Source organism: Pseudochaenichthys georgianus, chromosome 3, assembly GCF_902827115.2.
Source record: "Pseudochaenichthys georgianus chromosome 3, fPseGeo1.2, whole genome shotgun sequence".
In the NCBI taxonomy this organism is placed as follows: Eukaryota; Metazoa; Chordata; class Actinopteri; order Perciformes; family Channichthyidae; genus Pseudochaenichthys; species Pseudochaenichthys georgianus.
In genome coordinates, this window is record NC_047505.1 from 21,358,401 (window position 1) to 21,502,579 (window position 144,179).

Genomic DNA, 144,179 nt, shown 5'->3' on the forward strand with positions numbered 1-144,179 from the left:
TCTGTTGGTGGTTCCCAGAGTCCACAAAAAAAGGTCAGGTGCTAGAGCTTTCGACTACCAAGCCCCGTTCCTCTGGAATCAACTTCCAGTGACGATTAGGGAGGCAGACAGTGTCCACACATTTAAGAGTAGGTTAAAGACTTTCCTTTTTAGTACATCGTACCGTTAAGACTGGTTTTAAACCCCCTTTTATACATCCTCATGGACCCTTCGTTTTATGGAATTGTATTTATTGTACTCTAACTGTATTTGTGTTATGTTTCTTTTTAAATTGGTATTTTCACATTGATCTTATAAGATACGTTTGTTGTTTTTACATTGTTTTAAATTCCCAATTGTGTTTGTTGACTTGTGAAGCCCTCTGAGACAAATAGGATTTGTGATTTTGGGCTATATGAATAAACTTGAATTTAATTTAATTTAATTGTATTGTATTACAATCCCATTATGTGATGACTTTCAAAGAGAAAAGCAAGCACACTCGAAAAAAAGCGCATTTTAAATGGCCAAACTAACTTTAAAATAGGCATTTTCCACCGAGAATAAAACGAAGGTCGGCCATGTTTTGTTTTTCTGCAGGGAGAAATTTGAAGATCACGTGACATAGACGCCAGCCATTGGAATAAATGGTGAAAAAAAACGTAGGGATCTTACAATTTCAGAGGCGTTTTTGTAGAAATACTACGTCCCAAGTTGTGGACTAACGTAGTTATTACACGTTTTTTTGTGAGACAGGGTTGGTTAAACCCCACAGCCCCGCGGGCGGGGGCAAAACGCAACATCTTGCAAGAAACAGCGTCTGAGGGCTTCTTAACATTTAATAAACTATGAATGTGTCATATCCACTTAACGGGAAGAAACTCAGCTATCAGAATATATTAACTATTTTTAGCAAAACGAAACATAAGGGTAATATCAAAGGCTCTGAATTAGCCCTGAGCGAAAAAATGCTAACACCCTTAGCACATAACTCACAATAAAATACCCTTATTACTTATTGTATCTGCACAAACAAGATATCGATTAGCAAGCTGAGATTCCACAAATTCCAGACATACATATAAGTATCATCACTGAGCAATCAGAACTTGTGGCGAAATTACAAAAAACAACAACAAAAAGATTAGCCAGAACGGCTAAAAACGACTTATCTTTGTTGTTTTCTGATCAAAAATTGTGTTTCTTTACTTTAAATCTCTGGAATCCATCGATCTGATTGATTAGCGGAGCAAATGATCAAAATAATATGGAGGGAAGATATTTTCGTTTGGATTACTGGTCTGGGGGAAGTTCAAGAGTATGTGTGTGTGTGTGTGTGTGTGTGTGTGTGTGTGTGTGTGTGTGTGTGTGTGTGTGTGTGTGTGTGTGTGTGTGTGTGTGTGTGTGTGTGTGTGTGTGTGTGTGTGTGTGTGTGTGTGTGTGTGTGTGTGTGTGTGTGTGTGTGTGTGTGTGTGTGTGTGTGTGTGTGTGTGTGTGTGTGTGTATTAGGGATGTGCATCTCCATCACTGAGGCCGATGCGATGCGCATCTCGATACGTTGCCACGATACGATACATTAACGATACATTTGAAAAACCAGGCGATGCGATACGATACGATTCACCCCTGTTGCGATACAGTTCGATACGATTTGATTCAACATTATGCGATTCGGTGCGATACGATGCAATTCTACACGATGCAAAAATAATGATACTTAAATATGGTACGACAGAGGATTTTTGTTTTATTCCTTATATGCAGCAAATCATACATTAACAAAAAAGTGCTTTACATATTTGGTACTGCACATCCCATCATGCCGTTTATTTTTTTACCTTTAAAAGCTCTGCAGAGTACAGTACAATTGTATAACACCTCACAGTTAAACAATGTAAGGATGCATTGCTCATGATTAACAATGTGCAAATAACAGCTACCATAGTTGCCCATACAGCTGCCAGCCTGATGTGCTTAACACTCATAGGCTAACTCACCAGTGAGCAGAAAGCAGTGGGTTCTATAACAATAAAGAATACAAATAACCTTTCACAAACAGGTATTTCATAACTGCTTACAGTGAGGAAGACATTTAAATTATTATTGGCCGTCACAGGCTGCTGTAAACTAAACACCACTCTCTCTGACAGGAACACCTCACTGAGTGATTTAACTCATAGTCTAACTTTCAGGTTTCTCTTTTCAGCCGCAGACCCCATGTCGCCTCTTTGTGTGCGTCGCTAAGTTCCTCCTACTACTTGTGTACTTTAAAGTGGCTCGGCATCGTTAACAATTTGCGAGCGATTTTTCAAATTGACCGTATGTAGTATATAGTGCCGCGCACATATACCATCAGGACGTTACTGATGGGGTGCGGTTGCGGAGTGATACTGTGTGTATGCAAGCCCGCATCTGGACGGATCTATGTATCATGGCTGTAGACCTGTTGAGTGATAAAGATACCTCGTACAAAGGTCTACGGATACCTTATTACTCTCCATGACCTGCGGTCAACTATATAGCATAAAGGACTATTACACCGTCTTTCTTGAACAATCCGAAGTGTTGCCAAACGTTTGATTTGTAGGTATTTTTCGGTGCGCTGTGTTTCTCTTTCTCCTCAACTTCCGTGTGTGTTGATAACTGAGATTCTCGGCCTCCGTAGTGGCGAAGCAAATATCAAAGATTGTCTCTGCTGAGCGTTGACAGGATGAGGGGATTTTATATGAATGAATCGTTTTTTTACCGATGCAAAGACGCTACGCAATCGATGCATCGCGAGTTCAACCCAAACTGTAGCCGATGTGCACTCTTTCAACCGGTGCACTCGCATCTTGAACGTTTATGCCGGTGCACCGATGCGAATCGGTGAATCTTAACATCTCTAGTGTGTATATGTGTGTGTGTGTGTGTGTGTGTGTAATTTTGCATTTGTGTGTATTGTGTTTGTTTCCCGGGGAAAAAACTCACGAGAAACACCAGCTGTTGTTATGCCTGCTGTGACGTCAAGTTACTCCGTTCTCCGCTTGTAATTATGCCGTTACAAGCTTCAAAGTTGTATTTATCATCTGAATATGCCGAAACAAGTTTAATACTCTGAAAGCCAAGACTTTGTTTATTTGAAATCAGATGAAAACAAACTGTAACGGACCCTGCCGTGTTATCTATGATTACTATACACCTTACATTCATAATTTCAGCCGGAGGGAGGGGGGGCGGCGCTGTGGAAGTGCAGGGTGGCGAGTGAGAGCTGTCATCTTCCCTTTACAAGCTTCAAAAATGTATTTATCGTGTGATTTTGGAAATAAAAGTTTCTTATTCTGAAAGCCAAGACTTTGTTTATTTAAAAAAAAATTAAAACACCCGGAAAAAATAAATATATATTTGAATTAAAAAGAAAAAAAAAGGTTTTGGCTCATGATAGGCCCCCGATCTCCGTAGGTCCCTGGGCTTCAGCCCAGGTAAGCCCGTGCATAAAAGCGGCCCTGGTTGGCAACCCTGAATAAGTGCTTTCGACCAAGAAGATACAAACTTGAAGAAAACAGAATCATATAAGTACATCAGGTTTCATAGAGCTAAAACATTTAAAGTGCTACTCAACTGGCTTTAGATAAGCCAGTCCTTTATTAGTATATAAGTGCTTTGTTAGTAATTGTATTGCTCGAAGTGGAGTTTTTAGTCTGCGCCGGAAGATGTGTATGCTTTCTGCTGTCCTGATGTCAATGGGGAGCTCATTCCACCATTTTGGAGCCAGGATAGCAAACAGACGTGTTTTTGCTGATGGGAACTTGGGTCCCCCTCACAGTGCGGGTGCAGCGAGCCGTTTGGCTGAGCGGAGTGCACGTGCTGGGGTGTATGGTTTAACCATGTCCTGGATATAGGAAGGGCCAGATCCATTCGCAGCATGGTACGCAAGTACCAGTGTCTTGAAGTGGATTCTAGCAGTTACTGGAAGCCAGTGAAGGGAGTGGAGGAGCTGCGTGGTGTGGGAACATTTTGGAAGGTTGAAGACCAGACGAGCCGCTGCATTCTGGATGAGCTGCAGAGGTCGGATGGCACATGCAAGTAAACCAGCCAGGAGGGAGTTGCAGTAGTCTAGGCGTGAGATGACGAGAGCCTGGACCAGAAGTTGAGTCGCTTTCTGTGTCAGGAGGGGACGTATCCTCCTGATGTTGTAAAGCGTGTATCTGCAGCAGCGGGTTGTAGCAGCGATGTTTGCAGTAAAGGACAGTTTGTTATCTAGGGTCACACCCAGATTCCTTGGAGTCTGAGTCGGGGAAACAATAGAGGTGCCGATGTTGATCGTTAGGTCAAGAGTGGGACAATCTTTTCCCGGAAGGAAAAGCAGTTCAGTCTTGTCGAGGTTGAGCTTGAGGTGGTGAGCAGACATCCACTGAGAAATGTCTGCTAGACAAGCAGAGATGCGTGCGACGACCTGGGTTTCAGAACGGGGAAAAGACTAAATTAATTGAGTGTCGTCAGCGTAGCAGTGGTATGAAAAACCATGCGGGCTAATGACAGATCCGAGCAAGTTTGTGTACAGAGAGAAGAGGAGGGGACCAAGAACAGAGCCCTGAGGGACCCCTGTAGTTAATTGACAAGGGTCGGACTCGGACCCTCTCCAAGTTACCCTGTAGGTGCGGTCACTGTTCAATGAAAGAAATACATAATTTATAGTTAAACATGATTTTATTCATAATGTAAACCTACACATTAGCTTAACACAAACATATATTCTTTATGTTTCATTCTTCACACGTAAATGATCCTATTATAATGTAAAAGACGTTTAAAAACATATTTTGATACATTTGTTATGCTTTATTCGCAATGTTGTAATTATCAGTAATTAATGCAGCCGATTTGTCTAAATAATTTCCTGTTTGAAACAACAAAGTCATTCCGAGCTTCACTGTAAGAGGAGTGATCAAAAATTTGATTTTAGCATATTTCTTACCCTAATCTAGGACAGAGAGTTACAGGAACCCTGCAGCATACTGTGTTTTATTTATCTATTTTTTTCAGTGGTGTGTGTGTGTGTGTGTGTGTGTGTGTGTGTGTGTGTGTGTGTGTGTGTGTGTGTGTGTGTGTGTGTGTGTGTGTGTGTGTGTGTGTGTGTGTGTGTGTGTGTGTGTGTGTGTGTGTGCGTGTGCGTGTGCGTGTGCGTGTGCGTGTGCGTGTGCGTGTGCGTGTGCCTTAAGTCTCACAAGTGGAGATTTAGGGTAGCAGAATATTTCAGGACACTGTACAAAATCCTTTGGAGAAATGCTGCAATAAAAAAATCAATATTAGTTCTGTCACCTCCCAGTAAGAGTGTCCTGAATTTTGAAACCAATTTCCACTCTTTGTAGAGTTTGCTTGTCCTTCCCGTATTTGCATGGTTTTTTCCCCCTTACACAGACCAAATGCATGCAGTTCAGCAACTTTAAATTGTCTATAGATGTGTGGCTGTCTCTCTGTGTTAGGTCCTGTAATAAACGGGCGACTTGTCCTGGGATAAACTCCAGCAACCTCTTGCTCCTGGACAGATACGAGTAGAAACAGACTTAGATGTTAAGAATTGTTGAACTCTGCTCTTTCAGGAGTACATTGGCAATCTGAGGGTAACTTGAGGAGATTGCTTCAAATAACTTCACTTCATTTTCAATAAGTACACCTTAAGTCAGCAATTTGGGCGGAACATATCCAGGCTTAGGGTCTCACATTACCATATACCAAACTCCTTAGAAGATAGTTAGGTTTTTTTAACCGTGATTTTTTGTAGAGAACATGTGATTCCTTTATTTATTTAATTTGATTTAGATAATCATTCAACTAAACAATGGTAGACTCAAGTATTTTGGAGCCTCTAATTGCCACCCCACAATGAATGAACAGAAGTGAAAGAGTTGTTCTAATTAATGCACATAAAACTATTTAAAAATAAATCTCCCTCACAAAAAAGCAATTCTGTATATAACAAATATTTGCATGACAACCAAAAATGTAAATGGTTGCAGCTTGCATACAGTATTTGCATTCATACATTTTTCTATCAAACACATGCAGAGCATATTTTCAAAGATGTGTTGCTTTTCTTCTGAAAATCATCAAGCATTGCAGTTGCAGTCTAATGTATCTATGACTCAAACAACTGCTCATTCATCCTGTAATATGTGCTTCATAATTGTTTGTTTGCCTTTTAACTACACTGCTTTACTATGCAGAGCTTGACTGTGCAAAAACCGCCGTGTTGATAGCAAACGATGAGGAAATGAATTGGTCACAGGAGGACTAAATTCGTTTTTTAAAAAGGAGGCGGAAGAAAATATACACGGTTAAAAGGGTGACATTGTGTGTTTATTGCAAAGTCCAAGGAGTGTACCGCATGATAGCTGAGGGATTGTGTGTTGGCCTCATGATTCATCACTGTGTCCTTTGTTTGCTCTAAAAACAATCAAAGGTAATTCAATTCATGGTTCAGTTATATCAGGAAAGCAGGGGCAATGCGCAGATTCCTGTGTATATGCAGTTAGGCTGGACTGAGAGGAGGGATTGTTGTGTAGTGCAGTTTGTGATATTTGGCTGGAAAAAAAAGTGTATCAATAGTGCCACCACATGGAAAGGCCTGAACAGTTCTAATGGCGTTCTGTAAGCAAATCTTTTTTACAAAAAACACTGTATTGCTACATTCCAAGCAGCATTTATAGGAACAGTGTGTCATCATAATGTAACCCTTCTTTTCGCTTTATAATACAGTGGACAAACCCTGAAATAAATTAAAACATCCGCTTTATTTTATATATTCAATTCAAAATCTTAGCAGCAGGCAATATGAAAATGAAGATAAAGAATAACAGCTTGGCATTGTGAAAGTAATCATACAATAAAGCATATTTACTTTAAAAAATATAGATCAAATATGTAAAGCAGTGCTTTTGGGCCAGCACGTTGAACTAGCTCTTGGAAAGGCTCCATTACAATTATTTCGGCTCTTCATTGTTTCATCCACTATCACAGAGTGTCCACCACTTTCACTAACATATCACCCCCGATGGAGGTTTAACGTCAGCAAATCCGTAACACTGTAGACATCTGTTGGTCTCCAGACGGGGTGCAGGGAAGCCAAATGGGTCAAACTTGTCAGTATCAAACGTTTTTTCTTTGGAAGAGCTCATCTGGTGCTCCTCCTCAGGCTCTCCACGGTCTGCAGGAAGGACCGCAGGGCTTGGTCCTCCTCCAAGGTGGAGCAGTCCTCCTCCTCCTCCTCCTGAATGATGCCACACTGCATGCAGCGGAGGCGGGGCTCACGTTGTCCGGCCCTGCAGACACAAGCTGTGGACAGAGAGTGGGGGAACTCCTCCATCACCAGAGACAGCAGATGGGCAGGGAGCGTGTCCATGCTGGTCGCCATGGTGAACGAATGTGAGGATGATGAGCTGGAGACTATGATGCTCGAATTTAAATCCTTTCGTGTGAAGATCTCTAGAGTATTGGATGGGATGTCTCCACAAGAGTTGGTAAAGAAGATGCAACAAAAATCTTGAGAAAAGAAAACTACAATCAGGCCGAGCTGTTTAATATTCAGTCCTGAGGGCTCTGCTTCATGAGATGATTTCAGAGATCCTGTTTTGCTCTTCGCTCTGAAATCTCAGAGAGTGATTGTGACTGAGCACCACCAAGCTCCTCTTTATATACTTCTCTGCAACCCACTCCTTTCTTCCTTTTGGGCATCCCTCCACGCAGAGACTCTCTCCCTCCTACACGCTCAGCGATGACACATTTCCGCAGCTTCCATACCAGTGCACCGGAAACATCTCCTTGAAACTGTTGGCATGGGAACCGGACGGTGATGTTTGCGAGGAGGGAAGAGAGGCAGGACGTGAAAAAACAACTCATTTGTATGGACTGTGAAGATGACGAATATTGACACAAGTTACACAAACTGATTGACGCTGCCATGTTTTATTAAACAGAAGAGTGTGTGGGCTTTTGACAGATAATGTTGGAGATGCCACTCGGTTTACAGACATGGAACTCATGTGATATCTGACTCCAAGCCGCTCCAAACTCATTCATATTGTATCTAATACAAAGTTTGACATAACATATAAACTAGAACTGACCCATCAGATGTTCCCATTGTATATAAAATAAGCTAACAGCTGTCCCATGGATATTCTAAAATAGAGAATGTGATACAAAAAGCAATTGACCCAAAGGTGAAAGCAAGAACAACACACGGACTGTCGTTACTTGAATTAATATTTATTGATGGCTGGAAAAATGTAATTTGATTACAGTTTCTTAGAGAAAACACTTGACTGGAAGTTGGTCCCCTGCTGCTGCACCTAGAGTCAGTGTGAGTAAAAAGTGTCTTTAGGGTAAAAAATGTAGCTTTCAAAAGAGAAAATCAAATAAATGTATCAGCTCTCATTGGTTTGGCTAATTTCTACATTTGGTTTGGTTCAACATTTTAGGAAATCAATCAATACAAGTGAAAAGATTGAGATGAATGTATGTTGTTGTACCTGGATCTAATGGATTGTGAGAGCATTTTTGTTTTAGGTTAGAAAGTCCTGCAAAACAGTAACACCAGTGGTACAAATTAATTTGAAAATCAATTTAGTTAGAAAATAAAACACCCATTTTAACATTCCACCAAGACATCTCCCTCTCTGCTGGTTATCCATTTACAGCAGTTCCTCTTCATTAAATGAAACACGCACTGACTTCACCACTACATCAACACCTTTGAGAACATTTTAAGTTAGAAAAACCAAACAAGAGATAACGAAGGGTTTCAAATTGGTGCTGACGAAGAATCGTCTAAATCTGAGTGCAATACAAATCCCATAGTAGGAGTTAATGAAGCTATTAATGTCAATAGATCTCAATAAAACATGTTTAAGTGCTCTAGAAAATAATTAAGTATCACCTGCAGTGTAAAACTAAAAAGGCTTAACGCTAGTAAACACATACTCAGATACACACAAATATACGGAGGCCTCAAACCTCACATGCATCCAAATTGTTCCCTCATCTAGGCTTTATACACCCTCATGTTTAACAGACAGATGGATGGATGGATTTGGGAATAGTTTTTAGTTTCCACGTTAGTGTTCCATTCATTAAAGCTGATGAAGAGCACCACTTTGTTCAGTATTTTTATGTTTGAATTGAATACATGTACCGCTGCCTCACATGCTCAATGACGGGGAGTATCGGAGGGAGGGAAACTGGGATGTGGCCCAGAAACATTCACAATCTATCTTCCTGGTCCATGATGGTGGTCCTGGGACGAGTGTTTAACACAGCAGGTCCCCTCTTCCTGCCGCCATGCGTCTATCTAACCCTGCTTTTGCTTCTTCAGGTAACGAGCGCGCTGGGACAAACCCATCCCCATCACATGGCTGTTGAGGATCTTGGCAGGGAGCAGAGCTGTGGTCACCCAACCCTACAGAGGGAAATGACATGGTCAGCTGGTGGCCTTTACAAATAACAGATTAGCATTCCAACCCACAGGAGCTACAACTGCGGCGAGAAAAAGGAAAACTGGGTAGATAGCGCTGTTTTACCGTCTAGTATGTGACAAAGACATGGCTTCACATCTTGCATATAGATATTTTGATATTTTATCAAAAGTCAATCCCTCAGTTGTTGTAGTGTCTTATAGTAAGCTGTAAAATACGGTCAACTCATCTTGCTGGATCAATTCACTGTTGTAGTATAACTTTTCTTGAAGAAATGCTCATTATTAGAACATAATGGGGAATTATGAGTGTTCACAGTATAGTGCTATGATGCTTGGTATAATACAGTATAATATAGTGTAATGTTAGGGTGTGTACACCGTCAGAACAGTGTTTCCATCTGAATGAGTGTGTAACTTCATGTGGAGAAGAATAGCGGACTCTGCTGTTAAGGCTAGTGTGCATGTCTGTATAAGGGGCCCACTCTCGCTCTGAGCATGTAGGTCTATGTGTGTCAGGTTGAACGAAGGGGCCACTTTTAGGTTAAGGTTAATTGTTATTCACAGTGCCTGAGGCTAATGAGATGCGAGGTTACAACTGAGAAAGAGACCAGTGGTAAGACTCCCCTCACTTGATAGTGAACTTTGGTGAAGGTCAAGAAGCGGTCAAAGTGACGGAACGCCTCCAGGGCACGTGGATACGGAAGTGTAGGTAAATGCAAACGTCTGCAGACAAAGTTGCTGACAAAGAAACGTCACCAGGGTCAACCAATGAGGGACAAGAAGGCTCGCTATAAAAGGTGCGAGTACAACGTTTGTTCAACAGTGTGATCCCGGGGTCTGCTCGCTCTTTGATTGATGTCTTTTGACGTAATAAAAGTTCTATTGCATCGAACTCCGTCTGCCTCCAACCACTTCTTTTGAACCTGCTAGAATGTGATGGTATAGTGTTGAGAAGATTCAACTGGCCCAGACCGAGATGTTCCTCCAACATCACCAAGCAGTTCAAATTAATGCAAGAAATGTGTTTCTGCTTTTGCTCAAATGTTAATTAAGCTTAATCTTGACAGTATGGCAGTTATAGGTCATAAGAAAGTAGCAGTTCTATAAAGCATCGTTAATGGTTATTTCATTGACTCACCAGATTTAATTAGTGAAAATTTCTCTTTTTATTTAATTAAAAGTGTTTCTCATGCTGCTAATTTATCTTCAGCTTTGTTATTGTCTTAATTGAAATATATATTACAAAAGCCCAGTGGATATAATAATAGAAAATTAATGATGTTTGAACATGGTAATACACTTATTTCTACTAAGGGCACTTCACTTCACTTACACATCCATTACGTTTTATAATTTGTATTGGTATAATTAAATATTTCAAAGACTTTTTGCAACCCTAAAAATATATAGAATCTGGTGAACTTATAGAAGGTTCCGTCTCACAGCGGTGTGAATTACATGTTGCGTATGTGTGGATTATTACTGTGAGACGGGCAGAGCTGTGCTGCACAATTGAAGGCAGAGGGATTATCAGATAATCAGAGCAGACGCTGCTTGTCTGCAGCTTTTGGTTTAGTGTAATATCAGCGCTAGTGACAGGGAAGATCTGTGCTGAGTTCACAGTATCTGCACCGTATCAAGTGAGTGCGCAGTATCCTCAAAGGCTTTTTTAAGCTGATAAAGAACATTAGTGTTGATATTAGGGAGACGTTGTTCAGCAGCGTCCAACACAAAGTGGAGGAACTGGAGAAAATGTCACACTGAACTTTCTGCTGCTCATGTCCCTACAGAATAATTTCAGTGTTAGAATTCAGACTAAACTGCCAGGTATTTAGATTTTAGAGGACGCTTTTGCTACATCATGCTGATTATATAAATGTACAACAATATGCGGAGGAAGATCTGGCTGCAGTAGGATTTAAAGTTCTAACTGGCTCTTTCTGCTGATCTCGAGTCATTCTGAGTGGTGAGTGAGTTGTGAACACGCATCTGACAATACAGTGCAGTTCTTCAGTTAGAGTTAACACCAGTTTCCAAAAGATGGGAAACATCTACGGGAAGTTTGTGCCAAACATTAAATAAAGTAGAACAGATAGAGGACCAATGAAGATTGAATTTCACTGAATCACCGCACCTTTTTTCACCAAGAAATGGTCACAAAATGGTAGCCCTCTGTGCTTTAATCCTAACGTTACATACCAAGACTTACCATAATGGCATGTGGCAGGTAGCCATTGGTCTGGGTCTGCAGACCCACCGTGTTGAGCTCGGCTGACACGTAGCGCGCTGGACTGGGCTTGTCCAGTGTAGCACGCCGGATTTTACTCAGCTTGGTTGCAACAAAAAATGGCAGAACACTCTGGGGGGAACAAAAAAGGACAAACACACGTGAACAAACAGCATGTCTTGTTTGGTAGCATGTTAAGAGTATTGATACATTGTTGAAACCACCTTTCATTTTCTATAAGCCATAAATGGGACACAGTGCTCATTTCTAGATTCATACTTATCTTGCACCGTCTGACTGAGTGTACCTGTATTTACCCACTGCCTGAAAGATCTGTTTAGGCACCTGTCTCTTTAAGCTACGCTCCCAAAAAAAGCCCAGTCTGCTCCGATTGGCTTGGGGAAAAAAAAATAGGATTTATTTTGCAACGGCAGTTTTCTAACTGTGGCTGGAAGAAGGGGGTTCATAAAAGGTCTCCTTAAAATTGCCTTTTGCATGTACGAACGATCGTTATGAACCTTCATCATCAAAGCATGTCTGAAGGAAAACTAAGGTTGGCTCATCTACCTGGATGATGATGCCTTTGCTCTTGTATTCAGCTTGCAGTCCTCGTGAAAAGAAGTCCACAAATGCCTGTTTAAGACAAAAGCAGGTCATTAAGTCTACAATTCCAGTCAAATAAAGATGGCAACAAACATAAAAACACATTCACGTACACATTGCTGTCACAATGTTGAAGTGTAATGAACTGAGACGGTCGTTAAAGTGCAAATTAAACTAAAGATTGACCCTGGATGGATTTTTGATGAACTTTTAAACCTGTGTTGCAGATTAAAGGATTAAGTAGATAAACATGGCCCAGAATTAAGACACAAATTAATCAGCTGAAAGTGTGAGCAGCACAAAGACTATTGAGACACATGAGACCGTTATAAAATATTATGACGCCATATGCTCCTATAAACATTTTTAATTGGTACACTACCTCAGGACCCAGAGTTAGTCAGAGACTTATTTATGTTCAACAATTAAAACGGCAAATATGAAAAAGGCCACTTTATCCCTGCGTCCAAATAAAGGCTGAACAAACGTTAATCTTCATCGGTAGTGCCTCAGTGTGTGTTAGTTAGAGGACTAGAGCAGGGGTGTCAAACTCAAAGCCTGTGGGCCAAATCCGGCCCGCGACCTCATTTTATGTGGCCCGCAAGAGCTTACAAAGAATATAATACAATTGGTGTAATTGTTGAATATTTGCTTTCAATTATTTGCCCTAGACTTCTGCTTTCAGACGTAGTTAATTATAAAGTTATTACCAGAACTGATAATAATCCAATGCAGAGCCAATAATGTAATATAATATTTTATATATATTTACACTGAACAAAAATATAAATGCAACACTTTTGTTTTTGCTCCCATTTTTCATGAGATGAACTCAAAGATCTAAAACATTTTCTATATACACAAAATAACCATTTCTCTCAAATATTGTTCACAAATCTGAAGAAATCTGTGATAGTGAGCACTTCTCCTTTGCCGAGATAATCCATCCCACCTCACAGGTGTGGCATATCAAGATGCTGATTAGACAGCATGATTATTGCACAGGTGTGCCTTAGGCTGGCCACAATAAAAGGCCTCTCTGAAATGTTCAGTTTTATCACACAGCACAATGCCACAGATGTCGCAAGTTTTGAGGGAGCGTGCAATTGGCATGCTGACAGCAGGAATGTGCACCAGAGCTGTTGCCCGTGAATTGAATGTTCATTTCTCTACCATAAGCCGTCTCCAAAGGCGTTTCAGAGAATTTGGCAGTACATCCAACTGGCCTCACAACCGCAGACCACGTGTAACCACACCAGCCCAGGACCTCCACATCCAGCATGTTCACCTCCAAGATCGTCTGAAACCAGCCACTCGGACAGCTGCTGCAACAATCGGTTTGCATAACTAAAGAATCTCTGCAGAAACCGTCAGAAACCGTCTCAGGGAAGCTCATCTGCATGCTCGTCGTCCTCATCGGGGTCTCGACCTGACTCCGGTTCGTCGTCGTAACCGACTTGAGTGGGCAAATGCTCACATTCGATGGCGTCTGGCACGTTGGAGAGGTGTTCTCTTCACGGATGAATCCCGGTTTTCACTGTTCAGGGCAGATGGCAGACAGCGTGTGTGGCGTTGTGTGGGTGAGCGGTTTTCTGATGTCAATGTTGTGAATCGAGTGGCCCATGGTGGTGGTGGGGTTATGGTATGGGCAGGCAGGCGTATGTTATGGACGACGAACACAGGTGCATTTTATTGATGGCATTGTGAATGCACAGAGATACCGTGACGAGATCCTGAGGCCCATTGTTGTGCCATTCATCCACGGCCATCACCTCATGTTGCAGCATGATAATGCACGGCCCCATGTTGCAAGGATCTGTACACAATTCCTGGAGGCTGAAAACATCCCAGTTCTTGCATGGCCAGCATACTCACCGGACATGTCACCCATTGAGCATGTTTGGGATGCTCTGGATCGGCGTATACGACAGCGTGTTCCAGTTCCTGCCAATATCCAGCAACTTGGCACAGCCATTGAAGAGGAGTGGACCAACATTCCACAGGCCACAATCAACAACCTGATCAACTCTATGCGAAGGAGATGTGTTGCACTGCGTGAGGCAAATGGTGGTCACACCAGATACTGCCTGGTTTTCGGACCCCCCCAGACCCCCCCAATAAAGCAAAACTGCACGTTTCAGAGTGGCCTTTTATTGTGGCCAGCCTAAGGCACACCTGTGCAATAATCATGCTGTCTAATCAGCATCTTGATATGCCACACCTGTGAGGTGGGATGGATTATCTCGGCAAAGGAGAAGTGCTCACTATCACAGATTTTTTCAGATTTGTGAACAATATTTGAGAGAAATGGTTATTTTGTGTAAAATGTTTTAGATCTTTGAGTTCATCTCATGAAAAATGGGAGCAAAAACAAAAGTTTTGTTCAGTGTATATATATATATATTAGTGCTGTCAAAATTATCGCGTTAACGGCGGTAATTTTTGAATTAATTGCGTTAAAATATTTAACGCATTTAACGCATGTGCAGAATGGCCCGCCCCATACGTGCCACCAGTGGCAGCGCCAGGGTATGGCTGGGGTAGGCTACACCCATACCAAGAAATGGCTTAGCCCCACCATGAAAAATGATGTTAAAGTAAGCAAAATAAAGTCTGCCAACTCGCGGAGTAAATTGCACAGACAGCAGTTAGTAAGATTGATTTCAGTAGCCACGGTTTTGAAAACTTTTGTCACGTAGTGATCGTCTTCTCAATAGAACATCTTTGATAACGGCGTGGTGTTGTTGCAGGAAGTCCCGACGGAGAATACTCTTGCTGTAGTACAGGGCAGAGCCATATAATAGTAATAATATGGCTCTGGTACAGGGGTGCACATAACTGGTACGCAGGTTATGTGCGTAATCTGAAATGCGTACCGTCACTTGTGTCACAAAGCGCATTTGCGTACCGACGTAGCTTTTCCAGAAGGCGGTTAGATCACCGGACGACAGAGTCGGTCTCCGTGTGCACATACAGGGCTGCTGTTAACGTCGGTCTGTACAACGGAACTGTGCCAAAACTACGCCAACCGGCTGCGGAGGGAGACTCCCCCCTTCACTGGAGAACTGCGCTAAAACAGCTGATCACAACGTTCACACTCTGTGGTCACGAAGTACTCCACTAGCTGCTGCTGCCGCCGCCCCCCCCCCTCCCTCTGTCGACTTTCCTGAAGTACTCCCCCGTTGATAGAAATCAACACGTAATGAATTAAGACCCCACGGTTTGATGATTGATAGGTGTGTGGGTTGTCTTTCATTTTGACACGCAGAAAAATGTTATAATAAACATAGATACTGTATGTTAAATGGATATATCCGCCTTCTTTCATTTATCTTTCCATTCCCACAACAATATACATAAATAAATGGCATATTTTGGACATAGTTCGAATGGTGATTAATCATGATTAATTAATTTTTAAGCTGTGATTAATCTGATTAAAAATTGTAATTGTTTGACAGCCCTAATATATATATATATATAAATGAAGACTAAATATATATATATATATATATATATATATATATATATATATATATATATATGCATTCGACACGGTGAATCATCAGATCCTCCTTCGCACTCTCCAAGAACTTGGAGTCTCAGGCTCTGCACTTTCCCTCCTCACCTCATACCTCAAAGACCGCACCTACAGGGTAACCTGGAGAGGGTCCGAATCCGACCCTTGTCAATTAACTACAGGGGTCCCTCAGGGCTCTGTTCTTGGTCCCCTCCTCTTCTCCCTGTACACAAACTCGCTCGGATCTGTCATTAGCCCGCATGGTTTTTCATACCACTGCTACGCTGACGACACCCAACTAATTTTGTCCTTTCCCCGCTCAGAGACCCAGGTCGTCGCACGCATCTCTGCTTGTTTAGCTGACATCTCTCAGTGGATGTCCGCTCATCATCTCAAGCTCAACCTTGACAAAACTGAACTGCTTTTCCTTCCGGGAAAAGATTGTCACTCTCTTGACCTGACTATCAACATCGGCACCTCTGTTGTTTCCCCGACTCAGACTGCAAGGAATCTGGGTGTGATCCTGGATAATAACCTGTCCTTCACTGCAAACATCGCTGCTACAACCCGCTGCTGCAGATACACGCTTTTCAACATCAGGAAGATACGTCCCCAGCTGACCCAGAAAGCGACGCAGGTTCTGGTCCAGGTTCTCGTCACCTCACGCCTAGACTACTGCAACTCCCTCCTGGCTGGTCTACCTGCATGTGCCATCCGACCTGCAGCTCATCCAGAATGCAGCGGCTCGTCTGGTCTTCAACCTTCCAAAATTCTCCCACACCACGCCGCTCCTCCGCTCCCTTCACTGGCTTCCGGTAACTGCTAGAATCCACTTCAAGACACTGGTACTTGCGTACCATGCTGCGAATGGATCTGGCCCTTCCTACATCCAGGACATGGTTAAACCGTATACCCCAGCACGTGCACTACGCTCTGCATCAGCCAAACGACTCGCTACACCCTCGCTGCGAGGGGGACCCAAGTTCCCATCAGCAAAAACACGTGGATTTGCTATCCTCGCTCCAAAATGGTGGAATGAGCTCCCCATTGAAATCAGGCCCGCAGAAAGGTTACACACCTTCCGGCGCAGACTGAAAACGTATCTCTTTCGACTCCACTTCGAGCGATAGAATGACTAACAAAGAACTGCTAACAGAGCACTTATATACTAATAAAGGACTGGCTTATCTAAAGCCAGTTGAGTAGCACTTGAAACGATTGGCTCTTTGAAACCTGATGTTCTTATATGATTCTGTTTTCCTCAAGGTTGTGTCTTCCTGGTCGAATGTACTTATTGTAAGTCGCTTTGGATAAAAGCGTCAGCTAAATGCAATGTAATGTAATGTAATGTATTTAGTCTTCAGAATCACAATCAGAAACAGGTTTATTACCAGGTAGGTTGACACGTACGAGGAATTTGACTTGGTGTTGTGGTGCATATATAAAAGTAAAACAAAATTAAAAACACAGATAGAGAACTATTTTAAGAAAAATATAATAAAAAATATAACAAATGTAGTCAAATATAGCAGTATTTATATAGAAATAGAATGGAATCAAATATGTGCAGTGAACTTAAAGTTACAACCGGCCCTTTGAGTGCAACCATAATGCTAATGTGGCCCTTGATGAAAGTGAGTGTGACACCTCTGGACTAGAGAGACCAACATGAGGAAGAAGATGGATTCCTCCTCATGGAGCGCAGGATGTAAACCGTTAATGGTCCTGGGATGCGTCTATCGGAAACATGTCAGTTAACACTTGAAGAAAAGGCCATAAACCATGTACTCCAATTACCTTAGAGGCAGAGTAGACGGTAAGGAGAGGGAAGGGGTACATCCCACTGGCAGAGGAGATGTTGAGGATGGCACCCTTCTTCCTGGAAACACAGGAATATAAGCAGAGGATCCTTTACTCTGAATAAAAACTGCCTGAAATCAATCGCAGTATGATAGGAGAACATGGCCATGGCACTGTGTGTGTGTGTGTGTGTGTGTGTGTGTGTGTGTGTGTGTGTGTGTGTGTGTGTGTGTGTGTGTGTGTGTGTGTGTGTGTGTGTGTGTGTGTGTGTGTGTGTGTGTGTGTGTGTGTGTGTGTGTGTGTGTGTGTGTGTGTGTGTGTGTGTGTGTGTGTGTGTGTGTGTGTGTGTGTGTGTGTGTGTGTGTGTGTGTGTGTGTGTGTGTGTGTGTGTGTGTGTGTGTGTGTGTGTGTGTGTGTGTGTGTGTGTGTGTGTGTGTGTGTGTGTGTGTGTGTGTGTACTGAAGCAAAACTGCTCCATTTGTATTGTGAAGAAGAGATGGTAGATATTGATCAAAGATACTGTAACATCAATTCCTCAATGTATAAGTGTTGATATTCTTTGCTACAGCCTGTGGTGTGTTCATACAATATTTAATATAACCAAGAGGTGGAATATATTTTGGATGTGTATGTGACGGCCTTCAGACTTACTTTCCCTCAGCTACAAGAAATATCTGAAACCTGTATAAGTCAGCTGTAAAGCAGAGTTAAAGATTCTATCACATGATAATACCCAATGTAACAGATGGTACAGTATGTTATTTATAAAAGAGACTATATTCCTTTTAAAGTAATAGTGTTGTCAATTTAAATAATGTTTCTATAGAGCTATTACAAATAACAAGCAGTTTTAAGGTCAAGTTTATTAAGACATGCACAGGTTGTTCAGTGTGCAATATGTTAACAGCTTTGTTGTCCTTTGAGTTATTGTATAAACGGGTCACTAAGATGCATTATGGGATGCTGTGGTGGTTGATACAGTTCAAATCAATGTCACAATTTAAATCAAAATATGGAAGATAAATTGTTGATATCATCTTCAGTGAAATAAAAGGAAGGGTTAAACATTGTGGGAAATGTGCTTATTAAAAAAGGAATTCGCTCCATAGAAGTAGTTTGGCAAAAAAACGTCATACAACCACAATGAGATTACACTTCAGTTCATGTACTGATGAAATCATTACGATATAACGCTGAAGGCAGAGTTTTTTAAACTTTGGAAAGAGTGCAAAACCTGCAGCTACACTTTTAGAACAATGCGCAGGGAAGAAAATGAATATGCATATTTCCCAAAATATTCCTCAACTATCCTTTAGCCTTTGCATTTCACACACATGTTCAGGTGTATAATGGAAAAAAAACAATTAATTTGAAAGGTAGTCATTGATTAACACGAAACCAAGCACTCAAGTCAAAGCTCTCTATAGCGCCTGATTGTGCCATTTGTGCCGGCGGTAATTACTACCAATCACAGTATTGTATCAGCAAAGCAATTATTGTTGAAATCACACATCTCACCTCTCCACCATTCGAGGTAAAACAAGTCGTGTCATCTGGGATAAACAGTGGGAAGAGAGATGAAGTATGAGAAACATAGTGAAAGCATTAGACTGACAAAAAATGGTCTGTTGATGTGTGGGTCGTGGATAAGTGTGCGGAGGTGTGCATAAACATTTGTAACCGTGTGTGGGTAGTTTTCGGAGAGGTGGTCGTGGAGGGAAGAGAAGAAGAGAAAGGGACTGATAATGGCCGCAGAGGGAGCAGTTTGAAGAAATATTGATGACATAAATTAGGTGTAAAGAGAGGGGGTGGACTTTAGCTACTGCTCTGGGAAAGAGCGACGGAAGTGACTTACTATACTTTCCACGAGTGTGTGAGTGAGTGGGTTTATGGTCTGTGGGACTATCTGACAGTGGATCTCAAACTATGTCATCCATTTGAATCTACTTGGAGATACTTAATTATTTAAAAGGCAACCCAGATGCCACAGTGAGACATACAACACACATTAATGAGTCAATATCCACAAAGTGCATTTTGAGCAGGGCGATCCACTAATTATGATCATATAAACCAAGTGTCTTCAAAATCATTTTAGCACCGCTTAAACTTTATCATTTTCTATTACTTTGAACTTGAATAAAACGCAGACAGTTGCCTGGAATCACTGCCAAAAGTGCCTGAAGTAAATTTCAACTTGAAAGGGGAAATACTTATTGGTTTGATTTGTTTCATCTTTGACACTAAAATGTCCTTTTTTGGTGAGTCAAAAAGCTCCAATGACACATCAAGGTTTTAGATCACACTCACGTGGCACACGGACGCTATGTTGATGTTGACCATGGTGTCGATGAACTGAAACAAGAAGAACAGGAGCTTTGCTTCAACCAGGGTGTTTGTGTACATGAAACCTCTGAACATATTGTTCAGAAATGTACACAATTATATTTGTACAGCAGATTTCAGATGTCGTCTTGGGATTGATTATAGCACAAGAAGATAGACAAGGGCTGTCACTATGTAAATCTTAAATATGAACCAGCATACACATTATCTTACAAATGAGAAGTGTAATTCTTAAGCGATAAAACTCACTGTTGCTCAATTGGATGGTGCTCCTGCAATCTTTCTTAGCCTGGATAACCACCAGAAGCTAATGGTGGCCAGTATTAGCAAAATGTAGGACGAAATTGCAGTTGTATTTTTAGGGCTCGATTGTACTTATGATACACTGCTCTTTAGTATGTGCGAGATTTGCCTTCTTTAAGCAGAAGGCATAGGATTGCTTTATGCAGACAAGATAGTTTAACTGCATTATGTTACAAACAATGAAAGCATTTTCCAGTTCATATTTAAAATCGTACTGAGATGGCCACACTATCCAGTTTCATTATGTCTGAAGCGTGGTTCTGATTGCATGAGTTGCCTATTCAATGTAAGGCTGAAAGAATCATTTGAGCCCAAAACATCCTTTTTAATCTTCACAAGACTGCATGATATTATAAATATAATCCTTTATAAATTCATGGCTAATAGAATAATAATAACCATCAAACTTACAGTCTCCAGGTCGGGAACGTTGAGGAAGAATTCAGGGTAAGAATAGGATATTCCAACATTGTTGACTATAAACAAGAGATAACAAACAGGACTGTGACATAATACAAATAGTACATATTATAATACTACAGAAGAAGATATTAATGAGTTCAGAGTGCTGTTCCTCTTTCTTATCTTAGGAGGGCAGCAAAGGGCTGAAGAACCAGGATAAATTAACCTCTATGATTACATGAAAAACTGACATTTAATAGAGTGGAGTTTAAAGCATTCCTTAAGTCTGCAGTTCTTGATTTAGATTGACTTTGGGATCTCAAATGGGAAAATAATTCAAAGTGAGGTGGCTTAAGTCTTACCCAATACTCCGATCTCCAGTCCTGCAAGTCCATCTTCAATCCTGGAGTAGATATTTACGGCGCTGAAGTCTGCTGCGATCGTTTTGGTCTCCACGCCACATTTACTCGCTGAGGGACACAACATATTTTCATTTTGCATATATGACAAGCGATTAAACATTTAAAGTGTTTAAAGCTCGACTCTTTTTCTTACAAATAGTCACATGAAAAAGGAAGAGCAGAGGAGAAAAAATTAAACCCTGAGATAATCCTTCTTCATCAATGAGGATATCCCTCCCTTAAGATGAAGCTTTCATTTAAATGGACAGATTCCATTTAAGCTCCAGCAGGAGGCTTTACTGCCTCCTAGCCAAAGCACAGGGGTCCTGCTCAATCTCCACTCAATAAGGGCTCACTGGTGGAAACCTGCAACTCAATGTAATATCATTTAGCCCTGCTGCCCTATCACAGTGCAATATGGATGCACCATTTCACATTCAGGATAAATGAGGCTGTGTGGATCATTAAGACTGAGCTTCACTTTAGCAGCTGTCTTATTTCAACACATGAACTACATCAGTCCTGTGCCTTTGAGCCACAGGTACTCTTGATCCCCCCCCACTGTAACATGTGGGATTAATTAGATTGAAGGATTAAGTAGAGTCATATTATGATAAAGCATGTATTTCACCATGATTGATATGCTACTCATCTAAAGAGAACTTTACTATGCATTCATTTTCCAAGTTGGGCAACATTTGTCTGCAATCACTGTGTTTATCAAAATAAAAATAATTCAGGCAACTCACCGATCGCCTTTGAAACGTCATCCAGCTTCTCCTGAGAGCGGCTGATCAGCACGATGGCAAAGCCTCTGCGGGCGAGCTGTAAACACAAACAACATGTCAATAAAGCAACACAGGTGACATTGTGAAATTCAATCATGAACTATTTTAGCACTCAGTTTGCTGGAAACAGAGTGGAAGCTAAAAAGTTATTTATGGGATATTTACCGCTTCATTCAAAGTTGTGCTTTAAAATATGTTATAGTTATGGAGTTGAAGTCTTGATTTGTTTAATCTTGTACATTAGATTTTGACCTGTCATTTTAGTTCTAAACATCTCAAAAAGCAATTCCTTTTTTTTTTTATCTAAAGATTTTGTTTTGGCCAGCACTCCTAAAATGTTACTTTGGAATTGAATAAGATTCATCTTGAAGGCATGGATCTGAAAGCACAAACCTGTGAGGGACCGTTTGAAGAACCCTTTATATTCCGGTGCAAGAAAATAAATCTTGTAAATCTTAACCTGTTAAGCCCGAGAGACCCCGGTACCGGGGTACTGCCGCAATATCTTGCAGGAAACAGTGTCTGAGGGCATGTTCATTTAATAAACTATGAATGTTTTATATCCATGTAACCATGTAAAACCCACAATGCTAATGCTGAGCCTCTGAATTAGCAACGAGCGAAAAATGCTAACAGATGACTGCACCGAAATTCACTCACAAAACCATATTATTTATCTTTGCTGCACATCCAACCCATCGTTTCACATCGTGAGGTGACCATAGGAGGTGACACAGAATCGAAGGGTACCCTCATTATCACTCAATTATACGAACTCGCGGAGATAATAACAAGAACAGACATCAAAACATATGGCGCTAGGTAGCTAAAAATGCTAACATGGCTCAGTCTGTTGTAGTCTGGTCAAAAGTGGTCTTCAATGGCATTACAACGATAAAAACGCTGCTGAAGTTAATCCATAGGTTAATCCAATGTGTCTGTGTCCCTTTGAAATGATTTCTGATAATCCATAAGCAATAAACCTGCGTTTCCGTTTCTAGAAGTCAGACCTAGAGACATCTATATAGATTCTGACTTTTCTACATCCAACTCACAGGTTTATCATTACTTTGAGAAAAAAGGTCATTAATTTAACCCTTTTAGAAGGGAGGATATGGTCATTTGTTCTGGGAATGTCATTTTCGAGCCTGAGACCTGAAAAACAGGCTCAGGGCTACACAATATGATGACAAATGAAATGTTTACAGAACCAGGAAACCACCCCTTCAAGTACAAAACACCATGTAATAATATAAGTGTTCTAAGTAATAATACGTAGGTGGTCCCCCCCCCCCATCTAGTTTCACTGTGGCCCTGTGTTGTTAGAGTCTGAAGTTTTCCAGAGCCGGGAAATCATACCTCTTCTGCGTAAGCTTTCCCGATCCCATCTGTGGCTCCTGTCACGACTAAAAGGAAAAAGGAGAGATAGAGACCGAAATCAGCAAGTTGTATATCACATTCTTTTAAAATATGAAAACAGAAACTTTAATGAGGCAAGATATGTTCATCCATATTAACTGAAGAAAATGCAAAATACAGAAACGACTAAAGATGACTTCCATCAGCATAAACGTGGGCTCAATTGGAGCTCATCAAAACTGACAAATTGATTCTTAGACTTATCTATATGCCCCGTTTCAGGATCAAACCATCGGTATTATTCTGCTGCTACGTTAGCCTTCACTCATGCAGGGAGAGTAGGCTCATAGAGATTCTATACAAATATGAACACAGCCCAGAAAAAGAAAGCGCCACATATGAACAGATGAAGTGCGCCACCTCCAGGAGAGTAAGCGCCACAGAAATCCAAGGATAAAGATGTCAGAGTTATGGACTGCTTGACAGATAAGGGCTCCGTGTTAAGCGCAGTAGAAAAAAAGAAATAATGATGGAAAAAGGCATTCGAAAAATACAAATTAATTGACTTGTAAGGGTAAAGGGCTACATTGGAGTGTAGTCAGATATACCGAGGTACACAGAGAACAGACGAGGGGAATAAGGAGGACGAAGAGAGAGGAAGAGTGATAGAGATAAAGAGAGTGAGGTCCTCTCTTCAGCAGCGCCAGTGAAGCGAGCGGATGCCCTGGAACTGCCTGGCACAAACAGCAGCAGACGACTATTTTTAGCAATTCCCGTCTTCAAAAAGGAACTATTCATCACACCTCTGGCTAAATATAAAAGTGGGCGCGAGTGGGATAGAGGGTCAGGGCGTTCTGATATGTCCCTGAATGACCTGCAAAGCCCGGCTCAAGGAGCATCCTATTCCTATGTACACTTACATCCCGTGTATTTAGGTCGTACTATGTGTAATTATTATCGTGTTCTTATTTAATGGAAATGTTTTCTTCCTCGTTTGGACCTACTTGTGAGAGTGAGGGATACTTATGGTTTAGGTCAAATCAGTTTTAGTTATCGAAAAGATTAGAACACTTTAGACAAAGTTGTTTTTTTGGTTGTTCCTGTGTGCTGCCATTGGTTTTGTTTTTAACTACAATTCAGGTAATTAAAGAACATTAGCAGAACATGATAAAGCAAGCCAGAGACAGCTCTGTGGGGGAATGAAGCATCCCTGATGGAGGAGGCATCATCATTAGAGGGAGATACAGCAGTAAAATGACACATGTTACTCTAGTCATGTCAAAGGAGCATGTGCTTCATTTGAAAGACTGCAGGTTCAACTTGAATTGTTAAGGAACTGAGGTGTCCTTTTGAAAGGCAACCCCAATTGGTCAATGTAGTTGTCTCATTAAAATGAGTCCAAGATTCAGTCTCACCATTTTGTATTTAGACCAGGAATGCATTGAATCTTCTTTTTTCTCTTTCAGAGTCAGTGTTGATACTAGGCGTGTTACGATGTAAAGCAGTAGTGACAATAACCATGATATTAAAAAAAATGAAGTGTTGACATAATGTTGATAATGCATACATACAAATGTTTAGTATATTATTAAGTGCCTCTTAAGTTTAACCGTCTATTAGTGAAACGGTTTGGTTAGAGCAGGGGTAGCCAACACGGTGCCCGCGGGCACTTAGTCGCCCGCAGGGGCAACGTGAGTCGCCCGCCGGGGAAGTTCTAAAAATAGCTCGCCAAGCAAATCCAAAATGTATAAAATACACAAAACAAAAAAGTGAATGTAATTAAAAGAATCTACCCTATGCATGAACGAAACCTACATCATTGTGAACTCTATCTACTTACTACAACTCTATATTTATCTAACACCCCTCCCCCCACCCCCACAATGAATATCGACCAATCACGTTCTTGCTTGATTTGTGAGACCAGCGTTGCAGTCGGGAAGAAAAGCAATGTGGCACCTCCCCGCTTCATAAGGAGTTTGACCGCTGATTTTCCTTCTGGCAGAATCTACACAACACATCAGCCCCATTGAACAGCCGTCGTGCCAGCCTATACAACACATGAGGGGCAGAGTTTTACTCTGTGTGTTGCAACTTGCTTATATATTTATTGCACTTGACGCACACACACGCATTGCATAATTTCCACTGGGGACAGGGGGGACATGTCCCCTGCACTTTTCTAAATCCCGTTTGTGTCCCCCCACTTTACAAATATGTTTATTATTGTTTTTTAACGCAAGCCGTGATCGCCACGGAGGAGCACACAGCCTCTGAGAGCGAGCGAGACACAGAGAGAGAGAGAGAGAGAGAGAGAGAGAGAGAGAGAGAGAGAGAGAGAGAGAGAGAGAGAGAGAGCTAGGGAGAGCAGACCTTTATCTATTTAATATAGATAAAGTAAGAAATCATTCCAATGTGTACTATAGGACAGTAAAAAAAACAGTGATTAGTAAAATATGCATAAATAAAAAGAAAGAATGCTAACTAGGTAACATAAGATAAGAATAAACAAGTTTAAATGATTTGTTATTGGTTGTGATCATATTCTAAAGATGTTTGGATTATTGAAAAGTATACAGCTCCCTTTCATATGAGTGTCGAGAGCTGTATCCATCAATTCATGTTGTGCTCAAAGTGCACCAGATTGATGCATTTAACTTCAACATTTAAAAAAAATCTTCCATGCATGCCCCCGGACCCCCTAGAGGAGGTGAGGTCCACCCCCAAATAAAGGAGGTTACATTAATTAAATTGAATACATGTTCTTTTAGTAAACACTGAAAACGGGTCCCACAGAACCAAACAGCACACAAAGGTTAAAGGTCAGCATATAATAATGTTCAAATGTGCTAAATATATACACTACAAAAAACAAAAAAAAGAGGAGTAAAAGTAGCCCTCGACTTGTTTTATTTTTTTAAAGTAGCCCTCACCCTAAAAAAGGTTGGTGACCCCTGGGTTAGAGACTCTATCAACCTCCCCCTATTCATATTTTGAGTCTAATTAAGATACCAAAACAAATAGCTTGATTATATCAACTAGGGTTGCCAGAAACTGACCATGATCAAAATCGATTATTCGGCAGCCCTGAAAAAAAAAAAAAGGAATTCCGTTGTTTTCTTTACTGGAACATGTTTAACAGTACAAACAACAAACAAGCATGTCATCACAACGACGTGGCCTTGAAGTGAAGTTGGTAATGGCCGGCTGTGCTGCGTCTTTCTCTGTAACCTCTTTGGCGTGCTTCGCACTCAAATGCGAACGCATTGTTGAGGTTGAGTTGTGATAGACCAACGTGTTTTCGCAGAGCTTGCATTTAACTTCCTTTGGACTTGTAAGTTCGAAGTAGTTCCACGAGGAGGAACTCTTTTTACCTGCCGCTTTGTTCATCTTTTGTCGCACGTGTGAGGGAGAGGGGCGGGGTCGGTGTGTAGCGTGCTGCAGCAGCAGTCTGCTCTGCACGCAGGCTTCCTCCAAGTTTACAGTAAAACAAACTGGTGGTGTGACCAATGACCATTTACAATTATTAATATATTATTAGCATATATACATTTATATATATTTTGGTTGAAACTAAGCCAGGAATTTTTTTTTAAAAACATACAAAAAATAATATATATAAATAAAATCGATTTTTTAAAATAATATTCGATTATGGAGACTGTAGCGAATATTCGAATAATCACTGGCATCCCTAATATCAACCTGCCATATTAGTTAAGTAATTCCTAATTAAATATTTATTTTTAAAAAGGAGATGAGTTTCTGTGGTTCTACTGTTTATAGGCATGTGGTTAAGTAAAATACTCTCTCTCTCTAAGTGTACAAATAGTGCAGCGAAACCATACATTTCATATTTTTTATTACGCAATACTAATGTTTTAACTTGGGAAGAGTTTCTAAATCAATATCTGGTGGAATCACACCAAACTGTCATATTTCTCTCACTGCTCCGTCCATCTACCCTTTGCAGTACACATGTGCCCCTTTTGTGATCTTGCTAAGCACAGATGATGCTGAGGTGCCGAGCATCGTCTAGGGCTGCAGCGGAGACAAACAGGAGGGAGCGGGGGAGGAGGGAGGGGAGAAAATGACAAACACGAACATGGGGGATCCTGGGGCCACCTAAAAATAGCACGGAGCAGAGGAGGGGAGAGTGATGGGCGTCTGCAGGCACGATGATTAGGGAAACATAGGCTGGGTTATTCTGAGCGGTTTTAACAATTAACTATTTCAAGTTGGAACAGAGAAAAAGGAAAGAAGCTTCTACAGCGGAGTGCATGTTCCCTCTCGTCAAATCAACCAAAGTCTATTTTAGGAACGGCTGTCTTCTCCGAATGTAGGTTAGACAGGCTGGGTGCTCTGATGATGGAGCTGCTCTGTGTCCGCATGGGGTTATTGGGTTTGATAGCCAGCTTCATTCGATTGTGGAACATAATTGAAGGACTGGAAGTAAATCACAATTATATGCACCTAAAATATATATAATAAGTCCAGCCCTGCTTCCGGAGATGCTTTATCTCCACTAGTGGCCTATATCATGCAGAGATTTTTGCTAGAAGACACGTTTTGTTTATTATACCAATATCCGCAATCTTTGTGTGGCCGTGTGTGCACGTTGTGGTCTGTAAGCAAAGTGTACAGGCAGGATTAGACCATATGGGCTAGCTAATGACATGTCAACAGTGACATAATGATAAGTACAGACATCACAGTAGAGACAGAGGCTATTATTGCCACCGTTCTTCAGGGGGGGGGATTTTTTCTGCCTTGGTTAGGAAGAGATCTAAAGCAAACAGCAAACAGAGAGTGATCAACCAGCTGTAATGTAGAGGGGAAACCTTGATTCCTTTAAAGATTGGTTGATTGGTGTAAAATAATAAGGAACAATTTGTAATAATTGTTTCGATGAAATGCTGATTTATCTAACAGCAAACTGAACATCTTTGGGATTTGAACATTTGAAGATGTCACTTGAAGTTCACGGATATAAGACGGGACATCATCATATGGAATTGTCTGTCATTTCATTTCAAATAGTCATTTGTTGCAGCTTTAATTGAATGTAACATTGTATGCCCTATTGTAACATTTCAAACAATACAATTGTTAACTTCTGTGTCTGAAACACCAGGGTGATGAGTAATCATATAACAAATTAAACCATTTGTATGAGTACATATGTCAGCGTTACCATCAGTGACTGAGCCCTGATAAACTAAATATAGCTTTTATTTTTTGTCCCATCATCCGGTTGATAATACAAAACTATTTAAATGTATGAACGTGGTACCAAAGCCCGCACAAGTTTGTAATTTAATGTTTGTGTATAGTTTATAGCTCAAATGCATAACTAAGAAGATCACAATTGACACCATATTTCCATATACAAGCAGTGACATGATTGTGAGGAAGTAGCTGAAACTTTCTACATTTTGTTTCTTAACTTAAATAATAGAAGCATTGTCTGAGAAAGCATTAGGATACAGTGGCTCTCTGTTATACTGCCACAGACTCACACACATGTGGGTACCAGTGAACCTGCATCCCGAGGATCCTGCGTCTCATTTATGAATGGCTCGGGTTACATAATCAGGCCGTCCTTTTCAATCGAGTCCACCTCGCTAAGACAAACGTTGTGAATGAAGGCAGTGGCAGCAGCCGACGCCAACGGGCTCGTTTGCCTCATCGGATATTCTGAATCATTTTGCATGTGTGATCCAAAAATAAATAAACCCGTCTGACGCGTTCCCATTTTTAGCTGCAGAAAAAAAGATCAAAGCGCGCATCCTCTCAACATTTGGGTTTCTCTGGCAGCCTGATGCCACTGTGACTGCACAGGCTGAAAAAAGACTGCTCAGATATTTTAAACGATCAATATTCACACGTACAATGATTGAGGGTTGGGATTTAAACTCTGAAAATGGATGAAAGATTGATCCGAAAGCTGACTAGTAACAAGGGTTTTTCTTCCACTGAGCATTGAGGATATAAGTTTTTCATCCAAACTACTATATGATTATATCAATACTTATACAGATCAGATGTATGTAATACCAGTGGTCCGACAGTTTTTTATGCTATCATGTGAACCTTGGACACCAACATTACAACATCAAATCCATCCCAGCAGTCTGTTCAAACTGCAAGGGTCAGTCAGTGAGCCGTCCAGACAGATGGACAGCATTCAGTGTGATTTGATAATCCCCTTCGAGCCATAATCCCATGACAAGATTTACTCGAGTTTACACCAGATGACAAAAGGCTGATCATTCCCTGCCCTTTCTTTATTCCTTGTTAAAATGACCACAGACTAACACTGACCGCAGTCTGCTGCTGGGACAAAGGAGCTATAGTGTGTAACACATGTGTGTGCTGGAGAAACACCAGGGAGAGACTTCACAATCACCAGTGTGAGACAGGTAGGGTGAACTTATCATGCAGCTGGGACACAGTGCACCAGCACAGTGCTGGACATGGTGTTGTGCCCAGAACAACACTCAAACATTACTTCATCTATTTGTGCACATAACTGACAGTTTTAAATTGAGAATGTTCAAAATCAGTTACACCATTTGACTGAAAATATTTTTTCTTATTCAAGTTATTTACTGTTTTCACTTTAGGATTAATGTTGTATGTTTATTATATTTTAGACTAACAAAATGGTCTCTCTCGACTATTAAATATATTGCTCTGCTATTGCTCTCACTTTGTCCCGACAAGATTGTAAAATGTATTTATGGGGTAAATATTAAAAGCAGAAAGTGTTCCCTAAATGCAGCTCCTGTTCCAAAGCTTCATTGCTCAACTGCTAAAGCTGATAAGACAGTAGGATTTAAAGACTAAAGTTAAAAGTTACATTTAAAAATGATAGCTGTTGCACCATGATTAAACACAAAATAGTACTATTGGCAAATGCAACTGGACACGTGAAATTGTTAAAAGCGGAGCTGCAGCAGATCAGAGATTCTGGAAGAGGTGAGAGTTGCAACAGAATATCATTTCCAGCCGGTGAGCAGTGGTTGTAAATGTCTGGTTAATACAACCACAAGGATGGTTCAAGTTGATTCAAAAGTAAGTCATCAAGTACTGTACTTAAAGGCGGGGTAGGTAAGTTTGAGAAACTGGCTTAAGATACACTTTTTGTTATATTCCATGGAATGCTCTTAACATCCCGATAGCAATGAATATCTTAAGTGCTTCGACAAAAAAATCCATAAAAAAATGTAATATGTGGAAGCCGTAGCACTGTAAAAAGCACGACCAATCATCTGTGCCGGCCCGGCTAAAATAACTGGATGGCCTACCTGCCTGTCAGCCTTCCATCTGTGCACAAACTTATCTCGTGCCCTCATTGGTCATGTGCGCGTTCGTGTGTGTTGGAGGAGGGGCTCTGTAAGGAAGTGGCAGATTTTTTCCGGTTGTGTATTTTCAAATTCTAGTGCACTCGAGCTGGTTTCTCCAAAATTACCTACCCCACCTTTAAGTACTTTGTAGGTTATTGTATTTTACTTGAGAATTTTTTTTTTCTGCTACTTTCTATTTCTCCACTACAATTCTAAGGCTAATGATGTACTTCTTACTCCTCTACATTTATTATAAATACTTCACTTTGAAAATTAAGATAAATAAATCAAAAATAAAATCAACAAATAAAAGATAGATTAGCAATATAGATTAGCATTATATAATAAGATAAAGCTGTATTGATCTTACAAGGTGGAAATACACAAGCTAATTAAGGAGTAAATTAGATAAAGAAAATAAGACGGATAAGCTTTGTCTTTACAAGTTGCAGCATTGGAGTAATGTGCACAATATTGTGAATACAATATAATGATATGCATGACCCTGAAATGGGCCATTGTGTATGATGAGTACATTTACTCTTGCTACTTCATATATGTAGATGACAAAACGTACATGTTATCATTTGATTGCAGGACTTGTTCAGTACTTCACGACTGTGGTGTGGTACTGATCATTTTACTTAAATACTATATCTGAGTAGCATTATCGTTCACCTCTGCTCGCCTTGGGAACAACCAGGAAACTACTTTACTATACCAACATTTAACATGCAATGAACTTAATAATACAAACTAATGTGACGAATTAGAAATTAACTGACTCCAATTATAACTTTGGTTATTTATGTCTGTATGATATTTTATCTTGAATTGATTCACTCTTCTCTGTGGTCATACAGTTCAGATAAAGAACCTACCTGCCCATTTCCCCAGTCTGGTGGGGGACACGAGCTTCCCGTTGCCCAGCACCCACACCCTGAGCCCGGCCAGCAGCCGGTACACGGAGCTCACGGAGAGCCAGGCCGCGGTCAGAGCTCCGAGGACCAGCAGCGGCGTCTCCACCGCCCGGAACACTGCTTCTCCGCTGGACGACATACCTGCACAGCACACTCCTCTGCTTTAACTGTTTATAGTAACGCCTGGATTTATAAAATATGTATTCATGTAATAAAAGTGTGCTCAAAGTGCAAATGCATGCGTCCTAAAAAATTGTTTTTGCTTGCTTCCGCGTTTGACACTTCCGTATTAGAGCTTGGCTGGCTGTGATTGGTTCCTCTTCTTCTTCTTTAGCTGATCGTATTAGCAAATAGCAAGGTATCTCAGCTTTACTACCATCTGGTGTTATACCGCAGTCCTCCGTCTCTTCCGTCCCGTATTTTGTACATTTAATTAAAATAAAGAATATAATGTCTTACATGATATGGCATTTCCTTAGCTGTCATGTTGTTTTATAGTGTATGTCTTTGTCACCAATTCTCTCTTCATGCTCATTATGTTGCTCATCGGCCAAGTTGGGTTTTGTTTATGATATAAAAAAAATGCAATTCGAGGTGCAATGTTTTACATTGAAATGTAAAGGTTTATCATTTCTGAGAAGGTTGAAATACCTTTAAAAGGATATTCTCTTACCATAATGTTTGAAGTAAAACAAGAAGTATGTGTCCTGTCAAAATTGTTCATCCATTGTATTAGTTGTATGGGAATATAGCCGCTTTTGGCTTTTGCTATACATTACATTACATTGCATTTAGCTGACGCTTTTATCCAAAGCGACTTACAATAAGTGCGTTCGACCAACAAAATACAAACTTGAAGAAAACAGAATCATATAAGTACATCAGGTTTCATAGAGCAAAAACATTTCAAGTGCTACTCAACTGTATACAGTAGCAATCATTAGAAGTATTCATGAAATACACTCACAATATCGTGAGAAATACATCATGACATGTACATCTAATGAAACCTGAGAATTCGGTCAGAATTATTTTGAGTCTATTTTACCAAAGGGTTCTAAATGTGGGTAAAAAGTAAAACTACAAAACAGCCCTATGCACAATATGTCTTGAATTTGTTATTTTGTGTTCATTGTAAAAAATAAATATTTGTATCGTTTTTGCCATCAACATGTATGCTTAGCTTTGAAAGCATTTGGGATTGTTCCTTTCCTTTTGAATTTGATATCTCTCATCATAGAAGTAACAACACATAATTAAATCTAACTTAGAATACACACACACACACACACACACACACACACACACACACACACACACACACACACACACACACACACACACACACACACACACACACACACACACAGAGACACCACAGAGCACACAATTCAGCCAAGTGGAGCAGACAGCAGCCGTCCATGTGAGAGTGAGCGTTACATAAGAGCATTGCATCTAAAAATAGAAATGCAGCAATGGTAAACAGGAGTCTAAACTGTTGGCTGTGGGCTTTCAAAGTAACCTGAATGAAATGTAGATTAAAGAGCCATCTCGGACATAAATGGACCAGCTGCTCATCATAACCAGGAGAGCGTGACAGGCGAGTAGCAGGCCTGATGTCTGTGTGAGACGGAGTGTGAAAGAGGTGGATGAAGCTGGTTAAGTTGTACATTGATGAATGAAGAGAGAAGCTAATTTGTGACATTAACAAAACATATTAAACCAGTGGGAAAGTCACAGAGGTGTATACAGATCTTTTGATCAGATGGTGCTCCACAGTCAGACATTCAGCATATTGACGGATAGCTCCTTACAATTATCTCATTGTTTTTATTTGTCATTTCTGAGAATAAAACTCATTGATATAAGAGATATCGTTATCTAACACTGTGTACATTCAGGATATTATGAATGTAATTGGACTAAACGCACACACATAGAGGCAGAACACCATATACACAGAGCAATTTATTACACATATTATACTTTATAAACTCAAGTGGATTTTACAAGACATAACACATTTTATTGTGTCTTCTTAACATAGGTTCACAAGCTTTTATTTATGTTTATTTCATGTGTTTATTTCAGGAAAACATCACACTTATAAATGCTGTGGTTATTTTCACGAACACTAAACATGGAAAAGCAATTAGGACACATTATAGAAGAGTTCACTTTGCTTTTATTTTACAGCTGTTACATGAAAGATGTGAAAAGACTTATTAATATTGAAACATATCATCCGAAACTAAACATGCACACACAGTTAACTATAAATATAGAGTTAACACATTACAAGGTCACAAAGTATTTTTTGGGATATGTTAAGGGTTTGGTTTCCTTCCTTCAATTTTGTTTTACATAATCCACAGACATTATGATATATTTGAAAAAATAAGACTTATATAAAATGTTAGGTTTAAATACATCAGTTTAAACAAATAAATGGAGACAAGACACACATGGAGGGAGGACAATCGTGAGGTAAAAGTTAACACACACACATTATTGTCTCTGCCTTTTGTTTAATAAGAACCGCCACAAATGAATTATTCAGGGTAATATTCATTTTCTTTAGGAGCCTTAACAGTTATTGTGTACCTCGTTGTTTCAAGATAGTTGAACACTTCTTTAGAGTGTTAGAAGAATGACAAGCAGATTTCAGTTGAAGTTTGTTCCTGGTTGCTTGGTGTGAGTGTAGTAGTCCTGCATTCAAAATGTTTATATAAAAGTAGAAAAGTGTCAGCATCAACCCATCAATTTAAAAGAAAAGCACTAATTCTGCCTAACAGCCCATTTCAAATTAATATTATACAATTTAAATATGTGTTCACTGTTCGTTTTTGAGCTGGAACAGAAGGAACATTTTTCAACTACAAATGCTGACCTTACTTTGTGAATCTCACAAATACAACTGTTTATCCAAAACGTTCATAGTATTTGTTGATTATATTTTGTATTATTGATTTGAATCTTCAACGTATCAAATTGTGGTTCATCATAGATTACTAAAAAAGTCTGTGGGCTTCAGTGAATATTATACATGCAGAACACAGTATTGCATCTCATTTTATTTCAGAATGCATTCGACCAAGAATTGTAAAAACGTATTTTCTATGGATTTATTTCTCTTTCACACACACACACACACACACACACACACACACACACACACACACACACACACACACACACACACACACACACCTGCAGAAGTACCATTATAACATGGATGTACATTGACTCATAGAAATTAACCTGTGTCTTGCCTTTCAGAAAACATACATGTTTAATGCTCATTATCAGACAGTTATAGAAACATAAATGTATTTAGAAATTCCTCTTTAATGTCTATGTGTTGTTGACTATACATTGTTTGTCCACTAACAGAACATTACAGCACATTAGGTTTGGTTCTCACTAAATCCTAAACACTTTCTCAAAACCCCAAATCCCCCAATGATTTACAGAAAAGGACCAGAAGGTCTTTGATGACATTACATGTAAACCCCTTAAAAGAAAATCACGCACAGTATCCATATATTTCTCTAAAATAGAAATTGTATTTAAGACTTTTGAAATGATCTGGTTTTGTTTCACTGTATTAAATAATAGTTTACCATTTATGACTTTTTACAAAGTTATTGTCTCCATCATCACGCCACATAAGACAGAGAACTACCGAAGCAGACCAGTGTGTGTATTTTGTGTAATTGTTATGAATTTTCTTTTTTTTCTTTTGACCTGTGCTGGACTATGGTGATCTGATCTATATGAATGCACCTGCCCATTGCCTGGAAAAGTTAGATGCCGCCTATCACAGTGCTCTGAGATTTGTTACTAACTGTAAAGCACTTACTCATCACTGTACCCTGTATGCCAAGGCAGGTCTGCCTTCACTAACTGTACGGAGGCTCAGTCACTGGTACATGTTTATCTATAAAGCCATGTTGGCTAAACTACCAACTTATATCTGCTCTTTGATCTCACAGAGAGTGGCAAGTAGCTATTGCCTGAGATCCCAGGATGTGTTTTTATTACATGTGCCAAGTGCTAGGACTGTGTTAGGTACTAAAGCTTTTATGTGTGCTGCTCCTCTAGCTTGGAACACTATGCAATTTTTTTTTAAACTGAGCATTTTGGTTCCCTTGCATCATTTTAAAACTCGGATAGATGAAATGTTATTAGATATCTGTCATTGTGAATGTATACCCCTGTAATTATGATGTATTGATGTCCTTTTTGTTTTCTGTTGTTTGTATGTTTAACCAATGTGCTGCAGAGAAAAAGAGATAGTTGATCTCAATGGGATTTTCACCTGGTTAAATAAAGGCTACAAACAAACAAACAAAATTCTCCTCTGAGCAGGTGAGCTGATTAGAAAGATGGCCTGGAGGTGAGATCGCAGGGAGAGGGAGGCTTAAGCACATTCTCAATCCCCTGGAACAGGAGCTCCCTGCTCACAAGAGCCATGGGGTTTTTCTTATTGCTCATGGGTGAGACCCCAGGCCCAGGGTCTCCTCTATGAAGTGACTCTTATTAAAATATCTCACAAAGCAAATTGAAAGGGATCAGTAATTCATGACGGATTAACAAAAAGCAACATAACATAAGTAAAACTGAGGGTAAGCTAGGGTTAGGGTAGCGATAATCACCTGAGGTGTTCAGTGTGTCTGACTAATCATTTCATTTGAACACAGAAGGTTTATTTACAAGTTCCTGCCCGTTGAAGTGTTTGCACACTAAAACATGATGAATCTTTGAAGATCAATACACTGGCATGTTGTGACACATACAGTAGTTTAGTGCTGAGCCTGAACAGGTTCAAATGAAATCCTTTGGAAGGCTAAATGATTAGGGCTCATTCCTTACTTGCAATAATAAGTAGACATAGATTTCTTTTATTGTAGATAACACTGATCAACGAGTATACTATACCCAAATATTGTTGTTGTAAAGGAAAAGTTGCGTAGACAATTTGTATTTCCATGCTTGTAATATTTGGTGATCAAGAAGAACAACAACAACAACAACAACAACAACAACAACAACAACAACAACAAAACAAGAACAGTTGTACATTTCAGGGTGGTATAAAATACGTAAATTGAATGCACGGCTAGGTGCATGAACATGTTTACAGACGTGTTTGCTTACAATGAGGAAAATCTAAGGTTTACTTCTCTCCCAGTTTTCCTCACTCACTCTGTGGATTCCACCTGCTGACCTCACAGTGGTCAGGTCACTGCTGCCGTCTCCCAGCATAGTGTGTGTGATGTACACAACCTGTCAGTTCAAAAGGCACAGACAAACACAAATAGGATAATATGAAAAAGTAGTAGAAAATGATGTCATCCTTGTTTAAAGAACTGCTCCTGAGTAACCTGTGACATTAGCTACATTGGTCCATAGTGAATGTTTCCCTCAAAATCCAGAAGAAAACACACAAAACATATGTTAGTGTGATTCCCTATAGGAAAACTTGCAATGTGCATTGTTTAACTATAGGATCGCAAAAGCTTAACAAAGAAAGAGAGGTGTATTTGCATAAACATTTAGAAAATGACGTATAGGTGCACCTCAAGTTTCTGCAACGGTAAAAGTATTCACAGTACATCATTTTCAATTCAACATCTGATGACTTAAACCCCTAAAATCCTGAAGAAAGTATATGTCAGTTATTTAAAAATAGTTTCATCAGGAACTGCTTTGACCAAAATGCCTGATTCATCTTCCTCCCTCTGAAAGAGCTGACATATAAGAGTCAAAACAACATGCTGCTTAAAAACTATTTGTTTATATAATAATTATATTTTAACAGTGTTGTGCCAAATCCTTAATATTTACTCACTCTTGTAAAAGGTTTATTTTATAACAGAATAGTGTGCCTAATGAGACACATCCCGAGCTGCCACACAACACTCACTGCTGAATGAGTGTTGTTTCGACAGGAGGTGGTGTGGTGTGTACAGAGGAGCAAGGAAACACTCCTTATTTCTGTATAACCCTTTTTGACCTGTGGCTTCTTTGACTTCCCCATGCATCACAGCTGGAGAGAATACATCATTTCGAATCCATTTGAATGCAACATGCACATAGTGTGTTGGGTCACTTCGTGAGTCCAGACCTCGGCCTGCATGTCTTCACTGCACGACAACAAGAGCGACGTTCATTATCCTCCACAAATGCTTTTTGGGGTAAGGGCTTCCCAGATTCATGTATGCACAGCAAGCCCAGACCGCAAAAAGATTCGTGACGGACAACTGCTCCCAAAAAAATCCACATCCACTCCATTCCTCGGGTCTTCATCCTCAATATGTTTCCAGATAGAAACACCTTTTGCAACGGGCGTTTGTGTAGCTACAATCGGTTATGTTGGGTGACCATCCGAAACCAAAAGTGAAAGCCACTGAGCTGGCATTGCTTTGCAGCAGCACGCAGCCTTGTTATTAAAAAGAGCGGCGATGAGGAGAGGCGGCATTTCATTGCTGTTATAGACTTTAACGCGCAGCAGAGGTGACCGCCGTTTCATTGGACAGGGAGACTCGTCATCTACCAAAAGCGATGCGAAAGGAAACGAGCACATAAGCAGGAGGCCAAAGCACCTGACAGCTTCATTGCTGCCCCGCGACATCTACTATGGACACCAGTGAGACGTTAAACAAAACCATAACCCACACAAATACAGAATCTTGGTCTGATGTGTGCGGATCACTTTACACTGAGGAAAAACACATTATGACAACGATCGGTGACTCCAGTTTCATTAATAGTAAAGTTCCCTTTATTTACAAAGGGTTCATTTGGCTCCTAAGCTCCAGCTGCCGAAGCAGGGGCCCCACCCTCTCTCCGTTTCCATTGGGCCGTCCAGCCTTTCATTGGCGGACGCGTCTCCCAGCCGGTCACGATTCCCCCCATCTGTCTCAGACGCACCGGAGCCAGACGCCACTGACGCAGCACGCGCCTTACTCACTTTTAGCAGTCACGACTCGAGACTCATCGTGCACAAAAGGGAGAAAAAAACGGCAAACAACGATTGGATAGTAAAGGTAGCGATGTGCTCTTGGGATTGTTGCCCTTCAGCCTATGCATGACCAAAAAAAACGAAATCTGAGCATTTGCACGTTAAAACAGTAGCAAAATGAAAGAGCAAGCATGATAAATGAGAAATCGTATAAGCCTCAAGCCTTTCGTTTGAAACATGGTGCATGGAAGTTGAAAAAAAATGCCCACTGTGGTGTTGTCAGATCGCTCTGTGCTAAAAGGCAAAGCCATTCTTAAAGCGGTTCAGCACCACAGCCGGAGAACAGCTCCCCACTCACTCCGAAATCATCCAGATATTTCAGAAATCTTGTTTGGGTCTAACACAATTACAACAGCAATAGAAAAATAATTACGAGATCAACTGCATTTAACTGAGAGAAGAGAAATCCACCCTTTTTATTCAGAACTAAGGGTGATTCCCGTGTAGCTGCAAACAGACTGGTTAGAGATCCCTTCACGCACAGTGCAAACAATTGCAAAAATCCACACAAAACACTCATGACATGGCGTTTCTCCCTGCACACATCCCGCGTAAATCGAAAATGAGCTACACATCTACGTTTTGCATTGGTTTAAATAAAAAGCATACTAGAGGCTGAAAGAAAAAGGAAACAGGTGCATCTGGAGAAAGGTTCACACAACTCACCATCGCAGCCTCGGAGCCTCCAGTAAAACCACGAAAAGTGTCAGGAAAAAAGCAATTTTCTCCACAAAATGTGCTCCGTCTTTTCGCTTCTTCAAACTGTGCACACACTGTACTCTTGAATGGTGAGCCTTTTATAGGAGTGATGCCCCCTATCTATTTCTGGATCACGATCCAACCCCGTTTCTATTTTTAGCTCGCGCGTGATGAAAAAAGAAAAGCTCGCAGAGGTTCCTTGGAGGAATTTCGAGCGTGCAGCGTTTGAGTGCTGCCGCGCGCTCCCGCCTTTCTCCCTCCCTGCCTGCACGATGCATGCGCGTGCACGGCAGCATCTTCTTAACAGTGATGCTGTGGAGAAAAAAAACGCACGCCGGGACTTCAACAGAATCAAGGAAATGTGCAAAATTGGGCGTTTATTATTTTGTGATTTTCTACTGGAAACACCTGGTAGACCTTCATGCACACGCAAGAGCAAAGCTTCCCCCTCCCTAAAGCAAATAAAAGACATTGTGACCAAAATGCTCACACTCACCTATAATCGTTAGTCCTAATGGCAAATGATGATTTCATACCATTACAATGTATTACAACTATTATTTTGGCACCCTTCTTTATATGTAACCCCAACAGAAATTGAGGAATACTTCCTTCTGGCTGCGTCAGTCATAGACGTCAGGTGGAGAATCTCCCACTTTGAAGGTGGATGCAGGAGCTTCCGCTGTGTGTACGGTGGCTAAAGACCAGCGACCATCCAATGAAACACCCGCTGGAAATGTCGAAAACAGATGATAGGCCAAAGAGGGAGCAACCTCCTCCCAATTTAAAACTGGAAAGAGAATTGTTGTCTAAACCTCCCATGTCATTGAAAGCAAATTTGTAAATTGTCCATCATGATCCAACACAACATCATGACATATAAAGGCGTGATCATACATCCTCTTATTTCTATAAAGGTGGATACAAAGGACGTCCGGTTGGGTTAACCCTCCAGCAGAGCCAAAAGAGGCCCTCAGTGTGATGATGCAGAGACACACGCACGCACGCACACGCGCGCACACACACACACACACACACACACACACACACACACACACACACACACACACACACACACACACACACACACACACAGGCTGCTGCTGATGCTGCTGCTGCTCCGTCCTGCAGACTCCCCCTGCACAGGGCAGAATGCTGAAGCGCGTAGTAACGGAGCGGCGCTTGGCCGACCGATGATGCTATTTTTAACTCTCATACTCAACATGCCTGGCGCTGCGGGTTTCTGCTCAGGGTAGCCTACTACTGTACGGAGAGGCAAACATCAACACAGAGACAGCTTCCAGGCTCCATCTGCGCTCCCACAATTAGAAAACAAAACAATCCTCTTTGTTCTTTATCAATGTATCTCTTTAAGAATGAAACACTGTCTCATTCATTAAAGCTGCAACCTGTAGGATTTTCATGGCATTACATTTTCAGGAGATGATTTATATTTTGATGATCGCAACACATGGTTCCTTATTATTCTATTTAACATTTAAATATTATACATCTTAAAAAATAATAATAGAGCCTATTTATAATACATTATAGACACACATCTGGCACACCAGTGAACTACAAGCATCACTATGACTACAGAGGATCTGTAGTCATAGTGATGCTCAAAGCTCTTTCATATGAATACATAAAGTTAGTTACTTTGCAGCTTCAGCACATCACACCATTGATAACTGATGGTGTGCAGACAAGGAATTAAGATGGACGTTGCAAACAAGATTAGCTGCAATTAAAGCTACTTATTTCAATCTTAAAAACAGATCAAAATCTATACTCTGTTTTAACACACTACATTACTGCACTCAAGTCAAAATGTGATCTCGAGGCTCAAGGGCTATACTCAAGGTGTGGACTCAATACACATGAGTCATTCAGAGTCATGCTGATGAAACAGAAACAAATGTAATGTTGTACTACAAACGATATCCTTTTAAGCTTTGTAAATGGAACATCTTTAGTTTACAGACTGGTTTCGGACTCGTGAATTGCTAGATTTAAACTGGTATTCGACCAACACCTGTGCACTTTATCCCCATTTTAGAAAAGTCTAAGAACATACGTATGGAACCAGATTTCAAAGAAAACAAACCCAGATGGGCGCGGTCTTTCTCGCGATTACAATTGATGATGTTTTTTCTGAGTCATTTGATATCTGTGTCTACCTTTTGTCTCCCATCTTTGCTGTATAACTTCATTAGAAGTCTGAGGAGATAGTGATGGTGGTCCTGAGGAGCTGACCACGGTACTAAAGCAACAGAGAAGCAGTTACCTGTAACAGTCAGGAGTGACTTCAGACTAAAGATCTGTTGATTTCAAGGCTTAAAATGGAGACATCTGTTGTGTAGCTACCCTACGTAACACATAACATACAGCAATCAAATAGAGAGAGAGAGAGAGAGAGAGAGAGAGAGAGAGAGAGAGAGAGAGAGAGAGAGAGAGAGAGAGAGAGAGAGAGAGAGAGAGGGAAATGGTAAAGGAGATAAAAAGAAGGGTCTTTGGTGTTAATGGCAGCAGAAACTATTATCCCCAGAGGGCCAGTACATTTGTAATACAGAACTGAACTTTAATAATGCAGGGAAATCCCTTGTGGACAAAGCCAGAAAAATATAAATGCTCTCTATTAATGTCTGGTCATCAAGTAGTATTTATATGTATTCAAGCCAAAACATAAATATGGATATAATGTGCTGCTATACACTAGCATTTTCCTTCACAAAATGGACTTTGAGATCTCCTGTCCTCCACCTCGTTTAAAAAAGGAAATGTTTAGATAAAAACATTATATAATGGTGTTTGCGGACTTAATAAATAGTTAGATGACTTGGGATCTAAAGAAGATGTCAATGTCAAAGAAGATTGTTGTAAAATGTGCTTTTGACTGAGTATTTTTATATTCTGCATGATAATGTGCGATTATCTTCCATTTTCTCTGTATTTGTTACAGCAATATACTGTATTCTGATAGCGAGAAAATAATATTACACATCCTGGCTTCATTAAGATGCAGCATTATTTTGCAGTAACTGAGAAGTCAGTGTCAAACGTGAGATGATAATAAAAAACATGCTAATGTGTGAAAATCCCCCCCATAAATGAGACATTGAAGCAAACTGACATGCTCTCCTTGTGTGTGGAAATATTGCTCCACTCTTTGTCTCTGTGTCTTTAAAATAGTCATTTCCTTTCATGTCCGTGCGGGCGATTCACTATCATTATGTAATATCTTGCAGCAACATCCATTCAGTGTTACTATTTTTAGCTCACTGAGCCAAATATATCCACTCACTGCGAGGTGCAATAACAATTTTCAACATGGAGAAAGTTTTGCATCGGAACAAATGAGGACCTCAAAACACTGATGGTCCTCACCCTGAATGACTTCAGGGCTGCTTTTCTGCATCGGGTTTCACTGGCATATAAATACAAAGCTGCAACAAAGATGGTATTGATTTTACCCGCAGAGGGTGCTGCATAAAAATAGATTATTTAACAAAAAGTGAACAACAGCATCTTCTAGGGAATATATGTGCGGCAATCATGAGTCAATTGTGCTTAAAGGTCACCTATTATGCAAAATCCACTTTTTCTTTAATACATACATATGTGTCCCCTCACTTAAGAGATTCAGAAAGTATCAGAAAAAAATATTCTCTGTTTGTCCTCAGGCGTCTATATAAAAACCTGTCTGAAAATGATCTTATCACCACTTTGTGATGTCACCATGTTTTTTGGGTTGGGCAACCATTAGCCAATAACCGACCAAGGTAACACCCGCCCACCTTATCACCTGAATACCCTCCTAGACCACCATTGTGTTTTATCACCAAAAAACAAAGAATCTAGCAGAGGGGCGTGGCCAGCAGCAGCTCATTAGCATTTAAAGATACAGTCAGAATCAGCACTTTTGGAACAGGGCTGAAACAGAGGGGATTATGGGATGCTACATTGCATGATCTGTTTGGTATTTTAGCCAAACACTTCAGAGACATGTTCTGTATATATATGAGACCTATAATATATTGTTTAAAAATAGTATAATGGGGACCTTTAAGTGCACAATCTGCTCCATCTGAAAACATATCCAGTCCTTGCAAAATGTTATGAACTTGCGGCATGGTAGGGACACACACACATATTGTTTTATTGTTCTCTATTGGAGCGTCATTCTTCTTGTCTCGTTCAAAATCTGCTCCTTCTGAAATCATAACATAACCAGTCCTCTTGCTCTCGGTCGTGCACGCCTTGAGTTTTAAAACGTGTTGATCTGAATGCTGCTGTACTTTTCTGTGGGCTCACAAATATATGTTATTCGATTTAATATTCATGTAAGTTTCAATTTCTAATAGCAACAGGAGCAGGGGTGGAGCTGATAAGATTAAGATAATTGAAAGTCGATGCAAAACACTTGCTTTGATTCTTTTATAAAGACAGTTTGGTAAAAGTTATAGATCAAATGTTTAAGTGTAACTTGTATTAAAGACTATGGCTGTGTCATTTGGAATCAAACTGTGATAGTAATTTGTCTTTCTGTAAGTGCTACTACAAAATGATTGTTATGGATCCAGTTTGTAATGCTTGTTTCATGGCTCACATATTGACTAACACATGCAGTACACAGGGGCACAAAAGCACTCTGGATTTGCATGTATGAAAAACTCCAGATGGGGCGAGCACCAGTGACACAGCTCCTGACTCTCAGTTGCTTAGGTCGGAGACCTTTCTGGGTGCAGAGCAGAGGAGTGAAAAAAAAAAAACTAGTATCCCATACTGACTATCAAATAATCTGCACTCAAATAGGGCGGTCATCAGTATGGGGATATTCATTCTACATGTAGAACACACACAAGATCATTTAAGAGATTTGGATATCTATTTATAGACATGATATATTTGCAGTGTCTTATAGTGTTTCAACTCACATGTCTATTACATAACAGGGCTCCTACTCCCCGGCCTATAACGCCCCTGACAAATCCATGCACGCTTTGCTGCACATGAGCTATTTATATAGCACCCAAGACAGGGCTGGTCAAAAATACCACTCCAGTCAATTATTCATTGAGAAACATTCCAAAACAGAGCGGGGAGTGGGTTCGGCTGCACAGGAATACACCAAGGGGCTAACAATAAATAGCGTCCATTAGCAATGCAGCAGCGCGCTTGTCCTCAGCGGTAACCAATCTGTGGGAAAAGGGCGGGAAACGTGGAGCTGAACATTTGCCCTCTCATGTGTTGTGCTTGTATTTATAGGAGTGTGTGCATACACTTCAGCGCCTCTGCAACCATCTTGTTCCCTTACAGGTTTCTAAAAATAGCAGGCTGCACCGTGCTTGTGCCATTTTTAGCCGTCGCAATTTAAGGGAAAAATAAATAAAAGGCAGCAGGGGAAAAAGGTGCCGTTTCACAAGGAAACTATGTGGGGGCATCTCTTCGCGGACACTCTGTTCCAGCTTTGTCCTGAGATGCACCAAGCTGCATCGGCACCATCATGTTCAATTGAACGGCTTTGAACGGCAAGGTTTTCATTTCATTCTAATGCATTGTTATGCTCTTTATACAACAGGGTTATTGCTGCCGAACTACAAAGCTTCTTATGTTTTACATTAATTTGATTCTGACTACAACTACAGATAGCAAACAAGCAAGTAGTTTAAGTCTGGATGTTTAAAAAAAATATATATATATTGTCCTTTGTCAGAACATAAACGGCTGCATTGCTGCTTTTTAAAATATGCACACAAATAAACTTGTTGGCCTTTTTTTTTTTAAACATATACATTAAACATAACATCTATTTTAAGCCTGCAAATCGTTCACAACACCTCAGGAGTCCCAGGTGTAGAGGACTTTCAGCTAGGGTTGATTCTTCATGAACCTGCTGCCATCACACTTGTTGGTTTCCTTTAATAACAAGTCCCTCCTCACTGCAGTGCAACCCAAAGTCTTAAATGTGTTACTGTTAATATAATTATTTCAACATTGCCGTTGTCTATCAATACACCATGCATGGTGTGGATCCAAAGCTTGTATCAACTGGCTGAGGGTTGATGTATTTACACTAACTAGGTAGTTGGTCCCTGATGTAGAATAGAAAGCAGAACATTTATTTACAGAAATAAAATCCAATGGAATTATTAAGATTTCAGTGTGATTATCAAAAGCATTTGCAAGGCTCAGTATATTATTTGCTGGACTAGAGATTATGTTTTTTATTGATCTAAAAAGATCAGAGTTGTCTGAAGAAAGCAAATGTGAAACAGAAATTAACATATTTTAGATTTCAATGCAGTCCTCATGAGTTGTATTCAACATAAGCTGAATTTAATTGCAGTGTGACCAAATGTTCTGTATTTTTCAGTCAGATTATAATAGCCTACTATTATAACCCAACCGGTCTATTCCAGGTCATGGTGAAAACCATTAAAGTGTAATCGTATTCTCTTCATTCAAATAAAAATACATATTTAGTATGAACACTTTTGGACGTTTTAATCAGTGATGCATGGACTGATGATGTGGCTGTTTGCTGTTGTGAACATGCTAAATACTCAAACTTTGTTTTTGAATGAAGCTGATATAAATTGCATTTTGAGCTATCATCAGAGGTGGGAGAATACTCAGATCTTGTACTCGAGTAGTAGTACCAGAGTGTAGGAATACTCTGTTACAAGAAACAGTCCTGCATTCAAAATGATACTCAAGTATCTACGCCGGGATCCTGAGTCGAGGCTAATCCTGTTGCTGTGGTCGTGTGTCCTGGATCCTCTATCCTGAGTACTGGATCTGAGTCCTGGACTTCGAGTCGTGGCTGAACCAGTCTCAGCGGTCCTACCAGACTCTCACCATACTACTTCCCTGATGGCTCCCACAAGATTGCTGACATCCTCGTGGATTCATCTTCTTATTATACACGCATGCATTTCCAAACATTTGGTCTACCTATGTTGTAAATGTATTATCTTTTCAATTTACACATGGCATCTATTGCACGTCTGTCCGTCCTGGGAGAGGGATCCCTCCTCTGTTGCTCTCCCTGAGGTTTCTCCCATTTTTCCCTTTAAACTGTGGGTTTTCTTTGGAAGTTTTTCCTTGTACGATGTGAGTGTCTAAGGACAGAGGGTGTCGTATTGTCATACTGATATTCTGTACACACTGTGAAGACCACTGAGACAAATGTAACATTTGTGATATTGGGCTATATAAATAAACATTGATTGATTGAAGTAAAAGTACAAAAGTATTGGCATTAAAATATACGTAAAGCACCAAAAGTAAAAGTACACATTATGCAGATTGGTGCATTTCAGAATAATATACATTATGTTTTGCTTAAGATTATTGGTCATTAAAGTGTTATCATAGCTGGTAAAGCTAGTTTTAATGATGTTACTGCAGGGTAGCTTGTGATTTTACTCCAGCTGGAACTAAAGTCTGATTTAAGGGTTGATTATATTTCACATCATTCATCAAAATATACAAAGTAACTAAAGGTACTTAATAAATGTAGTGGAGTAAAAGTACACGATTTACCTCTGAATTGTAGTGAAGTAAAATGACAAAGTAGCATAACATTAGAATACTGGAGTGAAAGAACCTCAAAAAATGCACTTAAGTACAATACAATAAGAGTAAATGTACTTAGTTACTTCCCACCTCTGGCTATCATACAGAAAGGGAGAGACAGTAGCAGTTGATAGGAGGGATGAAATGTCAGACAGTGCCACCATTTGGCCGCTTTAAAAAATGTGAATTGAAATAGAAAAAGTCATGTTTATGACAAGTGTTCACATTAAGGATTTGAGTGTGGCTGTAAAGTGTTATTGGTGAAATGCTATAACTTCTACAATCTAAGACAAAAGAAATTGACGCCGAGAAGTAAAGTAATGAAATCCACACACTGCCTTTAATACTGTACATTAAATACAGATTCCACTTTAGTTTTTTTTTTATTGTAGATGGTCAATAGCAAATCCTTTGTTCTGCCTTATGAGTGCCAGAAGTCAGGAAGCAAAGCATGTTGCAGTTCCTCTTTTGTTTTCAAATGACCTTGGAACAAATCAAAGTTTGTAGGTCCCATATAAATAGGAATGATAATGAAATAAAAGTGCAAAAGAAAAACGGAGAATTCCCATCCATTTTATGAAACAGAAAAATTGAGCGCTTATCTTTCAACGCAAACCCCTTTAACCTCGGAGTCTAGAGGCACATTCCTAACCATCTCAGCGAAGAATGAAAAACATCTTCTCATTTGAAATGTCCAATTAATGGTACATTAAAACATGGCGCCATTTCAGGCACCCAATACCAACATGCTTCAATAACTTTAAGCATGTAAACTTTCCAGCCAATTAGCAGAGGATGAAACCAGAATATTTAAGAATTGAATGTAATTTGCAAACCGTATTTGATTTGATTTCCCTTTCATTTTTGCAAGTAAAGCAGACAATCATGACTTCTTGATTGTTGGATAACAAGAGGTCCTGCATTCAGAAGTAGTGGGCAAAGTTATCTACAGTTGTACTCCGTGACGTCTCGAAACCTAATTCTTTGGGGGGTTGGAACACAGATTCCACTGGATATGAATATTGACTCCTCACCTTTAACCAGATGACGGTTTCTTACACTTGTGTGCAGCTTATCTGTGGTTTTCAGATGAGTGTGTGTCAGTGTGAGTGTTATTTTCATGACTGTAGGGAGTCCTGTGATGAAGCGGTCTATGGCTGCCGGCGCTCCCTCTTGGTGAGCAGGTAACACTGAATGGTTCTCAGTCGATCTTTGGCAGGGGCGAACTCTGGCTGCAGCTTCAGAGTGGACTCGTACCAGCGCATCGCTTTCTCAAACTCCTCCTGAGGGCGAGAAACACAACAAACACGTCACCATGGGAACACATGAACTGCATGGCTGCTTCATTAAAAGGGGCATCTACTGTGACATGCTTTATTGTTCAAAAAGCTCTTTATCTGCCTGTGCTGCAGCACCTCTTTTCACCCTCCGTCTGAAACCAGAGCCCAGTCTGCTCTGATTGGTTAGCTCGCCGCCTCTGTTGTGATTGGTCAACCGCTTAGAGATGTCCTGCCCCTTAGCCTATCACGTAGAATGTGATGGAGCACTAGCCAATAGAAGCATGTGTGTTGCATATTAGCGTCACTATGTCGTGGAAGCAAACAAAGGACTAAAATGGAGGCCTTTCAGGGGGTGAGTGTGTGGGAGAGAAACTCCCTCTGGAGGGATTATAACCTTTGCAGACCATTTACATGCATCCATCCATCCATGCATCTTCTCCCGCTTATCCGTGGTCGGGTCGCGGGGGTAGCAGTTCCAGCAGAGAGCCCCACACTTTCTTTTCCCTGGCGACATCAACCAGCTCTGACTGGGGGATCCCAAGGCGCTCCCAGGCCAGCGAAGAGATATAATCCCTCCACCTGGTCCTAGGTCTACCCCTTGGTCTCTTCCCAGCTGGACGTGCCTGGAACACCTCCCTAGGGAGGCGCCCAGGTGGCATCCTTACTAGGTGCCGAACCACCTCAACTGGCTCCTTTCAACGCAAAGGAGGAGCGGCTCAACTCCGAGTCCCTCCCGGATGACCGAACTTCTCACCTTATCCCTGAGGGAGACACCAGCCACCCTGCGGAGAAAACCCATCTCGGCCGCTTGTATCCGCGATCTCGTTCTTTCGGTCATGACCCATCCTTCATGACCATAGGTGAGGGTAGGAACAAAAATGGCCCGGTAAACAGAGAGCTTTGCCTTCCGGCTCAGCTCCCTTTTCGTCACAACGGTGCGGTAAAGCGACTGCAGTACCGCTCCCGCTGCTCCGATTCTCCGGCCCATCTCACGCTCCATTGTTCCCTTACTGGAGAACAAGACCCCGAGATACTTGAACTCCTTCACTTGGGGTAAGGACTCATTCCCTACTTGGAGTGGACAGTCCATCGGTTTCCTGCTATTTACATGCACCAAAACTTAAATACCACACTACAGCATAATAGGGCCTCTTTAATATCTTGAATTGTCTTGCAGTGGTTACACTTGAGGAGCTGAGCAGAGGGTAACAAACAATGATCACATTGTGACAGATAAATGTGCTTGCAGCCATTACCATTGCTATGTAGACGTTGGCGAGGGTAAAGTGGTTCACGACAAAGTGTGGGGCGATCTCTACGGCCATGCGGGCGACTGTCAGAGCGTCGTCCCATAGCCGGGCATTCTGGAAGATGTTGGCCAGGCTGATGAGGGGCACGTCCTGGTTAAATAAAAATAGCATTATTACTTAATTATTTAAAACAATCCTTTGTAATCCTCACCAACAGTTGATGTGTAACTTGCCTTCATGTGGTGGGGGGCGTAGTTGAGGGCCTGTCGCAGGCAGTCGATGGCTCTCTTGCCTTGACCTTTGACCCTCCAGTACAGCGCAGCCATGCTGGATAACACCCATGATGTCTGGTTCTGCACTCAGGGATGAGGAGGAGGGATGAATGAACAATTTAAATCCACAGTAATTATTTGATTGAGTGTGCTGGTAGGGCGTTACTAATGCTGGGTGTTACTACTAAATTATGCACAGCAATGACACTTCCTTCAAATCCTTGCTTATCCTTTTTCGCAACTGCACTGGTACTTTTTCTCAGATAACAAAAACATGCCTATTGTTTCTTTTATTTCAGAAGAAAACGTGTTTAACTTTTTTAGTGACAGTGGCTTGGTACTGAGTATAGCAGGAACAAAATATGTATCCGTCATTTGCCTTTGCTGTGGTACAATCAGTTGGTGTTCATGATGTCATAGCCTCCATTATTTAATAGTTTCTCTTTAAAGGCCCTGTCACACTGTCCCGAAATTGACACCCGATGGACACACGAATATGGAATTGTGAATTTCGCACGAAGATGGCCCCGAACCACACACGAAGGCAACATTTACATTACATTTAAGACATACAACTGCAATGAAAGTACCAAACACAATTATGTTACAGTACTATGATACTGTACTGATATCTTCAGACTTTGTTCTTTACTTTCTCCGTCTTTATATGTAGAAAATATTACGTTTTCTCCGTAATGTTGTTTCCATAACAACAACAATTTCCTGTCAACTGTCCTTCAAAATAATATATTATATCCTTTTTAGTTTCACAGAACACAAATTGGGTTATTTACATAATATGTTTACATGATTTTGTTGTGCAATAAAACAACCCGATGGACACACGATAAAGGAAATGTTCAAATTGGGCTGTGATCGTAGCAACATCGGGCCATTCGTGAGGGCATCTTAAGCCATCGTATGACCGCTGGTGGAGTTTCTCAGGCTCCGGCAGCAACTTCGTGAGCGGTGGCAAAATCTTTGACATGCCAAAAAATTGCCGAAGGACCTTGCGAAGGTCATTTTTGTGTTGAATTCGTGTGTCAATTTTGCCATTCGTAAGGCCATCGTGAGGGCATCTTGTTATCATCGGTGCCATCGGGCATTCGCCCCGATCAGAGTGAGTGTGAATGCACCGATGATAACACGAAGATGACACGACTTGACAAGATGCCCTCACGAGTGCCTTACGAAGTTGCCGCTCACGAAGTTGCTGCCGGAGCCTGAGAAACTCCACCGGCGGCCATACGATGGCTTAGATGCCCTCACGAATGGCCCGATGTTGCTACGATCAGAGCCGAATTTGAACATTTCCTTTATCGTGTGTCCATCGGGTGTCAATTTCGGGACAGTGTGACAGGGGCTTAACTGAGATGAGCGAGCGTTACCTTCTCCAGGACTTTAGCAATGCGTGTCCCCACCTGCTCAAAGGACTGAGGGGGGAACTTATCTTTGCCGAGGTTCTGCAGGACCTGCGGGTCGGGACAAGAAGAGACAAGTGAGGGCTTTAACAGAGAAGTGGGGCTGTGGGTATGACTAATAATTCATCATAGTTGAATGTACAAACATTTTGTAATGATTGCCAGTCAGAGTTTCAATACTGTAGGACTGAGTTTGAGCATCCATCAGCTAGGGTGGGAATTTGAAGGCAAATTTATATTTGAATATTCGACCGCAAAAAAAACGGTTATCCGATTAACCGAATTGACAAAAAGTATGTCTATATATATTAATACATTCAATTAAAAATATTCATAACTCATAATCGAATACATGAATCATTTTTGAATATTCAAATAATAATTCCCTTCCCTATCATCAGCTTCCTTGGTAGCATGTGCTTTAACCAATAACTATCTTAGGGTCTGATATAAACTATTGTGTAACCTTCTGTGGTAACAAGCACACATTATTTAAATTATTCACGTAGTTTTATACAGGTTTAAGCTTGTTATAATAAATGCTGAGTATACAGCTCTGAAAATTAAGAGACCACAGCAAAATGATCAGTTTCTCTGGTTTTACTATTTACCAGTATGTGTTTGAGTAAAATGCATTTATGTATTTTATTCTATAAACTACTGACAACATTTCTCTGTGTTGGTATTCAACAGACACTGGAATGGAATGGCTGCCATACATGTAGAGATTGAGATTTAAGAAACATGTGGAGTGGTCTACCTGGAGCATTGAAAATGAGAATATCAAATATTGAACTACACTGTTGATGGGACTCCATGCTGTCGAGGTAAAAAAGAGGTAAGAGTATGGATGTTACTTCCTGTAATCCTCAGCCTACCTCCCGCAGCTGGCTCTCTCCGGTGTAGTGGATGGCGGCGCGGTTGGCCACCCCCGCCAGGTGGTCCAGGGTGTGCATGCTGGCAGCGAGGTTGGCGTTGCATAAAGGTTCAGCAGCTGGCTCCTGGAGCGGAGTGGCAAAGTCTATATGCTCTGTGATGCTGAAGAGACAATCAGACATTCGGCTTAAAGCTGCACTTACTGCATTTTGGCTCTTCATATAATAATAATAATAATAATAAATTACATTTATAAAAGGGCTTTTCCTGGTGCTCAAAGCGATTACAAGCAAGTAAAATATATTATCTCATATCTTTCCTGTCAACCAAGAATATCACGAGCAATGTTTTATTCCCCCCCCCCCCTACGTCTTTGATTACCCGTCCCTCTTATCTTTTCTAAACACTTTATTAATTTGCTATAAAAAGAGCTGTAATTTAATCACAACTTTCTACATGATTATTGTGCCCAAAAGAAAGAAGGCCGAGTCATTATCTTTTACTAATAATCTTTAAAAATAATTGAGTATACACCTTAGTACTATTACTGCTCAAAGAGGTGCTGGATTATTAGCACAATATTATCATGTGTATAATTAAGATGATATACTTATTCAAAAAATATCATATCATGGTTATGGTCTCTATACCGTTATGTTGCTATACTCCTATCATAAAGGACATGTTACACTTTACACAGTATTAACCTGTATTTTTAAAGGTCCCATGTCAGGGTCATTTCTACTGATCATAATTCCATTGTTGAGGTCAACTAGAATAGATTTACATTGTGCAATTTTCCAAACTCACATTGGTTTCTCAGACAGCATCTCTGTAAAGTATGTGTATTTACTCTCTGTCCTAAACGGCTTGTTGGAGCTCCTGCCCCCCCCCCTCCCTATGAGCCCACTGTGCTCTGATTGGTCAGTTCACCCACTCTGTTCTGATGAGTCCACCACCGTTACAGCAGAACATCAGTGATTATGTGTTACAATGGCGTTAGCAACCAGAAAGGACAAACAGATGAGAATGCTGCGTGGGGTCTGGGTGCCGTGTTGGCGGGACGTTGCGCGGCTCGCTGCTGCGAGGAACGGACAGTGTGAGCTGGGTTCATTTCCTGGTTGCTGTGTGGCGTCTGCGAGACAGCGAGACATCGCAAGGCTTCACTAGCACCAGGGCTCGACATTAAGGACTGCCCGATGGCCCGGGGCCATCTAGTATTTAGCTCGGGCAATGAAGCCTTACCTGCTGGTTGCCCGATCGGGCAATCTATTATGCCAGTATCATGCAGCTCGCGGATCTAGTAATGAGTGACCCGACAGTAAAACTAAACACATCTATAACTAGTTTAGGTAGTTTGAGAGGTAATTAAAATAGCTATGTGTGATATTCTAACCTGCAGTGTGTTTTGTCCGCTCACCGCTGCATGTGGTTATGCAGAGCTGCGTGTCGACTCGTCAGCAGCAGCTGATCTCTCTCTCCCGTCAGATTAGACTTCACTCGCGTGTATGTCCATATCGATCAGATCCAGCTAGTTCTAGCTAATGATAGGACTACCTGCTTATTAAAAGACACCTAAACAATACGTGTCGCTATGCAACTGGGTGAGGCCACAACGTATAGCGCAGCATTATGCATTTGTTTACATGCCCACCGGAACCCCGAGGCATTACCAACAGATCAACGCACAATCAACCCATACAGGACATCTCTTTCTCCACATTAAGTGTTAGACATTAGAGTTGACTATTCTTGTCTGTCACATACTCTTCTTGTCTGTCACATAAGTGGCGCAACTGAAGCGGTATTGCTCTAAAGGGAAATTATTTTGACCGGACATTTTGACCGGAGAGATTTAGATTTGCCGGCTAACGGGAACTCTGACGTCACCATTTTGTGTGCTTCGCGGATGCGCTCGGCTCCTCTCGACTGCTGCTCGGTCAGCATCCGGATGAGGAGGCATTCGTTCGACCAACTTACAGTAGTTAACATTACAAACATTTTTAACAGAGGCCATAATAGTGTAAATAATGTTTGTTTTGGCAGTTATAACTGAATGTAATGTTTTTACTTTTTTCCATCTGGGAAGGCATCTGCCTTCATCAGATGGAAAGTGTTTTGACCAACAACTTAAGTATTTCTTATAGCTATGCAGGGCATGCAAGCGAGCAAACACAAACAAGAACAAACAAACAAGTGAAATGAAGAATAAAATTGAAATTGTACAATATAATATTGTGGTGGTTCATCTTATAATTCAGTCTAGAGAATGCACCAGACAGCATCTAAGACTTGCAAAAATCTAAATGTTCTAGAGGGACGGAGGCCCCCCCTCCCCCAGCGTGTCACATTTTCGCCGCTGAGAGAGCGTGTGTGTGTGAGAGCTCCACGGATTGGTCACGTCACTGTACCCCGGAAGAAAACAATGGAAAAAGAGAAATCGAGGCGTTCTGGGGCAGCATAGACAGGTCTTTTCTGTGTTAGAGTTTTACTCGCTACAGGGTGTACTTTGAGGGTTTGTGACTCTGCAGACCGTTTACATGCATACAAAGCTACATAACACACAAGGGAACGGGTAATAACCGGAAAAGCATGACATGGGACCTTTAAAAGCTTTGCAGTTGTTCTTTGAGCAAAAAACTGACAGAAACATTAAAGCCGTTGCTCCAAAAACTGACGTGGTCAATATTACAGTACTAACTAAATTCAGTTATATAACATGAGATGAGAATGTGAGCCGGATCAGGAGGACATTAAGAGTCTTACTCGATGTTCTTGGCAGAAACAGCTAGCCAGGTGCTAGCTACAGTGGTGAGGTCCACCCTGCGTGTCCGCTGGCACTCCTCGGGACCCGGCCAGCCAAGACTTGTGTAGTCCCTCCAGCGGCCTGCACAAAAACACAGAAAACACAAAGACATCTCTCTTAGCTGGGTGAAGTCCAGCCCCCTGGTGCTTTCTCTGTGTTTACGCAGGAGTAAAAATAAATGGTACCTGAAGGGCCAGGCGATGGGATAGTTGGCCCGCTTATCTCCAAGACAGAGTGTCCTCCAGGCAGGGACTCCCCGTGCTGGCCTTCATCAGAGCTGGAGACTCCCTCTGTCCCATCCACCTTAGCCTTCCTCACCCGCTTTACCTGGAAGGTGATCTGAGGAACATAAGGCACGTTCAGTTTGGTTACACACACTTCAGTCACATGAGGGCTGGGCAATGTATTATTATATTGTGATATGAGACTACATATTGGCAAGTGTTGTTTTGTTCCAGGATTCAAAGGCTGCATTACAGTCAAGTGATGTCGTTTTTTGTGTATGACACTGTTCTAGCTATTTTAATATTTGGCTTTACTCACTTAGTCATTAAAACCTTATTACTGATGATTATTAAAACTCTCATAGTGTAAATATTTTGTAAAAGCACCAATATTTAACCCCAACATATCTTCACAATGTCGATATTGAGATTTTTGGTAAAAAATATTGTAACATTTGAACTTCTCTTAATTGCCCAGCCCTTAGGCCCATCAGTCAGTCCCACACACTTTAGTGGCGACTCAAACACATCTCAGATCAAAATGACAGGAACGTCCACTTACCCACTCAGCTCCCTCGTCATCCTCACAGTTCCCGAAGCACGGCCCACCACCGGCACGGGATCCCATGACACGGTCGTTCTTTAGCACCCGGATCCCTCGCAGGTCCCCCCGTTTGCCCCCAACATCAAGCGCTCCCTCAAAAGCCCCCATCAGGTCCTCCTTCAGCTGCCACTCCTCCTCCCCCTCCACCGCTCCACCACCAAATGGAGTGGCCATGTTAGCGTTTGCTGAGGTGGAGGGAGCATCCCTCTGCTGACCGGCTGCTTCACCCGACCCGTTACTGTCCAGGATCACCTCTGAGGAGAGAGGGGGACGGGGGAGAGTGAATACGAGCAGTGTTGAGCTAAAGCAGCACTTAATATGTGGTTTGTGACAGTTATCAGAGTTACAATTTAGTTTTGAGTGCAGCAAAGGAAGTCAAACTACAGCCGAGAATGTGATATTACATTTTGCAACAGCTAGTCAATAGATAGACATATTTGACCAAAACAGAAGACATATCTTTGCCTTAAATGAGTGGGATCTGGTTAAAGAGATCATTTAGAATTAAGGCTTTTAGGGAATGTATTGTTTTTCACACTCAACCAGTCAGAAAGTATTGCCTTAGGACCAATGTTTTTTTTATGAATTTGGTGTAATAGGAAATAATCTACAACATCAACTTGTTTATCTTTGTTTAATTGTTTATAATCCCTTAAGCACTAAGCAATCACACTAAGTTCTTCCAAGCTTTGAGAGAGACAAGGCCCACAGTCCCAGAGTTTGAAAACCTGTGCCTAATATCTAATAATTATTATTGAAACATATTGTGTGAAGAAGTAAATAGGACTGTTCATTTAGTTTGGATGCCGTATGTCTTAACGGTTTGATATTGCCACTGTAGGTGTCGGTAAATCATATTCTTACTCTCAAAGAGCAAGGAGTCCTCCATGGCAGAGAGGGGGGGGGCATCCCACTCCTCCAGCTGAATGCCGAGCTCCTTTTCAGCCAAGCAGGCGGCGCCCTCTGCAGCAACACAAGGGAAGTTTATTTGAATAAAAGACAGGTGGCAAAAGTACTGTTGAACGTATTCTCAAACAGTGTTAATGAAAACCAATAGATATTTTTGTTGCATTGTGTGCAACTAAATGTTTGGAAGAAATCGAATATTCTGAAACGTCAACAATTCTAATGTGGTGAATAATGTGGTAATACTAACAACATTATAACCGATGAGTAAGCAAGGCAGTTTGGATGTTTACTTTTTATTAGAGGAACAAACTCACCTTTTGACACTACGCAATGGCCGGCTTAGTGATTCAAACCGGCTAGATCATTTACGTGTTTGGTGTTCCTTTGGAACACTTCTCCCCTCAACAGAAAGTGATGCATTTTATATTCTGAGACACACCAACCGTGTTTGTTTTCTTGGAACAAACAAATCAGTCCCTTAGGCTTCCTTTTCTCAACACTCTGGTGACTCCATTCACTGTCTCAATGTACTCTAGCAAAGCTTATATATTATTACACTTGGAAACTCTGATTATTGCCAGAAGACATTAGATGCAAGGAAGAGCAAGAAGATAGTAATGTTGAAACACATGCAATTAATTACAACTTCTTACTTGTTGAATAAAGAATATAAGTGCCATTATTGTTGCAGTCCTAAATGGTTCTCCTTGTTGCACTGGTATGTTTTTCAGTAGTTTATCCACAAGGATTGATATAACCATAATGTTGGCTCTGAGGTGCTGTTTACACGAGAACGCAAACGGTTGTATCTGCTACTTTTCTCTCGAGTATAGCCCATTCGTTCACACGAGGCCATAACAGAAACGCGGAAACGGAGCCCGCAAACGATAACGGGTCCCAAGGTGGATAGATCTACAAACGGAACGCTCTGGGGGGGGCAAACGGCTCCGTGTGTACGTCCTATACGATCATTTCCTGATAACAATGAAGCCATAGCCCCGCCTCTCCCCAGAGTCCTGCACGGGTCTGATTTTCAAGACCCGCCCCGAGACGTGCAATACCGAACCCGCCCCGCCACCCTCACATATTGCCAATTAGTTCCGCAAACCAACCCGACACGTTGACACAAGATCCGCAAACCGACCCGAACCCGCATATCCTATGAGCAGTGAAAACGTGCAATTATTAACACACGCAGTTGCATATTTGTCTCAAAAAGCGTGGGATGTTGGTTATTTTCATGTTAGTGCAAAATCTACAGCTCCTCTCCCACAACCATCAGCAACAAGTGGACATGGAGAACTACATGTTGCTAAATCCACCGCGGGGCATAAACAGAAGGGCAACCAGGCTTGGGGGTCTTCTTCGCTGCTTTTGGTGTATTTTGTGGCGGGAGTACAGCGCCACTTACAGGCCCGGCATATGTACTACAGCGCCTCCAGTGCTCCCGAGCGGTCTCGTGTGAACGGAAGACTTTTTTGATATCGTATTCGGTTCGATTGCGGTTCGTATGCGTGTAAATGGGGTCTGAAGCTTTTAGCCATATTCAATCACAACGACTCAGGCATGGCGGTTAAATGTAGCAATGCAACAGGATCAAACGTGGGAGGAACAGCAACACATTTAACATGAGAAATGTGTGTATTTTTTGTATATTTAAACCTTTGATATAACTTGAGGTGGGAGTGTGTTGAGTGTGTCAGCGAGCAATAAAGGGGTAATATTTAGCTTTTGAGATAAAATATAGACCCTTCTAAATTTGGCATTAGCTATTTTCTGCCGTCTGAATTATTGAGTGGCAACATTTCAAGTGCAACATGCTACTTTCTCACAGCGTTTCTTGCAGCTTTAGATGACAACATTGGGGGGGGGGGGGGGGGGGGGTTTGATTTTAAGACTGAAAAACTAGTGAAGCAAGTGCAATTTAAGCCCATGGCCTGTTTCTATGCTCAATATTTAGATATAAATAATAGATGTTACAAGTTGTCAATTCATTTAGAAGGGGTATATTATATTTAAACAATATGTGCTATATGTGCAATATATATATGCCGTTAATAACTGTGCAATATATACCTGGCGGCTAAATCCTAAGAACTGTTACAGGATGTGTATTTTGTAAATTGTGTAACTTTTTTTGTACTTTAATACTTTTGAATGCATGTATGTAACAATAAGCTGTCTGTGGCTCTTTTTCTGCTGTAACAACATACATTTCCCCTCTGTGGGACTAATAAAGGTATTCTGATTCTGACTCTAAACAGTTTTAAAATATATATTGCATGTTCTTGCATGTTGTCAGTATGGCAAGATTTACCAACAAAAAGGATTGTGATCATAAACTTCAAAATTCCTTCTTGTCTGGCTTGAAGACATTGTTATAGTGCAATTGTTAGGCGTTTAAAACCCGCAAAATATGTCTCAAAGTGTCTTCATATCTTAAATCATATTACAGAATAATGCTGATGTTTTGAAACATTGCAGTTGCCTGCTCTAACACCATACTTTAAAAAGAAGTACAATAATCAAGAGGAAAAGATCTGTGTGTGTTTGATTGACTCACGTGAGCAGGGCTGTCGATGTGAGAGGTTGTAGAGGAAGGGGTAGAACTGCAGACAGCGCAGCAGAGGAAGGCTGGCGCGACACTGTTCACAGCCAGCGAAGGAGGAGGAAGAGGAGGAGGAGGAGGAAAGGGCCGTCACCAGGATGTGGCGGAACAAGGCCAGAGCGCCGGTCACATTGCCCTGAGCCAACTGAACACTCACCATGCTGATGAGGGTGTGGGGCTGCGATGGAAGAAAAACCACACATGGGAACATTAGCTTTTGGGTAACATCGAGAAAACACACTTGAGCACACGTGTTGCTGCTCAACAGATTTTGGGAAAGCATTTGGAGGCAGATTATCTGAACAGCAGTCCTATATCAATATATTACCGATACCTACTGCACTTGACCAGTTCCAGTTTTTACACAATGTAACTTCAGTACTCTTTTGGTTTGATATGTGGAGAATCTGCAAACCACAGGAAGACTAAATTCATACTGAAAACTTGAATGACCTTGAGATGATATCTTTTGAAACATGGCTCACGCTAGATGCCTGAAACAAAGGGTAAATTAAGTGGCAAAAAGAAAAATGTGCTGCGTCTGCTACGCTTGTGCATAATGTGGCATTCAAATGATGCTCTATTAGTATTCAGGGAGACACATTTTATTTTATTGCAGGTAATGATTTTGGACAATTTATACTTTTACTCATAAAAAGACTAAAATAAAAAAGATAGATAGTTAGAACAATCCAAAATGAATTATCCAACAAGGCTTTAATATAAATCTCTGAGTATAAATGCATTGCTGATTTTAAATGTCTACATGATGTAACAAAGTTTTAAAGGTTATTTGGCCATCCTGATAAAAATCACACAACACTAAAATTATGTTTTCTAGGTTTTAGTCATACAAATATCAGTTAAAGTTGTATACTACGCTCAAACTATGTGACTGACTATCTGAAGAAACTGCATGTTTTTTTTTATAGTGGCAACAAATGCAAAGTAAATGTACCACCCTATGAGTGTGCAACTCCAAGATGGTAAAACCCAGCAGGTAATGAAGCGATGAGCCTTTACCTCCGATGCATTGATAGCCATGGCTTGCTCCAGCAGGGTTTGCGAGTGGGTGGTCAAGCCGTGATGTAGCAGCAGGTTAGCGGCGTTGGTGAGGGGGACGTGGCGGTGGGGGGGCGGGGCAGAGCTCAACACTTGGCGCAAGCACTGCAGGGCAAGGCTGCCGTTGCCTTTGGCGCGCCAGAATAGAGCCGCCTCACTGTGGGTCTGCCAGCAGGGGACAGTGGCCTATGTGTGCAAACAAACTTCTGTTAGCTCTGCAAAGGAATGACTATTGTGAGCAGAGTGATTCTAGATACTTTTCCAGCATACTGACTCCAGTTCAAATAAAAAGGGCAGTTGTCCGCAGCCGAGCCTGGCACATATTATAATGGACCAGTATTGGCCTAAATAAAGCTGATGAAAATCTGATAATTTCTTTAATGAACTCCTCTGTTACGTGTCCACTTCAGCCTGCTAGTGTAGCATCATTAGCCGCGTTCACACCGCAGTACTTTTCCCACTTTAGTTCCGAAATGTCGCGTTCACACCAAAAAGATCCGGAACTAAAATTAGTTAATCAGAACCTTTTCACCCCCTTTTCCGTCTCTGCTAGAGAGCAGGGACTTTCGTGGGAGAAAAAGGTTCCTATGTCTGATTGGCTGGGCGGAATGCAAACCACGCCCTGTAAAACTCCCAAAAAGTTTTGTGAAGCCACCATTTTATTATCCTCGCATTAGCATTATTAGCATTAGCATTAGCCCAGCGCAGAAACGCAGAGAGACTAACTTATGGCAACACAAAATAAAACATGGGAGTGGTGGAGATGAGGAGGTGTCGGCGTTCAGGCGATTTACTCGGAAGGAAGGCTTCAGTAGAAGCTGCTGGGAGTCCCAGCAGCTTCTACTGAAGCCAGTCCCCAACTCCGGGGACTTCGGGTGGCAGTATACGCCGTGAAGTGGCTTGCGGCCTGCCAGTAAACCCAAAGCAGAAGAAGAAGTGACGTCAGCGGCTTCATTTGCCTTCCCCAGAAACGTATTCCGGTGTGAACGCGATCTGTACTTAGTTAAAGTGGGAAAAGTACAGCAGTGTGAACGCGCCTATTGCTCCCCTTCAGCTGGGGGAGCATTTCGCTCCATATGAAAGATGAAATAATTGTGAGTAAAGGTTGAAAATGATTTGATTGCACCATTGATTGACTCTGTTCTGACCCCTCAGTTGGCTGAATTCAATGCAGTTAAATAAGGTGTTTCGTGTATCCAGATTGGCCTTTCTGCTTGGTCAGCTGGGAGATCTGGACACCGGTAACATAGGGGAGAAGTCGTACACTGTTAATCTGCACTAACTCCCCCCCAGAAGTGTGAGATGCCCTCTTACTTGTTTCATAACTTGTGCTATTCTGGAGCCAATCTGCTCCAGCGTCCATCCTCCACTACGTAACTGCAGGATCTGTAAACACACGTAGTGACATTAATGATTGGATATTCTTCTGAGGAGTTCCACATGCCATACACAACATCAAAATACAGAGTAGCGATATAGAAGTTCTGTAAGCCTACTGTATGAATCCATCTCCGTGTTCTCATATTCAGAACACACACACACACACACACACAAATACTGACCAAGTCTTCACCCTAAAATTAATGATCCCCCTCATGGGGACCTCCAATGTGTCCCCATAAGGGAAGCCGTGACACACACACACACACACACACACACACACACACACACACACACACACACACACACACACACACACACACACACACACACACACACACACACACACACACACACACACACACACACACACACACACACACACACACACACACACACACACACACACACACACACACACACACACACACACACACACACACACACACACACACACACACACACACACACACACACACACACACACACACACACACACAAAAGAGATCTTTTGATCTCAAGGGGCTTTCACCTGGTTAAATAAAGGCTACAAACAAACCTGGGAGGCAGAGGGATCTGGGAGCTTCTTTTCTTCCAGAGGCCAGTCTATTGAAGCAGGCAGGAGGGCTGGGTATGGTTGGGCAACGGGACCACAGTTTGGCAGAGCTACTGTCAGAGGAGGACTGCTCCCATAGAGGAGAGTTGCCACTGGGCTGTGTATAAACAAACATTTTTAAGTGCGATGTTTTGATATGCAACTCATACACGCACATGCTGATTCTTTTCAGTATTACTGGATTTGGTGTGTGCTGCCATTTTGAATATGATTAAGGAAAAACTCAACCAGCACAATCGTGGGATGTGCACTGACCTGAGGCCCTGTGTTTCAGGGGGAAGGTAGAAGGTTGGCAGCAGGTGAGCGGGAGGAACACTCGGGTACTCGTGAGCACAGTCGCTCCTCTGAGGCCACAGCATCCTCTGTATGTCCTAAACGAAAAAAGCAATTAGCTCTCAATCTCCAAAGCAATAGTGTGGTTGACTACCGTTTGATTAAACTGACATTTATTTCAGTCTTTTAATATTTACACAAAGAATTTTGTGAAAACACAACAAAAACAAAATGACTCCAAACAAAACAGTTCAGTAGAAAACAAAGTCAAATATGACATTTCTCTACACTCCCTACTTTACGGAAGCAAACATGCCATTCTGATCTGTATGTTATATTTGTCCACTAAATGACCATAGCTTTGTTATATTTAGTATGCAATGATTTACTCTATGTCAGCGGTTTTCAAAGTGTGAGGCTCGCCTCCCTGGGGGGGCGCCAGAGAGCTTCAGGGGAGGCGCAGCGGAGGGCTGCTCAATTAATCGTATTTTAAATCGCGATTACGATTATGGCTTGCACCGATGTCTAAATAAAACGATTATTTTTTTATTATTATTATACATATTTTTTTTGGTTTGGTTTTTCAGTTGAATTATACTTAAAGTTCAGGGTAATCAACTGTTAAAAACATACTGTTCACATTTTTTTTCTCAAATAAATGGATGTTTTCAAAGTCAATGAATAATCGCAATTACAATTATTGACCCAAATAATCGAGATTATGATTTTTGCCAGAGGTCTGATCAGCGGGCCGTTTCCACGCAGCGAGGCTCCCCCCGTTGACAGTTCACGAGCATGCTCTACCAATTTGTGTGGGCTGGGCTGGGTGAGATTCCAGTGCTGATTTTTAGTCCCAGTCCGCCCCTGCCTCCACCTAACTGTGTGTGTGCGGGTTTTCCGCATTGACTTTGATCAAAAGCAAGTACCGGTCAAGGCTGCAGCCAGAGGATGATCTGCGTTTATTCCCGTCTACATTGTATCCCCGCATCATCCGCCTGTGCGCATCAAACACGCAGACTCATTGTTCCCACTAAAGTAGGGGTGAGTGTAATAACAGGGATGCAAACTCATCAAGTATGAAAAAGGTGACAAGGATCCGAGCCCCCCGACCCCACGGAATATCGGCTTTAAAATTAGGAATAACAGATGATTTTAGCAGTCAGAACAACTAAAGCAGCAGTGTTACTAAGAACAGAAACGCCAAAGAGTCACATCTAATATAAATATATATAAAAGCATTTATTTTAATTGTGTAGCAGTGAGTTTAACATTTTGAGCATTTTGAAAATGTATTTTCATGCCTCTGTTCAAGACTTAGTCTTTCTATCTGTATAGCCCGTGGTGTAAAGTAACTAAATTCATAAACTCAAGTACTACTTGGGTACAATTTTGAGATACTTGTACTTTATTTAAGTATTTCAATGTTTCTTTTGCTACTTTGTACTTCTACTCCACTACAGTTCAGAGGTACATGGTGTACTTTGACTCCACTACATGTATTTAATACCTTTAGTTACTTCACAGATGTGGATGAATGATGTGAAATCTAATCAAGTGTTGAATCAGACTTTAGTTCCACCTGGAGTGAATCCACCAGCTACCCTGCAGTATACTAAGTCATTCAAACTAGCTGCACCTTCACCAGCTTTGAGAACACTTTCATGATCAATCTTTATAAAAACATATCATATATATTATTCTGAAATGGACCAATCTGCACAATGACTACTTTTACTGTCGCTACTTTAATACTTTTACTTGAGGAACATTTTGAATGCAGTACTTTTACTGTAATAGAGTATTCCTACACTCTGGTGCTTCTAGTACAAGACCTGAGTACTTCTACTTTTACTGTCGCTACTTTAACTATATTTTGATGATAATACTTTTATTTGAGTTACATTTTGATTGCAGGATTGTTCCTACATTCTGGTACTTCTACTTTTACTCAAGTACAAGACCTGGGTACTTCTACTTTTACTCAAGTACAAGATATATACTTATACCACCTCCGTTTATAGCCTATGAAAAAAACTAATAGAAAACGAAGGCTAAAGCTAACGTTAGCAGATAAGTTTGCTCAACGATAATATTGCGACAGAAACACTTGTCAGTGAGCTCTGCTCTGAACACCTGAACGGCCCGTTCTAACAGCTGTTCACCAGCGGTCCAGTCTGTGCCACAGTGACTCCGGACAACACAGTTAATATTAACGAACGCACCTGTAGGTAATGTAGCTGCTGAAGCTAGACACTCATCGTGGAGCAGCAGAGCCTTATTATACATCCATGAGCAGAGCCGACAGGCAGGAAGACTCGAGCACACAGCTCGCGCTTCATTATAATATATAAAAAGAACACCATGCGTGTCATGATGGCACATAGCAGCTTGCGGCCGCAGATTACTCCGGTTCCCAGACCCTCCCCCCATACGCAACAAATATTTTTATTGCAAATCTATATGAATCACACAAACGACCTATTTTGGATTCAAAACGGCGAATTTCACTGAAAGGTGACAAGTTTGCATCCCTGAATAAGGAGGCAAAGTTAACGTTCAGTGTGTTGCCGGGAGCATATAAGGATTTATCCACAATGTTAAAAATGTTTAAAACATAAAGATAAAAAGGGCATGTGTGACGTAGTGGGTTGTCCGTAGGTGTTAGGATCAGGGGTCACAGGTTCAAACCCAACTGCCGTCAGCATGTCGTTGTGTCCCTGGGCAAGACACTTCACCCCAAATTGCTCCTGTGGGGATTGCCCACAGTATTGAGTATGCAAGTCGCTTTGGATAAAAGCGTTTAACAAGTGACATGTAATGTAATGTAATAAAAAGGTTTAAAAAAGTTATTGTTTAATGTTTTAAGGAGGTTACGCTACTGAGCCAATCAAATTGGTGCAGTCAGTGAGTCAGCACGATAAATTCAAACACGCACACAGAGACGAGAGAAGAAGAGAGAAACAGTCGGAGTCATTTCAAATGGCGTGCTCAAAAAAGAGAAAGGTAGACAGCGAAAACCGAGCATTTAATAACGTTTTCTCTTACTGGACCTCTTTGCAATGCAATAGAATACCCCTGCATTATAGCAACAACAACAACAATAATAATAATAATAATAATAATAGCAATAATAATTGGGAGGGGGGTGCGGCTGTTCTTATGTTCTCTGAGGGGAGGCTCACCTTCCCACACTTTGAAAACCCCTGCTCGATGTTATTGTCTGCTTTGAGCACTTAAAATAAATGCAATTCATTATTAATATTATTATGTTAATCACTCTAATGATTTCTAATCCCCTGCAATTCTTCTTAAAGGTCCCATGTCATGGCCATTTCCACTGATCATAATTCCATTGTTGAGGTCTACTAGAATAGATTTATACTGTGCAATTTTCCAAACTCACATTGGTTTCGCATACAGCATCTCTGTATAGTATGTGTATTCACTCTCTCCACTAAACGGCTTGTTGCAGCTTTTGCCCCCCCCCCCTCCCTCCTCCCTGTGAGCCCAGTGTGCTTCGATTGGTCGGGACCAGTCGGGACGTTGTGAATCGCGCTAAGCTCCGTGGAGGTGTGATTTCCTTGTTTAGCGATACACAGCGAAACACAGCCAAACTCACCCTGAGCACACACAAAGTCACAGCCGAAGTAAAAACAATAAGTGTGGCTTGATATTGAGTAAGAAAAAGGTTGATAAACGCTGTGAGAATGGGTCTGCAGAGAGAATTTCGCCGCGATCCCAACTGTCTGTTATCAGCCTGCAGCCAGGGAGGAGAAATCAGCAGAGCTGCTTGCACTGAGGCTGCGGCCACACGAGGACGACCGAATACGGCACTAAACGACTGAGGAAACGATAACGGGTCCCAAGGTGGATAGAACGGCATACGCAACGCTCTGGGGAGTCCAACGGCTCCGTGTGTACGCCCTATACGATCATTTTCTGATAATGATGAGGCAATAGCCCCGCCTCTGCTGCTCAACCCCGCGTCAAAGTAAACTGCACACTGAATTAGTGTTGCACGGTGTACCGATACTTGAAAGGTACCGCGATACCCTGCCGTTAAAAACGGTACGATTCCTCCGTTTCATTAGTATCGGTACTTTAAGAATGACGGGGAAAAGTACTCCGGTGAGAAAGCGCCGTTTTAATAAAAGCCGTGTGTGTTCAGTGCTCTGCTTCCACTCCCTGCACTGCAGCCGTGCCTGCAGTCCCGCCCCTCTCAAGCACGTTCTAAGTCCCTCCCCTCTCTCGTGCACGCGGCCACGCGCTAGCTGCCAGAGCTGTGAGAAAACGAGAAGCATGGCTGCAAGTGGGAGTGCAACTTGCGCTGCGCCTCGGCTTGTTGACAAAAAAGACGCCATAAGCGAAATTTGGAAGTATTTTAGTTATATCTCTGACAGTGAGGGCAAGCCTACGGACACCACGAGGCCTGTCTGTGAGAAATGTTTTAGATCCCTGCAAACCAAGGGAGCCAACACATCAAACTTGGCTAAGCACCCGCCGACCGGAATCCAGAGCTGTTTAAAGAATTTAAAGACAGACAGGTTAGCGAATGTGATGCCCATGCCCTCAAATCTAAGTCAAACCAGTGTAATTTATTTTGTGACAAACGAGGCAATTAATGGCAATGATAACTGTCTAATATGGCTATCGTTTTAGCTAACTTACCAATGTGGCTAACATCTGCAATATAATGTCAATAATTATTTATATTACTGTACTATTACAAGTTAATAAAATATAAAAAAAAGTTATATTTTATAAAACAAGAAAGTTGTTTGAGATGATGCTTAATTTGATTTAATACGAATTATTGTCATTTATTTTGTTTATTGTTCTCATCGTTTAAAAGTTTGTGTTATGGTTCTGGCACAATATTACATTTAAGACTGTTTCCCTTTTTTTAAGAAAAGTATCGAAAAGGAATCGCAATTCTTGACTTGGTATCGGTATCGAAACCAAAATGTTGGTATCGTGACAACACTACACTGAATTCAGATTATTTATCTTTCTCTCGATATGGACCTAAACGCGAGTGAAGTCTAATCTGACAGGACGGAGACACACAGCTCTGCTCACATGCAGCTCTGCTCACATGCAGCTCCTCCCGCTGCAGCAAAACACACACTTCAAGTCAGATCATCACCCTTAGCTATTTTAATTACCTCTCAAACTACCTAAACTAGTTATAAATATGTTTATTTTTACTGTCGGCCGGGTCCCTCATTACTGGATCAGCTGCTGCATGAGACAGACTCTGGCGCTGTCCGAAGAGAGGGAGGAAAAAGAGAGGCTCCGTGTATTTTATTATTATATTATATAGAGTCGTTATTCATTTGTTTTAAAGCTCAATAAATAACAAAGAAGACCTTTGACCGGCACTTTTATAATTTTGTCCGGAAGATTTATACTTTAATACACGTTGACTGGCGAAAAACTCTGCCCGGTTCCCTCGGCCCCCACCGCGGAGAATAAACAGAAGGGCAACCATGACAACCATGCTTCTTCGCTGCTTTTGTGGAGGAAGTTACAGCGCCACCTACAGGCTCCTGCATATGTACTGCAGCTTCTCCAGCGGTTGGAGCTAAACGGAGCGGTCTCGTGTGGGCAGACACTATCCGGATAACTATTGCGTGTGGACGGAAGCTTTTTTGCGATTGCGTTTGCGTTAATCCTATGCGTTTAGCCGTTTTCGTCCTCGTGTGGCCGCAGCCTGAGTGAGTGTGTGAGGAAGTCCGTGGATTGGTCAATTTGGACCAATCAGCGGGGGCTTAACGTAACGGCTCCGCGGACGTAACGTAACGGCTCCACGGATTGGTCCATTTGGTTCCGGGGACGACATGACGTCCTGATGTACCCGGAAGAATCAAATGGACAATGACGTATCTCCAACGAGGCATTTTGGGGAGGTATTGTCTGTGTTAGAGTTGTACTCGCTACAGGGTGTACTTTGAGGGTTTTGACTCTGCAGACCGTTTACATGCATACAAACCTTCATAACACACAAGGGGACGGGTAATAACCGGAAAAGCATGACATGTCACCTTTAAATATTTGTAAACTGTCCTCCCATTTAAACGCAAGACACAATGTGATCCAGCATTTTCACACATTCCCATTACTGCATTTTGTTTGGTGGGCATTAGCTTTGCAGAGGTATCATTTGTCCTCTTAGTTTAATTTGACAGCATACTACCTTGGGGTGTAACAAACAAAAATAATTCAAATAGAGACAAAAATCATAAGCTATTCTTGCCTGTGTGTAATCCAGACGGCTGCCCCAGAGAGCAGCGGCGGGGTCCTGGTCTCCGGACACGGAGGGGTGGAGCTGGGGGCTGGCTGCCGTCTGGTTGGAGTTGCGCTCTGACACAAGCGCCACGCTGGAGGCCACTGACACCTCCTCCCCAAACTATGAACAAAGAGAGAAACAGAAAGAACTCAGACACAGAAACTGAATGAACATTTTCACAGGTAATGATGCTGTGTTTGTTGGCTTCCTTCAATGAATATCCACTGAAATAGTTCAGGGAGGAAACAGATTTTGTGTGTTATGGTCTTCCTTTAAAACTTGGCTACTAATCACCAAGTACATTGTCATAATGAAAAACTCACTTGAACAAAGCTGACATGCTCAAACAGATCGCCACGGTGATAGCGCACAGGCAGGTCAAAGGGGCAGTAGAGGCTGAGATGCTTATAACCCAGCTGACACATCTGATGGTTCCCTGGAGAACATACAACAAACAACATTCAGATGGTTCTCTACACTTCAGTCTCAACAATATACATTATTATCAAAGCTAACAAATATATTGAAACAAATTGCACAGAAGGCTTGCTAACGCTTGCCTCCCATGAGTTGATACAGTCACATTGTTCTCTACTCAATTGACAATTCTGTTCTCTGAAGCCAATAGTAAAGCGTTACCTTTCTCCAAAAATGATAAATGTAACTTCACTGCAGAGAACCTGTCAGTTCATCAAATGTATTTGTCATAATTACGAACATCTGCATTCTTTAATCACAGCAAATCAACATGTTTTTTCTGTACAGCAAAAGTAAAGAGCTTTTCTGCAGTGAGAACCTCTTCTATATCCCAAAAGTGATGTCTTGCACACATTAGGTGTTCTCAGTTCCATGTGCGTGGCACCTTACCAAGTTGGGCTTCTTTGGCCATCTGGGTCTCATGGATAATGTTGCGCAGGATCTGCTCTTCCTGCAGCAGCTTGTGTTTGTCCAGTGCCTCCTGCTGGCGGAGGTAGTGATCATGCTGCTTCTGGTACTCTTTCAGTTCATTCAGTGTCCGCTGCAGGGATCTAAAAATAAAGTCAAAATGAAGAAGGGGAAACAGGACGGGCAGAAATGCATAGCAGGGAACAACAAATAAGAAACAGATCATCCGACAACAAGAAGATCGATGTCGATCATCGGTATCTGCACCAAATCCACTCTGCATTCACGAGCAACTCTCTGCCAGCTCAGGGGACTTTCATATTTTGAATGCTACATAAACAAGTCCATGTGCAAGGAAAACTTCCCTAAATGAAGAAGTGTCTTGGTTTTACTTGTATCACTAAAAGACCCCCAGTAGTGATTAACACCCTAACATTTTCTAAAAAGTCCCTAGTAGTCTTAACTTCTAAGCAGCATAAAAGCTTGTTTACAAATAATTCAATTCAACATTTTCACTTTCAAGGAACTGAACTGGTGAAAGAAAGAGGGACAATAAAGAACGTATTTTCAGATCTAACCCAAGATCAAACATACTGTTACAGTGGAAGTTTGTTGTTGATGGTTCTTCACAGATGTTTGAAAAGGTCCATATACTGTATATTGTGTGGTTGCTTACCTGTGCTGGGCTTCCAGGCGCTGCTCCAGCTTTTGCTGACAGAGCACGGCATGTTTCCTCCTCAGGGCCTGCTCGAAGCCTGGCTGGGCCTGCAGAGCCTGCTCGTAACACAGCACTGAGTGGTTGTATTCCCCAAGCATCTGGTCAGACAGCAAGAGCAGAGGACACAAACACAAACATGGATACAGCGGTGGTCAAACGCAGGAGATTTGAAGGTAAAGTCGTTAAAATATAGATGTATATAAATATTTGTATTTTGCTGTACCTATACATTCAGTAAAAAGTATCTTCTATATGTAAAAAAAATAAAAAAAATAGCTGACTGCTGAATTAGGTCTTATTTGTGTAACGGGAACCCTGAAACTCACGAACAGATGGTAAGAAAGCCAAAATCCTTATCAATAAACGTGCCAACTCATCACACTCCTGTGGGCCACTGTAGCAATAGCACAAGAATGAAAGCACAGGAATGAAAGCTATACTACTTAGCTAAGAATCAATTTGTTTGATCTTACATTTACATGATAGACTTCAAAAGTCAGCAGACTATTTGTTTTGTGATATTTTACTTTAACATTATGCAAAATATATGTAGCTTATGCAAGATGTGTAGTGACAGTGTGGAAGCAATAGCTGTGATTCTGACACCAAACTTAATGACTAAGTTAAAAGATTGTAAGGCTGTGGGTTGAATACACAAAAGGTGTACTGCGGTGTAGTATTTTTTCCCTCCAACTTACAGCATAAATGTTGCCTAATGTGTAGTGGCTGGTGAAGAGATCTGAGGTAAGGTCCAGGGCAGCGTGAGCAAGAATAGCAGCGTCAGCTGAGAAATGGGCGCGGTGCAGGATGTTGGCCATGTTGACTAGAGCTACATCCTTGTGCTCCCTGCAAGAACAATACACACAAACACAGTATGGGAATATGAACACCTGTGATTAGTTTGACACAATAAACTGTAAACTACTACAGTGGCCTTCTGTCCTTTACCTTGGAGAGAAATGCAGAGCACGAACCACACAGTCCACTGCCCTCTGGGGCTCGTTCTTCATACGCCAGTAAAAAGATGCCATGTTGTAAAGCACCCAGGACGAGGAGTTCTGCAACACACAATCATTCAGATTAACATCACACACACAATTTCCACTGCTTCAAAAAGGACTGACTGCTTATTGTAAGGTATCTATCTATGGAATCTTTGTTTTTCCCCAATAACAATTTGCTATATTGAACAACAGATTTTGGGGCCATGTCTGTTTGGAATGATTTGCTAGTCCTAACAATGACTATTGTTTTGGCGCCATTCAAATATTTTTCTGAAACAACACGCATGTTCTGATAACCCTGACTGAGACAAAGAAAGATACATCTACAAGTATACAGAAAAACATGTACACAAATACTAAAAATAATACATATCTTCTCGCCATTAGCATGTATGATGCATTGTCCAGGCTTTAACATTTTTAAATTGTTTAAATGTTCATAATCTAATATGTTTTTTTCCCCTTCCCTTGCTCATTTCATACTAGTGTCCAATATCTCTGAAGGGGAGAACTAAGGCCCCGTCCACACGGAGACGATATCAGCTGTATCCGCTAACGTTCTCTATCGTATAGAGGGTTAGTCCACACGAAGCCGAAGCGGAGCCACGAATTCGGAGCCCGAAACCAATACACTTTCAAAACGGCTCCCAAAGTGGATAAGTCTGGAGACGAAACGCTTGCGGCTCTGTGTGTACTAGGGATGCCAGTGATTATTCGATTATTCGTTACAGTCTCCATAATCGAATATTATTTTTAAAAATCGATTTTATTTATATCTTTTTTTATTATTATTTATGTATTTTTGTATGGCTTAGTTTCAACCAAAATATAGACTAATGCTAATAATAGTAATAGTATTAATAATTGTAAATGGCCATTGGTCACACCACCAGTTTATTTTACTGTAAACTTGGAGGAAGCCTGCGTGCAGAGCAGACTGCTGCTGCAGCACGCTACACACCGACCCCGCCCCCCTCTCCCTCACACGTGCGACTAACGATGAACAAAGCGGCAGGTTGATTAATCGATTATTATTCGCCGGGGCTGCCGAATAATCGATTTGATCATGGTCAGTTTCTGGCAACCCTAGTGTGTACGCCCTATACCAGAGGTGCCCAGTACGTCGACCGGTCGACCGCGGGGGCAATGCTGGTAGATCACGAGTCATTCATAAAAAAAAAAAAATCCAGCTCCGTTAAAATAGACAAAAACAGGTTTTGATCCCTCCTCCCTTGGCCTGCCTGCCACTTAATTCAGGAGTTTACTTGATTGACAGAAAAAGCAACCCATCGCTTTCCAGTCTGTTCACCCAGAATGCAAAGCGATACAAAATCAGTCAAGTGCCGGGAAAACTCAAATTAAGTTAAAGAGACAAACAAGAGACAAACAACAAAATGAGTGCGGGACCGAGCAAGAAGCTAAAGACATACCACTTCCACACAGAATGGGAGGAAGAATATTTGTTTGTGATGTCACATTCAAAGGTTATTTGCTTTATTTGTAAATCAAGCGTCGCTCAGCCAAAGAAAGGTAACGTGGAGAGGCATTATCGGAGTGTTCACAAGGCATATGACAGCGACTTCCCTCCGAGTAGCGAGTTGAGAAAGAGAAAGGTCATGTATTATTGCTACACAAACATTATCTCGCAGTCTTAGTGTCGCCAACTCGTTTCTAATATGCAAAAAGACAAACAAATGCATCTATGGTCGGTAGGGTTGGGTACCGAGTTCCAACATTTAGATTCCAACGGCATCATTTAGAAATGTGAATTTCGTTTCCACTTTTCGATGCCTGAGGAAATGTTTCTCGCCGCTCTCCGTAGCCTACTGTATGACTGCAGCGGGGCGGGAAATGTAGCGTTGTACCTACACTTCCTACAGTGTAACCTGAGACCAGGGCCGGCCCGTTGCACTGGCGTTATAGATGTTCGCCGAGGGCGCCAGATCTGTGGAGGCGCTGCGCTGACAGCTCTGGGAGGGAAAACAAATGTTTTGACCGTTGGTGCTCATCCTAATTTTCGGCCTTGATGTAACAACATTCATAATTAAGTAAATGTAACACCCTTTTCACCCCGGTTACACGTTTCATTTGCCCTGTACGATGGGCGCTGCAAGTGATGAAAATGGGGGATGTTGGCTTATCTGGCGCGCGCAGCTCACAGCCAAAGTGCGAGTGAGCGAGGGAGAAAGGGAGGGTGCACTGGAACCGGCGCTGTTGTTATTAGCATCTGGTGCTAGCTGCTCTAACGGAAGAAAAAGATGTTTCGACAATGATGTGGAGGGAGAGTCCTCTCCAGTCCAGTCAGACTGAGAGATTGATAACTACAGCTCAGTGAGGTAAAGAACTCTTGAGTGTTTAGATAGTTCACTTTGGTCTTAAGTTATCTCAGTGGGTCTCAAACGTTGTATTATGTAGCACCACTTACAGGCCCGGCATATGTACTACAGCGTCTCCAGCGGTCTCGTGTGGACGGACACGTTAATTGAGCCGTTTCCGTGTGGACGGAAGACTTTTTTGAAATCGACTTTGGTTCGAAATCGTTTTCTAAGTCCATGGTATTTGTATGGTTTACTGAGTTAAAGCTGTGCAGGCAGACCTTACCCTCAGTAAGCCGTGATGGATGCGATGGCCCACATCATCCACACTGCGGCCCAGTTTATGAGACAATGAACTAAAAATGGGATCCTCCTTAGAAAGCAGTGGGGAGGTCAAGTTTGCCCTCTCCTGCACACCCTGGAACAGAAACAAGGGAAGTGAGCTACATGTAAACATGTGATCAGTCACACAACAGTTTCATCATTGTTTTGTCCATAACAAGCAGAGCACCAAATATCTCAACTGACAGAATGGCTTTCTGGAATTCTAAGAAAGTATTTTACGTCTAGATAAATAGCACACTTGAAATGTCTCTGCAGCCTTATTCAAATAAATATGATTTAATGGTGAGCACCCAGTGGACTTTTAATGTGAGGTAAGACAATATATGTGTTACTGAATGAAATAAGGCAAAGTGATACAGGTTTGACCATATTTAAATATAGAGTTTGTTTATTGTTACTTGCTGACATGCAACATCCACTCAAGGCATTTAGCGTGAATTTGCCATTTTAGGGTCATTACTAGGGGTGTTGAAAATAATCGTTTCTACGATGCGGACGTGGACGATTCGGTATCGATGCAGTGACGGAAGATAATCGGTTATAGCGTAGTAACGTTGCTTCCTGATTTTCCGGCCGCGGCTTTACTATAACGTTTTTTTTCTTCTGTCACTTTAATATCAAATTGGTCGGTGACGCAGAGATTAGGGAACAGACGGGACAGCTGCGGCACAGCGGCACAGCAACACCAAACACGGAGCAGTCTGCTTTATCCACCAACACAACACCACCAGTCCAGAACCAACAGCAGAAGAACCCGCTCTGAATCACTCCGTGTCGTTGCGGCTCAGAGACACAGGGATTTATGTTTTTCAAAAATAATCGCGTTACAATCATGTCAGGTTTTTGGTGGATTTAATTAAGTCTTGGATTGCAGAGTATGAATGTCCTCTAGCAATTTTCAGACGATATATACGCGTGTAAAGTTTGTGAAGGCAGGAGGAAAAAAGCTTCCGCCATCACCGCCTCCTCTCCGTTCCTCCAAACCCCGCCCTGAAAATAATGAGTGACAGGCTGATCGTGACCCGATAGAAACTTTATTATTCACTTAATCACTGAGATATAATGAAGCTAACTTAATCTCATACATTCATGGGATTCATGTAACAGTAAGACAGAGAATGTAAGTGTGCACCCACATGCAGTATTTTTGTTTGTATATGCTGTCGTAAATACTCCTGTTGTCTGCTGTGTTCAGACTCAAGTCCTGTGTGTGATGCCACATTCAGGACATTCAGTGTCTTTTCTTTAACAGAAGGCCGTGGCTAGAAGCTGCAGCTAGACTGCAGAAGCATTAGCTTTTTGTTTTTGAGGATGGAACAACTTCACACACAGATATAGGGAGGCTAGACCTATACAATTCATTTATTTTGGTTTATAAATTAATGTCAAGACATTTATGTTATTGATTTCTGAAAGACATAAAGACATGTATTTACTGCATGTATGCATTGATGAAAAATAAGCCATGTGCAGTAATATAGAAAATTGAGGATGCAACGTATTGGTATGAATCGTGATGCATCGGGATATCGAATTGAATCGAAGACAGGATAATCGTAATCGAATCGTGAGACCAGTGAAGATGCACAGCCCTAGTCATTACTGAAGATAATTTCAATACTCACTAGTGCATTGTATTTGATAAGGGTGGATGGTCTTCTCTTTTTAAGAAACGTAATAAACTACAGTCATAAATGCGCAAAGGCCTTGTCAGAATATGGCAGTCTTATCTTTGGTGCACTTGATCTATGTTCTAACTTGCTATAGTGACCAGCTGGTGCTTCAGTAACCCTGTACCACACTGCTGTTGCTGTTAGCAGATCACCGGTTTAAAAATTAAAATATGCAAAGCCAACCAACAAATCAAAAACACATTCAGGACCCTGTTTGATTATCATCCCATATGACTGATTTAACTGTGAACCCATTTTCTGGTTGCAATTTATTTTTTCCTGTATGCCTCTGTTCTTGCCTTAACGTAAATAATCTACCAGAGTAAACAGAGCCCTGCTGTAAAATGTCAGCTCGACAAAACTAAAGGTTAAATACACTCCCAACAGAATGCTAACATTTAATGAATAGAAATCGAAGAAATCTTCTTTTAAACAAACCTGAAGTGCATCCCCACCTTTAAAGAGGTTAAAGTTGACTTATTCGAACTAAAGTTGGATCGGTTGGCCTCTACTCACCCTGAGATGATGGAAAGCATGGATACTATATGGTAGTTCAAACACCGCACAGTCAGGCTTTTCTAGATCTGGGGGCAGAGCTGACCGAGAATCCACAAAATCTTCAGGGCTATAGGAGAGCAGAGAAATCTTTTTAGGACGACAATGTTATCACAATTATAGAGAGACACTGAACACACTTTAATGATGCCCGAACCACTTTACAAAATACATTCTAGAGATAATAAGCAAGTCGGCAATGACCTGTTTTATTGAGGAGAGCTTACCTGATGTCTTTGCTTTCTAGGGAAATATAAGTGCCATCATAAAGGTCCAGGTCTCCCAGGGGAACCTTAGCCATGACACAGTCTGCATCCTCTTTGTAGTGTCTCTGTTCCAGCCCTGTGTCTCTATCCTCATTCTCTTCAATGTGAATTTTTTGCACCACAAGCTGTTTCTGCTCATGAATAAACAAGCACAATCCATCAGAGGAATAGTAAGCAAACGAAATGGACACCTGACACAATAAATAATGGATATACATAAATATAGTAGTGATGGAAGGCAGTAATGTTCGAAATAAGAGAATGCTCTATTCCTCCCCACATAATTGAGATCAATGTTACCTCATTTATATGCACAAATTAATCTGAATGCAATAAACAATTATGATAGAGGAATTACTCAGAACGAAAACTCAAAGAGAAACTCACTGAAAACATGTTTGCACATGAATCTGACAAAGTGAAAGCCACACTCACTTCCAGCTTCTTAAGGTAGTTAACACGAGTCTCTTGCCTCATGAAGATCACAACGTCAAGTGGATGCTTCAGATTCAAAGGTGAGTCAACCTGAAAACGAAAATACAAAATAGTTTGGAAAGGCGGATCATATACTCAACATATTAATTCCGATGGCAAACAGGTTACCGAGTGGAATAATCCAGTCGATTGAAATTATATTAGGCGACGTCGGAAATAGTCTATACATCTTTAATTCCTGATGCAACGTTAAAAATCGCCAACTCAGCCCATTACAGCATTAACACGACCTTTCTTTCTGGATGAAGGTAGCTGGGTGACACTTGTCACCAAAACAATGCCTTATTCCTGGCATAATAAATACGCGGTTTACAACGCAGACGTTATCATGGGCATGTAATATATTGGTCATGTTGACCTCAAACACCTAACGATAACGCCAGGTTTGAGGTAGCCAATGTAAGCTAACTGACTTAGCAAAACAGTATTGTTAACGCTACCTCCTAACCCTATGTAACGTTACCGAGGCTGGCATACTGGTTTTGCTGAGTTTTAATAAAACACTAAATGTACGTTGACAAACCACATAACAAAACGTCACCGTTAACTCTAATAAATATAGCTTTACAAGCTAGCCACCTAACGTTTGCGTTAGCAGGTCAATGAGCTAGCGTTTACTGTCATACCTGTTGTTGTATTTTTCCATCCTCTGTGACAACCCAGTGGGTCGTAGCTCCTCCGGTGTCTACTTTAAGTATGCAAAGAAGGATAAAAAGCTTCCCCTGGAATGACGTTTTTCGCGAATAGTTTAGACGACAGGGCAAAGACTCAGAACAGATTTTCCTGACGTCCGCCATTTTTCTGTCTCATTTTGCTCTGTGGCAAAGGCGGGCAGCCTCCGGCCACCGGGCGGCGCTCCCGTTCACACTGGGCCAAAACTCAACAGGTTTACTTTGATGACGTCTGGAAAGGAAAACAGGAAACTCTGTAGAAACGAAAAGTTCGATACGCTTTCAAGGCAAAGGTGGGTAGAATTACATTACAAAATAATTTCTGCTTTCACAAATAGAGCCAGTACCTGAACACTGTTGATGCTAAAGAGGAGGCTTGTTTGCTGTATTTGGTCAGTACGTTTTATTTGAATCGCTCTTTAGCGCAGTGATGTACAAACTTGCAGTTCCGCATCCATGGGCATGACTACCACATCAAGTGACAACATTGTTCATTGTGTTAAATTATGTAACTGCTATGATAAAGTGTGGAATAATCTCAGTGTTCGCTAAAGTGCCACTCGTTAAGTAAGGGCCTTGATGACTAACGACATATTCACCTGAGTTTAGCATGAGTTGACAACGCCAATAACTTGCTATTTAAATATATTCCTAGATATTTGAGCTGCACTGTATTTGGGTTGACAGTAGTATGTTTTTGGAATCTGTTGTATATGTATTCCCATAAAAAATTGAAAATTCATTAATTCATTAATCTCAAGGTAAAAATGCAGGATTCAAGATAATTGTCAGTTGATAGTTCAGGAAGTTGATGGTTAGTAGGGTAAGGTAAATCCTCGATAATCCTGTGTCCCTTTTCTGTTACATTCAACATTTCTGAGCTTTGTTCAGTACTTTTGTAGGATACCTTCAATGGTTGATGATGCAAAACATTGAATACTAACATAAAACACAAGGCTGTATTTCTTTTACCATTTCAGGCCTTCATTTGCCATGTTTGTCTCACTCCACAGATGGCCTGCTTTGGAAGCAATAAGGGAAGTTTGGAGGAGGACAGCTATGATGGACCTGTTGGTGGAGAGCTGTCCGACTGTGCGTTGGCAATGCTGGAAAAGCAGCGAGAATCCCTCCCCAGCCCATCAGAGAGCCCTGGCAGCAGCAGCATCTCTGCAAGTCTTCAGGCCGCTGCCCCCATCCAGGGCTATGATGTGGAGTTTGACCCACCCTTAGAGAGTAAATACGAGTGCCCTATTTGCCTCATGGCTTTAAGGAATGCCATTCAAACACCCTGTGGTCACCGTTTCTGCAAGAACTGCATTGAGAAGTCTATTCGGTATGCTATTATACAGCCTTCTAAGAATAAATGTGATCTAGGTACAGTGTGCCTAAAAAATGCAAAATGTTCACATTCCTGCATACATATTGAGCACAATGCAGAAGCTGGTATTCTTTGGGCTTTTACCTAAAGTATACATGTTCTTCCTCTTGCAAAACAGTGATGCAGGACAGAGGTGCCCTGTGGACAATGCAAGACTGTCAGAAGACCAGTTGTTCCCGGATAACTTTGCCAAGCGGGAGATTCTGTCGCTAATGGTTCGCTGTCAAAACTCTGGCTGTGCTAACAGAATGGAGCTCCGACATTTGGAGGTGAGCATTATAAAGTAAAACAGGCATCATGGATTTCAAATGCAACCAAATACATGAAAAACAGATAACCATCGTAAACAATTCAAGGAATTTACACAATTACTTTTGGTAGCATACTTCGCTTTGAATGATATGTACATCATTGTTATTACTTGGATCTGTTAAGTTGCTGTCTCATAACATGTTATTGTGATCACTTATGGTTCCATCCATCTCTAAAAAGAACTGCTTCAATAAAATATCGTAATAGAAAACTGGCAAGAAATAAGCTACTTCCCTTGTCTACACCTACATAGTCAGGACAGAAACTTCCTTCTGGCGTATTTGGCATCTACATAAATGAACAGAATTATTCTCTGGTGTGAACTATGTTATGTGAACCGTTGCTGTTTTACTACACAATAACATGAATTGCATTGTTTCAATGTCTTTTTCCTCCCAGAAACATATGGCGAAGTGTGAGTTTGCCACAGTGCCCTGCCCGCAGTGCCAGCAGTCTGTGAGACAGAGCCAGATCGAGGAGCACACGACTGTGGAGTGCACGAGGAGGCCTGTGTCATGCCCAGATTGTCTGTTGTGCTTTGTTCACGAGGAGAGAGAGGTAATGTGGACTCACTTATCTATTTGCTCTCATTGGAAAGTTATCAGCTGCATTGTGAACCAGCTGGGATTAGTCTCCTTACAATCTGTTTTGGTTTCTCATCAGCTTCATGAGCAGCAGTGTCCCTTTGCCAGTGTGAAGTGCCAGTACTGTGAGATGGATCTCCTCAGAAACCAGGTGAGCAATACAATCACAAAATATGTTAAAACGTGGTGAATCAAAATATTAGTTGGCAATGTTAATTAAGTTGATTGTTTTGTTTTTTTTACAAAATTCATAGAGTTGTGTTGGAAGTTCCAAAAAACAACAAGAAAACATATCTCTGATTCAATATTCACATTCATAAATCAGTTCTAAATACTTGTTGCGTTTCAAAAGGCATCGCATTCACTATTTGGGTAAATTGGGCAGCTTATACGTTCCCACGTTTATTGTTATGCATTTGATATAATATCAAATATCCATACAATATGTAACTTAGTCAAGGGTCAACAGTTTAATGTTGAAAAGGGAACTTATTTTATCAGCAACTTTGTTAAAACAATGGGGAACCGTTACACACCTAAGAGGCTTCTCAATACTCAAATTTCCCCTCCTGGACTCCTGGACTCCTCGGTCCTCCGGTAGTGACCCGGAAATGAATTTCAGTGCGCCATTTTGAAGGACGTCTCATTTCTCTAAATGCACACCGAGGATCGAGCATCGAGGAGGCTCTCTGGAGGAGCTATAACCGAGGATACACTGATGGTTCCTCCACGGCTCCTCCGCGGATGCATTTCCGGGATCGGTGGAGGCGTGACGCACGGCCGGACTTATCTCAGCCAATGACAGCTCTGCATGCATCCCCTGGATATTATTTTAGAACCTGCTCTCATCGCAACGCGATGTTTACAGTGAGAACAGCTGTGAGGTCCATGCAGAAAGCAGAGCAGTGTGTACAATATATATCACTCAGTATAACAGACCTACTCTCTTTATTTGCTTTAGTTTAGTAGATATCTACAAAGAGTCCATATTTTTCTAAAACCATTTAGTGCTTCACATAATAAAATACACAACGGCTGTAGCCTGATTATGCTTTAGGAGCTGTAGGTGTGTGTGGTACAGTGTGTAGGTGTGTGTCACACACACCTACACACTGTACCACACGCACCTATACACTGTACAACACGCACTGGTACAGTGTGTAGGTGCGTGTTGTACAGTGTGTAGGTGCGTGTGTTGTACAGTGTGTAGGTGTGTGTTGTACAGTGCGCAGATGCCGCGGACAGACGGGTCTCAGTTGGTTTGGTGTCCTTACTTTTAATACTTGCAAATACAACTTTTGGCCCGTAATTTCAATTCCCCATTTCAGCGACCAGAGAGAGGGGGGGATATATATATATCCAGTCTCTGATTGTGTTACGTTATTATGAGAGTGCTCTCATACTTTAAATTGCATATATTTATATAAATATATTTGTGTGTGTGTGTCCGCATCTGCAGCCTGTTATTGTCTCATTATACCGCACTCTCAATGAATTCAAAGTAAATATGTGGGGGAACAATGTTCAGCTGATCTAACAGAGATTATAAAATATGACAAAACACTCGACAGCTGATGCAGCTGTTGCCACGTAATTATGAACGGACGTCGCTTTAATATGACCGCTCAGAGGAGAGGAGTTCTCATTTCTTTAAACGTCTGCTGCTTCCCCTCCTCTCTCCTCGGTTCCCCTCCTCGGTCCTCCGCTCGCATCTCCTGTGGGCGGGACTAAGTCTCGAGGAGGGGAGTCGAGGAGGGGAAATTTAACAATTGAGAAGCCTCTCTAGTCACTTTGAATATCACAGCTGATGTGGGCTTCCACAAGTTTCCACAGCAAGTGCCATTGATGATATGTAAATGTATTTCTGTTTAAGACAGGAAATGTGTCACTGTCGCCACAAATATGCTACGATAATAATATAATATATATTGATAACTGACTTGTTGGAATCCTGATTTGAATGAATAGATCTAAATGAAGCTAAACTGATGATGTTTTTGTTTCAGATTGAATCTCATTGTGATGCAGATTGCCCGAAGGCACCCATCGCCTGTAACTTTAGCACCTTTGGATGTAAGGAAAGGGTATGTAATCAAGTTCAAGTCTTATACTTATGTTGAAAAAATCTTTGTTCTTAGTCGCAGATGTCACAAAGACGAATGTTTTGCCTGTGCAGATGCAGCGACACAACCTGGCTCAGCACATGCAGGAGTTCACTCAGATGCACATGCGCTACATGGCCGAGTTCCTGCGTGGCCTCAGCCTCAATGGCACCACACCCAAATCCCTGTGGACGCTAGGACCATCTGTTTCCTCCGAGAATCTGGGAGCAGGAGCCGCAGCAGCAGCCTCAGCCTGCAGCGGGCCCCGAGGAGCCGCAAGCTGCAGCAGCAACTGTGGCCCCAGTCCGCCTACTGAGGAGGTCCAGAAGCTCAGGGACTTGGATGGACGATTGGTAAGGCAGGATCACCGACTGCGGGAGCTCGTCATCTTTAAAGAAACACAGGTAAATGATGTCCTCGGGCCTTGACAGTACATATACTGTGTGTGTGTGTTTTTGTAAGTGTTTTTAGCATAATCTAAGATGTGTAACTGATTGTGTCTGCACAGGAGTGAGCTGAGCCACAAACATCTGATGGAACAAACTTACTTAAAAAAAAAATCCATTGAGCTGTCAGCACAGACACTCATGCTGCCATTTGTGCTGTACCCTAGTAAAGATGACCGAGTTGCTATGCTTTAGTTTTACGTGCATAAATACAGTGATTGTGAGATGGAGCCCCAAGACACAGGGCAGGTGTCCGACACTCATTGTTGTGCCTAAATGCACCCTTTGTGGACGCAGATGGATTGCTGCTCTGCTAACATCTCATGCAGCTCCTTTTTTTTAAGCCTTATCCGATTTGGATTTTTAATGATAATTAATAATAATACATGACATTTATATAGCGCTTTTCCTGGTGCTCAAAGCGCTTGACAAGCAAGTAAAACAAAATAACAACAAAAGCAAAAAGTGCTAAGCTAGGTGGAATAAGGGTGAGGGGTTAGTGGATTAGCAGTTGAAGGCAAGAGTGAAAAGGTGATTGTTTGAATGATGTGAGAGTGTTGGCAGATCTGACGTAAACTATTGTTCCCTCTCTTTTGCAGTCCGGTCACATTGCAGAGCTCAGGCGCAGAGTGTTGTCGCTGGAGGAGATGGTGAAGGAGCTGGAATCGCAGCAGTGTCACGGTGTCTTCATCTGGCGCCTTAGAGGTTTCTCCGCCCTCCTGCGGAACCAAGAAGCAAGCCTGCCCGTGGTGGAGCACAGCCCCGGCTTCTACACCGGTCGCCCCGGCTACAAATTGTGCCTGCGCCTACACCTGCAGGCCCCCAACGCCCCGCGCTGCTCCAACTACATCTCCCTCTTCGTCCACACCATGCAAGGAGCTTTTGACGGGCAGCTGACGTGGCCGTTCCAGGGAACCATCCGCCTCACCATCCTGGACCAGGGCCCAGAGGGTCAGCACCACATGGAGGTGATGGAGACTAAACCTGACCTGCAAGCCTTCCAGAAGCCCACCATCCAGCGCAACCCCAAAGGATTCGGCTACGTCACCTTTCTGCACCTGCATCAGCTGAGTCAGAGAGCCTATGTTAAAGATGACACTCTGCTCATCCGCTGTGAGGTCACACCGCGTTTTGACAATGTGATTCACCGCGAGGGCCCAGCGGTGCAGCCTAGAGGACCAGAGGCCACCATTTCGAGAGACTAAAACCTAAAACTTTAGTTTGGATGTCAGCGAGGTAGTTCTGCCAGTGTTTGAATACCACTTACTTCATATGAATGAATGCACATTAGGATGAGGTAATTGTATGTTCACACACATTTAAATGTTGGACACTTCAAGTATGCAAGTATTTATTTGTTTCCCAACTTTCAAATGTCAGTGTTTTTTTGTTGTTTAAATTTGTTTTAAAGTACAATCCTTTTATTTTACATTTGAAATGAATGTTCTCACCCACAAGGTACCCACAGTCAGCACACCTCATAAGTACACGTTTTGTAAATAGGCAATTATGTAAATCAGCTCAGAATGGCCATCCGCTCTTGTTGTAGCTGTTGGGAAACACACTGAATGTTGAAGAGCTCCCCGTGGAGCTTTTGACCCGGCGGGCACTAGAGATCATTTTATTCTATACACCATCTTCTAGTAGGAGACACACAGATTCACATGTATGCACGAGGACATGTGGGTGATGAGACAGACATTCGTAATGACTGCAGAGGGTGGTGACAAAAATAATCTGTCCCCACAAGCCATTACAAAATATAGATGTTGTTGTAGTGACCACAGTTGCCCTCACCAAATTATTTAAAAAAATTGTTAAAATAATCTTGCTTATTAAGTGCTATTCATCCAAAAACATGGAAACCTGAAGAACCTTTGTTGTGTCAATGCGCAGGGTGAACTTTTATTGGAGCAAGTGGGGAGGTATGTTGGAATAGGATCTCCATTTTTTTGTATAGATATCTATATAGGGGAGTATCATGTCAACTGGAAATGATTAAGCAGCAATTAAAGCAAAGAAACAAATCTGATATTTGGTAACGGTAATGGGAAGTGTCTTGGTTATGTTCGAGCCAAGGATGAAAATGTATGTGTGTTTGGAAAAATGCAAAAACCTCCACTTTGCAAAATAATTCTTGCGTTGGAAATGCCATCAACACAATTGCTGGACAATAGTCTCTCTAGGTCGTCCTCAGACGAGCCCTCCATCGTCGCTTCCAGTCATCCCGGGTCTCCATACATCTGGCCAGTTCATTGGTACTTTGTGCTCCTGCGTCATTCTTGAGTACGTCCACGTATGTTTGTGCGGGACGTCCTCGTGACCGATGCCCGTGTGTTGGTTCCCACAGCACCAATTTGCCGGCTGGCAGCTCTTGATGTCTTTGGCAATGTCCTGCTAGTCTCATTCTCCTGGCTGCAATGTTCTCGCTCACCCTTGGTATTCCCTCGTACAGGATGTTATAGGTAATAACCTCAGTTTCCTTGGCGTTTAGCCTAAGGCCAACCTTGGTACACTCTGACTCCACTCTGTTCAGGAGTTCCTGTGCTTGTGCATACAGTGTATATTGTGCTTATACAAAATGTCCACAGGGTACGGGTAGGGTTAAGGAATAGGAAAGGACATTTATGCGATTTCCAAATTCTGCATTTCATGCTTCACTAGTTTTCACTGTACTGTTATTGGGGCCTCACTGACATAGTAAGATAACAAATGATGCACCTTTCTCACTCGGAGTTTCTCTAACCTGGTTTCAGCACTGCTGCATGGCATATTACAAAGTTACTTATTTAGTTTCTGACAGACTTTATGGTGCATTTTACACAAGCTCCTACCGTATGTGACCTTAAATGAATATTTGAAGAGTAGACATAAATCCAACATCATTGTGCCTTTGCTTTAAACCAATATGCTGCCTGTTTAGTCTTCACATGTATTCTTGACTTTAATATATTGTATTGTTTGTGTTTGGTTTGTTTGCAGTATTGCATAGTTGTGATGTGACTGTGTATCAAATGATTTCTTTAACGTAAATGATTGAATGAGATAATGTTTCCTATGCATTTATTTAACATACGATCCAATACTGATGAATATAGCCTTAAAAAGAAAGCTCAGCTTACTTCATCTTATATATGTTTTAATCTAAATTATGTCTTTTTTGCTGCACTAAGGTTAAAATATGTCCTATAAGAATAATACCATTATCATGTTTTACAACAACGGGATACACTCGTAGTAGTAGTATAACTATTAATGTGTCCTGAAATGTAATCTTTTACAGATGATTATAGTTTGGCAAATCTTTTCAAATTGAAAGCTCAACTATTTTAAGAATGTAATTGTGGCAGCGGGGTGTGGTTAGGGCGCCAGCTGCTGGAGTGAAGGGAGTGGCTCGGCTGGAGGCCAGACAGCTGATCGGAATCAGGTAGTCAGTGCCGGAATAAAAGCATGTCGTAATCTGTTTTGCAGTAGGCGGGATCCTGGAAGGTCGCCAAAGGACCTGTGAAGGTTCCCACACGGGCAACGTTTGAGACCCGTGTATACTTTGTTTGGAGCTAATAAACGCCTGTGATCAACCAACCTGCTCGTTCCGTCCATATTTGAACCCTGTGTGAGCAGAGAGGCTCACCGTAATGAATTTAGATATATACACATTTTCCTGCACCATCACTCAATAACCATGGCAACATCTGAGACAAATCATTTTAATCATTTTAAGTCCAACCAAATAAATAAATCCCAATGTTACCCTTATCAAATATATTATTATATATTGAAAATCACAAATATAATAATATGTATAGCATCATAAATAGCTTTGTGTGAGCCACCAGTTACTGTTACTCTATTCGTCAATGTAAGGGAATTTCTTGTTCGCTCCATATCCTGAGTGCCCTGGTCTGGCTTTAGCCACTTCCTGTTTGACTTCTTTCTCTGGTTGACTTTGAGGTGAGTCTGTGGAGCCGCTCGCCTGGTAGCCTGTTAGAGACACTGAAATATAATGTCATATTAATATAAAATGAGATTAAAATCCATACAGAAGTATAAAGGTACTATCACTTTATTCTGAGTCAATCTTTCCTGTTTTCAGTATTTGACTCACTTGGAACTTTTGGAGCATCTGTCCCGCATTTCAGTGTGCTTTGAGAAAAGCACTCGGCCATCCAGGACAACACCTCTCCGCAATATCTGACCTAGAGACGAATCAGAATGACTGAGGGTAATGCAAACTGTCACAGTACTTACAAGTTAGTATGAAATGTGTTTAAGGAACTGCAACTTCATTGTGTCAAATGGTGCTTTTTAAGTCACTTTTACCTGAGCCTCCATGGACTGCTGTCGTTTCTCCTGGTCCTTGAACCCACCGACAATCCTCAGCAAGCTCTGAACCCTTGGTCACAATAAAAAAACAGTTATAATCAAATTCAATGCTACACCATCAAAAATTAAAAATGTTAATTACCACAAGGGGGCAGAAGAGCTTTAACTTTAATATTGCTAACTGGAGTGCCTGCAGACCCTCATGTCTACTTTCTGTAGACAGATTTGATTTATTTAGAATCTGTTCGAAGTGACCTGATATCTTTGTTTTGTGTTTATTTTCTAACAAGTGCCTTCACTTGTTTAAAAAAAAAAAATGTAACATTTATTGATTTCAAGTTTGTCATGATTTATACTATCTGATGGGAAGGGGGGGTCCACTCAGTTATTTTGGAAGAGGGTCACAGATGCAGCAGATGGCCGTGGAGGGTTGGTGGTTTGATCCCTCGCCCCTCTATGAACGTTTGTTTGTGGATAAGTGAATGTTTGCTAAGTTTAAGAGCTTTGAGTGCTCAATGAGTCATTCACACAGATTTCCTCCATTGTCTTTTAACATTATTATGCCCATTTTCACTGTAACTTTTTGTTAAGTTATAATATTCCGTGTTTTTAATGTATTGTCACCAAATACGTTGTTATATTTTATGATAAACTGTTGTAGGATGAGGGTTACACAAGGACCACTTTGACACATTACATGCTAAAAAGATGATATCTTCTGATACTCCTTTTAGATTGCAAAACATTACTTTGAAGAGGTGCTCTTGAGTCTCTCCTCGCTGCTCTCCCAATGCTGCCGCTCCAGCTTGGCCAGGTAGTTCTCTTTCTGCACCGTCTCCCATGTTATCAGCCTCTGGTCTAGCCCCTCCGGCAGCTCCCTCTCTGGCAAATCACACACACACGCGCGTGCACACACACACACACACACACACACGCACGCACGCACGCGCACGCACGCACGCACGCACGCACGCACGCACAGGGAGACAGTCCAATAATCAATTAACCAACAGGTCATTGCCATGAATAGAACAGGTAGATAAGCACGCAATTTGTTTCCAGTATTTCATTTAGCCAGTTAATTGTTTCAATATCTGTTTGGAATAATGGCTAAATAGTGCCTAGTGGAAATATATTTCAATACAGAGACATAACATTCATACCAAGATGCTCCTGCTTGGACGCCGGCCTTTTGATCAGGCTAAGGAAGAGCTGAGAGAGGTGGCTGATGATGATGAAGGGTGGGGCGAGTGCTGGGCGGCTGTGGTACTCCACTATCAGGTTGTACCTCTGGAACTTCCAGAAGATGTCTGTGTTACCCTGCACTATCTGGAATGTGTAACTGTAAGAAAAAAAGCCAGTAAAATCAATGTTTTGGGGGATTTTATGTTGTGTAAATAAGTCAATTGCAAACAGCTTTCTGTATTCCCATCCTCTGACCTGAACATAGCAATGAGCAGGTTTAGCAGCAGGACATTGGTGACAAGAAGGAAGATAACCAGCAGCAGGATGACCAGCCAGTTGGCATAGACGTTGGGACATGGCGGTCGTAGGCCCAGGATAATCTCCTCGGAGTTATTGGTGCAGTTGATGTCAGGCATGTGAGCAGCTGTGCTCCGTTAATGAAAGAACAAAAACATGTGAGTAGAGGGAACAAAAACATTCAGGCTAACACAGCATCCCTGATTGCACACAATTAAAATATAACATTCAACGTTTACACATGAGTGAACAGACTAGATCTGAAGTTATTATCTTCTAGGATACAATGAGAAAAAAAGAATATCATGTAGTTTACCATCTATGTGCTCCAAGGGGATCTGGCCAAAGATGTGCAGGTAGGGGCGGTACAAGGCCCTGCGGAACACCCATTCAATCCTCGGGTCATTGGGGTGGAGAAGAGCCTGCGTGGCGACGCCATACGCAATCATCCACACGCTCAGGAAGAACAGGAAGAAGAAAACGTCCTTTATCTATTGGGAAAACACACACGTTTGTATTGTTATCATGGAGATCTGAGGGTTGTCAAATGTACAGTTTATTTTATTGTGAAGAATCATCATGGTGAGGTTCTTTTCTTATCCTATCACAAAAATGTTGCTATATCTGTATTGTATATTATTAAAAATGCTACCTAATAAATACAGATTAGCAGAAGAAAATGTAGTAGTAAGGCCAGAGAGAGGTTGTGTGGGTTCATTCCCCAGGCCCTAAGCTTTCTGAAAAGATGGCCCCCTGAACAATATGGTTTAAAAGCCCCAATCTTTGTGAAACCAAAGAGCCCAATAAGCATGAGAAGGTCCTCTACATGCACTGCATCAGGAATCTGAATGGGCTACACAGTGTCTGTCCCTATAACCATGAACACAACTTGAAGATCACATAGTAAGAAATGCTTATATATGTTATAAAAAAGTGCTTTTATCACCATTCTTTCCACAATGATGATCTTGGGGCCAAGCTGCTTATAAATGGCAAAGATGTGGATCAGACGCAGAGTGAAAACCATGAAGTCGATCGCCAGAACTGTCCTTCCTGCTTCATAAGTGTTCTTCGCCATCCTGCAGGGTCAAAGAAAACAGACATTACTGTGTGGCCTACTTCCCATTCAGTGACTCGTTTATTATATCCTAGACCTTCATGGCAACACATCTAGAGCATCTGCACTGCTGTGTTGTGTTAACAATGTCGATGAAGATAATTTACCTGCATGAAACCCCAACGACAAAGAGTGAGATTGCAACCATGTCGCTCTTGTTCCAGTTGTCCTCCACATACAGTTTGAACTTCTTCAAGATGTTCATCTCTTCGTCCGTGAAGAAGCTCTGTGTCATTAAAGAGAAACGTTCATTCATCATTACACATCATTATATGTACGCTTTTGAAATATTACAAAAAGGTAGTTCATCATTAGTAAACCAGAGCCAGTCATTTTTCACAACATTAACTTTGCTTTCTTTTCTACATCTATCATATTTGAGCATATTGTGTGCTTTAGTAGCATTAGTCATTTGGTAGAAAGCAACTTGTATAACAGTTTAGTTTTTTTACGAGTTTTATTTTAAAGGTAACACAACTTCTATGTCTATAGAGCTTTGTAGACATACATATGTTTTGTAATCCGCTTATATCAATGCATTTTTATAATTATTAGCCATCATGATTTCGAAAAAACTCATTATAAAGCATTTCTATTGATGTATAATGACTTACAATGTCAAGTATTATAGCACTTCATTGTACACTGCGAAGATCATTCCCAGAGTTGTAATACATTTTAATATTTTATTATGTCCTATTTTGCATTTGAACCATCTCCTTTATGCAGTATAACCATATATGCAATGCATTTTCTGTATTCATATTGAATTAGTAGAATACAAAAATACAATATATATAATCATACTATTTGCAGTAAAATTATACATGGCACTATCATCATGTTTGTATTGTGGTTTTGCTAATAGTAAGTATATAGTAAGTAATTTGACCTAATACGTCATTTTACTTTATATCGAGATAAAATATGTTATGAAGCATTATAAATATAATGAGAGCTTTTACTGTAACTATAGTAACATACTGCTCAAATAACATTATAAAGCATTATGTGCTAATGATTATAATGTATGATAGACATAGTAATTGCAAGTGTTACCATTGAAATATACGATATACAAGTTTTAATGTGTTGATTGATACCTTCTTTGAAAATATTGTGACACAATATGTTGTACTATGGGACTGAAGTATAAATAGCATTACTTCAGAAAACATGTTTCTAAATGTCCTATTCAGACACACCTTCAGGGCCAAAGGGAGTTATCAGGTACACAGCAGTGTCCACAACTCTCAGCCCTGTAAGATGTTTCTTGCACTTAGAGCAGAAGGTGACGTTGTCTCCTGTGGTTCAAACAGTAAAAGTGCATCAAGAAAACAGTGCTTGGTCCCAGGATGGAACAATTGGTTAGAGGACAAGTTGAGGAAAGAGTGTTGCTTTCATAAAGTGATAGACTGAGTGTCCTAACCTACGTACTCTACAGGCCACATTTGTATACTCAGCACTACCACAAGTGCTTCATTCAACCGTTATAGTTCAGAGTTTAAGTGGGTTTAAGAGACAGTATTCCTGCACAAAAGAATGAAATAAAAGCGGTAGGGGAGTCAGGACTTCCTTGGTATTTCATCTGCAGAACTGCTGAAGGAGTCTGACATTTTTGGGCATAAATGATTTTCAAATAGAGCTGGAAGGTAACTAGGCATAAAGTGTAGACTTGGAGGCTGAGGGGAAAACGATCAAATATCATCGCAGATGTATTGGTATTGCAGTGGCAGTCATATATTCTGTATAAATAACAATGAAACAAAAACACAGATTATGTGAAATCTCTTGGACACTGATGTTATACAAATTGTCTGGAATAATACGCTGTTTGCACTTTAATGTAAAAAGGAAGAAAATTCGACACCAGCATTGGCGAGGTCTGTCGATGTAATGAGACGCTACATATTGCTGCCAGCCCATATCAATTCATGCAACAGCATATTGGTTTTTGTGAGAGCGAGCAGCCTTTCACCGGCCCATCCATCACATTTAAAAAGCTGTTAAACCTACACTCTCTCATTGTGCCATGACAACTATGGCGAGAAGCAAGGCCCCTGTGGCATTGTCTTCCTTTGGGGACAGGCGGGCCCCCCTGGGCTTGGGAGAATGCCAGGGTCACGCAGTAGAAACACTGTGCTTCTTTATTTGAAATCCTCTGCCATAGTTCTGTTCAGCTCAGGGACTTTCCAGAGATACAACTGATCTCCCTCATCAAGAGCTTTGTGCCCAGGGGAGGTGGGCTCAGCGGGAGCGGTGCAATAAGGGCTCCTGCTTCTCTGACCTGGCTCACCGAGAGGGAGTCAGGCAGAAAGGTGAAAGGCTCATGAATCCGGAAAACCCCAGAGAAAATTAGCTAATTTTAGCAACTCATATCACCTCCTACTCAGATATGGCTGACTTCTCAGGCTGACTTCTCAGGTCTGAGTGCTGTCATGCAAACCATCTAATAACAGTGCGTCAAAATGTGTGTCACACTGCACTGGGTTTTTGATTTTGTGAAATGTTATTATAAAGTAATCTAATCCAGTCACCTGTCGAATTTCCTCGAGCACCAAGGTGAAGACCCAGAAGTAGAGCATGATCTCCGGGGCTCCGGGGCCTAAGGGAGGCGGTGGGCGGAAGTCTAGCAGGAGCACGTAGGTGAAGAGGAAGAGGAAGGCAAAGTACATGATGACATTACCAAGGAACACGGTGACAGGAGCATTCCAGAAGCGACGCCAGCGGCGGATCAGGTAACGCCACCAGACAGAGGCACAGCTCTGAGCTGCAGGATCTCCAGATGAAGAGTCCCTGGAGAACAGAGAGTAGAGATGACACTTGAGAACTATTTTCGGTCAAAAAACAAACAAGTGACAAACTAACAAGTATTTAATGATGTGATGATTGGAGCAGGGTATGATTTTTGATATTGTTTTAGCTGTTGCTGGTCAGGTTTGTTGATGCAAGCTAAACATACTTCATATTGTATGTTCTGCCGTCACTAATGGACATTGTCTTCTGTGGTGAGTTTTAGCATATTTTTTTACTAATTTTCATTATATGTTGTATTTATTGTGATGTTTTTTCAAGTATTTGTTGGTCCTGTGTTTTACTTGGCTTCAAACCAAATTCTAATTGGGGTCATTAAATGGGAATACCACCTAAATTAAGAATTTCTAAGTCAGTTGAATTGCCTGAAACCTTGTCTCAAAACGTGTGCTGTTGCCAAGTATAACGTTTGGGGCTGCTCCATGTGCAATGAATGGAAGACTGATTTGGTGGACACACAGTAAGTTTCCTTACGTTTATACGCAGTGTTCTCAGTTGGGAAATAGAAAACGTACTTCTATACTCAGAACATTGCCCTGTGTGCTCTCTGTTATAACATCTTCCTCAATGCATTTTATGTAGAGCTGTTCCCAATTTTTAACGTGATAACGATACACATGTGGATATGGCAGAGAGTTATTCATTTTAACCAACATGTTTGACTCTTAAGAAACACAAATATTAATGAAAATGTGCATTGTTGCCCTTTAAAGTTGAAATAAACAGATGAACGACTGCAAGATGCAAGGCACTTCATGCTAAATATTTTAGAAAGACATATTAACATCTTAAAAAATTATTTACTAATTTATCATCTGTCAAAGAATAATTCTTCTTTACCTCTAGATATTTAACCTTTCTGCTTCTTGACGTTTATCACCAACCCTGAGTCTGTTATCTCCCATAAGGAATGTGCTAAATGCAGTCATATGCACCTATTCTCAGTTTTATGACCGGTCATCTCTCGGTCACAGAGCCTAAGAGTCAGGCAAGTGATTGAGTATCTCCAGAATGTTGGGGATATCTCCAGTGTTCCCAGGTGTTTACGCACCATCCCCCAATATGTGGATTAACTCTCTGTAAACTAGTTAAAAGGTCTATTCGAGAGAGAGGCTGGTCAGATTTGACATGGCAACCCACCAGGGCAGTCAGAATCTCTGGCTGTGTGACTTGTGATGTGAATTTTTCCGGCCGATACTTGTAAATAAACATCAGTGTTTGACATCAAAGCTCCAACTCTCCTCGTGTCTCTCTGAGTCCTGACTCTCCATTGCTGCAGAAGTTTCCCTTACATCATCAAAGTGAGTATTATTTCTTAGCAAACTCACAAAGGGTCATCGTCATCAGCCATCAGCAAAGCCTTTTCTGTATCCAGACTGTCCAGCTCCACAAACTCCTCGCGGTTATTGCGATTATCAAATTCCTCTTCACTGAGAACAAACATAACAGTGTCAGGACACACAATGGAACGAAAGACAAATGCTGTGGCGGCATAAGATTGATCACCTGAACTTTATGAGGTTGGTCCAAATGAGTGGCGGACAGAAGAAAGACACCACGAGTTTGGAGATGGATGTGTCTGTCGTCATCGCGCCCCACCATATCTTTGTGAGGAGAGCCTGCAGTAAAAGTTTAGTTTAGTATTAATTAGGTTGAAATCGACAGGGTAACACAAAGCTCAATGACGTGTACCACAAGAGGGCACCACATGCCTTAGAGTATTTCTGCCCTCGAGTATTGTGACTAAATCCATAAAAGCATCATACACAGAGGTGCTCCAGCTGGATTACAGAGGAAAAACGCTAATTGTGCCTCCTCATCAAACCATTTCACAGGACGTGTGAACCGTTTCCTTCTACACAGCTGTCTTGTTGCAGTTTGATGAGTCGCTTGAATGAAAGGACACCTGGTGCTTAGTCATGAGTTTGTCCACCTTTTGTATCATACCAGTAAAATCCACATTCTATTGAAACACAATGCAGCTTCCTATTCAAAAATGTGTTGTGCTTCAAATAAAATACTTTGCTGTCAGGAGTTTTCTGCAGACTCACTTTCCCTGCTGACATTGAATGGCAATTAACTCTCAATTGAGACATTGTGTAAGATCAAGGACGTCTATTCAAGGGAAAGTGACTAGCAGAATTATATGACTTTGAAAATAAGCGTCAAATGGTTTGCAATAGCCTTGATAGTCATATTAAAATAACTGCAGGGCAAAACAGTATTTTAACACAGAAGGCAGCGAAATAAACTATAACTATCTAAATAAAAGGAATAATATTTGAAATGCTGGGTGAAGTTCAATGTTTTACAATAGGTGATGTGCCTCCTTGTTACCTGAACTCCATCATGGGCAAAGAAGGATTTGGCATCAGCCTCAGTGGCCAAGTTAAGGACGGTAGATTTGCTCCAGCAGTGTGTTCTTCTCACTAACAAAGCATAAGCCCTGTCCTCACTGTTGGAGTAACACTCTCCGAAGACATCTGCCACAATAAGAACAGTCAGTACACAGAGTCAACCACAGCTACATTGGAAGAATTTGCACAGATTCATATTTCAATCCCTTCCAGTGGGATCTGTTTGTTTGTGTTGTTAAAGCCGGTGAGTATACCTCTTTCTAAGCTTGACCTTTGCCTTTTCTAATCTCACTGCCAGCTTTTGTCATCAAGCGGTTTGTGTACTCACCAAGGGCGAATTGCTCATACTTCGCCTCCTTCATACTACGTGCAGACTCAGCCTCAGATTCAAGTCGAGCCATCTCTTTCAGAATCTTACAACCCGCCAGTGCTGCCGCAACCGCCTCAGGGCCCTGAAGGATTAAAAGAAAGCTGGATCCAAGAAATAGGTCTGAGAGAGGAATCTCTCAGAAAATGAAGGGCGGTGCCGGCCGTCAGCGAACCGAGCCGGCCGTCCTGTGATTCTCCAGATTCTACAGATGGCCAGTCCGCCCCTGCCCATGCGTAAAGCACTTCAGTGTTTTCATATCTACAATAATTAATGCATACTTTACTTCATTTCAGTGCACTTAAGGATCCAATGCCAAAACGTTGTTAAGAATAGGTAATTCATCATAGTCAACTATATGACTTCATTGACTTAAGTCTAAGTGACATGATGCGCTTGGATGTTCAAACTATACATCAGCATGTCTGCTTGTTGATTTATTAATTTACAAGAAGAAGTGGAAACCAAAGACTGTGTTGACCTGACGTTGTGGAACATATTTCGTATTTTTTTAACAAAACCCAACTTTTTAGTAAAGGGTTAGAGATGTGCAAAACAGTTCTCCTTTCTTTTCTTACAGTGACTCATAGAAGATGGTTGATAACACTGTTATGTCTATCCATGCAATATGAAGCCGGAGCCAGGAGAGAGTTAGCTTAGCTTTGCATAATGACTGGAAATTAAAACAACAAAGGCTCTCTTTGTGTGGAGCAACACTCTTCAATAAGTAGTCTGCTCACTACCCAACACACGTAGTACATCATGTTACCCCCTGTAAACGCCACAAACACAGTCTTTTGAAGCATGTGTACACCAGGTTTTTTTTTGTGTCAATCATACATACATGCCAGGATAGAAGAAAGAGGATTAGTATAGGAATACAGAAGATGAACTAGTCAACTTTTACTAAATATATATATCATTTTGGTATTGTATAATATGGTATTTTTAGTAAGTTATGTATATTGTATTGTTGTTACTTTCTATATATTAGGTCCTTGTTACCTTTAACTGAAATAACCTTTATTGGACAAACAATGTGTAAATAAACAGCAATATACTGAAATGCAACCCTCTTAAATCAAAAGATCAGATACAAAAGAGAATAGGTCTGGCTGTATAATGTTGCTCCTGGGTTCAAACCTGTTAAACCCCAAGGTCCCCGTCGGCGGGGACCCTGTTTTTTTTTTTCACGACACTGTGTCTCAGGGGATCTTAATATTTAAGAACCTATTAATGTGTTATACCAGATTAACGGAAATAATCTCAGCTAATTGACGATTCAAACCATTTTTACCAAAACAAAACACAAGACTCATAAGAAGCATCTAAATGACCCTTTAGCGAAAAATGCTAACGGACATTGGCACAGAACTCAAGATAAAAGTATCCTTATTACTTATCGTAGCTGCACATACAAGATATCCGATTAAAGCTGAGGTTCCACAGATTATTTAGGTATATAGTATCATCACTGAGTGATCCGGACTCGCGACAGGAGAAGCAAATACAGACATCACAACACGTACCTTTACGGAGCTTCTAGGGAGATCGTCTCACCGTAGCTGTCAATCTGATCAAAATACGTGTTCAATGGCATTAAAACGAGAAAAAATGCGGCTGAATCGGTTAATCCATTGGTTTTTAACGTCTCTGTATGAAAAAAATGATTTAATTTATGATCCATAATTCCATTTTTATGTAAAAATCAGAGAGCGGAAATGTTAGCTGCTAATGGTAGCCACCAGAGTGGCTGCTGCTTCCGGTCTAGGCTATGCAGCAGTCTCACACACACACATTACCAAATAAGGACTATGTGGGAGTTCCCCTCGATTCCATTGGCTCTGACGGTCAGAAAGAGATGTCACATGTCAAAATCCAGCAAGGGGGGCCAGAGATATGGAAAATCCACCCAAATGGCCCCAGAAGAGGTTTTTTTTGCTAAATCTGTCTAAAAAGGTCAAATATCACTTGTTTTGCATCAATCTTGATACAGGGTACTTATTATATGTTGTACTTTGGATTCCTAAAGCTTTTAGTCTACTAACCCATCATCCAAGGTTAATTTTCACTATAAGTACAACATATTTTTTGGACGGACACTATAATTTACAGTTTTTTACCATGTTCAATCTGAATTTTCTTTAAAATAAAAAACATCTATATTGAATCTGACTATTCTAAATCCAACTCACAGGTTTATCATTACTTTGAGAAAAAAGATTATTAATGTAACCCTTTTAGAAGGGACGATATGGTCATTAGTGCGAATGCTGTTTACAGCATTCCACTATAGTACTTCAAAACTTTATTCTTCCCCTTATTATTTCAGCCAATACTTTGGCTCTCCATAACTTCAGCTTATTTTCAGCTACAGAAACCATTCAAATATTAAACTATTCAGCCTGTTCAGGAATCGATGGGAAACCTTCAACTTTTTCAAAATATTTCATACTTTTTGAAATATTCAGCTTTTTAAACTCTTTTTTTTACATTGAAGTCAATGGGAAGAGCCTTCAAATCAGCCAATACTTTAGCTCTCCATAACTTCAGCTTACTTTCAGCTACAGAAACCATTCAAATATTAAACTATTCAGCCTTTTCAGCAATTGATAAGAAACCTTCAACTTTTTAAAAAATATTTCATACTTTTTACATTAGAGTGGCTGGAGCAGCTCGTTAACTCTAGAGTGCTTTGATCTCAAAACAGAGTGCAGGACAGCTCAAAATTCTCCCCCAAAAATGTTTTAAACTTGCCATACTTCCCAAACCCTACACTCCTCAGACATATTTTTTCATGAAAAACGTAGGAAAACCTCTCCTAGGTTGGAAAATAAAAAAAAATATTAGACAAAATGCCTCTTCAGGGTATGAAGTGACAAAAATGTTCAACATTCCTCCATTGAAGCCCATTGTAATTTCAGGCAGATATTTCCTCACGGTAGCAGCCGCACACCTTTAGTTAAACTGCCAAAAAGGCCACATTATTAACCCGAAACTACACAAAAATTACACTTCAGATACTCAACTTCGTTGACATGCTTCACGTTTTGAAATTTCACAGATATCTGTTACGGTTCTTCCACAAAATGTTCACATGTAAGAGGTTCATCTCTCATTCAGAACAATGGAAACCTGTGATCTCTACAGAGCTCGTTAGCTCAACTATAAACACCTGTGTAATGGAACACGATGATGTCATCACTCCAACTGACATGCAGCAGACTTCAACAGTCCAGCTGTGAAGACATCTTCGGGACAGTTTGAGATTTCTTCAAATGCCGTTGCCATGGCAACACAATGCTCGCCTTGAAACACAGTTTTCTCATAGCTTCAGTGAAAATACTCCAAACAGCCCAGAACTTCACAGGTTTGATAACGATGCAGCCATAAATGCATCTAAGCGTAGTATGGGGTGTCATCAAATGTCGTTGCCATGGCGACAGACCACTCGCCATGAAACACGATGAGGCTGTAAATCCAATCGACACTGTCCAATCGTCCCCCAATCTTCACTTGTATATCACCGGTCCATGCCTCAACAGCTCTACGACAAATCTGAGATCTCACCATATGCCGTTTCCATGGAAACGCATCCCTCGCCATAAAATATGATGTCACTATAACTCCTATGCAAATGTTCAAAGAGTGCTCAAACTTCACATGTGTGCTAACAGTCCAGCCGTGAAGACATCTCCAGGACAGTTTTGAGATTTCTTCAAATGCCGTTGCCATGGCAACACAATGCTCACCATGAAACACGGTTTTCTCATAACTTCAGTGAAAATACTCGAAATGGCCCAAAACTTCACAGGTTTGGTAACAATGCAGCCATCAACACATCTAATAGTATTATGGGATGTCATCAAATGCCGTTGCCATGGCGACAGATCATTCACCATCAAGTTAGTTCAAAAGTTTGCAGTTCAAATATTCTTCTGCTTTCCCAAGCCTTTTTACATTCTTTTCTCATCTTAATACAAATTCATTCACTACTACTTATATCTGATATTTAACTCCTTCAGCCTATTTTCAGCTGCAGAAAACATTCAACTATTACATTATTCAGCTATTCAGGACATCAAGGCTATACATGTTGTTGTTTATACCTTTTTTAAAACCTTTTCTTTGAAATATTAAGCTTTTTCTGCATTTTTTTTGCTAAAAGCAGCTACCATTCAGCTAATAACACATTCAGCTTTTTCTGAATTTTCTGCTAAATTCAGCCATAAATGTTCATAGTTTACAGCATTCGCACGCATTTTCTGCAGGAAATGCATTTTCTAGTTTGTTCTGGGAATGTCATTTTCGAGCCTGAAACCTGAAAAACAGGCTCGGGGTTTAACAGGTTAAATATGAAACAATTTGCAAGCATAAGCAATCCTGCAAGGGTAATAGTGATGAGGCCTTCAACACCAGAGATACTTCAAACAATGAAATTATAAATTCAGATATCCCAGCCAGAGTGAGAGTGGAAAAAAGATTTGCAGTGGGGGCTGTACACACTGAATGCAATTACCATAATTTCCGATAATGTTTGAAATAAGACGCAGTAAAGGAGCAGATGAGGGTGACCGCTTGTGAGATTACAATAATTGGTTCTTCTTAGTTCGGGAAAGGGCAATAAAGAAATGAAAGGTGTCTTGAAAAGATGTTGAAAACAAAGAACAATTATCATTGATTTGTGTCCTTTAAACAATTCATAGGGCATCAATCCCATTTAAGGATATATTTCCCATTAACTTCATCAGGACAGCTCGTTGAATTCAGTGCCCTATGACGCAGCATGACCTTCATTTGAATAATGTTCTTGGAGATAAGATGTCTTTTTTAGTTCACCTGAGTTCTTAAATATGCCGTTTGCTGGGCTCTTTTATCTTGAAGTGACATGTTCATATGGCAGGACTGACCTGCACCTGCACTGTTCGGGCCCTCATCACTCTTGTTCACACTTAATGCGGGATACAAACTCGCACAGTATAATTCAACTCGATTCAGTTTGGAATTAATCATTGTTTGCCAATGCCGGGCACATTATGACTTTTTGACAGAATTGAAATAGTATAAGTTGGAGAAGGACTGACTAAAGAAACTGACAAGACTCACCATAGCCCAAAAGTAGTTAGCCATCTGCTGTCGGTTCTGAAGGACAGCCCAGAGGAAGAGATCTCTCCAAGGATGTTCGCAGCGCTGCTCTAACTCCGGCAGGTTCTTCTGGCTGTGGAACGGTCGACCCTTTGCCGGTTTCTCCTGGAGCCCACAGACAGAATTTAATATGCATATAAACAGAGAAGCTGCACATAGAAACCTGCAATTATTACATGAGTCATTCCATAAACTAATTACTTCCTCTGCCAATGAGGTTATTTTTGCCTGGGAGATGTCAACAGGAAACAGAGGATTTCAAAAATGTATGAAGCATGCTAAACAGACAGACAAACACCATACATTCCACAACACAGAGATGGGAAACCAATATTTGCAAATTCTGAGAGAATATTTATGTTGTTACAGAAAGTTTGGTGTGCGATGAATGATACATATCTTCCTTTTGTTAGGCCCCTTAGTTCCCAACTTGTAAGGACTAGTGGGTCTCAAGAAAATCTCAGGGTCGCATGTTTACTTATACAAGTAGTGAAGATAGTTGTAGGTTGTGACAGCTGGTGCAGGTGTTTTCCTGGAGTAAGTTTACCACAAGGTCTGTATTGACTATTTCAGCGCATCTTTCAGACTTCTAACACTTTCAAAAGAAAAGGTCTGAGATGGAAATGTATTCTCTACTCACAGCTCATAGACAAATACAGACTGTGAGATGGGGGCACAAGTAGAGTTTCCGTTAGAATATTTTTTCGCCGGTCAACATGTCCGTTAAAGTTTAAATCTTCCGGACAAAATTTGAAAAGTTCCGGTCAAAGGTCTTCTTTGTTATTTATTGAGCTTTAAAAAAAATTGATATGATTCGATATTAAACAAACTAATTATAGAAGATTAACTATTCAAAAGTGTACAGGAATTTACAATAACACGGGAATAATAAACGGAGCGCTCTCTCCCTCTCCTGACAGCCCGTCAGTATCATGCAGCTCGCAGATCAGTAATGAGTGACCCGACAGTAAAACTAAACATATCTATAACTAGTTTAGGTAGTTTGAGAGGTAATTAAAATAGCTACGTGTGATATTCTAACCTGAAGTGTGTGTTTTGTTCCGCTCACCGATGCATGTGATTATGCAGAGCTGCGTGTCGACTCGTCAGCAGCAGCTGATCTCTCTCTCCCGTCAGATTAGACTTTACTCGCTTTTATGTCCATTTCGATCAGATCTAGGACTACCTGCTTATTAAAAGACACCTAAACAATAAGTGTCACTATGCAACCGGGTGAGGCCGCAAAGTATAGCGCAGCATTATGCATTTGTTTACATGCCCACCGGAACCCCGAGGCATTACCAACAGATCAACGCACAATCAACCCATACAGGACATCTCTTTCTCCATATTAAGTGTTAGACATTAGAATTGACTATTCTTGTCTGTCACATAAGTGGCGCAAGTTGCGCAACTGATGCAGTATTGCGCTAAAGGGAAATTATTTTGACCGGACACTTTGACCGGAGAGATTTAGATTTGCCGGTCTTCAGCATATTTTACCGGTCATAGTCCGGTAATTACCGGCTAACGGGAACTCTGAAGTAGACTGTTGCATTGCAGGTCAGCTTAAGCCAAAAAAGGTTGAGAACTGCTGCCAGACAAGGAGGAACTGGAGGAACTGCTTCCAGACAAGGAGGAACTTTATTCATCAGTGAAAATTATTTCTTGTTTGTTGCTCTGAATATATTTGATTTATTGTAACTTTTGATCACTTACTGTGGGAATCTTTTGGTAAAAGCCTTTGCAGGAGTCATGGAGGAAGTCCTTGAGCACTTTGGCGACCTCGTAGAGGGTGAAGCGAGGCTTGCGTTCCCCTGTCTCTGGCGGGTGGTGACCAGGTGGGCCAGGTGTTCTGGCAGCTCCGAGCAGAAGCTGCTTCTCCTCGTACTTTTTGAGGAGCAGGTTGTGAAAGAGACTCTTCTCCGACACAGACCAGTAAAGCTCCTGTAGACGACCGTAGGTGAGGAACTCGCCCAGGTTCACGCCGTTGTCAACAAAGAGGCGCACAAAGTCAGGTTTGTCATTGATCAGTGCGTCCATCATCACCTCTTCAAGGTCGCAGGCCTGTAAAAATAATGTAACTTTTTAACAATGACTCCTGAAATGTTTTTCTAATTGTTGTGCTATTTAATGTATAGTGGCTTGCGACCCTTATTTGAGTGTTATCTACTTAGTCAATAGTCAATAAGTCCCTTAGATATTGATCGAATACAAATACTGTATACATAAATAATATTTAAGATGAAATATATATACTAACTAGATATTTGACCAAATTATTTTTCGCTTCATGGCCCTAGGGGTTATATATGGTCAGCCATCTGGTTGGTAATTTGGTTGTTAGGTCTTTTATTTGGTGGGTTGGCTAGTTGTTTAGTCAGCTTCTTGGTTTGTTGTTGGCTCAGTTGTTTGGTTCACCAATTTGGTAAAAAAATGAAATATCTTGAATAATATTGGATGGGATGCCAGTTTTGTACATGCGTGGTCCCCAGAAGATGAATCCTACTAATTTTGAAGATCCCCTGATTGATCCTCTAATACCACCATCAGGCTGAAATCAAGTGAAATGTCTTGTTGGCTTTTAGATGGATGTGTCTACAGCATCATTGTGCTAAAGCACAGACTCACAGAACTGCTTGTCAGGTGGTAGATACTCATTTGCAGTTAATTACGCTAAACTCTGACTTGATTGCAGATTGAACTTCACAGTTTTAACCACACTGAAAATGTTAATTACCTGAGTGTGAGAAATCCCTAATCCAATTATATTGGCTCACCTTCCACTCCACATCTCCATTAAATATGTCACTCTTGGCAATATCCACCCTGTTCCAGGCCACAGCCAGCTTCAGTTCATCCAGGAAGTCTTGAGCTTCCTGGCTTTGGCTCTTACAAGCTGAAAAACACACACAACATAACAAATGTCAACAAGTTCACAACCATGAAGTGCTCATTTAGTGATCTCTCCCCATGCAACGGTAAAATCACAAAACCAGTGCTGTGATTTTACAGCCTTGGAAAATTGCAGTTTTCTTGATCAGGGATCTTTCAGAAGTTACTCTACCTTTGACTAAAGCTTTGAGGATGACCGTATCGAGCTCAGAGCTCTCCTGTTCAGGGTCGTGGACGGTGAGGAGATGCCCATGATCAAGTATCTTCTGGATCTAATGGCAGGGTGACAGTTAGTTATTAATAATTCATCATATGAGGGAAGCATTGTACCATGTTTTCTGAAATAACAATCTCTACCCTGTGTTTGTAAGCTCGAAAATATGTTTCATTATAAGTACCTCTCCCTCCTCCTCCGTATGTTTAATTAGGTCATCACATACACATTTTGAAGATAATGATGGAAATCCCACATTAGCTTCCCTCACAATCATCCCCAGTGTGCCCCATTTTTCTGGCATCGTTTTAAGTCTTGTGATGTTAATATCCGTGTGTGTGTGTGTGTGTGTGTGTGTGTGTGTGTGTGTGTGTGTGTGTGTGTGTGTGTGTGTGTGTGTGTGTGTGTGTGTGTGTGTGTGTGTGTGTGTGTGTGTGTGTGTGTGTGTGTGTGTGTGTGTGTGTGTGTGTGTGTGTGTCTGCCTCCATGCTGTGCACATCACTCTCACCAGCTTGACCCAGTTACTGATGTCCGTGCTGTGGTGGGCATTTGGAAAGGTGTCCAGCAGCAGCTCATGAACGCTGTCCATATCCCAGCAGCCCCTATTCATCAGCGTGACAAGGATGTCAGCCACGCCTCCCGAGCCTGCCAGGATCAGCCATGGTGTCGAATTGCCAATGCCTTTGTACATTCTCTGCAGACAGAGACACAGTGTGCAGACTCACAAACATCCTCATTCTCACTAAATAACTTCTCAACTAAACATTAACCAAGAATTATATTGATCTGTGTGAGCTGTTTTCCATCATTTTTGTTGCATCTCTATTTATGCAAATGTAGTGATTTGACAAACTCTCAAACCCAAGAGATTAGTTCTTGAGAAAAACAGAAATAATTTGTTTCTCAGTCTGGCTTTGGCCCGAGACTTCAAGAGGAGGCACAACCAATAATCTTATTCTCAAGTCTAAGCTACTAGTCAGATGCAAATTGATATGAGAAAGACATCCAGCTCTTAAAAGTTCTCTTAGCGGTCACTTCTTTAAAGTGCTTGAGTAACCTTCACAGCGTATTGAAATTAAACTCACCTTTAGGATCTTGGGCTCTCCGTGCACCAAGAGACACAGAACAGGTATTTCAAAGCTGCCTGCACCTACAAGCAAAAACAAGCACAGTTACAATAACATCTTGTGCATCTCTGAGTGTCACACATTCTCACCACTGTGGTATTAGATCTCGCTGTTGTGTGAATGGGGCATAGGTTTTCTGCTTCCAGCTGTAAAACAACCCTTTATTCCTCTAAGTAGTGAGCAGTAAACCTAAAAGTAATGATTCATTATCAGACTGCATTTTTAGAGTGGGGTAAAACTACCTAGATTTCAACTATTAAAACTGTTTCATTTCATACTGTAGCATTTTTATTATTTCCTGACTATCATCTCACAGCTCTTATGAAATGATGATATAAGGTCATATTTATATGTGTACTTAGTAGGCCATGAACTGTATAATAGGAGCATGCTAGTATTCTCAGAAAAATAAACTATTATGCAACTTTTTCACAAATCTAACCTAGAAAGGCATAAGAGGTAACATTTGATTTCCATTGCAGCATGCCTGAGCCATGTTTTTATGAATGAATCCCTGTCTGGTCTGCATGAGCATGTGGGCGATGAAATATACATCCCCGATGCTCCTTTGAGGGAACTTCGCTGAATCACAGAGAAGCATGCTGTAGCAATACTCCTCCAAGATAGAGAGGAAGACGGCTGCAAGCTAGCCCAAATGGCACAACTACCGGGTATGTTGTTACTCCTTAAATAAAGGATTCACATTTAATTTCTTGTTTCCAGCGAGAGTTAAAGGGCTTTACCTCCATAACCAGTGCGCTGGAGAGAGATGTGCTTGAGCAGCTTCACCCTCATTTCACTGGTGGCGCCCGGTCTGTTGGGATCCTCCTCCACCAGCACAAAGTGGGAGTGGTGGCTGTCCAGGGAATACACCGAGCCATGGGGCAAGTCCTGTGGCTTGTATGCGGTAGGCTCGTCCACCTTTAGAACAAGAATGAAGGTATGCAGACAAACAGAAGACATTGATGTTAAGGATGTTAATGTATTTCTCAAATATCTGTTTCAATTGCTCTATATTAAGTGTCTGTTAACATAAAACCTTGGTGTAGTTGCTGGTGAGTAATGCCTCTCGGTTGTGGATCATGTTCCAGGGTGTGACGCCAATGGCCACTACACGAACTTTAGAGGAAGTGCTGGCCAACGAGTGATCCCTCACCGCCTGGCCCAAGTGCTTAGTGATGCCAAAGCGAAGGCCATTAGTCAGAATCCAAGCCCCTAGAAAATAGAGAGGCAGCTGCAGTCTCTGCTATGTCTGTGAATCAGACCAGAAAGTACTGTTCTGGGTTTCATATTAACAGCTGGCCTAGCGATAATGCTAATTCTGTCATATAGTTTATAAGTGAGACATTATAATAACCATCACTGATAACATTAAATAGATTTTTTTGATTTATTTACATTAATACATCTGTTAATGGTTGATATTTGGTTTGTAAACGGTCAATAAATATGAGTTGGATAGTTTTTATTAGGTTGAAGTGTTTACGTTTCAAATGGTAAATAATACGTAAAGGCATCTATAAACATGATTTAGACGGATATGTAATAATTGTTCAATTGTTAATAGGTTTCTGGTTCATCCATCTATTGTTTGTAGATGTTTTACACAACATTTCTCAAGGTTTTTCATATCCTAGGGTAACAAACGCTTAGTATTGTATGTAAAACGTGGTTAAGTGTGCAAAAATCAACTATAATTGAACAGTTCACAATGTAATCAGGTCGTAACTGTTACTGTTTCCTATCAACTATTATACTTTAGACACTAATTACCCATTCTTATTGGTGGTTATTAAAAAGTGTTAATGCCATATTTGTTTGTAAAGCATTATGTGTACGAGCATTCACAATAAGACAAACATTCATCATGCAACTTCAAAACACATTCTTTTGACAAAGACAATTGTCATACATCAGAATAAAAGACAGAATCTCATCTTGATGAGGTGCTTTTATAGCTCAGCTACCAGCCAATAGAGGGCAACATAGTACCAGCTCTCTGTTACTGAATGTCGATTTCAAAAGCCAATCCCAGTCTAAGCCCCTGATTATAACCTGTACTCTGTGCAGCCTTCACAAGTCCTTTTCTTAGAGTGTCCCTGAGCCAGGGCTTCATCTGAGCCAGCTCATCTCCTCCCACCAGTGACACCACCAGGTGTGGGGGGGCAAGGCCCCACTCCTCTGTCAGCATCTGGTAGATCTGCACTGGGTCTGTGTTGCTGCGCACCCTCACAAACTGGATACAAAAAGACAAGATGATGCGTCATTATTTCCCTCTGAACATTTATTCTGCAAACTCCACCTGTGCTGTATATTGGTTGTTTTTATTTATGAAAGGCTTTACCTTTCCTCTCGTCTTAGAAGTGCCGATGAAGTCAATGTCGCCCACCCTTCCCGCCGCCCAGGGGCTCTTCTCCTTCTTCATTCTGCTGGCCAGGCCTCTGGAAACATTCTCCAGTGTCTCATCCACTGTAGAACAGCAGGTACAGCCCAGCAGGACACTGAGAGATACACACATTCAATAGATAAGTATTATACAGTCCTTTCTACCAACACACAAAAGATAAGAAAGCTCTACTGGAGCACACTCTCTGATCTTCAGCTCACCTGGAACCCCCATCTCACTATGCTCCTCATAAACATGCAACAAGACTATTTTATATTCATGCCATAGTGTGGCAATCATTTAAATAAAACTATGGAATCCCTTGCCCTTAAATTAAGGTCCACCTTCCGAAACGTATTGCTTTTTTAGTCTGTACTTTCTAATACAAAAGTTAAATCTACCCGATAGCCATTAAATCAGTGCTTTATATACACCAAGTTGTAGTTTGGTCTGCAAAGGAGGTAATTGTGTTGTTCTCTTCGTTATTTGAGTGTTTTTAAGCGGGACTTTTCAAAAACTACTCATCAATGATGTTTGCAGTAAAGTTAAGCCAAGGGCCAATGACAAACTGATGAATACCACCACATGGTAATTTATTAACCTCTTCAAAATCACCTTCCACGACGGGGCAACCTCTGGCCAAAGTAGAATTGCTTTAATCTTCAATTCATTCTAGCCAGCAGGAAGGATTCCTGGTTGTGCAGAAGACTATGAGGGAATTATTCTAAGGCTGACTTAATTTATTAACTTGGTAAACATTGATGACTTTATGATCTCAATTGCTAGTTAAAGACTCTGCACAGCATGATGTTGGTTTTGTAAATGATTGTCCCAATTAGAGTAAAACAGGCGATACATCATGGTATGCTCTCGTGCTTGGCAACCTTGTGGATGACAAGTCGCTACCACAGTGTTGTTTAGCAAGAATGTTATTAAAGACCATGGGTGTGTTGTAGAACTGGATATGCCACCACTGCTCAGCCTTGCTTCCATTTTTCTTCAGTGACCACTCGCAGTACTGTAACTAAAAGAACAGTTCCCACTTTGACCCATAAAAGAGATGTCTGTCAAATTGTTTCCAGGACTCTTACAGCTAAATGGGGTCCATCTATATGACATCCATGTCAACGTTTGTTTTCTTTATGCCTAAAGTCAGTAAGTCCTTTAATATCACAGTTACAGTGAATTACCGTGAATGGATGCACCTTGCCAACCAAGCCAGCTGAAATGTGTTTGTTATACTAACAGAACTGTTCTGCTGGACCTTGCTCTTCTCCAGCATCCCCCCCTAGTCCAAATACTGTCAATTCTAGCAGATAATATGGCAATGGCCAAAAGTATGGAAGCAAACAAGAGACAGAAGTATTTGAATTTGATCAGACACCGAATTTATAGCATTGAGAATAATTACTTTGAAAATCATGTATCTGAATTTGTTTTGCTCCGAATGTACCTATGTGAAATAAAAATGTAAAAATTCAAGTTAAAAAAATTCGAATGTTCAAATTCAAATCCCAAAAATTCAAGTGAAAAAAATTGCGATGCAGCATCATCCGGGCTACTCAGACAGGATAAGCAATCAATTCCGAATGCAATCAAACCGACTTCTAGCCTATCAGAGCCAAGCGGCGAACCGCGGAACAGTGCGGTGAAGCCCAATGCTGCAAACTGCTGTGCCACACGTCACACACACATACGGGTATTGGGCCGAGGGCGACACCGTACTTCCGGTATCCGCCGTTTTACGAGAGGTGCAAGCAGGCCAAGGGTTTAGCCGTACACCGTCTAGGTGTTGCTAAGCTTCCTGTACTGAATATCATAGTCTATTGCCTTAATCAATATCTAGTCAACTCTAAAATACCACATATATGCAATGGCATGATAATATTATTGTGACAAGTGGGGTATTCACCTGGGGCCTGTACTACGAAGCTGGTTCAACCTAACCTGGATATGTTTGAGTTAGCCGGTTGGCCTAATCCAAAACATACGCGCTCTCGCTAAACTGTACTACGACGCTGGTTATCAAGTGGATCGCTCAAGCCAGCCGTGCCCTATCTAGTTAGGTGCGCGTTCACATGAAAGGGGTGGTATTTGGAGCATTCGACCAATCACAAACATGGAGAAGCGCACTGACAGCGCAGCGTCATACTTCCTGAATGAAAAGTGAACTTTAATACTAGTCAAAAATGAAGAAGTTAAACTTTAAACATCCATGACTTAAACACTTTATCCAGGATGAAAGCCACATAGCTGAACCTGCAAGGTGAATACAGCTGGAAAAAGAAAAAGTGTTTGAATGCGTACATTAACAGGTTTATGATATCACTGCCCCGTCTAAGACACGATCTGACTTCAATTACATTTGTCTCGAGTGTTTCGTCAACTTAATGTGTTGCTTAAAATAATACTTCTGCATCCAGCATGTGACACTGTGAGTGTTGCACGGCCAGATACGGCTCAGCTGACTCAGATAAGGAGATATATGATACATTATGAAGTGATATGCCGCGGACTGTACTTAATGTACTCTGATCCGGTTACTTATGTTGTGGCCGATATTTAAGTAAGCTTTCTTAACGCTAATGTTATAATAGTCAGATTGCTCTGAAGATGGAGGTGATATTCTATTAATGTTCACGTTCACAGTCGGTGATTTTTGCCGGCCGTCTTTCCTGCAACGGCAGCTTTTCTGTATTTCCTTTCTCCTGTAATATGACTTGATCGCTTTAAACTCCGCACACTGAGCTCTGATTGGTCAGCAGGCGGTGCTTTCACTGAGTTGAGCTCTTAGCCTGCAACCTAACCTGGTCCCGACCAGGTTAGTTGCTTAGCATATATTACCATGGAGATCTAGCCTGCTAAAAAGAGAACCAGCTTCGGATGACCGGAAAGCCGGAGTTTTCCCTGAATTTATCCGGCTAAGCGAAAATCCTGCTTCGCAGTATACCCCCCTGGTGTTTCCAGAAATTAGACGTAGATGCAGCCAAAATCGACGCAGTCTGTAAAGGCAATCCAACAACCCACACAGCTCTAGTTTACGCTGGTAACGACCTAGAGCACACCCCTCAAATCCAGAGATGTAATCCGAAGACATGCAGCGATTTCTTTGGTCGTTAATTCAGAAAAAAAAACTAGTGCGCTCTGCCTTGCTACGTTAGCTAGCTGTTTATATTTGCACTTCCAGGATATTTGCACCTCCATGAAAATGGCGTATTTATATATATATATATATATATATATGGCACGTGTTGCATTGTGGGAAGCTCGTGACGTCACTGTGTGTGAAAGAAGACCCTATGTTAAAATGTCCAACTTAACATCAAATGAACATGTTTCTAGCCTGGATCCACAAAAACATATTCTGTATATAGTTAGATTCCCCCTTCATGAAAACGGTGTTACCGTTTAACTGGTTACACCGGGGAAGTCGTTACGTTACGTTAACCGTAGGAATGGGGCGTGTACTTTGAGGAGCCATTGTCGAATAGCCAGGAAATACACATTTCGATCGCTTCTTTTGTTATTTACATTTATCTTTTGGTATATTTGGCTCCATAGGAACACTTTGATGCACATTCAGTATCAGTGTGTGAGGTTGTGGTTGCGATGCCGATATCCGGACGCGTACAGCGAAACTACAAAATGACACTGCGGTCAAGCCAGCCTCCACTTGGGAAAACACAGTCAAGCCAGCCCGCACGTGATATTGGGGTGCGCGAATATTAGAAGCATTACGGAAAGATCCCAGCGCTTACTCGGTCAATAACAAAAGCACCTATAAAAACAAACCAAACATATTCAATTAAGAAATATGTACTATATAATGTGATCAATAATTATTTAAAAAAAACTACGTATAACTACCACGAGTACATGTAAAATGTAAGGAGTTTCAAAATAAAAGTCCTTTGAAATCTCATATTGAAATCTCATATATGAGCTATCAGCCCTGTGTTTAGATAAGAATAAAACGAAATCTCTCCCTGATCCAAGACTCATCTCACTGCAGGGTGATAGAAGGACACCCCATCTACTCACCGAGAAAAAAATCAGGACATTCTGATGTGGAGTTTCAAAATAAAATACCTTTGAAATCCCATATATGAGCTATCAGCCCTGTGTTTAGATAAGAATAAAACGAAATCTCTCCCTGATCCAAGACTCATCTCACTGCAGGGTGATAGAAGGACACCCCATCTACTCACCCAGAAAAAATCAGGACATTCTGATGTTGAGTTTCAAAATGGATGGATGGATGGATGGATAGATACTTTATTCATCCCAAGTTGGGAAATTGGGTTGTCACAGCAGCATGGACTCATTGTACAGAATCAAAATAATCTTTAAATAGAAGAAAAAAAAGAAATAGAATAAATCTGAGCTTCTATAGGCTAAGACTGTCGGGGGACGCATTGCTTCTTCCTTCTTTCTGCCTGCACCTGTGTATTCTCATGTTCTGATTAACCCAGCCTCCCCCAAATTTCTCTTTTTTTTGTGTCTATATCTACGCCGGGATCCTGAGTCGAGGCTGATCCTATTGCTGTGATCCTGTGTCCTGGATCCTCTATCCTGAGTTCTGGATTGAGCCCTGGACTTCGAGTCGTGGCTGAACCTGTCTCTGCGGACCTGCCTGACTCTCATCATACTACTTCCCTGATGGCTCCCACAGGATTGTCGACATCCTTGTGGATTCATCTTCTTATTATAGACACCTACGCTGTAAATGTATTATCTCTTCAATTTCGTTTTATTCTTATCTAAACACAGGGCTGATAGCTCATATATGAGATTTCAATATGAGATTTCAAAGGACTTTTATTTTGAAACTCCTTACATTTTACATGTACTCGTGGTAGTTATACGTAGTTTGTTTTAAATAATTATTGATCACATTATATAGTACATATTTCTTAATTTAATATGTTTGGTTTGTTTTTATAGGTGCTTTTGTTATTGACCGAGTAAGCGCTGGGATTTTACCGTAATGCTTCTAATATTCGCGCACCCCAATATCACGTGCGGGCTGGCTTGACTGTGTTTTCCCAAGTGGAGGCTGGCTTGACCGCAGTAAAATGACAATGAGGTGACTGGGGATGTCTGTTCAAAACATTGCAAACGTGAATAAATCATTTCAAATATGTATTTGTCTCCGACTGTCATTTGTACATCGTTGTTAATGTGATGTTTAGTCGCTTTGATAGCTGTCCATACCTCCAGACAGCCTAAAAGTAAGACACAAGTTGTTTACTCACAGCCCGAATGCAGCATCGAGTTCCGTGGCCAGCTGTGATCCTCTCGATTAACTTGTGACAGGACTTCTGTAGCTATTCTCCAGCGAGCAAGGTTTTTATTAAATACCTCCATCCCTCTCGTCACAACACGACTCTACACTGTGCAGAAAAAAACAACATAAATGAAAATAACCTTGCTGGATAGTTTAGAATGAAACAAACAAACTATCTTGCATGGCTGATACTGATGTCACAGTGACGGGTAAACCACAGACTAGTCTAGCGGGGGGGGCACACATTGAATCCATATAATGAAATTGTTATTTTATATATGTATATATATATATATACATATATATATACATGCTATATATATTTATATTTATTTCTATCCTACATTGTTTAGGCTATATAAACTGGCGGAAGTGTCACAACTTTCTAGGTTTGTGATTATAGAGAGAGAGAGAGAGAGAGAGAGAGATAGCGACAGAGAGATAGAGAGCGATAGAGACATAGATCGAGATACTGTAGAGATAGACATAGAGAAAGATCGGCTGTGCGTAAGTGAGTTGTGTGTGTGTGTGTGTGTGTGTGTGTGTGTGTGTGTGTGTGTGTGTGTGTGTGTGTGTGTGTGTGTGTGTGTGTGTGTGTGTGTGTGTGTGTGTGTGTGTGTGTGTGCGTGTGCGTGTGCGTGTGTGTGGGAGAGAATAGCTGTAGGGCTAACCAAGAGGGGATGGATTCAGGAGTTGTTAAACAACTGATGGATTTTATGATCCACGATATTTATGCTGATGGCTTGGAAAAAAGAAAATTGTTGACAATGATCCTTTATTATCTTGTATGAATATATCTGGTATATTGCTCATTTTCCATAAAAGAAAAACATTTATTTGAGTTTTATCTATCTCTATCTGTCTCGCTATCTATCTCTGTCGCTATTTCTCTCTCTCTATAATCACAAACCAAGAAAGTTGTGACACTTCCGCCAGTTTATATAGCCTAGACCAGTGGTTCCCAAACGGTGTGCCGCGGCACACTGGTGTGCCGTGAGTCAAGTCCGGGTGTGCCGTGGGATTTTGTGACAACTATACGTTATTATTGCAATATACAACTACACAAAATAAATTATTTAATTTACTATATCAGTACTTTGTAGGTTTATATGTACGTAATCTGCGCGACTTGCGCGTCCACATCTCCACGTGCAGTGCTGCATAAACATGGCTGAGTCAGCGATAACTTTCGAGTTGTGGAGGTATGCCCATTATTTTGAGTTTGTCCGAAGAATAGACAGGAATGTGACGGTGAGGTGCAAACTGTTTCCAGGCCAGAAGCTGTTATCCACTGCTGTGAACACCACGTCAAACCTCAACACACACCTGCAAAGAACACATGCTAAGGTGAAGATAACGCACGCGCTATTTGTTGTTTGTTTATATCACGTAGTGGTCTGTTCTTCTTCTCTGTCTTCCGGTTGTTGCCTGTTTTGAATGACAAATACACACTACCGCCACCTGCTGGTAAGGAGAGTTATTGCCACTCGCGTGAGTGAGTGAATGCGCAGTTCGTACGTGCTCGGCGAGTACAGTAACGAGTTACTTTATGTAGATAGTAACAAAGTAGTGTAATATATTACTTTTTTTTAAAGTAATATGTAATATATTAAAAAAAATTAGTAACGACCCCATCTCTGGAGTTGGCGTTCTCTACTCTGATTTACATGAAGAACAACAGGAGGTCACGGCTCTCTGTTGAACAGGACTTGCGAGTGGCCCTCTCCTCAGTGCCACCAAGGATTAAAAAAATCTGCGCGCCCCGACAGGCACATGTATCTCACTAATTTGTAAATCGGCAAAATATTTACAATAGCACATGTTTCAATGCTGATTGCTGAAATGTTACATTTATCATTTATAGTTCAGGACCATGGACAATGCAGCTTCCTTGCATTGACAGTTCTCTGTGCTGAATTTCTGCTGAGTTTCCTTTGCCTCATTTTTTATTGTGTGACCTGTCTGGTTTAAATGAGTGTGTTGCTGCTTTAATGAAGCCTAATTTGATAACGTTTCAAATTAATTTCTGAAATACTTCATTAATAAATATTTCATGAGTAATATAGTTGTCTTTGTCACATTTTATTTGGCATTAGTAAATAATTATGCACATGTACAGATATTTTACATGATATGAGTGATAACACGTGTTATAAGGGCTATTTTGCACAATAGGTGTGCCTTGAGATTTTTACTTGTCCTTTGGTGTGCCTTGGGCACAAAAAGTTTGGGAACCACTGGCCTAGACAATGATAGAAAAAAGGATAGAAATAAATATAAATATATATAGCATGTATATATATATATATACATATATAAAATAACAATTTCATTATATGGATTCAACGTGTGCCCCCCCGCTAGACTAGTCTGTGGTTTACCCGTCACTGTGACATCAGTATCAGCCATGCAAGATAGTTTGTTTGTTTCATTCTAAACTATCCAGCAAGGTTATTTTCATTTATGTTGTTTTTTTCTGCACAGTGTAGAGTCGTGTTGTGACGAGAGGGATGGAGGTATTTAATAAAAACCTTGCTCGCTGGAGAATAGCTACAGAAGTCCTGTCACAAGTTAATCGAGAGGATCACAGCTGGCCACGGATCTCGATGCTGCATTTGGGCTGTGAGTAAACAACTTGTGTCTTACTTTTAGGCTGTCTGGAGGTATGGACAGCTATCAAAGCGACTAAACATCACATTAACAACGATGTACAAATGACAGTCGGAGACAAATACATATTTGAAATGATTTATTCACGTTTGCAATGTTTTGAACAGACATCCCCAGTCACCTCATTGTCATGTTGTAGTCCTCGCTGTACGCGTCCGGATATCGGCATCGCAACCACAACCTCACACACTGATACTGAATGTGCATCAAAGTGTTCCTATGGAGCCAAATATACCAAAAGATAAATGTAAACAAAAAAGAAGCGATCGAAATGTGTATTTCCTGGCTATTCGACAATGGCTCCTCAAAGTACACGCCCCATTCCTACCGTTAACGTAACGTAACGACTTCCCCGGTGTAACCAGTTAAACGGTAACAACGGGACTGCTGCTCCTAGCTCCTCTCTGCTAGCTCCGTTAGCTCCATTGGCTCCGTGACCGTGATGCTACAGCGTAGGGCTGTGCAATTAATCGTATTTTAATCGCGATTACGATTATGGCTTGCGACGATTATGAAAACAGCATAATTGACAAAATACGATTATTTTGCTGGGTGCGCTTTCGCCCCTCCCTAAAAGCCCACTCGGCCACGTGGGAGTGACATGTGTTGTGAGTGTTCAGCGGGAGCGAAGATGTCAAAACAAGAGCAGCAACTAGTTAAACAGAAGGGTAAAAATATTTCCACTATTTGCAAGTACTTTGTCATTACATTTCACATCGCTAAAGATATGTGCCCAGTTAGCACTGTTAGCAACCAGGGCTTTAAGCAATGTGTCAACATGTTGGACATCGCGTTACGCGATGCCGTCTCGGTATTATTTCAGCAGGTCTGCGCTGCCTGCACTATATGACAAATGCCGTGGGGAAGTTGAGAGAGATGTGGCTTCAGCTGACTACTTTGATACCACAACAGACATGGTCTAGCCCAGGGGTGCCCAACCAGTCGATCGCGAGATGTGTCTAAAAAAACAACAATATTCTGTTTTATCGTTAATGTCCTGTAACATAATCTTCCTGTGCCAGAATAATGCACTTGAACGCATCAAAGCTTTGTGATTGGCCGGCGTCACCCCATGTGTCGGGGCGTGGCTGAGGGTCTTCAGTACAGGTGGCTTGTCACCTGCCTGCGCTGATCTCTGAAACCAGACCATGTAAACAGGCTGGTGTTTCTTGCAAAACATCTTTAAGAGATGACATGAGCAGCCCTACCAGCATTTGCCATGATGGCCTAAACATTTTTATTTGGTCTTAAATTGTAGTTCAACATTTATTTCCTGTTACTTCTGGACCATGACGGTTGGCCAGCCTTCAACGTTTAACTGAGTGGAATATGTTGAATATGTTTTACCAAAATGTTGGCTATATGTTAAGGAGTTTTCAGTAGGTTGTGACAGTGCACTGCATCATATTTGATTTAATTTATTTTGGTCTAATTTATTTTTATTTATCATATTAATAATATATGTTTTTAGTATGGTTTTGGAAGTGCGCTCCAACATATTTGTTGATCTTGTTTATTGGTAAAATATTATTTGTTTTAAAGTTCAATAAATGGTCAATGAATAATCGTCAAAATAATCGTGATATCAATTATTGACCCAAATAATCGTGATTATGATTTTTGCCATAATCGCACAGCCCTACTACAGCGGCTCAGCTCATGAGGAGAACACTACTTGAACTCGGCCGTGTTTGTTGTGTTGGTTCCTGGTGGACTATTCGTCATGCAAATATAGGATTTATCTGCGGTTGAAACAGACCGTCCATGAATGCAGTTTCTTCGGTAAGTCAACCCTGCGTACTTTATGTTATGTAATGTTACTGGTGTTTTTATTAAGCTAACGTTAATGAATGTTTAGAGTTGGGTTAGCATTTGAGCAATCGTAGCTCCATCTGTGCTAACGATGCTATGCGTAGCATCCAAGAGTGTACAACATTAAGTGGGATGCTACTTTATACCAAAAGGCTTCTGTGCGAGGTTGCTAAAATAAGGTAATCCTTGTACGTTGGATAGTCAGTTTGCTAGTTAGGTTACTGTATGCATTGTGAAGGTTCATTTAAATTCGCTATGCTCTACAACAGGGGTGGGGAACCTCCGGCCCCCGGGCCGTATACGGCCCGCGAGACCATTTGGTACGGCCCTCGAGGTAATTTATAAACACACGCAAAAAAGAAAAAAAATTAAAGAAATCTAGACCGCAAAAAAAATGAAACAAGCGAGTGCCTGTTTTTCCTGGCCAAGGTCAGGGTCCTTGAACACAACACAAGCCTAACGTGTCATCACGTGGTCTGACAGGGATGCAGTTCTGACGGAGAGCACCAGAACGCGGCTCCGGGCCGGGACTTCACAAATTGCAGTACCCATAAGGAGCCATACACATGCCGCAGTTTTTGCGTTGCTGTGTCTTTAGTTGTAAGCCCAGTGGCGATCTGTTCATCTGTCATACTGATCATACAGTCAATAACTGTGTTGTTATTAGCATCTGGTTAGCTAGCTATGCTAAGATTTTTCTACCACCAGTGAGGTAAAGGCACATCTTTATATGATCATTATAGTTATAAAAACACAAGAAAATAAAGTTAACGGGTATAAAATACTATATGACAGTAAACAAAAGTTCTTATTAATAAACAAGAATCCAGTTTAAAAGGGGAATGATTTGTAAAATATCCATAAAGAAAAAGAAAATCTGTATACAGTTCGGTTTCATCTGGTGTTGAGAGATGTATCCATAGATCTCTTAATGTTGCTCTCAAAGTGCACCAGATTTATGCTTTCAACTTCAATATTTAAAAAAGAAATCTTCCCGGGCGAGCATGGGACCCCCCTAGAGGAGGTTAGCTCCCCCCCACTTAAATCATGTTCACATGGATAGGAAACTAAATACATTTGCACACATCTTGTGTCCATATCTTTCTGTTTTGGTGGTAATGCCACACCGTGCACGTGTATGCGTGCACGTGTATCATGGCAAGATATCTGGATTCAGAGGTTGCTTGTTCTTTGCACAGCATGAAAGACAGGCCAAATGAATGGGCTGTGATTTTAGTATTTTTAAGCAGAGGTCAATAATGTGTACGGCCCTCGGAGGATGTGGAAAAAATTGAAATGGCCCTTGAGAGGAAAAAGGTTCCCCACCCCTGCTCTACAATAGCATACAATAGACTAGCTAACGTCAACGTATTGCTGAAGAGAGGCTTAGTGTATAATCAACCTCACAATGAAATGTGTGTATCTTTAAAATATGAACGTCAGATTTCAAGATGGTCCAGAAATAACGCTCCCTTAGATATTGTAATATGGTTTGTTGAACTGGAGTTATTTATTGCAGCTAACCGCCTATCCGACGAACGACCCAAACATTGTTGTTTTAAATATTATTACCAATGCCTCTTTTAATTGTATTATCATCACACTTGAGAAACAGCCTTATTGTTTTAATTGTATTATCATCACACTTGAGAAACAGCCTTATTGTCAACATGTAATTTAATGCCTGCATTTAAGGACGATGCATAGCGTAGTCAATGCTTTAGTGACAAGGACATGATTTGTTTAAATATTAGATACAGTATGACGTTATCTGTGACTTCAGTCAAAATGAAGCTTATCCATAATTGCATGCATGCATTGCATTTGTTAAATAGGTTTGTGTCTTACCCTTACGTGTGTGATACATATGAATATGGCATATGAAAATAAATAAATTTGATTGACTCATGAAAACCTCATCCAAAGTAACAGTAAAATAAAAAGGACCTACACAATAATACTCAATCAAACTGATACAGTATGAGGACTGTGATATCCAGCAATTTCTTAAGTATAACAATAAGATTATGACCTGTTTTTAAAAGAAGATAAAAAGTTGTTTGCATGTAAAGAAGTCTGTAACCCATGCATGTAACTTTACATCTGTTTGTTCCAAGTGTCCTTAAGGTGATCCAGACAGGCTGGACCAGAGGAGGAGAGACAGATCTGGACTCCTAGCAGCAGAGAACTTCAGCACGGATTCCAAGGTACACCTTTTTCATACTTTACAAAGAATGCATAAAGTAATGACTCTAATACACTGATATACATGCCATTAAACATGACTGAATACTAGATCACCTACACATCAGTGATGTTGAGTGTACTTTCTTAGCAAAAGGTTACATTTACATTTTACCAAGCAACATCACTTTTTTGTTCAACTTTCCCATTTCAATGTATTTAAGGCAAATATGATTGAACATATGAGAACTGCGACCCTTTGTCTCTGCTGCATACTGACTGTAAAAAAACATGTTAAAAGTGATTCTTTCAGTGAGACAACCGAACAGAGCAAGCTTCTACAGTTGCACTAAGTTTTGATAACAGTTAAATATTATTTTAATAATACATTTATTTCAATGTTGATGAATTTAGAACGGTTTATTCATAATCTGATTATCTTTGTAGTACACTGTTGGATTTAAAAAACACATTCAAATAAAAAAATCATTATATTTATAGCCCCTGAACAAACAAACAAACACACCTATCTTAAATAACACACTTGCTCCGCAATAATATGTTTTTTGATATTTCTGTTAGGAAAGGACACGCCTGAGAGACAGGACTGCTTCACCATTTTCTCTTTCTCTGAGGGTCCAGAAGAACATCCAAGAGGGAAAGGAAAAGCTGATGTCATGAGTAGGGCTGTCAAGTTAACGCAAAACAAAATTAACGCCACTAATTATTTTAACGCGATTAACGCATGTGTATTTTTTGTCCTCGGCCGCCCCGTAGTTTCAGAGCGCATCGAGTTTAAAATACCATCTACAAGATGATTCTGAAAGCCCCGCTCCTGCTGCCCGCTTGCAGCAGACCACACTTCCACGCTCACCGGCAGGCACCAACTGGCTATTGGGAGGACCGGGAGGGTGTGGCCCGAGCGAGCGAGAGACCTTACGTGCATTGTTGTTGTTAGCATCTGGTGCTAGCTAGCTGCGCTAACGGATATAAGGAGCTGTTTAAATGAAAACAGAGGAGCGACATTTCGCCACAACTGCGCCGAGCACTTGACTTTATGCAGGCAGCCAGACAGTGGGACATTGTAGGAGAAGTCAGCACACTCAGTGCAACATGATTGCAGCTCCCGTTCGAGCATAGCCTATGCCTTGAGTTGCACATAGCTCCAACGATCCATCACACACACACACACCATTTGTATTGTATTGTTGTATGAGAGGTTTCAGGTTGAATTGAGGCGAATATTTGTAATGTTCAGAGGTTGTTGTGTTTAATATTCATGAGAATATTTGTCATTGTTGAAATGATAATAAACATTAGCATAAAGCATATTTGTCCACTCATGTTGATAAGAGTATTAAAAACTTGAAAAATATTCCTCTAAGGTACATTTAGAACAGATAAAAAATGTGCGATTAATTTGCGATTAACCATGGACAATCATGCGATTAATCGCGATTAAATATTTTAATCGACTGACAGCCCTAGTTATGAGATTTAAGAGCAGTACAGGACATTCACTAAGAGACACTTAGGCCCTTTCTCATTTCACTAATTCCCCTCCTCGAGACTTAGTCCCGCCCACAGGAGATTCGAGCGGAGGACTGAGGAGGGGAAGCAGCAGGCGGTTAGAGAAATGAGAACTCCTCTCCTCTGAGCGGTCATTTTAAAGAGACGTCCATTAATGATGACAGGAGGCACAGCAGCCCTCTGTCTGATGGACAGATGTGTTCATGATGACTTATATATTTACTTTGATTCATTGAGAGTGCGGTATAATGAGACAATAACATGCTACAGGTGCGGACACACACACACACACACATATATATAGCCTATTTATATAAATATATACGATTCTGTAGATTGTGTACATTACTTTCCACTTCACTGCTTGTTGCACCTGGTTAGAAGCTAAACGGCATTTCGTGGTCTCAGTGTCTGTAATATGTGCAATAACAATAAAGTTTCTCTTTAAGTTAAACCAAATCATTAAAATAAAATCTATTGTAATGATTTGGTTTAACCTTATTTATTGAATACATCATTTAAAATGGCAAGATTAAATCAAATTACATCCATGTTGTACACATCATAAAGCTTAAAGTGGCAGCTAAAGAATTAACACAGCAGCAGGTCTGTTCAATTCATGCTCATGAAGCTTCATGTGTGTGGATCTGAAGGGACTGATCATTTGTAGCCTGTCCACCTATCAGTTTTGCAAACATTAAGAGGGAGGAGCATTTCTAATTATGGAACCCATGGTGTGGTTCATCATCATGACTGAATTAACAAACCTATATAAAGCAATGGAGATCACCTTTGTCTACAGTGGGTAAAATGGAATTTCCGCCATTGCAAACCCAGCCAGTCAAGCCGACTCCGAGTCCGAGCTGTCCGACTTAAGACGAGCTTTTTGACACCTCCCCCGGCTGCGATCGGCTACTCTCGTCTACTTTCGAGGCGAGCCGCAATGTGTCTCAAACAAGCCTAGTGACAACAGCGTCTATCATTTTTCCAACCCAGTTTAGATTTAGCAACGCCCACTTCCGCATTACGCAAGGATCGACGTAGCTCTACGCGATAGCGTCTTATGCGGCTTTCACACCAGCACTTTTCAGTTTCTAGCTCCGAGCGGGAGCTTTTCTGGTTCAGCTCCGGTTTCCCTTTTCAGCTCCCGCTCTGTGCACACCGCCCACTGGCGCCCCAGAGCTGCCCTTGCTGCGTCATGACGTCACCGTTTACATCGCTGATTTGCCCCCCAACGGCAGCCATTACGGCAGCTCACAACAACAACAACAACAACAACAACAACAACTGCGTCGGGTCGATGATCGTGTTGCTTTTAATCACACGAAGCCAGAATAAATTGAATAACGACTTCTCCAACCTTATACTTTTCTCCAGAGTGCCGTGGTTCATTGTTTATTAATGTGTTTCTGCAGAATTTACCGACCGCTGCAGTGCTGCTCTTCCGCTGGAGTTTATTCTCCCGTTAGCTCCCGGTTAGCTCACACTGCAGCGGCCGCTCTAAAGTATTCACTGTCCGACTCACACAAGCAGCTGATGCATATCCCCAGTTCCCCTTAGCCTAAGTGAATGTGTGTCAGTCTGAATTGACACTGTTTGGTATCACAACGCTGTTATGAAAGTTTCTCTGGTATAAAACGGGTGATGTTGGCATAGCAACCGAAGCTAAACTGACTACTTGCATCCGATAGCTGCAATAATACAAAACAACACGTCTGCCTCTCTCCACAATGATCGATAACAGTGAACGGATGGTCAAAGTAAGGCACAAATAAACAGAATCACACGAAGCCTGGTTAGTGTTGCCTGACTTGATAAAGTGTGTTTATAGGCACTACTGCTTGTAGGCAGGAATAACAGTCGACCCATGGGAGGTGGGTTTAGTTTCCTGCACGCCTCGACGTAAGAGAGACGTAAGCGACGTCACCTCTTAGCTCCAAAGCTCTTGCCTCTGGACCGACAATTTTTTGGAGCTGGAAATGAAGCGGATTCCGGAGCTAAGAGCCGGCGCAGATCCGGTGTGAACTGGAAAACCCGGCGCTTTTCAGGCTCTAGCTCCGAGCCGGAGCTGAAAAGGCGCTGGTGTGAAAGGGGCAAGAGATGCGGCACACCCGCAAAATCTGAATCTGACAAGCGAAATACCGTCCTTTTAAACGCCGCAATATAATAGTGCTTCTTTGTCAATATGACTGACGACCACACTTATGCAGTGCTGAGGTAATGTTAATTCATCATTTATTATTAATTCCTGATGGATATAAGAGGGATACATTAGCAAACATCTGTATATATAGCCTATATATATCGTTTCGTTTCTTTGTTTGTCATGTAACATATTATATGTGTGTTATTGATTATCTTTGCAAAAGAGCCCCCACCAATATTAATTTTAAAAACAAAAGGGTAGAATTGATCATACCATGTTATGTTATTATTGCAACTGTTTTTATTATATTGTGTTGTTTTGTTTATATATGTGTGTGTACAAATGAATTAATATAAAGTGTATATATGTGAGTGTGTGTATAAATGAACGAATACATCTGTGTGTATAAATGAATAAATACATGTGTATTTATATATATATATATATATGTTTATAAATGAATAAATGTGTGTGTATATATATATATATAAAATAGTATCATTAAATAATGCTGTCAGATAAATGAAGTACACAGTAATAGTCAAGGTTATATTCAATATGCTGCACTTACACCAGCTGATAAGATATTTAAAATGTCTTTTGTTTGTCCTGAAAACGACATTTGAGGATATACACAGGCTATTTATAGATGATAAAACACCAGTAATACAATCTCAGGACGACATTTGAGGATACACACAGGCTATTCTGATAAGATATTTAAAACGTCTTTTGTTTGTCCTGAAAACAACATTTGAGAATACACACAGGCTATTTATAGATGATAAAACACCAGTAATACAATCTCATGACTCTTCGATATGGCTTTGATTACAGGATCGTTTACTTTCAGTCAACAAATCCTTTGGAAAGACAAAAAACAACTATTCAATATCCTGCTTTACCGCGACCGCTATAACTGCCGAATATGAAGTCTATGACGCTATCGCGTATAGAGCTACGTCGATCCTTGCGTAATGCAGAAGTGGACGTGGTTAAATCTAAACTGGGTTGGAAAAACGATAGACGCGTCCCGGATGATGCTGCATCGCAATTTTGGACATCGAATTTTATACACCGAATTTTTTGACGTCGAATTTTTTTCACTTCAATTTTTGGGATCTGAATTTGAACATTCGAATTTTTTTCACTTACATTTTTACATTTTTATTGCACATAGGTAAATTCGGAGCAAAAACATTCAGATACATGATTTTCAAAGTAATTATTTTCAATGCTATAAATTCGGTGTCTAATAAAATTCAAATACTTCTGTCTCTTGTTTGCAGTTAGGCAGTTAACAAAACAAAGGGTGACCTCACACAGACAAGGTCCATTTTTTAAATAAAAAATGTGAGTTCCACCAATATCCAGGGTTTTCTCAAAGCCATGCTGCATACAAATCCAGTTGTTGCCATGTTTGGCATTAAACACAGTTGAATGATCACAACACCCTGGTATAATTTAGTTTTTTTTTTACATATTTGAAAAAGAAAATTGGGCATATCTCACTACTGTATAATTTAACCTCTTTCATATTTAATTGGGCAAAGACTTAACATTTCAATACAGAGTCACAATCCAATTGATGTTAGACCTCATCAAAATGTTCTATCAATAAAAATAACTAATGTAATGTTAATGATGAGTGTGCAAGGCTTTTTGGGCTCTTATATCTATAATCTGCTGGATAAAGAATAAGGCCCATTGCCTATGCTCTAAGATAAAGCATTCTACTTTTCTACAGCTACTTATGAACATTCTCATGAATAATTGAAGTATAAAAAACCTCAAATTGGATTTAATTAAGGCCTTTGTGCAGCACAAATGTTTGCTTCCTGTAGCACCTCTTCTACTTAAGGCCTGCTAACCACAAGTCTGATCTGATTGCTTGCAAATGATGTGATGGTGATCTCTATCACGAATACTGAACAGCACTGTCATTTGTTTCAGATAAGAGCTCAGGTCAGGTCGCTAGAATGTTATGTAGAGTATATCACACACAAAAACACACATGCACACACACCTGTTTTCCTCTGACCACTCCAGCACCTCCCCACATCTCAAACATCGTGTCTGCGGCTTCAGTTTCCCCTGAAAACAAATACACATATATTATGTCCATTCTTCTAAAACCCATCATGACTCGCTCAGCACTCTTTTCACAGAGGGGAAGGCTCTTAGAAGTACTTGTGGTCAATGCAAAGTTGGCAGAATTTTCATCCTCGCCTCATATGCAAAGTGCTTCCTGCATGATTTTTGAACTAGAACTCCACAAAACACTGTCACTCATACACATGAAACAAATAAAACTAGCTCACACAACACTGTGGCTTTTCCCCAGAATCTCTAAAAATAAAACCCTTGTCAAATGACAATAATGCATTTAGATTTTATTAAGCAGCCTGGGATTGTTTTTGACTTTATGACTCAGCTAGTTAATGTTTTACAATGAAAACAGTCACAGTTTGTTTATCTGAGAATGGTTAATTTCATAGAAATAAATGACACTGAGTTCAGAAAGGAACCTCATTCATTATTGATACGATTATTGCTTTGCCTGAGAAAACGCAGACTTTTATCAGCCAGCCGTATTCGCGTGGGCTGTTTAGGGAACATGATTAGAACAAAAAGGCAGCCCAATCGCATATTTCTCCATGGGTACTTTGAATATAGGAATGTTTAAATATGGTGCCCTGGTTAACACACAGACTCAGAGTCAATTTGTGTTTAGCCTTCTGTTCTAATGTAAGTGAGCAGCTGATTGTGGAGGCCTTTATTTGACTAGGGTCGGAATCTGGGAGGGAAGAGTTTACTGGCTATGCAAACAGGGCAATTTTCATGCAAAGCTTTGTGCGCGCGCGCACACACACACTTTACATCTTGCTTTAGCCTGGCATAATGAACTAATGAAGATGTGTGATGCCTTAATCTAGGCTAGCAGGCAGCAAACACACAGCTACATTAGCTATGTATATGTAGAGACTTCCTTAGAAATAGAATGATTTATGTTTTGAGAAAACGGTAACATATTGGAAAAAACTACATTTGTTAAAGAATCTCAACATTTTGAAGCATTTGAAAATAATAATGAGAAGAAAAATCTATATTTGTTTTAACAATAAACAAAAGAGGTTTGATATTGCATACAAAAAGCATCTGTTACTAATGTAAGTATGTGCAAGTGAGTAGGGATTTGTGAATTATTGTGAGATACTTAGGGATCTCTTGAAATGTCTGTTGATTGCTATGGCTAACAAAAATGATTGGTTCCACAACTTTGGTTGGTTCATCTTCAAGTCACACTCTTAAACAAATCCTAATACATTTTACATTACACCACACCAAAGAATGTTTTTCCCATATTGCTATATTACCCTTGACCTACAAGTCATTGTGTAAATACAGTAAGACCCTCTGAAATCATTGGACATCAAAGAACAAACATATTACCTGAAAATAATATTTTCACCTGGTGAAATAGACGTCCTGACTGTGATTAACAGAAAAACAACAGGTGCTGCACTGCATTTACTCACCAGAGGTGTGCCTTGTTGCTCCTGCATGGCTCTAATAATGGCTCCTCTCCTCCTCCTGCTGAACTGTCAGTGCACAGATATTTTTCATCACTGCCCTCAGGTCAGGTGAACCACCTGGGCCATCAGGTGGTGCAAAGGTGGAGCTCTCCCTGTCTCCGGCCAATCCCAGACTCTGCTGTGCACCTTTGCTTTGCATGTCGCTCAGCGGCTGCAAATCACCCTCTAGGACCGCATATTCCTGCTGCCTAATGCAACAAGCTTATTTCAAATACTTTAAAAACTGCTACCTTTGTGTTTATTTTCTACCTTGGCACATCCATTGAGGGGGAACAAATTACAATTCCAAATTAAAATAGAACAATGGCAAATAGATTCACATAAAAAGTGTAATTTTTCTTTCAGGATTGATCTTCAATCTGTCAGTGTGACGGCTTTGCAGTATTTAATATGAGTTTAATGGAGGAATTTACGATTAGTATAGTGTTTCATCATACTGGTTTGCTTTAAGTGGCTCGTACGTGTAACGCCTACAGTTTTACTTCAGCCGCTAGACTGGAGCCACACGAGAACGGTAACGCAAACGAACCGAATTCGATATAAAAAAAGTCCACATGCAATAGGCACCAGAAATGTGCCCGTTTACACAAGACCGCTTGAAAGCGCTGGAGACGCTGTAGTACATATGCCGGGCCTGTAAGTGGCGCTGTACTTCTGCCACAAAATACACCAAAAGCAGCGAAGAAGACTTCCCGCGCATGGCTGCCATAGTTGCCCTTCTGTTTATTCTCCGCGGTGGACGCTCTGGCTCTTTTTCTCCCTCCCCGAGGCAAGTGTGTGCTCCTGCTGTAAATCTCTCCGGTAGTCCACCAGCAGATGAAAAACAACCGCCTCTTCCCAGGGACAAGGGAACCGTGCGGCCGAGTTTCCGTTTTTTCCTCCGGTCAACATGTCCGTTAAAGTTTAAATCTTCCGGACAAAATTAGAAAAGTGCCAGTCAGAGGTCTTCTTTGTTATTTATTGAGTTTTATAACAAATTCATAACGACTCTATAATAATATAAGAATAATAAATGGAGCCTCTCTTTTCCTCCCCCTCTTCTGAGAGCCCAGCAGCTGATCTCTGAGCAGGAGAGGTGGGGCTATTGCTTAATCGTTATCAGAAAATGATCGTATAGGCAGGGCGTAGGCACGGAGCCGTTTGGCCCCCCAGAGCAGGGATGTGCACAGACATTTTGGGGGTCAGGAGCTCAAGTGAGAAAAAGGGCACTTCCCATAATAATTTATAAAAAATGTTTTAAAACAAAAAGTTAAAAATAGTTGTAGGCCTACATCTCTGACTTACTGACCAATTTATTTTAATACCCTCACACTCACGCAATTGTTTAATACTCAACAGAATTTTACAAAATAATCAGTTAACGCAGAGACAATGGTATTCTATAGTATTCACTAAGCACAAGAGCAGGCAACACACTAGTACAATTAATAGTTATTAAATGAGGAGCAGACAATCAAAATGATGAAGTTACTGTTTAACCTGTTAAGCCCGAAGGTCCCCGACGGGGACCCTGTTTTTTTTTTTCACAACACTGTGTCTCAGGGCATCTTAATATTTAAAAACCTATTAATGTGTTATACCAGATTAACGAGAAGAATCTAAGCTAACTGACAATACGAACCATTTTTACAGAAACAAAACACAAGTCTCACAAGAAGCGTTAGCATTAGCCCTTAGCTAAAACGGGCAGATGCTACTTCCGGTGCTAACTAGCAAAAACGATCTTTAAAACTTAATATTTTCTGCACAAACTACATATCATCTGAAAGCTGATACTCCACAGATTATTTTTGTTATAAGTATCATCACTGTAGGACACAAACTCACTGAGCTAGCAGCTAGAACAGAGAAGAAAAAAAACAACAGTTTTCAAAACCATAACAATAATTATGTCTTACCGTTGCTATTTTGTGATCAAAGCTCTTGTTCAAGGGAATAAAAACGCTGTTTAAGGTTAATCCAATGTCTCTTAGTCACTTTAAAATTGTTCCTGATAATCTATCATTACATTCATGGCAGCAGAGTAGGTACAAAGTTTCGCAGTCCCGAGCTAATGCTGTTTTACGTGCTGTTTACGCAAACCTCTCTCTACTTGACGTAAGTGTTTAGTGGGACTTACTAACTGTCACTCGATTATATTGGCTCTAACGGTTCAGAAAAGGTGTCAATCACCCAAATCGACCAATGGGTTCCAAATATATGATCCTGCGTAGTATAAACTACGCCCGCTCCGGCTCCATTACGCATTACGCAGCCAGAAGGGAGAGCTTCACCACAGAGCAGGTGCTAGAGATGCTAGCTGACGATAGCTATGATCATACCAGATGACTCTTCGTCGGATGATGAAGATCTCTTCCAGCCAGACCTGGATCCGGACAGTAGTGACTCGGATGTTGAACTTCCACAACAGGTATGTAATCTCTCTGTTTTTATATATTACTTTTGTGTTTGGTGGAACTGCATCACAGTGTTAGCTTAGCCAACAGGAATGATTAGGCAAAATGCTAAATGGTGTTACTTGTCTTTTTGGAGTTACATTTTCTAAATAAATGGCCAGTGAATGAATATACATGTGTTTACTTATTTATTTGGTGTAATATTATTCATTTATAGTCCAATATTATCCTATAAGTATAAGCCAGTGAATTAATCTAATCTCTTTGTTTTTCCACATTTGTTAGATGAGGTGTGACCCCAGCAGGACAAAGCCACACACCCAGAAGACTTTCAGGGAGCAGCTTGCTGCAGAATTGTTGGAGTTTGCTGAAGGCCCTGCTGAAGGCCCTGCACCTCCACCACCCCCTCCACCTCCACCTCCACCACCCCCTTCTCCACCACTCACATGCATGCCCGAGTATTATGGGGAAGATGCCACCAAGGTCAGGAAGAACTGCAGGAGGTGCCTAGATGCTGGACTCAAAAGGGTGAAGACACCTATGTACTGCAGGAAGTGCCAGGTCCCTCTGTGCTTCACTGTCAAAAAGAACTGTTTCAGGGAGTGGCACGACCTAAATACTGGAACATTCAGGTAGGTATAAAGTTCAGGTAGGTATAACATTTTGCGAGTGTTTATTTAAAAAAAAAAATACTTGTTGTTTTTATATACCTAGTGTGATTTTATTGTATAGTGTGTTAATATGTGTTGTTTTTACAAACCTACAGTGTGGTTTTATTGTATAGTACGTTGGTAAAATGTTTGTTTTTACATGCCTATAGTGTGTTGGTAAAATGTTTGAAATAAATCTGCCCCAGTTGGAGTCAAATGTTACCTATGTTTCCGGGTTTTTTTATTGTGCAAGTACACCTACACACAATGACCTACAGCAGGGATCACCAACTACATTTGTCCAAGGGCCGAGATGTAACCAATAGACACTATCGCAGGCCAGCGATTTTTTTATAGCCCAGAATTTTATAAATAGTATTCAGATTACTTTTGGAATACTTTCTTTTTCTATAACAGATGGGTATGTTTTGGTGAACAGGAGACACTTCTTTTACTGTTTTCATGGCTTATCAAGAACTCAAACACAACATCTTGGTGTCATTCTGGACAGCTCTCTCATCTGCACCCCACATAAAAAACACAACCTGATCTCACCAGAATGCGTGACTCCACCACGACTCCTTAACACCACAATGCGTGGTGGAGTCACGAACTTTGTTACATTTACGTGTCGGCACCACGCAAACAACCCCAATGTAAAGTGAATGAGGCTCCTTTGTCGTGGTGCACACACGCATTTCTACAACGTCCCGCAGTGAGCTTTTATTCTATACAACATTTTTAAAATCTACTATATAGCTTGTAGTAACTCACGGGAGGCTTCTTTTATTTTATTTGTATTCAAATTAATTTTTATTTTTCGTCAGAATGTAAAAATTACATTAGTTACGAATTTGTGTTCTCAAAAAACAGTGCATTGTGTGTAATGCAACTGTGATTTTTATTAAATTAGTTAGTTTTTAAGGAAGGCCAGAGCTTCACCTGTGTCAAATAGATTGTTCCCTTCAGTTAACGTTATTTAAAAGATAATGATCATGTCCCCTGTATTGTATTACGAGCGTCCATTCCCATTGGATAACGGAGAATTTTACACCCGGAAGTAAGTAGCCTATATTCTCCTTACTGTCGATTGATTTTACAGTGATATCTGCACTACTCATCGACTAAAAAACACCAAATTGTTCTTGTTAATTACACAACATTGATTGGTTTGAATTGTGTACAATGCTTTTGTATTTTCCCCCTTCGATTCGGAGAAACAAATATTTTTTCGGAGTTTTAGGATGGCCGAAGACACTACACTACCCAGAATCCTCAGCTATCGTTTGTTGGACTCTGTCGCAGCGGGGCTACTGCTGTGGTGCGGAGCGCATTAACCAGGCTCTTCACAACGAAGGATCACTTCTTCTTCAGGGGAGGGAAGGTTTCGCAGTACGCAGTCTACTGTCCCGCAGCTGCTGCCTCTCTGTTGGACTCCGGTACTGCACCTTACTCACGAGACGTTGTAAACAAATAAATGGGTGGGGGGCGAACGCAGTAACCACTCCGCTAACGCCACAGTCACCCCCATCTGGCGGGCCGGATGTGGCCCACGGGCCCACGGGCAGTTGGTGGTCACTGACCTACAGTGTAGTTGTATTGTATAATGCGTTGGTACAGTGACATACACACACAGCTACACTTACACATACACACCTACAAATACCCACACAGCTACAATTACATACCCACACAGCTACACATACACACCTACACACACACAAATATTTTTAACATTTTTTTTTAAGAAATATTTTTAACATTTTTTAAGAAATATTTTTAACATTTTTTAAAAATATATATATATATTTTGTGGGTGGAATGAATACCTATAGTGATGATTCAATGTAATACAATGATTTGTATAGTCTGGTACCTGAAAAAGGTCAAATGGCACTGATGAACCAAATGTGCCCAAAGCTTATTCCGCCTGGATTTTATTTTCATAAACCTCTCTAAAAAGGTCAAATGTCACTTGTTTTGCCTCAATCTTGATACAGGGTACTTATTATGTTATACTTTGGATTCCTAAAGCTTTTAGGCTACTAACCCATCATTCAAGGTTGGTCTTCACTATAAGTAATGGGTTTTCTTTAGGCGGAGACAGGAATTTACATTTTTTTGCTATGTTCCATCTGAATTTACTCTGACACAGACAAATCTATATTGATTCTGACACTTCTACATCCAACTCACAGATGTAACCTTGCTTTGACAACAACAATTATTCATATAAACCTTTTAGAAGTGAAGTTATAGTCATTTGTTCTGGGAATGTCATTTTCTAGCCTGAAACCTGAAAAACAGGCTCGGGTTTAACAGGTTAAGGCAGGACATTACAGGCAAAAAGATCATTATGTCTGAATTCATCTATATATATAAAGCTAATCTGCATTTAAACATTACATTTCCGGGGACACAACCGTTACCGTCCCGTGTGGCTGATAGCTTTTAGAGAATATTATATCCTGCAGTAGTTTATCTGGGAACCATAATATTCACATCATTTGCATTTCTATCATAAAAGAACCCTGTGAAGGTGTTAAACTGTGTGAGTGAGAACAGGGCCTTTCTATTTTCTCTAATCAAGTAGAAACTATAATGTAATTATCATATGGTGGGTACATTTATGTGGGGTTTCTAAGGCTGCAGCCACACGAGAACGGTAACGGTCGTATCCGCTACAGTTATCTATCATATAGACGGTTCGGCCACATGAGGCCGACATGGAAACGCAGAAAACGATACGGGTCCCAAGTAGGGTAGATCTGCGGACGAAACGCTCTGCGGGGCCAAAGGGCTCCGTGTCTACGCCCTATACGATAATTTCCTGATGACGCAATAGCCCAGCCTCTCCCCACCTCTCCTGCTCAGAGATCAGCTGCTGGGCTGTCAGAAGAGGGGGAGGAAAAGAGAGGCTCCATTTATTATTATTATTATATAGAGTCGTTATGAATTTGTTTTAAAGCTCAATAAATAACAAAGAAGACCTCTGACCGGCACTTTTCTAATTTTGTCCGGAAGATTTAAACTTTAACGGACATGTTGACCGGCGGAAAAAAAATCTAACGGAAACTCTGCCGCACGGTTCCCTCGTCCCTTGGAAGAGGCGGGTGTGTTTCATCTGCTGGTGGACTACCAGGAGCACACACTCGGGGAAGGAGAAAAAGAGCCAGAGCGTCCACCGTGGAGAATAAACAGAAGGGAAGTCTTCTTCGCTGCTTTTGGTGTATTTTGTGGCAGAAGTACAGCGCCACTTACAGGCCCACAATTACAATTACTTTGTACATATAACAACATGTTATGAGCTGTTATAGTATAATGCATTATGTACTACTAATCTACACAGTATTTTCTAACTAAATTTGGTCCTCGTCGACTAACTACAATACTGTTACAATGTTGTTTACATGTATAAAACAGGATAATATATTAACCATTATAAAAAAATACTGTGAAATCATCAATGATGCAAGTAGCCTACTTTTGCTTTTGATACTTTAAGTACATTTCGATAATATTTCTGTCCTTGTATTACTCTCAATTCGGCCACAGTATTCTTTCTTTTTGTACTTTTTGACGGTAATACTTTTACTTTAAAATCAGGACTGTTACTTGTAGTGAAGTATTTTAAAAGACCATAGTTTCACTCAAAGGTGGGGTATGTAATTGACTTCAGAAACACTTTTTGTTATATTCCATGGAATCCTCTTAACATCCCGATAGCAATGAATATATTAAATGCTTTGACAATAATTACATAAAAAAATGTCATCTGTGGAAGCCGTAGCGCTGTAAAAAGCACGACCAATCATCTGAGCCGGCTCGGGTCAGATAACTGGAGCCTTCCATCTCGTGCACAAACTTATCTCGTGCCCTCATTGGTCATGTGTGCGTTCGTGTGTGTTGGAGGAGGGGCTCTGAGGAAGTCTGACGGAAGAGGCAGATTTTTTACGGTTGTGTACTTTCAAATTCTAACGCACTCGAGCTGGTTTCTCCAACATTACATACCCCACCTTTAAAGGGGACCTATCATGCAAAATGCACTTTTGTACGTCTTTTATACATGAATATGTGTCCCCGGTGTTCCAGGGAACTCACCAAGTGTCAGAAAACACAACCCTCTCTCTTTTCCTCCATACCCAAATCTCTAAAAACGGGGCTGGAACGGACTGATACAGTTTTTAATTTCTCTGACGTCAGGAACGAGGAGCCTATATGGCCAACTCTCCACCTATCAGCGGAATATGGGGTTGGGCCACAGCCGGCTATTGCCGCTCGAAAGCGCTGGAGACGCTGTAGTACATATTCCAGGCCTGTAAGTGGCGCTGTAGTCTGCCACAAAAGCAGCGAAGAAGACTTCCCCCTGCATGGTTGCCATGGTTGCCCTTCTGTTTATTCTCCGCTGTGGCTCTTTTTCTCCCTCCCCGAGGCAAGAGTTTGCTCCTGTTCAGTGGCGGCCGGCCCATAGGGGCGCTAGGGGCGCCGCCCCACCTCTTCCCACATACAAAAAAGAATATTAAAAAAAATATGTAATTAAAAAAAATATATATATATTTTTATTTTTAATGAACAAGGTAAATATCATACAATTGGTATCACTAAAATGTATAATCTACGATAAAATCTCGTTTAAAATTGTGTTACGATGTAAACACTGATAAGTCACATGTTTCCTGCCTGGCCTTGCCCATGGCATTAGTTCAATCAGGAGAGACGTGATGTATGGAATACATATTTATTATCGGTCACATTATATAAATGAAACATAATGATGACAGTTTATAACAAGTGAATGAAATGGTGTTTTGGCGATTAGGCCCAGGTTTTGTAGGATATCAATCGGGAAGGGAAGAACCGTTTCCGATGAACCCCCAAAAGAATGAAGTATGAAGTACTGAATGTGAAGAATCTTACCTTGTGGGATGCAGTGGAAATCTATGGATGGAAAGGAGAGGTTAATACATGTGAGAATTTAAACGACTGATGCCTCCCGGGCATCCTTCCTGGACATACAGGGCTTCCCGGACGTACGGGGCATCCCGGATGTACGGGGCATCCCGGATGGGGCATCCTGGACGTACAGGGCGTCCCGGACGTACGGGGGATCCCGGACATACAGGGCATCTTGGACATACAGGGCGTCCCAGACGTACGGGGCATCCCGGACGTACGGGGCATCCCGGACGCACCGGGCGACCCGACGTGCGGGGCGCTCGGAACGTGCAGGGCTTCCCGAACGTGCGGGGCAACCTGAATTTAGCAGGGACACATATACGGACCGGAGGTTTCACGACCCGGACATATGGGGCTTCCCGGACGTATGGGGCATCCTGGACGTACAGGGCGTCCCGGACATACGGGGCATCCTGGACATACAGGGCATCCTGGACATACAGGGCATCCTGGACGTACAGGGCGTCCCGGACATACGGGGCATCCTGGACATACAGGGCATCCTGGACGTACAGGGCGTCCCGGACGTACGGGGCATCCCGGGCGAACGGGGCTACCCGGACGCACCGGGCGACCCGACCTGCAGGGGGCCCGGAACGTGCAGGGCTTCCCGAACGTGCGGGGCAACCTGCCTTAGCAGGGACACATTTATACAGACCCGAAGGTTTTACAGCCTGGACATACAGGTTTAGATATGCAGAAATAAACATGAGCCGCGGGGCGACATACGTGTTGACATGCTAAGAACCACCACCAGTTATATGCATACGTACCAATTTGTTAAGGTTGGAGAGACCTTTGGATAGCCAGCACGGCATTGAGGTCAGGGCGAATGTAGGATGAGAAAGCGGAGGAGGACCACCGTCCGAGTTGTTGCAGGGATGAGGATGAGACGCCTTGATTAGCAGCGGAAGTAGCTGCGCCTATTCTAAAGGAGTGCCCCGTGTATAGAAGGGGTGATAACCCGGATTTAATGAGGACTTGTTTTAAATAGACATTGAACTGTCGTTGCGTTAAAGAAAAATTCCCTGAGATAAGGAATAATGGTGAGAGAGGATTAGAGGTAGGTCTAAGCTGTAGGAACTTGATCATGGCCTTATAAGGGCAGAACTGGGAGTCGATGCGGGCGGCGATGACGGAGCAGGCGCCGCCGCATTTGGAGTGTTTAAGATATAAGCTAAAGTGGCTAGCGTGAAAGGATATGTCAGAAAAGCTGACGTCTCGATTGGAATCGAAAGTAAGGGAAGCTGTGGTAAATTCGCCTTGTCTGAGAAAGGCATAAAAAACTAGGAGAAATAGAGCATCGAGTAGCGCATCGATATAAGGGGAGAATAACCCACTTCTAAGTTTGGAGAGCATGAGGCGTAAAGTGGAGAGTAATAGGGCGTCTCCGGTCTAAGACGGGGGGAAAAGTTTTAATGAGACCTTTGAGGATGAGTTTGACTGACTGGTTTGCGAACAGGCTGGGAAAGCCGGGATCGGAACAGCGAACGTTAAACTGAACTCCTGCTAAGAGGCCCCGGATGTATTGGGGTTTGAGGTGGCGATCAGTGGCGCAGTAGCACATGAAGGCACACACGGTGGAGATGAGAACAGGTTTAAGTGTGATGCCTACGGAAAAGCAAAACATCGCAAACGTTCTCCAAGCGAAATCATATGTTTTGAGGGTGGACGCGGCTAAGCCCTTCCTCATAAAAAACCTGGCTGATTTGAGGTGCCTTTCTAGGGGGCTTCTATTTAAGAGAGAGAGAGGAGATGCAGGGGAGGAATCCTGACGGGTTGAGCGCTGGCTCCTGGGCAGAGGTTCCGGAACTTCTGAAATTGGAAGCGAGAGAGGGAATCAGCCACTGAGTTAAGGTGGCCGGGAACGTGACGAGCGGAGATGAGGAAGTTGTGGGTGATGGAAGACCACGTGATGCTTCTCATGAACGGCATGATGTCACCGCACCGGGAGCGTGCTTTGTTAATAATCCCGACCACTGATTGGTTGTCACAGAGTACTGAGATCCGCTTCCGGGGCCAGAGGTGCCCCCACACGTGGCAGGCAACAGCGATCGGGAAGATCTCATGCAGAGCGGAGGAAGAGGCATGGCTGGGAAATGTCGGAGGCCACGAGCCTGCGAACCACTCTCCCTGAAAAAAAACCCCAAAACCCACGGATGGGGCAGCGTCCGTGAAGAATCCCATGGAGTCGGAGGAGTACACGAGGTCGTCGTAGAAGAAGGTGACGCCATTCCAGTGTGCGAGCAGGAGGGACCAAACCCATAGGTCTGAGCAGCAGCCTTCATCTAGAAAGACGTGGTCATGGAGGTTTTCTGCAGCCGACGCTGTATCCAGGAGCCGGGAGATAAAAGAGCGCCCCTGAGGGATGATACGCATGGCGAAATTGAGGTGCCCGAGCAGGGAGAGCAGCTGCTGCTTGGTGATAACTTGTTGCTCGCAGAAGGCTTTTGAGATGTCGCGAATGCGCTGCAGTTTGTCCGTGGGGAGAGACGCTTCCATGTCTACGGAGTCGAGTGTAATGCCTAGAAATTCCAGGCTTGTGTTGGGACCTAGCATTTTCTCTTCTGAGAGGGGAACCCCCAACTCCTGAAAGCATGTTTTGAGTTTTGCTAGAGAGTCGCCTGAGTTGTCCCGAGGGGGATCTATGAGGAGGAAATCGTCCAATAAGTGAAGAACGGAGGGGATTCTGACGATGTTCAGGAGGATCCAGCAGAGGGCTTCGGAAAAAGAATTAAAGATACAAGGGCTACTTCTGCACCCGAAGGTTAGACGGACAGCGAAGTAGAATTTGGATTCCCACCTGATACCGAACATGTGCCACTGAGATGGGTGAATGGGAATTATTTTGAATGCGTCAGTGATATCCGCTTTGGAGAGCCACGCTCCTTGCCCTGCAAATTTGATGAGCTTGATGGCATTATCGACTGAAGCGTAGTGAAGTGAAAAATACTCGGGGGGAATAAGGCTATTGATGCTGCAGAACGGCCCAGCGCAAGGAGCGGACAGATCGAAAATGAGCCTTTTGTTCTCGGAGTATTTGCGTGTAGCGACCCCTATTGGGCTTGTCCGGAACACTGGGAACGGAGAGGAATGGAAAGGACCGATTAAATATCCTTTGTTGAGCTCTTTTTTAATGAGCTGAGAGACTATAGTGGGTTCTTTGGCGGCTGACTGCAGGTTTTTTGCCACTAGAGTCACTGAGGGGGGAGAGAGAACCCCTACCCTGAACCCTTGAGAGAGCCCTGACAACAGATAATCAACAAACACGGGATTTGGGTGAGTCGAAAGTGCAGCTGCTAATTGTGTGGTGTTAATGGGAGTCGAGGGGTGATGTTTTAAGAGGTTTTTCCACCACGTTGATTCTGGCGCGGGAAAAGGAGCCGGCGCCTGGGGCAAACTGACCTCGGGTGGGCCTCCCTGCAAGTACTGCAAATGCCGGGCGAGCTCCTGGAGGACTCGCTTTTTTAAGCCTTTTGCCCCCGCGGCCACGAACGCGCCCTCGCCCTCTTCCGGGGGTCTGGCTGGGGCTGCTGGCCTGGGCTGGGAGACCGCGCCGGAGGCTTGGTCCGCCAGCTCACGGAGCTGAGAAAGCAGGAGATCTGGGGCTGGGGTGATGCCCTGCTTCTGGAGGTGGGCGACGAGGAATTCTACCTCTGCTGAGCGAGAGCCACTGTGGGCGCTCAGACGAGAGCTGGAGCGACGATGATTTGCAGAGTTGGATGCTTCCTCTGAAAGGGTATCGGAGACGGGATCGAGATCCTTCGAAAAAGGTAAGTCCTCTGAGGAGTCTGAATTAGACATGTTTGAGCGTTTTGTTTTGTTTTTGTTTTTCGTATCCAGTGTTTAAGGCGTAAGAGGAGTGTAAACTACCAGCTTTGCGCATTGACACCTGGAAGACAGCTGATAGGAAAGGGGAGAGCATAGAGGGATTAACAGGTGCGATAATTAGGCTTGTAAATGGAGGGGCGTGATAGGTTAGCTGAGGAGTGGCGCTCCCTGTCATTTAGATGCAGGGAGCAAGTATTGCCATGACGAGCAATACGGAGTGTTAGGTCTTCCTGTCTGAACTTGCGCTAAGCTTCATTTTATCATTACCGGGCGGAGCCCCCGAGCCAAACAGTAGCATCCAGCACGTTGCAAAAGTCTCAATAGTAAACTGTGCCGCTGAAACATAATTTCAGCCAATCAGCGCCGCCAAATATTTTGGTCACGAGGGCACTCACGTTGGAGCCCACGTTGCTTACGTGAGTTGTTGTTTAGACTCGTGAGTGACCAAGGTGACGCAGTAGTTGGAGGAGAATGGTGTGCAGGTGGAGTCGGCGGACCTCGGTCCGCACCCAATTCCGTGCAAGAGCTACTCTCCAATCCTTTCGAAAGGAGAAGTTTGGGAGATAAATTGATACTTAAAGACCTTGGACCGGACCAACCCGATTTGTATATATCACAGCAAGCTCGTGAAAAAGACAACGTATCAACAAGGCTTCTCACATGGCTAGCTGGATGCAAACGATGCAAACAGGTAAATGCTATCTTTTGTTTCCCATGCTTGCTCTTCAAACAGCCGGGGACAGATACGATCTGTTCAGAAACTAGACAAAAGTTAAACAAGTACAAACCACAGACTGTCTGTGTCATGGAGAATACAGTCGCTGGTTTATTTATGTCTGTATAGGCCGTTGTTGTGAGTGTGGACGGTCGGATATAACGTTAGCTTAGCCAAGCTCCATTCAGAAAACAAGCATTCTAAAAGGTTTTTCGCCTGCCGTCTGTCTGCAGACTTGTCAAAGCATTAATTCATGGTTTTTACTAACCGGTATCAGTATGTTGTTACGTCGGCATCATTTAGAAACGTGTATTACAATTTAATCACGGTAAAATATGTTCATTTTGTTGTAGTTGTAGCTCCCGAGCCAGCGCGTCTTGTTTGAATGATGCGAGTAAACACAGCTGGCAGCCGCAGTGAAACTCGAGCGACTAGAGCGATGCGATAGGAGCGTTTAGAGCGAAGCGAATATTCGCATCGCGTCCGGTCTGAACGCAGCATTGAAGCGAGCTCTGCGCTGCACTGGAAACGCGCCATTACATCACCAGAAGTCCTAATTTAAGGGGTCATTTCTCCCAAAAAAAAAATGTTTACTTACTATATCAACAGCCCCACCAAAGATATTTTACACCAGCCGCCACTGCTCCTGCTGCTGTTATTCAATGCAATCCCTCACTCGCTGTAATTCTCTCCGGTAGTCCACCAGCAGATGACAAACACCCACCTCTCCGCCTCTTCCAAGGAACGAGGGGACCGTGCGGCAGAGTTTCAGTTAGATTTTTTTTCGCCGGTCAACATGTCCGTTAAAGTTGAAATCTTCCGGACAAATTTAGAAAAGTGCCGGTCAAAGGTCTTCTTTGTTATTTATTGAGCTTTAAAACAAATGAATAATGACTCTATATAATCATATAATAATAAAACACGGAGGACGGAGATCTCTTTTTCTCCCCCTCTTCTGACAGCCAAGCAGCTGATCTCAAAGCATGCTCCCCTCTCCTGCAGGGGGGCGTGGTCAGCTGCAGCTCATTTGCATTAAAGCTACATCACAGAATCAGCCCCTGCAAACACAGGGCTGGAAAGAGCAAAATAGAGTGAAATGAGGCATGGCTAAAATGCAGGATCTGTTTGGTATTTTGAAAAAAAAACTATATTTATATACTTTAAATAGGTATGGTGTAGTGGAAAATTTTATTATTATCATCCTTATTATTATCCTTATTATATCTTTCATATGTTTAAACCAAATGCTTCTTATTTCCTCTTGTTGTGCTTTTACCATTATTATTCTATTATATTCTCTTATGAGTTTCCCAGTCTCTGCAAGGCCACAGCTGTTTTAGCAGACTGGGAGACTCATACACAGTCAGACACATCACGAACTTCCCTGCTCTGAGAACCGTTATGCTATCTACTCAAGGCCACTGGGTGTCTCATAACAATCTCCCCGTGTGAACAGGGGAGTTATAATATTCCCACTCTTTCCTTATATAATCTCTGCTTTTTCATTGTCCTGCGCACTCTCGCGCAGACTATCTTATACTCTGTGCGACTTGTGACATTATTCAATCATTATATCGTGTATTTGAAGCTTCAAATAAATAACCAAAAGACAGCTTTTCTCGATTCACCATTTATTTGTTATGATCATTTGACTTGTACTCTCCAGCTGTGTTGGGCCCTAGATTTCCATAACAATGGCCCTACAATATATTGTTCAAATATAGCATGATAGGTCGACTTTAAGTAATGCATATGCATCTGAATTCATACTTGCCAACCCTCCAGATTTCATTGCCCTCTCCCGGTTTCCTCCCGGGGTCATATTTCTCCCGCATTTCTCCCGATTTCTGACAAAATCAGATTTACTCAGGACTGTTTCCACTCGAACTTTAATACAGCTACACCAGGGTTTCCGCTAGGATTTTTTCTCGTCGGTCAAATGTCCGGGCAGAATTTATTTTACCGGACTAATTTGAAACTTACCGGTCATATTTCAATAATAATAAGAGTTGTGTAGCAGAGTTTCCGTTAGCATGTAATTACCGGACTATGAGCAGATATGCTTCAGTTTAAAACTCAGTTCACGGGGCTCATTTTTATATTGCTTCAGTTTATAATCGTAACAGATCGAAAAATTCAGATTCATTTTTCAATAAATGATTCCACAAACAACAACCAACATAATTATTACATTCAAACAAACTACTTGTAGTAGATAACGTACATTATTCAAAAGTTCACATTACATTTGAATAATAACACGGGAGAAACGGATCCTCTCTTTTCCCCTCTCCCTCTCTCCCTCCCTCTCTCTCTTTTCCCCTCTCTCTCTCCTGACAGCCCGTCAGTTTCTCATGCAGCTCCTGCAGCGCGCTAAACAGAGGGCGGGGCTTCAGGTGATTATGCAGAGCTGCGTGTCTCCGTCTGACTCAGCAGCTGATCTGATCTCTCTCTCTCTCGTCCGGTTACACTTCACTCGCGTTTATGTCCATATCGATCAGATCCACCTCACCTGATCGGCCTTTATAGAGAGCACCGATCAAACTATTAAGAGTGAATATCGGCCGATAATGAACGGCGGCCGATCGATCGGAGCCTCCCTAATTATTACCAGACATTTTGACCGGCAGGTTTTGAATTTACCGGTTTTTAATAAATGTTACCAGCTAAAAAACGTTAATTACCGGCTAACGGAAACCCTGAGCTACACCATTGTTTGTTTTCTATGGTAGCGTGTCTCTTTGCGCGCAACTCAAAGTCTGAGAGGGTGAGGAAGATAGTCACAGAAAACAGAACAAGAATCGACAACTCGACCCTCTGCTCACTTACAACTACAATAAGCATGTTAATATTAATCTAATACAGCTCCGGCGATCCACTAGCACCCCCCCCCCGCGGTGGTTTTGAAATGGCGGTGGCGTAGCCAGGAATTATTGTGTGGGTGGGCCTGGAGAAATGTAGGTGGGCCAGGGGGAGACATATTAAGCGTGGGGTCTGAGCTGAAACTTCATTAATGATTTTAATGATTTTTTTAATGCACTAATAGAACATAAGCATAAATTAGCAGTGAAAACAAAAAACATAGGCACGGCGGCCTCAGAATGTGTGTAAAACTGACATCCACATAGGGATGGGTATCGTTAAAGCTTTAACGGTACTACTACTTTTATCGATAGCGCTTATGCTCCAGGTTCAGTACCAACCACATCATAAAGTATGCGGACGATACAACAGTGGTGGGACTCATCAGGGACAACAACGAACAGGCCTACAGGGAGGAGGTGAAACATCTGACAGACTGGTGTAACACCAACAACCTGATCCTGAATGTCGATAAAACAAAAGAGATCATTGTCGACTTCAGGAACAAAAAGCACTGTCACCCACCACTCCACATCAACGGCACAGCAGTGAAGACTACAGACAGCACTAAGTTCCTGGGGGTGCATATCACAAGCAGTCTGACCTGGTCCACTCACACGACATCACTATTTAATAAGGCACAGCAGCGCCTACACTTCCTGCACAGCTCCCCCCTCTCATCCTCACCACGTTCTACAGAGGAACCACAGAGAGCGTGCTGACCAGCGGCATCTCCATCTGGTCGAGAGACTGCAACGCCAAAGACTGGAAGTCTCTGCAGAGAGTGGTCAGGACAGCAGAGAAGAGACACCGCTCAGAAACGCTGCCTGACAAAAGCCCAGAACGTTTTTAAAGACCCCACTCATCCTCACCATGCTCTGTTCTCCCTGCTGCCCTCCGGCAAGAGGTTCCGCAGCATTAAGAGCAGAACAGCCAGATTCTGCAATAGCTTTTTCCCCATGCCATCAGACTGCTGAACAGCAAGTAGGCCAGTAACATAAAGATTACATGTTGTGTTACGCTGTGTAAAGAGCACATATTTTCTATATAGTATGTCTATTTTATTTATATGTATAGTAAGTCTTTATATTTTAAACGCACACTTTATCTTTAATTTTATCAGCACCACGTCACTATTATTTATTTATATGTACAATTTTAGCAAGTTTTTATATTGTCCTGTTCCTGTAAGCCAGTACAACGAAATTTCGTTTTAATAGTACACTCTGTCTTGTTGAAATGACAATAAAGTATGTCTATGTCTATGTCTTATCGATCCGGTCCTTTAACATTACTTTTTTGGAGAAAAACATAAGGTCAATTAACTAAACAAATTGTGAACAAAACTAACATTGCTTTTTATTTCAATTAAATACATAATATTTCACATCAAAAGAAACAACAATGTTTTAACAAATCGTATTAAATAATGTGATGACAGAACTGTAAACAGAATAGCTGAAACTTTAATTAAATAACTCTGTTTCCTCTAATCATTAACCCATGTTTGTATAATGTAGTTAACTCTGTGTGTTGCTGCTAGCATACATAACACCTGACGTGGAAACGTTACTCGTGGACGGGGCTACAGAGCTACTGCGTGGGTGCGTGTGTGTGTTGCTGCATGTAGCAGCTGCGTGTGTGTAAACTGCCCCGCCCCCTCGCACACAGACGGGGGAGAGAGATCTCTTGTCTGGATTGGAAAGATCGAAAATACTAAAAATAATCAGACGCATTTTGCAGTCTTTTTGCATGTTAGAAACGGAGTTGGCGACACTTAAACTGCAATGTAATGTTTGTGTAGCAATATATGACATATATCGGGGGCCACAGGTTGTTTATCCTTGACAGTCGCACAGTGGGCACACACTGTGAGTGTTTTCATATTCAGCAAATGTGTACACGCTAAACTGCAGACCTCAAGAATAAATAATTAGGGCTGTCAAGTTAACGCGTTAATAACGCGTTAACGCAAAAACAAATTAACGCCACTAATTATTTTAACGCGATTAACGCATGTGTATTTTTTTCCTCGGCCGCCCCGTAGTTTCAGAGCGCATCGAGTTTAAAATACCATCTACAAGCTGATGCTGACAGCCCCGCTCCTGCTGCCCGCTTGCAGCAGACCACACTTCCACGCTCACCGGCAGGCACCGACTGGCTATTGGGAGGACCGGGAGGACCGGGAGGGTGTGTGTTTGTGTGGCCCGAGCGAGCGAGAGAGAGACCTTACGTGTTGTTGTTAGCATCTGGTGCTAGCTAGCTGCGCTAACGGATATAAGGAGCTGTTTAAATGAAAACAGGGGAGCAACATTTCGCCAACAACTGCGCCGAGCACTTGACTTTATGCAGGAAGCCAGACAGTGGGACATTGTACGAAAAGTCAGCACACTCAGCTAGTGTTAATGCGCGCAACATGATCGCAGCGTCCAGGCAGCTCCCATTCGAGCATATGCCTTGAGATGCACATAGCTCCAACGATCCACCATCACACACACACACACACACACACACACACACACACACACACACACACGCACACACACACGCACACGCACACGCACACACACTGTATTGTATGAGAGGTTCCAGGTTGAATTGAGGCGAATATCTGTGATGTTCAGAGGTTGTTGTGTTTAATATTCATGAGAATATTTGTCATTGTTCAAATGATAATAAACATTAGCATAACGAATATTTGTCCACTCATATCATATGTTGATAAGAGTATTAAAAAATGAAAAAATATTTCTCTAAGGTACATTTAGAACAGATGTGCGAATTAATTTGCGATTAATCGCGATTAACTATGGACAATCATGCGATTAATCGCGATTAAATATTTTAATCGACTGACAGCCCTAGAAATAATACTTTCATTCACTCACGGCAAAAGTTACTTTACTTACTATAAAAACTCACGGTAAAAAAATGCAC

The 144,179-nt window shown here is 41.5% G+C and overlaps 4 protein-coding genes and 2 long non-coding RNA genes across 10 annotated transcripts; 2 read left to right on the plus strand and 4 right to left on the minus strand.

The window, feature by feature from the left end:
• Positions 1 to 8,205: 8,205 nt before the first annotated feature.
• hsd17b12b (hydroxysteroid (17-beta) dehydrogenase 12b) lies at positions 8,206 to 31,758 on the minus strand. The gene is made up of 11 exons (XM_034106438.2): positions 31,413 to 31,758; positions 23,183 to 23,229; positions 21,785 to 21,860; positions 20,997 to 21,104; positions 20,644 to 20,708; positions 19,894 to 19,938; positions 19,102 to 19,136; positions 17,581 to 17,662; positions 12,228 to 12,293; positions 11,643 to 11,792; positions 8,206 to 9,415 (listed from the first exon to the last, which is right to left on the minus strand). The coding sequence occupies exons 1-11, from the start codon at positions 31,588 to 31,590 to the stop codon at positions 9,308 to 9,310; spliced, it is 960 nt and encodes a 319-aa protein (XP_033962329.1). The 5' UTR covers positions 31,591 to 31,758; the 3' UTR covers positions 8,206 to 9,307.
• Positions 31,759 to 33,414: 1,656 nt separating this feature from the next.
• LOC117466856 (uncharacterized) lies at positions 33,415 to 39,398 on the minus strand. Its single transcript, XR_004554310.1, has 3 exons — positions 39,145 to 39,398; positions 36,612 to 36,740; positions 33,415 to 34,160 (listed from the first exon to the last, which is right to left on the minus strand). It is a non-coding gene; the product is annotated as an uncharacterized lncRNA (long non-coding RNA).
• A 7,676-nt stretch (positions 39,399 to 47,074) lies between these two features.
• ttc17 (tetratricopeptide repeat domain 17) lies at positions 47,075 to 77,773 on the minus strand. Of its 4 annotated transcripts, none has more exons than XM_034106466.2 (25): positions 77,514 to 77,773; positions 76,828 to 76,917; positions 76,354 to 76,523; positions 76,088 to 76,196; positions 73,840 to 73,971; positions 71,183 to 71,292; positions 70,933 to 71,080; positions 70,193 to 70,332; positions 69,499 to 69,659; positions 68,955 to 69,067; positions 68,599 to 68,751; positions 62,325 to 62,440; positions 62,013 to 62,166; positions 61,388 to 61,459; positions 60,035 to 60,259; positions 58,967 to 59,189; positions 56,359 to 56,457; positions 55,453 to 55,748; positions 54,852 to 55,005; positions 54,627 to 54,747; positions 51,863 to 52,022; positions 50,952 to 51,035; positions 49,525 to 49,644; positions 49,298 to 49,441; positions 47,075 to 48,044 (listed from the first exon to the last, which is right to left on the minus strand). In XM_034106466.2, the coding sequence occupies exons 1-25, from the start codon at positions 77,682 to 77,684 to the stop codon at positions 47,913 to 47,915; spliced, it is 3,597 nt and encodes a 1,198-aa protein (XP_033962357.1). In that variant the 5' UTR covers positions 77,685 to 77,773; the 3' UTR covers positions 47,075 to 47,912. The 4 variants fall into 4 exon arrangements, with proteins under 4 accessions (XP_033962357.1, XP_033962350.1, XP_033962344.1 ...); XM_034106459.2 differs by having other exon boundaries at positions 62,325 to 62,431; positions 76,780 to 76,917; XM_034106453.2 differs by having other exon boundaries at positions 76,780 to 76,917.
• traf6 (TNF receptor-associated factor 6) lies at positions 77,754 to 85,962 on the plus strand. 2 transcript variants are annotated; one of them, XM_034106476.1, is made up of 8 exons: positions 77,754 to 77,851; positions 78,572 to 78,891; positions 79,055 to 79,205; positions 79,648 to 79,806; positions 79,912 to 79,983; positions 81,839 to 81,916; positions 82,009 to 82,338; positions 82,980 to 85,962. In XM_034106476.1, the coding sequence occupies exons 2-8, from the start codon at positions 78,572 to 78,574 to the stop codon at positions 83,583 to 83,585; spliced, it is 1,716 nt and encodes a 571-aa protein (XP_033962367.1). In that variant the 5' UTR covers positions 77,754 to 77,851; the 3' UTR covers positions 83,586 to 85,962. The 2 variants fall into 2 exon arrangements, with proteins under 2 accessions (XP_033962367.1, XP_033962372.1); XM_034106481.1 differs by lacking the exon at positions 77,754 to 77,851 and adding an exon at positions 77,861 to 77,950.
• Positions 85,963 to 86,136: 174 nt separating this feature from the next.
• Positions 86,137 to 112,047, minus strand: trpm5 (transient receptor potential cation channel, subfamily M, member 5). Its single transcript, XM_034106927.2, has 25 exons — positions 111,863 to 112,047; positions 106,566 to 106,722; positions 106,277 to 106,457; positions 105,261 to 105,436; positions 104,965 to 105,142; positions 104,180 to 104,244; positions 103,603 to 103,788; positions 103,053 to 103,152; positions 102,766 to 102,884; positions 101,705 to 102,052; positions 99,947 to 100,090; positions 94,802 to 94,925; positions 94,454 to 94,599; positions 93,623 to 93,735; positions 93,445 to 93,546; positions 91,840 to 92,098; positions 89,410 to 89,528; positions 89,132 to 89,264; positions 88,502 to 88,676; positions 88,144 to 88,312; positions 87,867 to 88,045; positions 87,453 to 87,585; positions 86,701 to 86,773; positions 86,486 to 86,576; positions 86,137 to 86,373 (listed from the first exon to the last, which is right to left on the minus strand). Exons 2-25 carry the CDS (start codon positions 106,644 to 106,646, stop codon positions 86,228 to 86,230), a joined length of 3,540 nt encoding a protein of 1,179 aa, XP_033962818.1. The 5' UTR covers positions 106,647 to 106,722; positions 111,863 to 112,047; the 3' UTR covers positions 86,137 to 86,227.
• Positions 112,048 to 116,250: 4,203 nt separating this feature from the next.
• Positions 116,251 to 119,221, plus strand: LOC139433133 (uncharacterized). Its single transcript, XR_011642713.1, has 3 exons — positions 116,251 to 116,346; positions 118,494 to 118,583; positions 119,143 to 119,221. It is a non-coding gene; the product is annotated as an uncharacterized lncRNA (long non-coding RNA).
• The last annotated feature ends 24,958 nt before the right edge of the window (positions 119,222 to 144,179 follow it).

Bases quoted from the DNA above. Each gene is read 5' to 3' on its own strand.
- trpm5 (XM_034106927.2), bottom strand. From the start codon at position 106,646: ATGAAGAAGGAGAAGAGCCCCTGGGCGGCGGGAAGGGTGGGCGACATT. The intron at 88,313-88,501 runs GTAAACTACATG...AACGGAGCACAG, and splicing joins CCCCTTGGAGCACATAGATG to CTGCTCACATGCCTGACATC. The intron at 86,374-86,485 runs GTGAGTCAAATA...ATTATATTTCAG, and splicing joins AGATGCTCCAAAAGTTCCAA to TGTCTCTAACAGGCTACCAG.
- hsd17b12b (XM_034106438.2), bottom strand. From the start codon at position 31,590: ATGTCGTCCAGCGGAGAAGCAGTGTTCCGGGCGGTGGAGACGCCGCTG. The intron at 19,137-19,893 runs GTGAGTGTGATC...TGTTTATCCCAG, and splicing joins ACATAGCGTCCGTGTGCCAC to ATGACACGACTTGTTTTACC. The intron at 11,793-12,227 runs GTAGATGAGCCA...TGTTCCCCCCAG, and splicing joins GCAAAGGCATCATCATCCAG to AGTGTTCTGCCATTTTTTGT.
- traf6 (XM_034106476.1), top strand. From the start codon at position 78,572: ATGGCCTGCTTTGGAAGCAATAAGGGAAGTTTGGAGGAGGACAGCTAT. The intron at 81,917-82,008 runs GTATGTAATCAA...TTGCCTGTGCAG, and splicing joins CCTTTGGATGTAAGGAAAGG to ATGCAGCGACACAACCTGGC. The intron at 82,339-82,979 runs GTAAATGATGTC...TCTCTTTTGCAG, and splicing joins TCATCTTTAAAGAAACACAG to TCCGGTCACATTGCAGAGCT.
- ttc17 (XM_034106453.2), bottom strand. From the start codon at position 77,684: ATGGCGGACGTCAGGAAAATCTGTTCTGAGTCTTTGCCCTGTCGTCTA. The intron at 73,972-76,087 runs GTGAGTAGAGGC...TTTCTGTTCCAG, and splicing joins ATGCTTTCCATCATCTCAGG to GGTGTGCAGGAGAGGGCAAA. The intron at 69,660-70,192 runs GTAAGCAACCAC...CTTTATTTTTAG, and splicing joins CGCCTGGAAGCCCAGCACAG to ATCCCTGCAGCGGACACTGA.